At 53.4% G+C, this 121,957-nt stretch overlaps 2 protein-coding genes across 15 annotated transcripts; both read right to left on the bottom strand.

The window, feature by feature from the left end:
• Window positions 1–3,194: 3,194 nt before the first annotated feature.
• Window positions 3,195–81,596, bottom strand: DLG3 (discs large MAGUK scaffold protein 3). Of its 10 annotated transcripts, none has more exons than XM_071442569.1 (24): window positions 81,100–81,596; window positions 78,648–78,779; window positions 70,991–71,139; window positions 69,245–69,394; window positions 41,685–41,738; window positions 33,762–33,812; window positions 30,523–30,647; window positions 29,898–30,067; window positions 29,261–29,397; window positions 28,806–28,950; window positions 28,371–28,530; window positions 24,559–24,715; window positions 24,126–24,228; window positions 18,833–18,947; window positions 14,784–14,960; window positions 14,060–14,135; window positions 13,385–13,484; window positions 10,700–10,741; window positions 9,950–10,000; window positions 9,066–9,167; window positions 8,728–8,900; window positions 8,073–8,182; window positions 7,415–7,506; window positions 3,195–5,774 (listed from the first exon to the last, which is right to left on the bottom strand). In XM_071442569.1, the coding sequence occupies exons 1-24, from the start codon at window positions 81,113–81,115 to the stop codon at window positions 5,668–5,670; spliced, it is 2,694 nt and encodes an 897-aa protein (XP_071298670.1). In that variant the 5' UTR covers window positions 81,116–81,596; the 3' UTR covers window positions 3,195–5,667. The 10 variants fall into 10 exon arrangements, with proteins under 10 accessions (XP_071298670.1, XP_071298668.1, XP_071298669.1 ...); XM_071442567.1 differs by lacking the exon at window positions 13,385–13,484 and adding an exon at window positions 11,700–11,745 and having other exon boundaries at window positions 81,100–81,242; XM_071442568.1 differs by lacking the exons at window positions 10,700–10,741; window positions 13,385–13,484 and adding an exon at window positions 11,700–11,745 and having other exon boundaries at window positions 81,100–81,242.
• On the bottom strand, window positions 81,578–101,417 carry GDPD2 (glycerophosphodiester phosphodiesterase domain containing 2). 5 transcript variants are annotated; one of them, XM_071442582.1, is made up of 16 exons: window positions 92,958–93,312; window positions 90,376–90,524; window positions 89,220–89,323; window positions 89,054–89,147; window positions 88,455–88,514; window positions 88,013–88,111; window positions 87,541–87,634; window positions 86,985–87,130; window positions 86,401–86,483; window positions 85,740–85,890; window positions 84,991–85,206; window positions 83,964–84,115; window positions 83,477–83,624; window positions 83,179–83,261; window positions 82,719–82,747; window positions 81,578–82,414 (listed from the first exon to the last, which is right to left on the bottom strand). In XM_071442582.1, the coding sequence occupies exons 2-16, from the start codon at window positions 90,487–90,489 to the stop codon at window positions 82,362–82,364; spliced, it is 1,626 nt and encodes a 541-aa protein (XP_071298683.1). In that variant the 5' UTR covers window positions 90,490–90,524; window positions 92,958–93,312; the 3' UTR covers window positions 81,578–82,361. The 5 variants fall into 5 exon arrangements, with proteins under 5 accessions (XP_071298683.1, XP_071298680.1, XP_071298681.1 ...); XM_071442579.1 differs by lacking the exons at window positions 81,578–82,414; window positions 92,958–93,312 and adding exons at window positions 100,968–101,181; window positions 101,306–101,417 and having other exon boundaries at window positions 82,420–82,747; XM_071442580.1 differs by lacking the exons at window positions 81,578–82,414; window positions 92,958–93,312 and adding an exon at window positions 100,968–101,194 and having other exon boundaries at window positions 82,420–82,747.
• Window positions 101,418–121,957: the final 20,540 nt, after the last annotated feature.

Here is a 121,957-nt window from a genome sequence, read left to right as displayed (position 1 = left end):
CACTAAATGTGGGTTTGCCTACAGCCAGAATGATTTGAATTTTTTCCTTGCAGATACTCTGATTTCTTTTATGCTACACACAGCCCTGAAGAGCCCGGATCAGATAAGTTTCAGACTCTGCTGATAGTACTCATCTCTTCCTGCACATTTTTACACAGTACATTTTATTCCAGGCTTAGTATTTACCAAAGGGTTTAAGTAGGGCAAGAATTCCTCTCCTAGTTGAATCAGACTGTAATTAGCTGCATTTCCAGTGGCTGTTCCCAGTAGGTTGTTTTTGTGCAATCACACTTTTGCAGGTGTTTTCTGGTCCAGATGCAGGCTGGTCCAAGTTATTTTAACAGGCTAAAGTCTGCTTTACAGTTCAGTACCCCATTGGGGGTGACTGTGGTTTATAAATGTTTTCTAAAACAGCAACAGCTGACCTGTAAAAAAAAACCAACGGAGCTGTTCATTCCTCCCCCATTCTTACCTTTTCATTGATCCCTGTTTTCTTTCAGCTCAGAGATGTGTGCTCATCCCTGGATGTGCACAGAGGGCTCCAGAGGGTGGCATTGCAGCTGTACTTTCCTATTTTCACATCACTGTGGAAGCTCCAGGGTGTGCTGGACACTGGCTCTGTACTGCAGAGCCCTCCCTGCCTCTGAGAACACAGATGGATCCTCCAGGGCAGGAGGTCACAAACTTCCCTCCCTTTTCCCCAGCCAGTATTTTATGCCCCTTTCCCCCCTCTAATTTGACTTCTTAACCATTTGGGGAGGAGCAGCAGTGCAGAGGCACGAGGGAATTGCAGTGTGAATTGGGTGAGTCCAAACCAACACCTGGGATTGATGGGGCAGGGAGCCTGCCCTGGGAACAATGTCCTTGCTGAGAAGATCTGGGAATGGGGCAGGGCAGAGAAGAGCCCAGCTCAGCTGCTGAGCCCTGGAGCCCTTCTACCACCTCTCACCCAGAGCACCTGCAGCAGGAGCAGGGCTCTGTACTGAGGGGGCACCTCCCAGCAGACACGGGGGGAAGAGCTTTGCTCCCACTGCTGGGGCTGCACTGAGCATCTGGGAGAGGCAGGAAAGGAAGAGGGCCTGGCCTGGCCACTCAGAGGTGGTCACAGTAATCAGAAATGAAGGTAATTGGAAGAGGGCTGAAGCTCATTAGAGGATTGGGCAGGAGATTTTGTCAACTGTAACTAGGGGAGGAAATCCCACAGTCACCCCTGTGCTGAGTCAGGTGTGGCCCCAAGCAGGTATTGCAGGTCCCATAGGTGCTCCCACGTGCTGGTACCATTCAGAGATGCTGCACTGATTGACTCTAACAATGTGTAATGTTTCCCTTAGGGTTAAAAACCCTAAGGGTAAACAAATGAACCCTCATTTTGGAGGCAAGGGATATAAATAAACACTGAAGGTCAAGGTGTACCCATGGATTCTTGAAGGAAAGAGACACCTTTGACAAGATGATAAGTTTACCTGCTTCACAGCAGATGCTACAGTGCCATGAATCCTGCTGTGACAGCCTGAGGAAAGCAGAGAACAGCAGTTCTTGAAGATTGTGCTGCCAAGCATCATTAGCAACAACAGGCGTATCTAAGACAGCTCCATCAATGGAGAAAAAATGTTGAGAAAATTATAATTACATTCCTTTAAAGCCCCTCTTCCAGTAGCCTCACAGCACAACCTGTGCTCTCCTGCTTAGCTAAGACAGCTAATTACCCAGAGCTGCAGACAGAAGCACAGACATGTTTTCTAGAGCACAAGCAGCTTACAGTCTAATTTTCTAGAAGTGTCTTAGGGCAGATTAGTTTCATGCCTGTTGCAGGAAGCTTTAGCAGGACATCTTAGGAGAGAAAGGAACCACCTCCTACATTTCACAACTGGACAGGACCATTTTCAGGACAATGCTCTGCTGTTTTCTGGGCCAAGATTTTGCAACTTATCCTTAGCCAGGAAAATGGGTGGTTACAGCTTTAACAGAGCCAGTTCCTTCTCCAAGCCACCCTCTTTCTCTTCACATGGTGTTTCTCTTCCAGAGCTTGTTCTGCCTCACAGGAGTGACAGGGTTTATGTGAGAAGGTAACCCCGTGTTCCTCTCCCCCCTGGAGCCTGAATGTTTTGCTGTCACAGCAGATGAGGTGACACAGGAGCTCAGGACAGGCCACAGGAGGGTGTCTGCAGCCCCACACGGGCTGGGCACAGCAGCAACAGACAATATTTCTGTGCTGCTTCTTCCCTGACTCCAAATCTGTCAGCAGGCAAGCAAAGTTTGATTTTTGAGAGTGGTAATTCTAGCATCAGGTCTGCTTAGCAAGTGCTAAATCTTCCGGTGTTTTGTGGACAACCACCACCACCGGGCTGTTGATCTGATCAGTTAAAGGAGTTTCTAAATGGTTTTGAATTTGTCCAGTGAGCTTCACAAACTCAACAGTCAGCAAACTGTATGCCCATGTTCAGTGGGTACAATATCCTTGTTCTCCTGAAATCACAATTTGCTTCCCTTCTGTGCAGTTTGAAAGTAAAAAATTTAGTATTTAAAAACCAAACCCCTTCACCCTTCCTTCAGCTCAGCTAAATGACAAAGCAGATTCAGGCACAAGAGTACTGTGACACTCCTTCAACCACATTTATCTCTCAGTGAACACTCCTTTTCTTTGCATTTGAAGGTACTAAAAATTATACCAGTTGTCTTTACAACTTTTCTCCTCTCTGATATTTAAACAGCATGTTAAAACTAAAAAGAAGTTCTACATTAGCTGGACTATGTATTTACTTTGTTGTCCTTATATCCAATTCAAGAACAATTACATAGGAGCCCATGGACCCTATTATTTGTAAAGCAACCCCCCCAGAATTCAAGCCATGATCCAGAATAGATTATGGTGTTGTGTCATCAGGCCAGACTTAACCTGGGTTAAAACAACCCAACCAAAAGCACTTTTCAGTGGCTGAGTTGCAGCTCTAAATAAACCCACTTCCTTTCTATATTCTTTTTTTTTTAAGGTTTCCTTTTTCCACTAGGCAAGTTCTCAGTTCTCACCTTTTATACTACAAAGGCTATTTTCCTCCCCCTAAACCAGTGTCAACAGTGTCTATGTCAGTTTGCCATAGAGAAACCATATCAAGAGTTGCTAACACCAGCACCAAAAAAAAAACCAGATCTGGTACACAATGAAGGACTCTACAAGAAGGTCTCAAAGACAAGAGTTCTTTGCAACTCTCTGTTTATTAAAAATATATGTCTCCTTGGAAGAAACACTGTTAACCAACTACTGTTGTCATGATTGATTCAGTACTGTCAGCTATGCCATGGAGTACATCATCTTTTCTCCACGTGACTCGAGAGAGGGAGACAGGCTATTAGGAAAAAACAGAAAAAAGAAAAAAAAAAGACAAAAAAAAGATAGGAATGTGTGACTAGCACCTTAAGGACTTTTGTTTCACTTACTCCACTTCTTCAGGGACCGACATTTATAGCAGCTGGAGCAGGACCAGCGGGGCAGGGGCTGTGTGCCCGGCAGGAACCCATTGCCAAAGTTCTGTGTGCTCCTTTAGGGTCGGTCCCAGCGGCAGCAGAATCCTCCTGCCTCCACTGTGCTCACAGCTGGGGCTCCTGCAGAGCCCTGTGCTGGCCCCAGAAGCTGCTCGGTCCCTGCAGGGCTCCTTGGGATGCAGGGTGGGCAAAGGAGGCTCCTCCCCAGGCGGCACAGGGACAGCGTCACTGACTGACACACACAGAGCCATCACCCCGGGGACAGGGAGCACAGCTCGTCCCTGCCAAACAGAGGCAGGAGGAGACTTACCTGGGCGTGCTTGGACAGCGACCTCCTGTGCTGTGGGGTGGCACTGTGTGAGGAACAGCATCCACCAGCTCTTGGTAAGGTGGGAGCACTGGGACTGGACTCTGAGTGCCCAGCACACACTCCTCAAAGGCCACAAGAGTGTCCCCAGCTCCACACAAGGGTCTGGAGCCCCACTCAAGCACAGAAGCCAAAGTGTCCTCAAAGACAGACATGTCTCAGCTTAGGGCCAAGTGTCTCCGTGCCTCTCCTGAAAAATGCCAGTGCCCAGGGCATGGGGCAGCTCTGCAGCCCCTGCCCTCAGCTGCCAGCTGGGCACCTCTCCAGGGCTTTGGGGTGGCCTGGGGGCGGCAGCAGAACCCAGCTCCAGCCACAGATTCACACAGAATGTCAGGCCAGAGCCAGGCAAGGTGGCCATGCAGCCACCTCTGCTGGAGGGAGGGTCCCTCCCAGGAGAGCCAGCCCTGGCCCCTGCACACAGCAGGGCCGGGAACAGAGAAGGGTTGAATTCTGTCACTGATCTGGAAAATGGGAGTGTCCATCCAAGGCACAGCTGGGGGCTTTTCCTGCCAGTGGCTAATGCAGAAGGGAATGCCAGTGTGCTGCCACAAGCCAGAATGGGTCATTCCACCTGCACCCACAGGTACAGGGCCAGTCCAACATCCCAGGTTTTTCACAGCAACACAGGACAGTGAGTACATTTGTTCCATGTGGCCAGTAAAGTATTTCTTAACTAAACACCACAGATCTAGATTCTATTTACAATTGAGCCAGCTTAAAAAATAAGTTAAAAAACTGGATTTTATACCCATTCAGTTCATCATTGACAAGAGAAAAAATGGCATAATAATAATAATAATAATAATTATAATAATAATTAAAAAAGCCAACACAACAACACAATATGGTTTTGGTTTAAAATCAGCTTAAAAAAATAGAACCAAAAGGAAACCTCTCATGCAAACACATAAGGTGATGTGTAAAACAATGTGCAATTTAATATGTAGCATCATCCATTCTCTTGCTCCGCAGCCTCCTGCTCAGTCTCTGTCTCCCAGCCTCTCGCAGGGCAGCTGCTGCTCCTTGCTCTGGTCCCTCCTGCACAGGCAGTACCAGTAGGACCAGTACCAGTCTCTGGCCTGTCTCAGACCCAGGGGGGCTGCAGGGAACTGGCCTGGACGGGAGAAGTTTCCAAAGCACCTGGTACCGTTTTGAGCTCTCCCTGCCCAAGCAGACTCCCTACGCCGAGTGCTCGGGACAGAGGAACTGAGAGAACCTTGCAATAATACAACACCTTTCCAGAGAGGTCCCTCAGATTTCCTAGTCCACATACATATATATATATAATATATATATAATATCTCTCCTCTATATTATATATAAATTACATATACAGATAAATAAAATGCTTTCTGCTGCCCCATCTGTCGCACTGTTCAGAGCTGCTAGACGGTCACACTTGGAAAAATGCCCCTGGAGCTCTGATACCAGCTCATGTGTTCAGAGCCCATTGTTTCACTTGTCTTCTTACATTAGTCCTTAGCTGCCTCCTCCCATCTTGATTCTTTGTTTAGTTAATAATAATAATAATAATAATATAATAATAATAATAATAATAATAAAAAAACGACCTTGAATGGGTTCTTGTCTGTCTCTACTGGAGCAGTGGGAAGGTCCATGCAGGAATGGTGGGAACAGTCACGTGATGAATGATATGAGTTCATCCCAACAAAAGAAACAGGACTAGAAAACTCAATTTTGCGACGATCTAAAAAAGGGAGCAGGAATAGTTTTCATATCCCTCCCCCTCAGGGCAGAGGGCTCGGATGGGTGGGACTTCAGAGATCTTCTGCTCACAGGGAAGCAGGAGGGAGACATCTTCAGAGTTTCTCTGGGGACGGGACCCAGATGTAGTGCCCGGACTGGTCCTCAATGATCTGTTTGATTTTGCTGTAAATTTCTTCAAGAGAGTCTCCTTGTACGATGGCTGGAAGAGCAGAGAACAAGCAAGACCCTGAGCCCCAGGCAGCACTGCCCTGAGTTCTGGAGAGCCCTCCTGCAGCCCCAGAGGGCACAGCCTGCAGGGACTGAGCCAGGCGGTGTCAGGGGAGCTGCCCTGGGCCCAGTGACACAGAGGGTTAAAGCAGCACCTCGGTGGGGATTAGGCAGTGCTGATCCCAGCTGGCAGAGCTCCTGGCTGTGTGCAGGGCTGGCTGGGCTCTCCACACCAGGCTGCTAATCAGCTTTGCACGCTGTGTCAGGCACCGGGGCTGCACTGACCAGAGCAGGGAAGGCAGGGCTGGGGCAGCTCATGGGGTGCATCAGGAACCACCCCCGAGGTGCCAGCTTCATCCCTTCCCTCTGGTTTTCCCTCTGGCTGCCTGCTGAGGGCTCCTCCTGTGCTGCAGGGGGGGAACACAGAGCTCTCAGGCTGGGAAAGGCTCCCAGCAGCAGCCCCTGCCCCATCCTGCGCTCCCCTGTGCTGCTACATCACAGCAAGATGTTCAAGAGGGGCCAAAGCTTTCTGGTAATCCAGCCTGCCTCTGTAAGCCAGCCAGGACCATCCTCCAGCATCTCTGCTCCCTCATTCTAAGTTGCTGGCACAGAACCTGAGGCAGTGACCATCTCTCTGCCCATTACCCAGTTCTTTCAACACATTTCAGCCAACAACATTCCTTTTTCACAGGTCAGCATCAAACTCGCCCTCCAAGTGCATAGTGCCATGTTGAGGGCCTGCAAAGCTGTGGCATGTTTTCCTGGAAAAACAGCCAGCAGCTCTGGAGCCCAGGACAGGTCTGGGGAAAGCTCCCTGTGTTTGTACCCCAGTATTTGCCCAGCTGAAATCAATTTTTGGGAAACATCCTGCTTGGGGGTTTTCCCAGTAGCTGTTAGGCAGGTAATGCACAGTTTGGCAACATTATCATTCCTCAACTTCAGAAGAAACAGCTATTGCACTGGAAAAAGGATGGAAGACCAGTTCCTCTGCCTCTTCACCTGCCTGTGGTTTTCCAGAATTAATCATGTTACAAACATTAGTTCCTTAATGCACAAGGATGCCTGTGTCATGAGCAGTTCATCTCAGCAGGCACAAAGTGTCAGCAACCCCTGACTGGCTCTTGAGCAAAGACTACTTAGGAAGCAAGCCAAACTTCCAGTCTTTTTTGGTAGATGTTTTGTAATAACTCAGGACTGTCTCCACCATTTAGGTCACTAATTTTTAATCTTTCCTCTTTAAAAACTTCTCTTTTCTCTTTTAGAAAATGCTCCACTTTTCTCCCATGCAGGGAGTTTACTTCCTGTACACTTGTAGCACTCTGAAACCCTGTGCTTCCCCTGCTTGGGGATTTTTCGATTTTTATTATTGTTGAGGTTGGTGATAAGCTTTCACAAACTCAGAAAATCCTGCCTGACAACTTGTCTCCTCCTCTATGACTGGTTTACTCCTATCCACTGATCTTGGAGCAGTCCCCTTGCAGAGCCCTCCTGGCAAAGTGCCATTTCTTTCTTGCTTTGATGAAGCTGGATGTTTTCCCATGACCCTGAAGTAGGACAGTGCTGGTAGAGAGGTCACAGCTGCTGGATGGAAAAATGAAGTAAATCAGATACAACCCTGCTCAGGACACTCACCTGTAAAATATTCTCCAAACTCTTGCTCAAGTTTCATGGCTTTGTCAAAGACCTTGTTGGCCTGTTCATATGTCTGTCTCCGGTTCATCTCCCTGACACACACAAAGAATAAGAAACTTTTCAGCTCTTTTTCTTAGCAATGAACAGAAGCAAAAATAGCCCACGGAGCCAGGGTGCCTGGGAATCCTCTGCTCACAGGAATGGAAGCTGGGCAGGACCCAGCTCCCAAAGGCAGCTCCCATCCCCACAGACCCCAGGCTGCCTTGGCCCTTCATCTCAACTTCCACCAGTTCCTCCCACTGCCACCTACCCCAGCCCCTGCACCACAGCATGGCAGGGAATTCAAACTCAGACAATCCCTTAAACTTGTGAGACTGCTGCTTGCCCAGGGTTTCGCATCTCCATAAAACAGAAATAAGCAATTTGACCCCTTCTGACTTGAGTAGGGTTTTCCCAGGCCCCTTGGTGCCAGCAGAATTTCTTCTGATCTCAGGGTCACTCTCAAGCTCCTGACTCTCCTCACAGATAATACCCTCTGCTGCTGCTGCTTAGAAGAGTTGCAAGCTCAGCTCTCCCATTCTTTCCAGCCTGCTCTACCCAGGGCCAGGAGCAGCAGGACAGGCAGCTGGAGAGGCACAGAACACGGTGCTGCACTTACATGAGGGCTTCAATGGATTTAGGTTTGATGAAAATGGCAATGGGATAAAGTTGTGCTTGTCGCAACCTCTTGATAGCATTGCCAGACACATCCAGGATGCAGTGCTTCCCCTGGAAAGGAGACAAGCAGGATCAGACCTACCCACACACTCTACTCTGTGTGGGAAACAGCTTGCTCATACAGATGTGCTTGAAAAGGGAGGAGCTGCAGAAACGAACCCCACTCCTGAGACACAAGGCAGCTCCCAATGGCCTCACTTTCCTGCTTGCTCAGGGCAGGACAGCAACAAGGCAAAGGGACTGAGCCTTTGTCTGGACATGTGAAACTATTTACAAGCCCTGGGTAGCTCCAGGACTCCTCCAGAGGAATGTTGCTGCTTTGAGGGCACCCAGGTATCTCCATCCTGTGAGCTCCTGAGCACAAGGCTGGGCCAGCAGTGCCAGGCTTTTGGGTGGAGTTTGGATGACAGAGGTACCACGCCGAGGCAGAGTGACACAACTGAGAAAAGCAGCCACATGGCTTGGCAGGACTCTGGAGGGAGGAGAGGATTGTGCTGTGCTTGCTTAATGTGGTTACAGCCCTTGATTAACACCAGGGGGGAAGGAGAGGAGCTGCTGAATGCATCCCAGTGCCAGGAATGGCACCTGGCACTCACCCGCTCTGCCACCGCCCGCACGGACTGGATGCTGGTGCCATAGAGATTGTCATTGAACTGCCCAGCCTCTATGAACTTGTTGTCCTGGATGTCTTTCTCCATCTGCTCCCGGGACACCACAAAGTGGTAATCCTGGCCGTCCACCTCGTTCTCACGCCGAGGCCTGGTGGTGTCTGGAGAGAGTGGGAACCAAGAGTGAAGCCAGAGTGACACCACAAACCAGCAGGGACAAACCCACCCCTGCTCCCAGCCCCCTCCCCACGCCATGGGCAGGGCCCTGCAAGGAGCAGAGCCACCCCTGTCCCTCCCTCCAGCAAGGGCCCCGAGCTGGGACTTACGGGGCACGCAGGAACCAAACTTGTGAGGGAATTCAGAGATGAGGTCGTCGTTAATTCTGTCCTTGGTTGGGCCCAGGATGATCACTGGCCTGGCATAGTGAACTGCAAATGAGAGCCACAGCCTGAGCCCCACCTGTGCTGCAGAGCTGACCCCACTGCCACTCTTGGCATGGACCTGCCCTCTCCCTGCTGGCACTGGGTGCCCTGGCTCTCATGGGCACCCAAAGGTGCCTCCTCTGTGTGACTTTATCTCCTCCTGGTCATGGTCAACATGTCCTTCCCATCTGACCCAAACCATCTGCGTGGCCCCAGGGAAGGTTCTGCAGGTCTGCAGGGTTGTGATCAGCAAAACTGCTCCCTTGCTTGGGCAGGAGCCAGGCAACAGGACAGCTGGGCGAGGATGCCAGGGAGCTGGGGGAGTGATGGAGCCTAAGGGTCAGATCCAGCTCCTGGCAAGGACAGACCACCAAGGCTGGGACTACTCAGCCTGCAAAAGGGTCTGCAGGGTTTGAGCATCAAGCAGGCTTAAAGGCTGCAGGCTGTGGCCAGGGAGGGGGTGCTCTGCTCTGCAGCACAGACCTGGTCTGAGGCAGGAAGGGATAATCTTGTCCTCAGCTAAGGACTAAAGCTGAGCTCAGTTTTAGCTCTGGATCTCTCCCTTGGTCTTGCAGACCACAATGCAAATCTTTTCTGATTAAAACTGGGCAGTGGAGGCCATGCACACCTGGCTCCCCTGCTGCATGTAACACATGGGACTCCTCTTGCATCCACCCAGTGCCCCGCTGCTGTGGCAGGAGGGGAAGGCACACAGGACCCCCTGGCTGTGCTGGGGACACAGGTGGCCCCACTGGAGTGGGCACAGGGCAGTTCAGCTCAGGACTTACTTTCTTGCCGCGTCACTGGCTCGTACGACAGGATGGTGTCCTCTTGTCCTTCTGCAACAGAGCCAGGGGGATGGAGGTGAGCACTTGCAGCTGCTCTCCAGCCCCTCTGCAGCTGTGAGGAGCTGGCTTCTGCCCCTTCAGCCTCCCACAGCTCTGGGGACACTAAAGGCTGTCCCCTTCACTCCACCCACGGATGTGAAGCATGACGGGCATGCAGCTATGTGCCCTTGAGCCACTTTAATTATTCATGTCCCAGCTCTGGGTCAAGCCTCCTCTTTCCCTCCCCCACCACTGCAGGCTCCAGCCCATTGGGATGTTGTGTCCTCCCTGCAGGTATTTAGAGGACTTTCTGGGGACAAAGGGAGCATCTGTTGCAGCTGGCTCCCATACTCTTGTACAGGCTTGGGCTCCAGGAGCCATCTATGCTACAGGTCTGGCCTCTGGCCATTGCTGCCTGTAGCAGGCACTGAGCATGGGGGATCACCACGGACTGGGAACCACCACCCTGCCCTGGAGCAGCCAGGAGAGAGCAGTGAAGCAGGCAGGCTCATTGCTACTGCCAGCCCCTGCTCTCCCTGGCCCCGAGGAGGGAGCTGGCCGCAGCATCTCAGTGTCACCAGCAGGAAGGACCAGCCTCCAAACAGAACCAGCACTGGGACAGACAGGATGGACGTGCCCAGACATGCACACTCACACAGGGACACACAGACACACGGACACGGGCGGGAGAGCAGGTGCACACACACTTACTGGAACTGCTCTCGCTGTCACTGGTGTTTGATGTCACGCCCTCTGCAAAGCAACCAGAGAGATCCCTTCAGAAGGAGCCTGGGCAGGAGGCACAGGGGCACCCAGCTGTCACCCAGCACTAGTGACCAAGGGCAGGACAGCAATGGCTCCCCAAAAACCTGCAGCCCAGCACCCACTGGGACGAGTCTGTGCCACGTGGGCAAGGGCGGCATCGTTCACCCTGGGCTGGGACATGCAGGGGATGCTGCCAGGAGAGGACAGAGAGGCCAGGAGGGCCTGCCTGGCACATGTGAGGGCTTCCCAGGCCGAGGGAAGGTGGAGTGCACAGGGGATGCTGGCAGGGGAGCAGTGCAGCATGCACACAGCGGGCAGGGAGGGCACGGCTGTGCTGGCACAGGGATGGGGACAGGGAATCCACTGCCTCTGGGGACGGGGCTGGGACACACAGAGACAAGACAGTGACAGAATGGGACAGAGCTTGGGGCTTTGCTTGCTCAGGCTGATCCTAGTGCTGCGACCACCCCACAGAGGCTTGCTGGCCGCTGCCTGCCCCAGTCAGGCCCTGCACTGGCTGGGGGTGTGCAGCTTGGCAGGGAACTCACACCCCACGGGGCTCCTCTCATTATTCTGCAGTTCTGCACATGTGGTAACCCAGAGAAAGGTGGGAACACCTCAAAACGTTGTCACCCAACCACCCCATTCAGAGCAGGCCCACCATGGCCACTTCCCACCCACACTGGAAGTGGCTCCGAGTGCTGAAGCACCAATCGACCCAGACAGGAGCAGGAGGAAGAGGATGAGGAGGTGCAGCAGGCACTCAGGGCATGGCCAACACCCCCACACAAGCACCCCCACCCCATCCCACGTGCAGCAGAGGCACCTCAAGCCCCGCAGCCCCCGGGCTCCTCCTGCCCTGCAGCCAGGGAAGCACAGCTGCCCCAGCCACGCCCCAGGCACCGCCAGCCACAGAGGGAACAATGTGCATCGGAATTCAACTTACTCAGGTTCTTTGCTCCATAATAATCGTCACTTAACCCAGGGAAGTCCTGATTTCACAGACAGCAAGAAGGGGGAGAGGGGGAGAGAAGACAGCGCAGGAAAAAGGGGAGTCAGAGGGATGGGGGAGACAGAGCCAGACCAGCATTAGTGACAGGAGTGCAGAACGGCCCAGAGCTGCAACTGCAAGTGAGGTTAAATATCTTCAGCCCGCTGCCAACATCTTGCCTTGTCTGGCTGGGCCCCCCCCGCCTCCCAAGCTCACCCTCTCTGCCAAAGAGCCCCCAGGAACCACCCTGGGCCTGGGGAGGGCAGGGCAGCCACAGCAGCATCGCTGGCAGCAAGCAGTTGCAGCCCTGAGCTGCTGGCACAGGGGCTGAAGTGTTTCTCCTCATGGGGTGTACTGGCAGGGCACTGTGTCTCTGTGCCTCCCCAGCACAGCACACAGTCCTGTGACACGTGGCAGGAGGACACATTTCCCCCCAGCTGTGTGTGTCAGCTGCCCCACACCCCAGTGCTTGCACAGGCTGTGGAAATGTGAGGCAGAGCCCCCCAGGCAAGCTGGGATGGACAGGGCAGAGCACAGGGAGGGAGCTGGCTGTGTGCCTGGGACACAGGCAGGTAGAGAGGGGCCTGCCCCATCCCCACGCTGTGTCATCTCACTGCAGGGCAGCCAAAAGCCAGCCCCAGGCTCAGCACTGATCTCACTGGAGCCCAGCCATGTGCAGGCACTACCAGAGACAGGCAGACACACAGACAACCTTCAGCACAGCCAGAGGCTTGGGCTGTCTGCTAAAATCACTGGAAGCTGGCACCAGCCTGCCATGGGCAGCACAGGGATGCAGGGAGCTCTTGGAGCAGCCCAGCAGCAACTCCTGGCTCTGTATGACAGCCAGGACAGCCCCAGAGGGGAGGGGATGTGCTTGCTCTGCTGGCACTGGGGCACAGACACAGCTCTGCCTCGTCCACTGCCCCTTCCCAGAGGTGTGGGCACTGCCAGCTGGATGCTTGTCCAAGGAGCAGATGCAGCTCAGCACTCAGAGGAGGGGCTGGGTTTGGGGAGCAGCTCCAGTGCTGCCCACATCAGGATTTGGGGCAATAAGATAAACACACTGCCTTTACTGGGAGCCCCAGGGTGGTGAGAGCTGTGGACCTCCAACATCTGCAGCCAACTACCAAAGATGAGCCTCAGCTGTGGGTGGCCAGCAGGGTGATGGCTTCCCTGTGTCCACACTGGAAGGGCTCTCCAGTGGGAATGTGAAGCTGTGAGTCACTTCTAGGGAAGATGAGGCTGGGACCTCCCCAGCCCTGAGCCCTGGCAGGGACAGGAGAAGCTCTGCAGGAGGCAGCCAGCCCCTCACTGGGAGGGAAGCAGGCAGAGGATGGAGCAGAGCCTGCAGCAAAGGGGGGAGAGCAGGGGGAGGCAGAGCAGGGAGCTGGGTGGGTGCAAAGTTGGATGAAAAGATGAAGACATTGAACATGAGAGAAAGGAAGAGAGTGCCAGACTGCAGCTGTTGCTTCCATTTCAAGTTCCAGTTTCTCCCTAGCTGCTGGCACAACTGTGGAGCACAGACCTGAATACAGGCAGGTGCCAGGACCCCTGGCTATGGAAATGTGCTGAATCTCTTCCCTCAGGGCAGGGAAGCTGAGGGGTGCAGGCTTGCCCCTCTCTGGCCAGCTGCTACTTACGTTCCTGTCCGCTGCTCTCCTGGGCCAGGTTCTCTTTGCTCTTGTAAAATGGGAACTTTCGAGAGAGGCGGAAACTCTTTTTACGTTTCGTTTTGATCGACTGAAGAACACAGAGATGGGAGGAGGACAGAAAAAACAATGGTGTTTAACACATGTGGGGGAAATTAAAATGGAGAGACAATGAGGAGCTGTGGCAGGGCAGTCACCCTCAAATGAAATCATGGAGATTACGTGAGAACTGTAATGCAGGAAAAAAAATTAAGCATGGAGAAAAACGTGTGGTAGGGATGCTGAGAAGCTGATGGGGCAGTCAGTAGCTCTGCAGGGGTAGCCAGGCTGTTCTTCCTCTCTTGTTGGCCTGTTCGGCACTGCTTGTGAGGTGTGAGGGCAGCTGCCTGCAGGCAGCTCCAAGCCATGAGCTCTGCCACCCCATCACTCCAATCATGGGTCCTTCCCAGTGCTTTCACACCATCCTGGGCTCCTCTGCTCAATCACTGCATATTCACAGAGGGTTTGTGCCAAGCAGATGTGGGCCTGGGGAAGGTCCAGTCACACAGCTCTTTGCCTTAGGATTGGTTTGAGCTGCCCCATGAGGAGCTTTTGCTGCTGGGACTCATCCTGCCCTCACTAGTTACCAGTTCCAGGTGCCCCACTGAGCCCCAGATCAGCACTTACCCTGTTGGACTCAATCATGCCAGTCCTGGCGTGAAACTTCACTGTTTTCAACCGTGCTCTCTCCTTCTTTTCCACCCTGATCAGGAGAGAAAAAGCTGCTAGTCCCATCCATGTGCCCTCCACGCTGCCCACGTGGCTCCAGCCAAAGGCACCCTTGGGTGGTGGCTCCATTGGCAAATGGAAGCTCCTTCCAAGGGAGGGGCAGGTGTGGAGCTGCCTGCCAAGGTCTGGGCAGCAGCAGGAGGAGCCAAGCCAGCCTTCTCAACAGGGATAGGGACAGACTCAAGGCTGGCTTTGCAGACCTGAAGGCAGCAGCAGCAGCCAGCTCCTCTGCTCTCTGTGACTTCCCACCTGACAGTGGGACCTGGCTACAGAGCTGGGCAGACTGACAGAGGACACAAGGAGCAGCCCTTGCTGCTGTGCCTCTGCTCTCACAGAGACCCAGACTGGCTAACACCAACTCCCCATGCCCACAGGGACCACAGAGGGGGCTGACCACTCCCCTCCTCACCTGGAGTCTCCCCAGCTTTGGAGAAGCTGTCTAGGGAGACCTGCACACAGCCCCAGCTTGCAACCCAGCTGCCCTGCAGGCTGCACAGGGGCAGGTGCACTGGGACCACAGGGAGACCCCAGCCTGAGCAGGGCCCTGGGGGCTGCAGGGCTTGCAGACCTCAGGGAAATCCTGGGCTCACCAAGTGTGACAGCTCTGCTGAGGGACACTCACCTCTTCTTGCTGGGGATGACCCCGATCTGCTCGCTCTCGCCGTGGGCTGTGACCAGCCTGGCCTGCCACCACTCGTCATCCGAGGCGTTGATGACGTGCAGGATGTCCCCGTAGGAGAAGCTGAGCCCCTGGCTGGGCAAGCAGCTGTCCCTGGTCCGGTCATAGTCAAACAGGGCTCTGAGGAGGGGCAGAGAGCACAAGGCCTTCTCTGAGCATGGCCAGGCAGCGAGGGCAGCAGCAGTGCCACCCTCCTGGGGCACTGCCACCGTCACACCTGACAGAGTTTAACCCAGCCCTGCCAAGGTGAGCAGTGCTGGCAGCCACCTGAACACCCCTCAGCACAAGCCCTGAGGAGTGCAAGGCAGGAACCAGAGAGAACTCCCTGCTGACCTCAGCTGCAGGATGCACATGAGCCACACTCAAAGTGCCTGTGGTTGGTGAGCAGGCCAGGCCCACAGCAGCAGCCTGAAGAAGGGCTAAGAGTCCCTCTGTGGCTGTGGGGCCAGGGAATGGGATAGGGAACATCAGACCCCACTGCTGGTGGGTGGTTGCACAGGCAGAGACCACCAGACCACCACAGCATTGAGCACAGCCTCTATTTATGTACAGAGCCTGTGAATGAGGAATGCATCTCAGAGTATATATATCTGCTTCCACAAGTGATCCTTTTCATAGCCCTAAACACCTCCCCTGAGAACAGTTTATTGAGTTTAAAATTATCTTCATAATTAAACCAGTTATAGAAAAAAAGAGTTTGGTTTTTTACTAGAAGAGCACTAATGCTTTTCCTGCACATGTACATCACACACAGCACTGCAGCCTGTACCCATAAGCTGCTCTCAGAGGCTTCACCTGCAACTTGTTCTACTCATGTCAGATCACACAAACTGTGTCTGCTTTGATGCATCAACTTGCAAAAAGACAAAGAAAGGAACGAGTCACTAAAAGTACTGGCAGCAAAACCCCTGTATTTGCTCCTGGGACACTGGCCCCACTGGGCCCCAGCCCAGCATGAGCCCAGGCACTGCAAACACTGGGTTGCTGCTGGTTTAATCCTGGCCCTAATAAACCTTCTGCAAGCAGGAGAGAGATCCTCTGTTCTGCTCATTGCTCCCTTCCACTGTGGGATCATGTGGCATGTCCCTGGGGAGCAGCAGAGCTTGGAGGGCATTTCTGCCAGGGGAGTGCTGGGCTATGAAACCTTTCAGGGCACTTGGGGATGGGTCTTGAATGGGAAGAAGAAGGGCTGCCCCATGGAGAGGGCTCTTTGGGACAAGACCCGATGTGCCCTGTGCATCCAGAACACATCTGGTGGCTGAATGTTTCTCCTTGCCCAGCCTGCTCAGGGCTGGGGCAGCCCCTGTGCCTGTTCCCTCTGCAGGGCAGCAGGCTGGAGCTGGCAGCAGAGCACCAAAGGGTGCTTTGGCTGGAGGTAATCAAGCCTTGCAGGCAGCTCCAGGCCAGGAGATAAGGCTGCATGTGGCTGGCAGGCTGCTGTGAGGTCAGCGCTGCTGGCCAAGGCCCTGGGGAACTGGTCAGGCCGGTTCCCAAAGGCAGGCAGGCTGTGAGGAGCCCTGCCCACTCTGTGCAGCCTGCCCTGAACAGGGCCCGTGCTCCTCCCTGCCCTGTCTGTGCAGCCTGCCCTGAACAGGGCCCGTGCTCCTCCCTGCCCACTCTGTGCAGCCTGCCCTGAACAGGGCCCATGTTCCTCCCTGCCCTGCAGAGTGCACAGGGCTCACTCTCCTCCCTGCCCTCTCTGTGCATCCTGCCCTGCAGGGCCCACACTCCTCCCTGCCCACTCCATGCAGCTCGCCCTGCAGAGCAGCACAGGGCCCATGCTCCTCCAGCAGCAGCCACCAGCACCCCAGGACAGGCAGAGCAAGGTCTGTGCAGGGGCAGGGCACCTGCAGACCAGCACAGGAGGCCCTGGCACCCCAGGGCACGGTGGTCCAGCAGACTGGCCCCTGGCTGTGCTGGCATGCAGCACCCCCGTGGCTCGGTGCCCCTCGGGGGCACAGGGGCAGACGGCAGCTCCACTGTGTCCCCAGGCCAGCTCCCAGCACTCACAGCCAGGAGAGCAGATGGCTTGGCTGGAGGGCAGGGGAGCAGTGCCAAGGACTCCCATGGCGTCCTCCTGGTGCCCAGGCACAATGCCTGCCTGACCTCCATCCCCACCCAGCACGGCCCGGCGCTGGCAGACTTTGCCCTGCGGCAGGGCAGGGAGGTGACGGGCAGGATGTGAACCTGCCTTGCCCCTGCCTGTGCTGCACCAAACTCCAGCACCCCCAAATCAGCTCCAGCAGGCACTGGGGTGCCCAGCTCCAGCCCTTCCACAGCACACAGGCTGCAATGCAGCCACACAGGGCTGACTCAAGCAGCTGGGTAGCAAGTCCTGTAATTGATGTCCTGTCCACAGCACAGCAGCTCAGCTGGTTTCGGGTGAACTGTGCTTGAAACTACCCCGCCCAGAAGGGCTGGGGCAGCCTGGGCACCCGGTAGCTCTTCCAAGCACGTCTGCAGGGTGTGTGTTGAGTGGAGTGCTGTGATGGGCCACACTGGGGAAAAGCTCTCCCCTGGGATCACCCTCTCAGCAAGGCACAGCCCAGCTCCTCCTGGGTATGTGTGAGGGGCTCAGTGCTGTGGAGGCCTCCAAAGCCCCATGGGGGGGATGCACCAAGAATTAAGAAATGGTACAAGTAGTGTGGAGGCAACAGGGAGCTCTCTGGTTCACAGGAATACTTTGACACATGAGCACCTTTCCAGGCCGAAAACAGGCTCAACTCAAGCTGGACCCAGCCTAAACCCTCCTCCACATGAGGGTGCCCACAGGACAGCAGGGGAGTGAGGGCAGGATTAACAAGATGATGTTTATTCAACACTGCACCCAGCTTGTCGCACACCCCCAGGAAGCCCTGGGATGCTAAATCAAGCAAGATGCCTGCAGAGACTTGTGGGAAGGTGTGAACTGCAGGAACCCAGAGCTGCAGCTCTCCCCTCCTGCCATAACAGGCTTGCAACATATCCACCCTCCCTGAGGTCCCTCTGCATGGAGCAGCCATGCAGTGGGAGATGCAGCTGAGGCTCATGCAGCCTTGGTCCTTGCCATCCTTCTCACAGGGAAGGAGAAGGAGCATCCCTTGCTCCTGCCAGCTTCACCTGCAACAGGCTGTGCAGGGTTAGGATTTACAGGATTATTTTAATTACCAAGTTAAAATTACTCATTAGCACTCATCCCACTGGCACTGTGGCAGGCAGGAGGTGGCAGGAGGCAAGCAGGGATTGTCCTGTCCACACAGGACTTGCAGCAGTTTGAGCTGCATAGCTGTTTAACCCCTGCCTGCCTGTCCTGCACCTGGCTCCAGACCAAAAGTGCTCTGAGGGCTCAGAGCAATAATCCTCCTAAGAGCTCATCTCCCATCCAGCCAGATCCTGCCACAGGGATGGCAGGACGAGACAAGGAGAAGCCTGTTAGCTGGTTTGAGGAGAGTGCCCTGAAAGCTGCCACGAGCTGCCTGGGGCAGAAGCAGGGCTGGATGCCCACCATTTCCCTGTTTTCCTCAGCATGTTGGGCTGGCCAGCAGCCACCCAGGCTCTGCAGAGACCACTGCTTTCCAACCTGGAGCAGTCCTTGGGAGAGGCATCCGAGCACCCAGCCTTGACAAGCCAGTGCACAAACCTGGTGCTCCCTCCAGGCTTTGTGATGCATCCGTGGCACTCATCCCCTGGTCCCTGACACACTGAGCTCTGAGGCACTGCAGAGCCCAGGCTGAGCTGTGATACCCCCTTGCAGCCATGCTGGGGGATGTGCCCGTGGCTCTGCACAGCCCAGGCTGAGCTATGACACCCCTGCAGCCCATGCTGGGGGATGTACCTGTCCCTGCCGGAGGCTCTGCACAGCCCAGGCTGAGCTGTGACCACCCCAGCAGCCCCCACCACCCGTGGGGATGTGCCCGTGGCTCTGCACAGCCCAGGCTGAGCTGTGACAGCCTCAGGAGCCCTCTCCACCCGCGGGGCTGTGCCGGTCGCTGCGGGAGCGGGCGGGGCCTTACCGGACGTAGAGCGATCTCTTCTCGCTGGTGCGGAGCGAGCCCGAGCCCGAGCTCATGCTGCTGTTCATCATCTGCTCCCGCAGGTCGTGGATCTTGGACTCGAAGCGGCTGTACTCTGCGGGGACAGGGCTGCTCAGTGCAGGCACGGCTGGCCTAGGGCTCATCCCCACGAGGCATCTTGCCCACCAGCCTGTCTGGCCCTGCACACAAAGCTGAAGAGGTTACAGGAGTCTGCAGGAGTCCAGGCAGGGCATCTGGAGCAGGCAGGGTTCCAGCTGCTCCCAACCCCACCACAGCTTCCCACACTGCAGCTCAGGCAGTGGCTGCTGTGACCTCCACTGCTCCTTGAGGGAATGGCTGGGCAGGACTTGGCAAGCTGCTGACCTACACAGCAGTTCAAAACATGGAGAGAGAGCAAAAGCCCCTCCAGGAGACCACTGCCCACCAGCTGGAGCGGGGAGACACAACCACAGCCATTGGGAGAGCCCCCAGCTACCGCTCTGCTGGCAGCAAACACCTTCTCCTCAGCAGGAACGGGGAAAGGGAGGCAAAACACAAAGTCCCTGCCCTTGGAAGAGGAGCAGGGAGGAAGAATTCACCTTTTGCTTCTACATCCCAGCAGCAGAGATGTGCAGGAAGAGCTGGGGAACCCTCCAGAAGACACCAGCACCTTCCTGCCAGGCGGCTGGGCAGGAGCAGCGCTGCAGCAGCCCGACCTTCAGCCTCCAGCCGGGTGTAAAGGTCGGGCTGACACACAGGGGTGGAGGCTCCAGGCCTCCCTACCCAGTGCTGAATGGGGAAAGTGCAGCTGTGGCTCCAGGAAAACTGCTGGCACTGCCACAGCCCACACTGCCAGACCTTGCCTCACATCCGTCATTTTGTCCCTTGGGCAGTTACAGGTGAAAGAGGACCAGGCTCATTTGTGCTGTAAGACCTGCCTAGAAAGTCTTGTCCACGACCCAGTGGTTTAGATGTGGCTTGGGTTTTAATTCCGGGGAGGGGAGCATGGCAGCTGCTGAGGCAAGCACTCACTGCAGAGCAGAGCCACAGCTGTGCTGGGCTTGTGGAGCCACCTCACATGGGGGGAGCAGCAACACTGCTCAGAAATGCTCTGTGGGCTTTGTCTGGGAGCCAGCCCCTCTCCCATGGACTGTCAGTGCAGACAAAAGCAGGGCTGGGGTTATGGGATGGTGCAGCTGCAGCTCGGCATTTCCTGACTCCAGCCCTACAGCCTGGGGATCCCCCTGCTACACCCACTTACCAAAGATACATTCTTACTTAAGGATTGGGAAAAAAAAAAGCAATACACACAAAACTGCCAAGTGGCACACAGAAACTCCATGCAAAGCCCCTTCTCCTGCCATACAACACCCAGAGCTGCTGCAACACCAGGCAGGGTCGGGTAATGTGGGGACCATGAGAGCCCCTGGCTGCCCCACGCCAAGGGGCACCCACTGCCTCACCTGCCTTCCTGCTGGCAGAGGGAAACACAGATGCAGCAAGGCATGGACAATGCTTATTTTACAAGAAAACTGAGTTCTGCCACCCAAGCAGCATCAGGGTTTTATGGAGCTCTCAGCAGAGGGAAGGGAGCTCCATCCCACTCCACATCTCCTGACCCACACAGCTCATTCTCCCTGCAAGACCCATAAGCTCTTGAATCCCAGAGCAGCATCTGTCAGAAGTGGGTACAGCTTCTTTGTAAACCCTCTTTGGTACAGAAGGGCTGCTTTTCCCCCAGAAAGCACCACTACAGCCCTTGTCCCCCACTACTCCCCAGGTCATGGCAAACCCTGCTGGGGGCACAGATTCCCTGCACACCCACACTGAGGGGAACACTGCTCCTGCTGCACAGACTCACTCCTCCTGCAACACTCTTCTCCACAAGAACTGTGGAGGATGCACTGCCTGGGACTGGACAGGAAACACAGGGCAAAAGGAGATTTCTCCACCCCAGCATCAAGGTGGGGGTGTTGGAAGGGCAACCTGTGGGTCCCACTGCCCTGCCAGAAATGGCATATGAATCCCTCTGCAAGCAGCCCAAAGTTCTCAAATGTCCCCATTTCAGCTGGGGCACTCCATGGAAAGGGCCTTTCCTAGTTAGAGTGGTCACACTGCTGGGAGGGGTGGGCAAAGCCCACTAACATGACAAGAAACACAAACCAGGCTGGCTGCAGCAAACTGAAGGACACAGGGGCTGCTCTGCCTTTAACCCCAGAGAGCAAACACAGTCCTGCCCTAGGAAGGGCAAAGAGCCACCAACCCACATTTGCTCCAGTTGAGGAGGGCAGAGTGGAGGAGCAGCCAAAGCAAACCCACTGCCTCAGGGCACTGCCAGGTGCCACGGGCACCCTTTAGCTGCACATTGGAGCAGCCTGAGACAATTACCAGCAGATCACCCCCAGCAAGGAGTGCTCCTGCCTTTGCTCCCTAACTTAGGGACACCTCAGCTCTGGAACACTTCCTGTGCAGCTGAAACCCTCCCAGGGTGCAGCAGGGAGGTGAGCCAGGGCTGATCCCCACAGTGCTCAACACGTTCAGGACATGCTTATCAACACTGCAAAGTATGTAACAGGTGAGCTGGCACCTCCTGCCCTGAGTGCCATGGCACTGTGTGCCAGGATGTTTGCTCTTCTCACTCAGCAGCTCGATAAAAACACCCCTGCACCCTCCCACTGCTTTTCCCTTTCCAGGGTGTGGGTGTTCCTAGAGCTGGGCTGATTCTGTCCCCTGGGGTGAGCTCCATCCTCGGTGGAATCCCTGCGTGTGCACATGCTACAGATCACTACCAACAGGCAGGGATCACCTGCCTGCCCCAGGATCCCAGAAGCAGCACACGTGTGTGACACACCTGCAAACACACCCAGCAGAGCCAACAAAGCCCTGGGTCTGCAGCTGGGCACCAGAAGACAGCACAAAGGAAAGACACTGGCAGACAGGGGAAAGCAACTCCTGAGTACACATAAAGCCCTGGATCCAAACACTTCTGCCAGGCCAGGCCATCAGCAGAGCCCAGAAATGCTCAGTCACAGGTTTCAGCCCAGCCACTTGCAAAAAACTACTGACAACTTCAGCCCAGCATTTTAGCACCCTGACCCCAGACACCTTCCCTCTGCACAGGCCCAGCAAAGCAGAAGGAAGCACAGCCACAGGGAATGCTCAGAAGCTTTTACAACTCATTGCACACCCCTGGAACTCCCCTTTGAACAGACTGACTCAGAGAAAGGCCATAATGTGACTTTTTATACTTTCAAGTGAGGAATTCAAAGCTTTGTTGCATGGGGTGTGAGGAGGGGGAATTGCTAAATCCAACTGCTGGTGATAGCAGCAGGCAAAGGTCAGGGGGAGAAGTGCTCAGAGGGAACAGACCTCACAAAAACTGAGGAACCATCACTCCCCCTCCTCAACAGCAGGCAGCAGTGGTCAAAGGTGCTGGTGCTCAGAAGAAAGGTTAAAAAGAGAAGCTGCTGTCCTGCCTTTCTTGGTTTGGTCTTTGCTTCTTTTCCCTCCTAGTGTCTGGCAGGACAAAACAGGCAGGGCCCCTCATCCCCCGAGACCTGCACAAGCAGCCTCTCTGCCCCCTGGAGCCCCAGCAAGGTCAGGCACAGAGCACACTGTGCTCATCCAGCACCCCAAGGCAAGCCCTGCCCACGCTCAGGTACAGAGACAGGTGCCATCCTCCACCTCTGCTAGCGGGGAAGAACTTCTCAAATCCCCTTTCCACCAGCATCTCCACCTTGGGCATCCTACAACCCAGCTCTCCTGCTCTTCCCACATGACAAACATAGAAAAGGCAAAGATTTGAGAGCACACAGCCCATTGAGTGGGTCCAGCCTCACCCACACCGGGGGCTCACACCCACCAGGGAGATCTTTCTCCATGACTCCCAGCCCTTCAAGCCTCTGGAGCACTCAGGGCAACTTCCAGTCACAACAGCCTGTACTCCACAGCCACAATGCTGCCTCCCAGGGTGGCTGCAGCCCCTGTGCTGGGTGCTGCTGCTCACACGTGCCAGGAACCATCATGGATGTGGAAAATCACCAGCTACAATACACTGACATTTCCGCCTCGGTCTAAGGGGGTTTCAAAACATTTTGTCCAGTTCGACATTTAAGAATCACTCTTGGTTGGTGTCTTTGCCAAATCTCAAGTGGCAAAGGGAGCCAGAAATACGAGAACATTAAGCTCTTCCTGGAAAGAAAGAAAGGGAAAAAAAAAGACAAAACAAACAAACCCCACACCCACAGCAGAGCCTGAGCAGCACCAATGACTCCGCACCCCAATGGCCTCTGCCATGGGATGGAGGAACAGCGGACAGCGGGACCTTGCCCAGCGATGCCACAGGAGGCACGGGATGAAGGGCACGCCTAGGGGGGACATCGGCCTCCTTGAGGGGACGGGAGCAGCTGGTGGGGAAAGCTGGTGGAGAAAGCCCGTGGGGGCCAGGGGAGAGGCGTTTTCCAGCGGACGGGAACGGCGGCATCCCCGCACGTGCACGGCGCGGCCCCGGGATCAGCCCCGGCCCCGCGGGCCGCCGGGGCTCCCTCCCAGCGCTCGCCCTCCCAGCCCCCGGGCCACGCTCCAGCCGCCCAGCCGGGCTCTGTGCGGGCACTGCCCGCTCCCTTCCCGCTGCCCCCGGCGGCACCACCCGCCCCGGCCGCTGCTGCCGGGGAATCGGAACCCAGCGACAAGGAAAGGCTGGGGCGGCGCCGCAGGTGGGATGCTCGCGGGGGGGACGAGCCCCAGCTCAGCAGCGACGCCCCGGTTCCAGCCCCGCCCGCACCGTGGCCGCCCTCCGGGACCCCTGAGCTCTCCCGACCACGGGGTCCCTCCCGCAAGGCCCGCGGGACCCCACGGAGCCGGGCCTCGCGGCGACGCCCTCCGGCAAGCAGAGCTCTTCCCCCTCCCCCGAAGATGAGCCTGGCCCGTGGATCCCCCCGCGGCCCCGCTGCCGGTGGGTCCCGGCGGGGCTGCCCGGCGCTCACCTGAGGCGGGGCGGCCACGGCCCCGCACCCCCCGGCCCGCACACAAAGCCGCGCAGGCACGGCCGGCGGGACGGTGCGGCCCCGCCCCCTCCGCGCCGGCCAATCGGAGCCCGCCCCGCCCCCGGGCCACGCCCCCGGCGGAGCCTCGCCCGCAGCCCCCCGCCCCGGCCTCCCGACCGCGCGCCAGTCATGCCCCGCCCCCTCATCTGCATATCACAACTGCCTCATCTGCATAGCCACACTCCTCATTTGCATGTCCCGCTCCCGGTCCCACTCCCGGTCCCGAGCGCGATCTCCCGTGGCGGTACCTTCGGGCCGGTACTGCGCGATGATGGTCACCGTCTGCCCCGCCCGCTTCAGCGCCGCCGCCGCCTGCTCGTGGGTGGCGTTGCGAAGGTTCACGCCGTTCACCTGCCGGGACACAGCGGCTCCGCTAAACCAGACCCACGGGGCACGAACCACGGGGTCTGCCCTGCGCCTCGGCCCCGCTGCCCCGTCCCTGTACCGGTACCCACGGTACCCACACTCAGAGCCGCATCACTCTGCCACTGCACCCCCAGCACCACGCCCGGTACCGGCACTTCCAGCACCGGCATCCCCGGTACCTGCCCCCGGCCAGCCCCCCCACCGCAGGCACCCCGGGGCCGTGCCAGCGCACCCGCACCCGGGATGAATCCCCCAGAACCGTGCCCACCCGGGCTGTGGGAGGATGGAGGGGCAGACGGTGCCCCACCGACTCACCGAAAGGATTCGGTCTCCCCTCCGCAGCTCCCCGCTGAGGTCAGCCGGGCCTCCAGCCAGGATGAAGGACACAAAGATCCCCTCGCCATCTTCCCCCCCAACAATGTTGAAGCCCAGGCCGGTGGAGCCTTTGTGCAGGATGATTTTCCGGGGCTCCCTGGAAGGACACAAAAGGGACAGAGAGAGACTGGGGTGAGGAGCGGCAGAGCTGCTGACAGGCTCCTCTGTGCCCAGGGCTTGTGGCACGTTGGTGGGGCTGGAGTCACCCGAGTGCAGCCTGGTGTGACCCAGCCCTCAGCACTGTGGAGACTGATAAACCAGAAGAGGTGGCAGGTGGAGTGACATGAGACACAGCATGGACAGAGACAGAGCATCCACTGTGAAATGACACGCAGAAACACTGAACTGCATGGTGGCATCAGATGCCATGAGCCAGGAGGGTGGGATCAAGCCCCTCCACAGCATGGCAAGGGTGCCTACAGCCCCATGCCTCCCTCCAGTGCCACAGACCCTGCACAGATCAACAGAAGTCCTTCATTTTTTGATGACTTAATTCTATCACAGCTCAAACAATAGGCAGGCAAAAGCAGAAAGACAGGCTGGCATGGCAAAACTCCTGTGTCAGTTTTTGTCTGGGAGAAAAAACCCAATGTGATGGGAACAATGGCAGCTCCCAGCTCAAGCTCTGGACTGAAATAAGGAATAAATGATGCCAGATAATTAGCACAGGCTGGTGGTGATTGTCAGCCAAGATGATACTGGAGATCATCAGTGCATCCACTGTGGCTGGATCCTGGGCACTTCCTTGGGTACCACAAGGACCAAAGGCCTGACATGGAGCTCAGGAGCCTCATCAATCATCACCTGCAGGTATCAGAGGGAAATCTCTGGGCTGTGTTAGGAGAGATGCTGGAGTCCAGGCATGGCACTGAGAGAGGCACCCTAAAAGGCTGTCAGACTTGTGCTGAGAGAACCCTGGGGCTCTGGGGTGGGGGGACTGGAACACACCAGAACCAGGAGATCAGGAAAACCATGGAGATGCTCAGTCAAAAGATGCTCAACCCCAAGTCCTCAAGATGTTACCAGCACTTGGCTTAGGGGCAGGGGAGAGGGGGCAGGGAGGGCTGCAGCCCTCAGTCCCTCTGCAGCAAAGCTGTGCCTAGGGCTAGAGTTCTCTCAGGGGAAGAAATAGGTCAGGTTTCTGGGTCTGCAAACCCTGCCTCCAGCCAGGAGATGAACTTGCTCTGCTCCCTGGGTTTTGCTGCTGCCCAAGCAGCGTGCAGGAAACACAACCTCAACTCAGTGTAGGGGGAAGCATCCCCAGCACCCATGAGGACCAGACAGTTTGCTGGAAGGCAAAGAGGCCCTACAAGAAGGAGGGGAGGAAATGAAGCCCCAGACAGGTACGTCAAAGTCTCAGTCCTGATGTGCAGTCTTGGCTTGCATCCACCTCACAGGAGGCATGACAGATCCCAGCCTGTCTGAGCCCTGGGCACAGACCCTCCTGGCAGATCCCATGCTGAATGTCAGTGTTAACACTGGCACCTTGGCACAGGGCTGCTGGGGGATCCCGTGGGGCTGTGCTGGGTCTGGGTTGCTGTGGTGGAAAACAGATTCTTGGGTTCCCAGCTCTGGATGCTGCAGGATGTGAGGGTCACTGGAGCCACATCCACATCTAAGCAGCACCTGTGTCTGTGGGAGGGGCAGAGGCTGGATACTGGACCTCTGCTTTTCCTGAGGAATGGCTGGCAAGAGCCTCATGGGAGACAGCTTCTTTTCCAGGGCAGCTGCTGCCTTTCCCCACACCAGTGAGCTGTATTTGGACCACACTGGCCCCAGTGCACAACCTTGGTGCCAGCAGACCTGCAGCCATGGAACTGTCCTGGGGAGTCAGCAATGCACAGGAGGCTTTCAGCACTGTCCTGGGAAGCACGAGCCAAGTGCTGAGCCCACTGCAGGCTGTGGATCTGCTGGGTGGCAGGGGGCTGTGTCTGGGCACGCTGGCCCAGTGGTGCCAGCCTGTCTGCAGTGGGGCCTTCCATAAGGCAGCACCATCCTCTAGTGGCCACCAGCACGTGCTGCATCAGGGCCACTGCTGAGCCAAGCCACCTTGGCTGAGCCAAGGCACTGTCACTGCCAAGCCACCACTGGGCCACTGCTGAGCCATGGCTGTGCCATGGTCACTGCCAAGCCACTAATGGGCCACTGCCAAGCCATCACTGTGCCATGGCCATTGTCAAGCCACCACTGAACCACTGCTGGGCCACTGCTGAGCCATCATTGTGCCATGGTCACTGTCAAGCCACTGCTGAACCACTGCCAAGCCATCACTGTGCCACTGTCACTGCCAAGACACCACTGCTGAGCCATCATTGTGCCATGGTCACTGCCAAGCCACTGCTGGGCCACTGCTGAGCCATCACTGTGCCACTGTCACTGCCAAGCCACTGCTGGGCCACTGCTGAGCCACTGGAAAGCCCTGATCATTCCACTGCCACTGCCAAGCCACAGCTGAGCCACTGCTGGGCCATTGCTGTGCCACTGCCACTGGCTAAGCCTTAGCTGGGTTGCTCTTTCTGCTCTCTAATCCACAAATGGGAATGCTGGCTTGTGCAAGAAGGGACACCCTCCTGGGAGCAGGGTCTCTGGTGTGTTTTCCAAATATTCCAAATATTGTGACTCAGCCCCTTCTGCTGTCTGTAATGGCAGACAGCACTGCTCCTGCCTGTGGCATCATCCCCCTGTGCCCTGACAGCACAGAAGTTGCTACACCTGCTGAGGATGCAGTGCCAGAAACAGGGTCCAGAACTGGCACTGATGGTGCCAAGCCCAGTGTGAGAGGTGGGTGAGGGTGGGAGACATTGCTGCAGAGGTCATGGCGTGCAGGGACACCCAGCTGTGGCTGAGCACCAGGAGGTGAGAAAGCCCCATGACAAAGATGAGTGCAGACACTCTCCAGATGATGGCAGACCTGGCAGCAGATCAGTCAGCGTCTCCCACTCCAGCATCCACCACTCAGCTGCAGAATGGGAGAATCCTGGACAAAGCCACTGCATCTTCCACTGTAGGCACACTCCCAAAACCAGCCTGCAACCTTGCTCCAAACAGCAGAGCCAGCCCTAAGCCTAAGTCAAATGTTGGTCCTTATTAATCAGCCTAAGCCCTACAGTCCTGGCCCTGGGGATAGCACATTCAGAGCACTGGCCCCAAGGCTGTGACAAGAAGAGGGGAAGCTGTAACAATCAGCTAGTAGAACAGGACTTTCCAGGTCTCTCTCTCCCACCCTCAGCTTGAGGCTTTGGAGAAGTTTTATACTGCATTTAGGCTCAGAGCAATGTTTCTTTATTTTCTGGCTTCAGGAAACAAACCTGTTCATTCAGCATAAAGGATTCTACTGGGCCCCACTTGTTTGCAAGGCTGTGCTCCCCCTGGCCCTTCACCCCTGTCCCAGCTCCACCTGGGGACATCCTGGCAGCCTGTGGCACTGCTGGATGGCACCATCAGGGCAGGGAACACCTTGTACTGCAGCTATTGTGAAATAGGCAAGAGAATGAACCTGAAATGCAGTTGTGTAAGGCTTGTGAAGGAGTAGGAGAAGGAATGGAGAGGGAGTGAATGCAGCAAGCCAGAGACTGACACAGCAGGGCTCGACTCAGGGGGTGAGCACAGAGCTCATGATGGGGACCTCAGGCATTGCACTAAATGGCCTTTTGAGGCTCTGCACTGGCAGTGGGGATGACATCCAGCCACCACAGAGGGAAAGTGAGGGAATGAGAGGGAGCATGATGGGGATGCTGCTGCCTGGTGCTCACCTGGTGAAGTCATCATCTCCGATCATGTGCCGAGGGATGGGCGAGTACCGGGACGGAGTCACCTGGGCAGGGAGGGGATAGGCAGGCTTGCTCTCAACACTGCCCAGGTAGCCCAGACTGGAGTTATGGCTTATGTGGTTGTCAGCCAAGGCTGAGAAGGCTGCAGGGGAGGAGAAGGCCATCAGAAGCAGAAATGCATAGAGACTGAGGACACAGAGCCCAGGCCAGCCCTGCTCCCCAGCCCAGCAGGCTGAGGTGCCCCAGCCCCCGTGCCCAGCCCAGCAGGCTGAGGTGCCCCAGCCCTGCTCCCCAGCCCAGCAGGCTGAGGTGCCCCAGCCCCCGTGCCCAGCCCAGCAGGCTGAGGTGCCCCAGCCCTGCTCCCCAGCCCAGCAGGCTGAGGTGCCCCAGCCCCCGTGCCCAGCCAGGCGTACGTACTGCTGGCGTAGTCGGGGGGCGCGTACATGTCGTTGAGGTGGATGTTGCCAGGCTTGGCCACTTTCAGGTACACCATGTCAGAGGTGTTCTTCAGGGCAGCCACGGCCTCCTCGTGCCGCACGTCCTGCAGGTTTGTGTTGTTCACCTGCCAGAGGGAAAGGGCTGGGTGACATGGCTTAGCAGGAGGGCAGGGAGCAGGGCAGCCCTGCGGGAGGGGTTTTCCCCAGGGGAGGTGCCACAGCAGCTCCAGAGGCATTGTCCCATCACCTTGGGTTTGGCCCTCCTGCCTGCAGCCACTACTGAGCCTGCCCTCCCACAGCAACATCCCAGCAGGAGCCCCAGGGAAGAGGGGTGAAGCTGCTGACAGGATGGGTGCTGGGCTTCAGGATCAACACTGCATCACAGTGGAAGCTGTTCAGCCTCTCCTCAGAGCTGGCTGTGGGCACGGGGCTTACCGCAAGCAGCCGGTCCCCGATCTGCAGCCGCCCGTCCTTCTGGGCAGCACCTCCCTCGATGATCTTGGTGATGTAGATGCTGTTGTCCCCAGGGATGTGCTGGTTCCCAATGCCCCCTGCAATGCTGAACCCCAGGCCTGAGGGAGAGTGAGAATGCAGGTAAGGGACAGGCAGACAGTCAGATAGACAGAGACCACAGCCCCTGTGCCTCACTGGGATTCACACCCTGCCCAAACCCAGCAGGCAATGGGCCACCCCAGCCTGGCCACCATGGGTCTGTCCCATACCCTGTGTCCCATAGCACTGTGGGTCTGTCCCATACCCCGTGTCCCACAGCACTGTGGGTCTGTCCCATACCCCGTGTCCCACAGCACTGTGGGTCTGTCCCATACCCCCTGTCCCATAGCACTGTGGGTCTGTCCCATACCCTGTGTCCCACAGCGCTGTGGGACTGTCCCATAGCCCCTGTCCCACAGCATTCCACGCTGCTCAGCCACCCTGCAGCACCCTGCACTGCAGCAGTGCCACCCTGATCCCACATCCCCGCACCTCATGACATCTCACACCGAGGGTCACCCCACACTGTCCTGTGGGGCAGGAGGGCACCCTGGCCCAGCGAGCAGAGCTCAGGGCTCACCTTTGGGTCCCTTCATGAGGTTGACCTCCATGATGGTCTCAGGCGGGGGCTGCCGGCGGCGCACCACGAGCCGCACCACGGGGCCGGCCTCCTTCAGGGCCTCCACAGCTTTGCTGTGCACCACCTCAGACACGTCCACGTCGTTCACCCGCAGCACGCAGTCATTCACCCTGTGGGCACAGCGTGGCCCTGAGCATCCCTGGGGAGTGACCAGCCCATGCCACCCTCCTCTGGTCACCCTGTGCCACCCTCCTCCAGCCACCAAATCAGAGCTGCTCAAGCTGGCAGATCACACCTTGCTGGGGTGAGAAAGGGATCCCTCCCAAAGCAGGGAGAGCAGAGCTGGTCCCTATAGTGCAACCCTGATGGAGATGGGAGATAAAAAGGCTGGATCCCTGCCCTAGGCTGTAATGGGATGGGTGGGAGCAGGAGCCTGATACAGGGAGGGGAATAGGGGTGGTAGGGTGGTCCAACGATGGTGGACAACCCTGTCCTGAGGGGATCTGGCTGTGGGAAAGAGACATATGGAGGCCAAGGACCATATTGGGAAAAGAGATTAGGCCTTAGAGGGTCCATGCAGAGATCCTGGGTGACCCCCTGGCTGCTCCCCCAGCCCTGTACTCACCCTAGACGGCCATCCATGGCTGCTGCTCCCCCGGGGATGATCTTGGTGATGAAGATGCCTGGGTCATCTGGAACATGGGGGTTGTCAATGCCTCCCGCTATGCTGAAGCCGAGGCCGGAGTTCCCCTGTGGGAAATCAAACGCTGAGTCCTTCCCCCATGGGCACCTGTTTGCTGCCGGCCCTCCTGAAACGGTTCCCCCCAGCTTTGGGACTGCCTGGGGAGCAGGAGGAGCCCTTGCAGCAGCTCTCCCACCCCGGGGTGCCTGGCTCAGGGGCCTCAGGGATGCTGCTGGAGGAGAGGCTGGCGTTCCTCAGTGCTCGGCGCAGCAGCGTGGAGCACTGAACAGATGGAGGGAGAGTGGGAACCTCCCTCAGCACCGCGTCTCCACGGAGAGACCGAGGCAGGCGGGGAGCTGGGGGAAGAGGAGGTGGTCCTTGGCTGAGAAAACCTCCCCTTGCTGGCTGCTCCCCAGGAGGAGACACCAATGCTGCAGCCTGCACAGAGCAGCGGGGATTGTGCCAGTCACCAGCATCCCACTCCTGCCCCTCTGCACCCTGGGATGTAGCCCTGGCACAAAGCCCAGCTGGGGACCAGCAACGCTGATGACAAAATTTACAGCTTTGCGTGGAGGTGGCTATCAGGATGGAGTGGGCTCTCCAGTTCTGTCTCCTTTTCCTCACAGACATGCTTGTCCTGCCCAGTTCTGCCTGGGGGAATGCAGGGACCACAGCTCATCTCCAGGCCATCCCCCCAGCACCTCAGGATTGAGTGGCTGTGGCCCTGTGCCACATCTCCCACTTGCAGGATCCTCATTAGTGACACACTCACAGGCGCTGCTTCCAGATCCATGCTTGATGCAAGTGGACAATTCCTGCCTTTTTTGCTCTGCCTTGAAAATCAGATGGCTTCTTGCCTTGTTTCCTCATGTGGAAGAGCTGACACTTAGTCACAGACAGTTGTGCCTGCCTCTCTCTTACACGAGTGGGCTCAGGCCAAGCTCTCCTGGCTGCCCATGGCCCCAGTGCTCCGTGGGGGATGAGGGGGTGCTCTGCTCTTCCAGGGGACCTGTGGCTGAGAGGGCCACACTGGAACTCCATCTCCCCAGGATAATTTAGCACCAACAGCCAGCTGGGGCTTGCACTTCTCCCCAGCAATTTTGCCCCAGCATCAGCTCCTGCAGGGATGCAGAGCTGGCTTGGTGACACTCGTGACATAGCACCAGGAGCCACCAATGCCTGTCACTGTGCAGCACTCCTGGATGCTCCCTGGCCAGCTGGGATTTGGCTGGCATGTGACACAGAGGCATTCAACAGTAAAGGGTCTAGGCTGCTCTCTTTCCTCTGGGCTGGGTTCTGATTACCCTGTTCCTAGCTCAAAAAAGCTCTTTGCTGTCACAGAGACCAAGCCAGGCTGCACCAAGGGAGGTGAGATTGCAAAATAATCTCCAGCCTTTAGTTGTGCCTGTCTATGGAAGGTCCTTGGTTAGCTACAAAACCTGGAAATTATCTGGGAGGTGTTAATTTTTATTCTCATAAACCTCAAAAAGGAGTTCAAGGAATTTCTTAGCTGATGCCAGGCCAGTTCCTGATGTGGACACATGTGGTGGGTAAACACAAAGCCATGTCCCTCTGCAGATTGTGTTTCTGCTATTATTGCCCCCAAAATGCTGCTGCATTTATGCTTGTCCTTACAGCAAAGACAAGGATTAATAACAGTGACTGACCAGCGATTTTGGGGTACACTGAGGTCAATTCTGGAAGCCAAACACCCCAGCAAGGGGACAGCCTCCCCTGCAGGCACCAGGGTGCTTCTCCTGCATTAAGACAGGATTGCTGGGTCCCACCAGGGACCAGGTGAAGGGGAAGGACCTGGGTATGGTCCATGCTGGCCCAGGCTCTAAGCAGTGAGAGTCCCTCATGATTCCTTGCTGTTGGAGAACGAATTGATGCTTGGGGCTTTGAAATGAGGGCATCAATGAGTGTTGCCTCTCTGTGTGGTCCTGCCAGCTCTTTCCCTGTTCCCACTATGGGCTGAGGACAGAGGATGCTCTGAATCCCTGAGACAAGGCTCCTGCCCGTGACTTGGGCCCAGAGCAAGAAGCACTTAGCCCAAAAAGGAAGGAACCTCTGGGCTGGTTTCGTCAGGCACGCCGGGGAAGCGGTGGGTGAGGCGGCAGCCCCAGATAACCTTCCGTCCACCCACCTCTGTGATGCAGAGCCAAGGGAAGGAGGGAGATGACTAAAGGCACAGAGGAACAGAATAATGAGCACTGCCTCTTCCCCTGCAATGCCGGCCACGCGGCGAGGCTGAGCCGCCAGCACGGCACCGGGGGGAGGCAAGGGGGCTGTGGGGAGACAAGGGGGCTGTGGGGAGGGAAGGTGAGCTGTGGGGAGGGAAGGTATGCTGTGGAGAGGTAGGGTGTGCTGTGAGAAGGCAAAGTGAGCTGTGGGGAGGGAAGGTGAGCTGTGGGGAGAGCGGGCAGCCTCCCACCACAGCCACTCCCAGCCAGCAGGGCTGTGCCTGTCTCTCTGAGTAAACCCCGGGCCAGCTTTTCCTGCTCCCTCTCCATCCCTCCTCCCCTGCTGCTTCCTGGGCAACAGAAAGCCCTTGGTGCCCTGTGTGGTGCTGGCTTACCCCTGAATAAACCCCACACACGGGGGGAGCTGATTCTAGCCACGGCTGGCGTGGCACGTGCCATCACCTCTGTGTTGCCAACAAAGATAAGGCTTGAGCAGGAGCTTCCTCTATTGTGGTTTGTTTTACTAAATAACCTGTTCTTGCAGCTTAGCATCCCGAGGCTGTGTGCCCTAGAGTGACAGGGAGCCTGGGGGCAGGGTGGCTTTGGTCCCTGTGCCCAGTTGTGGGGGGCACTCACCTGTGTCTGCCTAAGCAGAGCTCCCCACACCTCTATTTTCTGACAAAGGCAACGACAAAGAGCCCCCCCAAGCTCTGCACTGATGAGTTTGTGGGGGTGAGGGTGTGAAAGAGGGAGGCAAAGGAGAAGCCTTCCTCCCTCCCTTCTGGAGGGGCGTGCAGGGGCAGAGGGGAGCAGCAAGCCCACCCTGGTGGGAGCCAGGCTGGCAAAGCAGGTGTAGCACCCTGAAAGGCTCCAGAGAGAGCGGGGGGCAGAGACCAGGCTCTCCCTATGGGCTGTGCAGGGATGTGTGGGGGGCAGCAGTGCCGGGGGTGGGCGAGGGGGAGGAGGGAGGCTGCTGGTGGGTGGGTGAGCAGTACTTACCCTTTCCAAGACAATCTCTTCATACTTGAACATCCCATCACTGCCATTCATCTGGAGAGAGGGAGACAGCGTGTTACGACTCTCTGCTGCTCCTGGGGGAATTTGTTTTTCCTCTCTGGTAGCTGAACATGAAGAATCCAACCTAAAAGCTGCACCATCACCGCTGAAAAAGCCTTAAATGCAACTGCTTGAGCCTGCCCTGGAATTAAACCATGTGCTGCTTTTCTCTCTGGGCATGAGCCAAAGCCCACTGACTTTAATGCACTTCTGTGCAAAGCCTTTATTCTCCCAGCTCATTTCTCCAGCCATGAAAAGGAACACAACCGAAGGCACAAAAAGAAATAACACCTTTGTTACGCAGCGTATAATTAACCTCAGGAATTCACTGCTTGAGAAAGGCAAGAGAGGGGGTCGGTCCATTTAAAGGGAAAAAAATGTCTGTACATAATAACATAATAAACACCTTTAGCAGCTTATATTTTTTAAATCTCTTAGTAGCATGACTGTATTAACAGGAAATTCAGGATAATTTATTCTACGAAATTAGCTGGGTGCAAAGGAAACAAGGTGTGAGAGAGAGGGGCACAGTAAGAGGTGAAAACATTGTGATGCCCTTCTGTACAAAAATGGTGTAGCCTGTCAGTGCTGTACACCACACTGATCCCCACGCTCAAAAGTCTCCCATACCCCAAGTATCAAAGCAGAGCTCTTGGAAACAGAATGAATAGAAACAAAAAGGGATGCAATTGTAGGCTGTAAAATGGTAAATATAGACTCAAAAAAAAAAAAAAAATCCATTCTCCACATAATCAACAGTGCACAGGAAAAATGTAGCAGTTTCACTCCAGATCATCAGGATCAGTCCAGAAACAGCTGCCAAGGTCTAAAATTTAGCAAGATTTGCGATGCAATTGGCTACTGAAACATCCAACACTTAACAGCAACAGTTTCAAAGAAAACTGAGTTGGAAGGGAACTCAGAGGGTCATGGAGTCCAACTGCTGGCCCTGCACAGTCCCCCCAGCAATCCCACCATGGGCCTGAGAGTGATGTCCAAATGCTCCTGGAGCCTGGCAGCCTTGGGGCTGTGACCAATCCCTGGGGAGCCTGGGCAGTGTCCCAGCACCCTCTGTGTGAGAAACCTTGTCCCAATGTGCAGCCTAAACCTGCCCTGACACAGCTGTATGCCCTTCCCTCAGGTCCTGTCCCTGAGCACCCGAGAGAGGAGATCAGTGTCTGCTCCTCTGATTCCCCTCACGGGGAAGCTGCAGACTGGTGAGCTCTGTCCTCAGTCTCCTCCAGGCTGAATGAGCCAGGTCACCTCACCCTTTCCTCATATGGCCTCCTCTAGACCCTTCACAACCTTTGCAGCCTCCTTTGGATGCTCTCTAACAGCTTTAAATCCTTTTATTGTGGCCCCAGGACTGGAGGTGAGGCTGCCCCAGTGGGAGCAGAGCCAGACAATCCTCCCTTGGCCATCAGGTGATGCTGTCCCTGCTGCACCCCAGACCAAGGCTGGCCTTTTTGGCTACCAGGGCACACTGTTGACTCACATTTATTTTGGAGGGGACTGAACCTCATAATTTGAGTCATTCTGGGGAGCAAGGGATGGAACATGGGCAGTTCTGTATGGCAGGGCAGAGGCAGTGGAACCTGCACTCAGCAGGCAAACCCCTCTCTCAGTGTGCAGCCCTGCCTCTGCCTGTGGCCTCTGGACAACATGCAGGGCTCCTCACCTGGATTTTACATCCACCATTAACTCATAGATCATATGGAGCCACTTTCTGTATATGCTCTGTATCCCAAACTGGAGCTGACATGCCTTTGTTTTGGACACAGTTCTCCTCATGAGGCACCAGCATGCTGGCTGTGTCCTGCTTTCCGAGCTCCTTGCTATCTGCACAGCCCTGCCATGCTCCACAGCCCCAGAGTGCTGGAGCATTCCATGGAGGGGACTGCAGCATCATTTATGCTAAAGCCTTCATCTGACACCACAGAAGAAAACCCAGCGAGGCTGGGTGAGGCTCTATTGATAGGTAGGAAGAGGAAAGAGGAGTTTTTCTAGGTGGCAACAATCAGAGGCCCAGGCAGAGGAGCAGTGCTGCAGGACAGGACCTGGGATAGGGCTGTGCCCCCTGTGACACACACACACCCTTATCCCCTGCCCTGGGATGCCAAAGCAATCCCACACCCTGTATTGCACACCAGGGATGAGGCTGGGCAAAGAGATGGGAATGAGGGTCCAGGCAACACAGGCTGAGTGTGTTGTCCCTCCTTGGATGTGCCCTGTGCCTGGTGCCTCTCAGCCATGGGAAGATTTCAGGGGACAGTTCAGGGTTGGGACATCAGACACTCCAACAGCAGGATGCTCAGATCCTCCCAGCGCATTGGGAAGGGCTTTGGCCAGCTCTTACAGGAGGACCCTGCAGCAGAAAAGCACCAGAAGTGGTGGGGTTAACCCACAGCAGGATCCCAGCCAGCCTCAGAGGCTCAGGGACACATGGTCAGTGCCACTTCTGACACAGTGCTGTGCTCCTGTGGGCAGAGGGGCATTGCTTCCCTTGCCACGGGTTCCCCCTCAGGCATGGGATGCTTTTCCTCCCCTCATCTTCCCATACTGACTAATCCCAAGTGCAGCCTGCTCGCTGGCCTCTGCCATCCTCAGAGCCTCCCTGGGCACAGCCTCCCTCAGCACAGACCCCATCCCATCCCATCCCATCCCATCCCATCCCATCCCAGCCCTCTCTGCAGTTGCTATCCCGGTGCGTGGGGTGCCTCTCCCCGGCTTTCCAGCAGCTCAGATTCCTGGCACCCTTTGCTACTACACACATTGTCCTCTGTGCTTTGGCACTCAGCACAGTTGCCACACAGGCAGCCATATGCACACCCACGGGCGCAGGGAACAGCGTACACATCCCTGCAGGATGGGATCTGCAGAGAGCTCTGACAATCTGGGAGCCATGGGCAGAGCCAGCGGGAGCGGCCGCTGCCAGCGGCACCGGGGCTGCACCGAGAGCCCCAAACAGACACCAAGGGCCCCAAACAGACACTGAGAGCCCCAAACAGACACCAAGGGCCCCAAACAGACACCAAGGGCCCCAAACAGACACCAAGGGCCCCAAACAGACACCGAGAGCCCCAAACAGACACCGAGAGCCAGGCACAGAGCCTGGGGTGCACCGAGAGGCTCATACAGACCCTGTCACACATCCGAGCTGCACTGAGAGCCTGGCACAGACACAGAGAGCCCAGCACAGAGCCTGTCACACACCGGGGCTGCCAGGCAGCTGAGCTGGGATAGCCCCACTCCTGGGCTGCCAATGCTGAGCACTGCTCTGCACTGCTCCCAGAGAACCAGTGGTGCGTGTGCTTGCTTGGTGCAGTGTCTGCTGGGGTCAGCCAGGCCTGACCGTGAAGTTTTAGCACTGGTTGTGTTTTCAAAATTCATGCAATGGAATGCCAGTTAATTGTATAAGGAAGGCAAATGAAGAACTTAATATATACCATGTAACCAAGGGAACAAGCCAACAAAGCGAACGTTCCAGCGTCGGAAAATCAAATACCAGTCACTCACTGATGGCAAAAACCTCTCCATGATACCACCAGAGCTGCCAGGACCTGGCTCTGCCACAGACTGATCCCCCTGTCCTTTGCCAGTGCCCTATGCTCCTCCCCAGATCCTGTTTGGGGCCATCTCCAGGGGGAAGATGCCTGGGTGGGAAGATGCACCACACCCTGCTCTGCTCGTGTAACACCTGCAGAGCTCACAGCAGTGTCAGGGGCCAATTAGCTGTTCCCAGCATATCCTGATCCAAAGCATCACCTGGTTTCTCATGGAAAAGGGTATGGGTATTTTTTTCCAGGCCCTTCCTGTGCAACAAGCCCACCTGAGGGCTCAGGAAGAGGCGCCTTTGCTGGCCCTGTCCTCCTTTGAGCAGGAGGGAATAGTTACCGATGACGGCGTTTAGCTCATCAACAGAAGGCTGCAGAGCGAACACTCATCTGATAAACAGAAGAGCACACACCTTCCAGAGCTACTGCAAGCTGTCTGCAGGCTCTGCTGGCCAACACCGCCACAGCCCACGTGGAACACCCCTTGGAATTTGCTGGAGAGTAAGGATTTGAGGTGGGTTTTTTGGGTTGGGGGTGGTTGGCTGGTTTTTGTGGTTTTGCTTGTTGGTTTGTTTTTTAAATAAAAAAGAAGGCCTGATTCATAAGGCAAAGATCAGGTTCCTCAAATGCAACCCAGATAGGCAACCAGGCTGCAAGAGCAAATCCCCTGCAGGAAGGATAACACTGCTCACAATCCCTTTTGGAGCAAGGTCCTGCCCATATCCTGTGCTTGGGACATGAGCACTGGGACCTGCTGGTGGAGCAGCTGTTTATTGAGATAATGGAGAGGGTCTGAAGGCTGCAGAGCCAGCCCCTGGTTGTGCCAGCCAGTCCTGGGTGTGGAGGGCACCTGGCAATGCCCCACAGCTGCCCCAGCACGGGGAAAGGGGAGCAGTGCAGTGCCAGGGCAGCGGGTGCCATGGGCACCTCTCTGCTGGCACAGGCACCACCAGTGCTGGCACAGGAGAGCTCTCCCTGCCTGCACATGGCAGGGGCCCAGGGAAAATAGGTCAAGAGCTGCCTCCCTTCACCTGCCCGTGTCCATGTGTCCTGTGGCAGCACTGACACCTGCTGACTTGCCTCCAGCTCCCCCCTGGCCTCAACCCCCTCGTGTGCAGAGCCCACAGTGCTGGGCTCGTGCACAGAGTGCATAAATGCCCTGCTTGTGGTCAGCCTTTGCCAGGGGACCAACCTGCTGAGCTTGGGCAGAGCGAAGGGTTTGCAGCCCTACAACAGCACAGCCACACTGCCTGTGGAACTGGCACTGGGATGTGCCCAGCCAGCACTTGGGCCAAGGTCTGAGGGACCCACTGCCTGAAATCAGGCCTGGAAAGCACCTGCCTGCCTCACACCTGGATCTAGAGCAACTGAAGGGGATTGCACCTCATTGCTGGGCAATGAGGCACCAAATGAAGCTCCAAGGAAACCTGAAAACCTTCAACTGAAAACCTGACTCTGAAACCTTCAACTCCTCAAGGGCTTTGGAGTGACTTTCCCTGTTCTTTTTGGAAATACCTAGCAGCAAGAAGTTGTTTTAGCTTCAGAGAGGCAGCTCTGAAATGCAGAGATCTCATCTGCCATGAAATTCTGTTTCCAATTCTTCATCTCCACTTTATGGACATGCTGGGCAAAATACACCAAGATATGAAACTGTGAGCATGGGTGATGCCCTCCAGCACTCTCCTTAAAATCATCAAGGGATGATTTTAATACTGCAGGCATTTTATAATGGGTTATTTGGATTTTTACACCCTGGGGGTGCTGGGGTCTGCTCAAGCCACACACTGAGCCCCAGTCATCCCAGTGCTGCAGCCCCCACCTTAGAGTGCTGCTGGTGCTGCATGCTCCTGGGGATGGAAGTGGGTGGATGGGGACATTGAAATGCAGAACAGACTTCTTGATAAACAGTCAGGGCCAAATCAAGCCCAACAGCCAGTCCAATGCAATCAATGGAACTAGAACAGGAAGGAACTAGACTACTTCCATCTGTTTATCATTAAGGAAAGCAATGAATAGTTAAGTAATTAAAGACTGGAAGATGTGACTTTAACCCTTCCAAATACATACTGTACCAATGGGCTTTGTAAAAAAATCCTATGCTTCCAGATTTGGCATTTTGGTGTTTGCAGCAAGCTCCTGGTGTGGCTCCTTTGCTGACCTGGGAAACTGCTGAGGTTTTGGGCAGTTGTTTTCTCTGAAGCCTGAGGAATCCAGCACCCCAGAGAAGGAAAAGATGGAGCAAGGCCTGTTTCCTGGTATAAGGTGAAGTAGAAGGCAAGAGGGTTTCCAGGCTGGATGCTGAGGAATCAAACCGAGCTGTCTCCCCTGTTCTGGGCACCCAGAGGTGACACACAGCCAGCAGAGTACAGCTAAACCTGGTGGCCCTTCTGACCCCTGCAGGACAGCTGCTCCCAGCATGTTCTGCTGAGTTTGGATGGATGGGAGCAGTGACTGTCACCCCAGCACGATGCTGGCATCTGTCTGGGGTGCAGAGCACCCCCTGAAACCCAGCCAAGTGCAGGGAGAAGGGGTGGACAGGGATCTGGAGGTGGAGGGAGAGGGAGGGATGTGAAGTTGATGAGCTGGAGCACAGAGAAGGAGCCAGGAGGGCAGGAGTGCACTGCACTGGAAGGAGTTGCTGCTGCCCCACATGAGGGCTCCCAGAGGTTCCTGGCCTCTGCAGGGCTCAGGAACCTGCCTGGGGTGACAGAGCCTGTCCTTGGTCCCTGGGCTCACCTCTCACTGCCCTTGGGCACATGGGCAGGGAGGAGGGATGGGCATGGATGGAGGGTGGCACAGGATGCAGTGCTGGTGCCTGCAATGATGAGTGGGCAATGTTCCTCCAGAGGTGTGACATTTTGTACTCAGGGAGGGTACAAAATGGATGTGAAAGCAGACTTTCCATCCAGGAATACCTCCCTGCCCTGCCCTGCTCACAGCACACTTCTCTCTTGCTCTGCTCCAGAGTGATGGTGGTCCCTTCCCTCCAGGAGACACTGCCCTTTCCCCAGCTGCCTGCAGAACAGCCAGGAGAGTGCAGACAGGGAGCTGCAATGTGGCACTGCCCTGCAAGGTGCCCAGCACAGTGACAGAACCTCCAACCCACAACCCCCTGCCATGCCATGTGTCTGGGGAAGGGAACCTTTGGGGACAGCAGCTCCCCTCTGCCATTCATACAAGGCTGCTGGACTCAGGACCAGCATGCTGAGAGATGCAGAACTGCCTTCCTCCCCAGTCAGGTGGCTTTAATTCAGGCCTAATTAAACCATGCAGCCGGGGCTGGAAAGGTCTCAGCCAGGCTCTCCTTCTTTTCTGTAGCTCTTCTCAACCAGCCCAGTGCAGCTCTGATGTGCACTGACCCCACCACAGGCTGTGGGCTGAGATCTGCAGATTTCTGCAGGGGAAATTCAACCCCCAGAAGTCACCTGTGGCAAATTCACCTGTGGCCCACTACCCTGACTCCAAAGATGGACTCACCCCAGCTCTGAGCCCTGGTGCTGCTCCACTGCTGTGGAAGGCAGCTGCAGTTTGATGCATCAGGAGCAAACCTGATGCAAAGCACCCAGCCCTGGCAAAGCTGTTAGCTGGGCTCCTTTGGGCAAAGAAGGGAAGCACCCCACAAGCACAGAGCCAGTGCTGCTGGCCAGACACCCATGCTGGCTACCCTGCTCCCTTCATCTGCCCTGCAGGAACGAGTTACAAATGTTCTGGGGATGGATGCAGACAGGAGGCAAACCCTGTCTGCAACAAACTGAGGAGGATTATCTTATACTACACCACTACTACACGGTGCCAAATGCTGCAAACACACTCACCAAGCACTGCTCAGCTGCTGGCAGCCTTCAGTGGGAGAGGAGCAGCACCTGGTGGGCCCTGCTGCCCTGAGGACTGGTGAGGGAGATGCCAGCAAGCACCCAGAGAGCTCTGCACCCCTCCTGAGGTTGCCTAAGAAGGCTGAGGCAGTGCAGGAAGAGCCTCTCAACCCCCCAGTGTGAGAGGCAGAGGAAATGGCTGTATGATTAACCCTGAGCACAACCAGCCTGGATCCCCAGCTCCTCTGCTGAGGCCTTTTGCCTTGTACCTGCCTGTGCTGGAGCCCCAGCACCGCCTGCTGCCGGCCTTGGTTCTGTGCTCTGTCACCCAGCCCCAGGGAGGTTTGGGGTGGGCTGAGCTGTGGGGACATGGCGTGGGTATCAGGATCTGCTGCTGCCTTACCAAGGCCTCCTTGAGCTGGGAAAGTCTTTCCTGCATTGCTGAGCAGGGAAAATGCAGCACTTGATCAAAGGAAGCAAAACGAAACCGGGAGACTTACAGAGAGCCCTTGTTCCAGCGAGTCAGTGTTCACCATAATGGGAGCGGGGTTGGCCTGTGAGGAGACAAAAGGGGGATGTCACCAAGCTGAGCCATGGACCCAGCCCTTGTGGTGCACTGCCTCTCCCCTGGCCATGCCATCACGGACCCTCCAGGCCAGGCAGCACTGGGAGATTCGGGAAGGGCTCTGTTTGTCCCTCCTGCAGGTGTCCAATAGCCCTGGGACAGGAGCAGGGCCACAGCACAGCTCTGGGCATCAGTCCTGTCCTCAGAGCTGGTGTGTCCCAAACACCCCATGGCCTTGGCTGCTGGGAGGGACATAGGGAAGACTGAAAATTCTTTCAAGCCTGTGTCAGACTCCCAAAATTTACGTGAATTTCACATTAGTGAGAGGTTAGGAGATATGAGGAGTAGGGAAAGAAGCCTTTCTGGGGGAGGCATTTACTGCCAGCACACCAAGCACTTTCCAACAGCTGCTGTTCCTCCTAAGCACAGGGCCACCTGTGACAGCAGGTGACAGCATTTGGGAGAGGTGACAGCATTTGGTCCCTTATCCTCATTACTGCTGTGCTCGGCAGCCTCGGCCCATCCTGACAGCAGCACACGCATCCTCCTGTCCTGAAGGGCTCCCCGTGACCCCCTCTCCGGGTCCCTGCCCCTGGGCTGCCTCTGCCTCGGCTCGCTGCACATGGCAGGGCAGACACAGCGGAGGGCAGCGGGGCAGGCACGGAGAGAGGGAGGGCGGAGAAAGGGATGGGCGAGGGTGCAGCACCGTGGGTTGGGTGGGGCGGGATGGGACGGGACGGGATGGCTGGAGATTAGGGAACGCCGAAGGAGGGACAGGACAGAACGCCCAGAGGGATGGGGCGGCCGGAGGAGAGACGGGACGGGACTGGGAGGGGACTGGGAGGGACGGGACGGGACGGGACGGGGAAGGACGGGGAGGGACGGGGAGGGAAGGGACGGGACAGGACTGGGAAGGACGGGACGGGGAAGGACGGGACAGGACTGGGAAGGACGGGACGGGGAAGGACGGGACGGGAAGGGACGGGACGGTCGGAGAAACCGGGGTGGGACGGGATGGGACGGGACGGTCGGAGGAACCGGGGTGGGACGGGACGGGACGGACGGCCGGCGGTCAGGGACGAGGGCGGCCGGAGAGGACCGAGGGCTGCCGGCTGGAGGCACGGAACGGAACGGAACGGGGGCCCGGAGGAGGAGGAGGAGGAGCAGCAGGGCCGGGCCGGTGAGGGGTCCCGCCCCGGAGCTGTCCAGCGCCGCCGCTGCTGAAGGCGGGGGCTGGCGGAGCCTCGCTGGGCGCTGGGGCTGCGGGAGGAGCGGCCGAGGGGAGGCAGATCCCAGCCAAGGCTGGCGTTCCCCGCCGCACACAGCGGAGCAGGGCAGGCCCGGAAGGCCAGCGGGGGCTGGAGCTCGTTTCATCATCGCCGGGCTCGTGAGGAGAAGAGCAGCGGAGGGAGACGGGAACCACCGGGGAGGGGGAGGGAGCCTGCCTGGGGCACCACCAACACCAGCCAGGCAAGGTGTGGGCTGGTGAAACAACTACCAGCCACCACTGTCTGCCCATTAACAGCCTCTGATCTGTGATATTTCCACAGGAACCAGCTGCCTCCTCGTCGCTCTTGTCCGGGTTTGCCCATCCCTGACTGAGAGCAGCCTGTGACTGCCACACCAGCCTCCCCCATACCCCAGCACAGCAGTCCGCACCGGGTCCTGGTTTAGTTGACCCTATTTCTGACTATTCCCTCTCCTCAATTAATGGATGAGAGAGTTAAGGACCAACCAGCCTGTGGTTTAAATCCTGCCCTGGAAGGTTCTGCTCTCATATGGATGGAGCAGGAGGTAGTTAATTTGATTTATTCAGATGCTTTCTGATCTTTCCTGCAGCTGTAACTATTGGTTACAAAACCATAGTTTTTATGGCAATTAATTCTCTAACTCAGGCAAATATGACCACTTGCAAGCACTCCCGCCAAACCCCTCCTCCACACAAAAGAGAATCACAATTTTCAGGTCCAGTGTCTTGGGATCTCCAAGTCCCAGAAGCAATGTTAAACTGGGAATATCCCCTCTCTGGCAGCACACAGTCCTTGTATTTAATCCAGATAATTTGAGAGATAGAATATATTAAACCTGGCAGTGGCTTTTATTAGTCCCCAGTGCAATTCTAGGAAGGGATTCCACATTTCAAGGCAGAAAAGAAGCACTTCTACTGCCAGCAATTAACAACCGGTAACACATCAAGGTTTGAACATCCAGATGCCAGCTCTTATTAGATGAGTTTCCAGGAAGGATGCAGAAGAGGCAGCCTAAGTGAATGTAGCCCATCATGTGCCCCATGATTTATAAAAAGAATTCAACTCCACAAATGATGCTTTGGATCCCTCCCAGGGAGAAGTGCTCTATATAATAATGTTATAGAGGCTTTTGCAGGTCCAGCTTGAGTCCTCCACTGAGCCCCACTGCACTCTTTGTTGAATTAATAATAGCCCAAAAATCACACATCACATTGCCTCTCTCACACAGTGGTGAGCCCTAAGGACATATTTTGTTCAGCCTGCTCCCTGTGCACGAGCATCCTTTGCAGCCATTCCACACTAGTGATTTTTTACATCTCAGAATACTGCTAGGAGCACAATTTCCCACTCAGGCTCCAGATGGGACCCAGGAGATACCCAGTGTGAGTCGCTGCTCTAAAACAAAGTCACACATGGTCGGGAGGAAGTCAGACCAGGAAATCCCCATTCGCTTCCTGCAGCCAGCTATTCCAGCTACTACAGGAAAGGTGTTTGGGCATTAGTGCTGACTTCCACTTGCAAATATTTCAATATTTGCACTTTGCCTGTCCTACTGAAGAGACAGATAAGAACTAAGACTCAGAAATAAGCAGAGCACCTGAAAATAAAAGCTTTTGCTTCCCTCCACCAGTCAGGCAGAGGTACTGAGCAGCTCTGCTAGCCAGGGGAGGAGAGAGACAGTCATAATTTTTTGCTGGGCAGCAGGAATGTGCTGGTGAATTAACCATGCCTTCAATTCTATAGGGAAGGGTAAGTAATTTATGCCCTAAGGAGCAGGGGCTTGCTGCATGCAGGGAGGAGAGGGAACAGGGCTGTGCATTCAGATCACATTCAATGGGGGCTGTCAGATCTCTTCCATCTAAACCCCTTCATCACAATATTATTTACCAAGCCCTGTTTGTGCTTGGAGGGTTTAGAATAGAATACATATCTATATAAATACATACACAAATATAAATATAAATATAAATACATATATAAATATAAATAACTATATATAATATAGTTATTATATATATATAAATAGAAAGAGAAGAGGTCCAAGTCCTACAGTTCTCATTCCATGAGAAGTGGAGTGAGAACTGTAGGACTTGGAGCTGGAGGTGCCCTGAACTCTCTCCATCAAGCAGAGGCCCTTGGTCTCAGGGGCTGGAGGCTGCAGGGACTCAAGGAGGACCTTGGGGAGTGAGGAGGGCACTGCACAGATGCAGAGAGACTGATCTGGGCACAAAGCCAGCGAGGCAGAGGACAGCTGTTGAGAAAATCTGGGCAGCAACAGGAGTCAAAGGAAACCACAGTGAAGGGGGATGAAGTTTGAAGGTCAGAATTCAAGAGCTCTCTGGTCTCACAGGGGCTGAGAGAAGCAGAGCCTTGCATTCACTGAGCTCAGCACAGCAGCCTTGGTGGCAGCCACAGCCCAGGAGCTGATGGAGGGAGCAGCAATCTGCCCCAGGCAGCCCCAGAGAGGGACTGGCTCCCTGTGCAGACCTTCGTGCCTGTTTTGGGCAGCTGCCTCTGTGGTTGAAGCCAGGAGGAGGCTGTGGGTCTGTGTGCAGGGCAGAAGGGATGTCTCCTCCCCTACAGGCTCAGCAGTACCACTGCAGCACATGCAGGGAGCAGCCAGGCAAGCCAGCAGTGCTGGAAAAAAATCTCAGGCACAGGATGTGGCCTTCCAGAACCACCCTTAGATATCCCCTCTGGGTAGTGATCTGAGAGGGACTGCTGCTATCTGGGCTCCAGTTGGGCCCAAAGTGGCAGCCCAGTGACACTAACACAGTCACCTGGGAGCACCACATCTACAGGTAGCACCCCTCACCTCAGTTTTACTGCTGTCATCTGCTGGCACAAAGGTAGGAGCTGCAAACCATGATGATTTTCCAAAACTTCCAAGCAAAAGAAAAGCTGCAATGACATGCAAATGGAGGAGGCTCAGTAGCCTGCTGCTGAGGAGTGGGTCCTGCCCTGTGGCATTTCCCCAGGGACTGCTCTCAGGGCTGGCACACAGGAGCTGGGCAGGGAGACTCTGAACTGAAAGTTCAAGATGATGTCTCCAGAACTGAGATCCCAAAGCTTTTCCAGCTTCACATCCTCCACAGAACCAGCCTGGGGCCAGCCCACAGAGGTCAGGAGATGTGTACCTGCTGGAGGCAAAATGCATGTGCTACAGATGTCCCAGGACAAGGGCAACTGGATTGTGATCACAGATAAACACATTTCCATCTTAACCAGCAGCAGGAACAACAGCAGCCTCCAGAGATGGCAAACAGCAGCCAAACACACAGAGCTGCTCTCTGCAGGAGGGTGGTGTCCCATGAGTGATGCAAGGAGGAATGTGCAGGACACAGTGACTGCTTGAGACACTGGGCTAATGCATGAGAAGCAAAGCACTAATTTAACTCCTTTGTTTCCCCAGACTGGATCAGAGTGAGAATTCAATCTGTCTTTTAATATCCTTTGTTTCATATCATCTGAGGTATAATAGCAGCACTCAGAAGGAAATGGCTCTGAAGATAAGTGAAATTCCATCTTTACATCCCTTTAAAAGCTCTCAGGAGCAGAGGTCACAAGTGGGGAAATGCCCAACAGAATTATCTATTTAGGGCTGACACTGAGCTGCTTGTAGTCCAGCTCCATCTGCTTTGATTTTTTTTAAAGGGTGTTAAAGCATGGAGAAAGCTGTGCATTTCCAGCTCTGAAAGCAGCTGCTCTGTGGCAGGACCCAGCCCTGTTGAATTCTGGCTGTGAACAAGCAGGTACAGGCCCAGGGTGCTGCAGGCAGTGGGGTCAGCTGCAGGATGCCCAGACACCAACAGGATCCTGCTGCTGTGGGGAGTGGGTTTGCACCAAGCTGCTGAATCGATTCCACAGGAAGGAGCTCAGGTCCTGCCTGCACAGCACACACAGAGAGCCCCTGCTCAGCTCTCACCCTGAGAGCACTGACACTCATCTGCTTTGTGCCAGGCTGTGCCCAGATGCTGCCCTTCCCAACACTGGGCTCCTTCCTGCCCCAAGCCAGAGCCCAACACGTGGCTCCCACTGCACCTGAGACAACACAGCTCCTCCACAGCAACCTGAACTTGTGGCCAAGGCCCGACAGAAACCGACTCTTGAGGCTCCCCGAGGCAAGGAGGGGATGAGTCTGGCTCTGCCATTTCTGGAGAGCAGGTGTGTGGAGCAGAGAGGTGCTGGCATCTTCCCTCCAGGTTGCTCCTGACCCCCAGAGACTCCCTTGGTTTTCACGTGGCTGTGCCCAGAGAAGCCACCTCACAGTGCTCCTGTTAGGAGGCAATTCATGGCACACCCCTTCCCAGACTGAAGCCTGCTCCCAGCTGCCCCATGAGATGTAGGCCTTTTCTGACATCTCAAGACCAAATCCATGCTTTGACCTAACCCTTCCATTCTCAAGGGGAGAGGTGCTGGTCCCAGGGCTGGTCCCATCCTCACAGATCCCTGTGCTCATCTCTCTTTTCTTTCCTGGGCTTTACATGGTGGCCAGAGCTGAGGTTGCTTGGAAGCATCAACAGAGCTGGAAACAGGGAAAGGCAGCAAAAGAAAACAGAGGATGGAAAATTTGGAGGCTGAAGAAGTTCTTGGCCAGAGATGAATACCCTTTCCTTTTAACTGGCCTGGATAAAGGAAATCTCTCTGCACTTTTTCTCACCTCCTGCAAGAGCAACCTGTTGGCTGGCATGGTTTGGGCAGGGGAAGGACACAACCCAACAACTGTGCCTGCATGAAGGGCAGTGACAGGCTGAGCCTGGCCCCTGCCCTCCTGCACAGCTCAAAATGTGGCACCAGTGACGTAGGGAAGGATGCTGGGGCTGACTCTGGAGCTTGCAGGTGCCCGCACCCTGTGCCAGTCCCATCCAGCCAGGTGCCAGCTGCTCCCTGTGCTCGGCTCCCAGCCAGCCTGGTGCAAGCAGGAGCAGCCCTTCTCTCCAGGCAGCTCTGGGAGATGTCTGAGCTGGGCTGTTCAGGTGGCATGAGCAGAGCAGGCTCTGGGGCCGTGGCAGCACAGCCCCTGCCCTCGGCACCGCGGCCAGCCGGGAACACGGAACACGGGACTTGAAAGGTCCCTGCTCACAAGGGGCTTTGGCAAAGCCACTGAAGTGCCCCAAGTGTAATGTGAACACAAGCAGCTACTGAAGGTTTAATCTTTGTTTTGGTGCCTTTTTTTTTTTTTTTTTTAAAGAGTAGCTTAAATAGGGACTGGAAAAAGCCTTTACTGGGTAGCACAGGAAGAAAGCTTCCCAAAGAGAAGCTCTGTCGAATATAAGTTTCCATTTAGAAACCATTAAGGCCAGGGTGTTCAAACTTGAAAGTTAGACATCCTGTTCCAGGCTCAGCCCACTAAAATAAGTGACCCAATTTGCAGAGCTTCTGGACTTCAGTAGCTCCTCTTTGACCTGGCAGTACCAAATAAGATTTACTTGATTCCTTTTTGCACAGGAAGAGTTGTTATTATCTGAAAGAGTCACATGCTTTTATCTTCCTCTCAGACAAATACATATGTATAGGGGAAAAAGAGAGAATAAGGAACAGTGTTAAAATAAAGATTTCTTTGGTTCCTGGGATTCAAATATCCTAATTTCTTCTTTTCAGTAAGTTCCAGTGCACACCCAGTTAACAAGTGTTAAGAAACCTGTTTCTGTGGGAAAAAAAAGCAAACCAAGATCCATCAACAGAGATTCAAGAAAAATTCTAGTTAATACAAAGGTGACAAGAAGGTATCCAGGACCTGGTCTGGGGTGCTCTGAAGCACCACATGTTCCCAAAAATAATTGCACCCTCAGAGCAGCTCTTCCGCAAGCCCCATCGAGCGAGCTCTGCAAGTTAAACTGCAAAGTTCATTCCAAATTCAGGTATTCTGAACTTGTTAAACACTGTATTAAAAGTTTTCATCTCTAAGTCCCTGATACATGCTCACAGCATATTGCTGGATTTGCAACGAGGGCCCTTGAGGACTCCCTACAGCATCCCATCTTTGCATGTGTTAAAACCAGCTGTGAGCATTAACACAGCCCACTGCACCCACAGTGCTGGCACAACCTCACAGCAGGGTTTACACCCATCCCTGAATCACAGCTGCCAGGCTGAGCCCCAGGCTCACTGTCCCTCCTGCCTGCAGGTGGGGTTTGGGGTGGCAGAGCCCCCCAGTCCCCTACATGGGCAGGGCAGGACCTGCCCTCCCCTGGCACCCAGAGCCCAGGTCCCCTTGCAGAGCATCCTGCACCGGGCTGTGCACAGCGGGGCCGGTACATCAGCACGGCCCTGATTACTCCTGATTAGTCTTAATGACTTCCCCTCTCTAAATGAGCATTCACAGCTCTGGAAGGAACGGAAGCTTCTCTCCTCCCATAATAGCACAGGACGTGCCGAGGGGCTTACCCGAACAAGGCAACTCTCCAGGAACAGTGACAGCTTCTGCTGCCTCCTCCCACCCTCCCTTGCACCAGGGTACCCGGCTGGGCCTCTGGTACAGCTGTCCCTGGGTTTCCCTCTCATCCAACCCTGCTGTGGGACCCACACCTGAGGATGACCCTGCTGAGTGCCTGGCACTGGTCAGGACTGGGCTCAGGCAGGTCCCAGTGGTGCTGGAAGAGCTGGTGGAAAGCACAGCCATGGGGGCATGGGACATCCCTCCAACAGGAATGACAGCAGTGCTGTCACAGTGGAGGCTGATGGGCTTCCTGCTGCCCCCAGGTTCTTCTCCAGGAGCAACTTCCTCCACACTGCACACACCCCTGCTGAAACATGCCTGTGCTTGGCCTGCACGCCTCACCAATGCACTCACCACCTCCTCCTCCTCCTCCAGCAGGGTGGCAGGGCCACATCCTCCCATTTCTGGCAGGTACTTTGCTCTTCTTCCACATGTTGCATTGATGGGGTCTCTCCCACCTGTGTGGCTTCAGATCCTGCCTCTAGAGCAGCAGCTACATCTCTAGCACAGCCAGTTCAGACACCAGCTCCAGCACCTCTCCCTGTGCAGCTCAGGACCCCAAACCCAGCAGCCAGGCCCAGCTCTGGGGCTGCAGTCTGCACATCTGGGCTGGCTGGCAGGCAGCACTCAGTAATCCAGCTGGAGAGGAGCTAAGCTCAGTCCTTCAACTCACTTCTCTAATTCCAGCATTATCCCTTACTGTATTAAAGGATGAGTCAGAGAAGCCAACAAGGACAAGTGTACAGCCCCTGTCCAAGGGACTCACGTGCCCAAAAAAGGGGGAAACCTTACAGGTGAATCAATAAACTAAGGAGAAAAATGTCCTCAGCTGTTAACTCCTAAATGAATTCAACAGTGAAGGAGCACTGAGGACATCTGATTCTCCTCAGTCCAGGGGATGGGTGACAGCAGGACACGGGATGCTCCGGGGCGGGTGAGGAGAACCAGCTCACTCAGCATCTGTGTGCCAAGGTTTTCCCAGGAGAGGCACAGGGAAGGGGTATGACTGTAAAAAAAACCATTATCTAGGCCTTGATTTCATCTCAGGGGCAGGAAAGGAACATCAAAAGCATGGGAAAAATCAGCTTCTTCCCAGGGGGCAAGGGGCGAGGGTGGGTGCGAGGCTGGGTGTGAGGCTGGGCTGGGGGGAAGCAGAGCAGCTCAGCACCTGCTTATAGCAACTCAGCTGGGTGATGACGGCAGGATCACCAGATGGAGATGCCCAAGAAGCAGGCTGAGAGGTGAGATCAGATGGAGGGGGATATATTAGGAACAGACACGCAGATTTACACATCGTGAGTGAGGAGGTGACAAACAGGTCCGTGGAAGGGGAATCAAACTCTCACGAGGGAGTGGAGTGTGATGAGGAGTGAGGGAGAGGGAAGACTCCCTGGGACTCCGGCTGGCAGGGGGACATGCTGGAAGAGATGCTGGAGGTGGAGGGAGGACAGAGGCACCACCAGTGGCCAGAGAGCAGGGGCTGAGCAGATGGATGGGGCAGGAGCAGACAAGCACTGTGTTCAGCCATGGAGCCAGACGCAAAGGACAAGTTTCACTACAGTTGCATCTACATTTAGGTTGCCAAAAATACCTTTCACAGATTGGCTGTCTTTAATTAAAAGGATGTCTCCTGTGCTCCTGGCACGGTACAGAACTCATCCTGCCACGTGGGGCTCTGTGTGGAAGCTCTGCAGGGGGGACTTTCCCATGGGACAGCTCCTCTTTGCCTGCATCCTTCCCATCCTGCCAGTGCTGGGCAGCTCAGGCAGTGGCGCTTCCCTGAAATGCCCCTCCACAGTGCAGGCACAGAGAAAAGAAGGAAAACTTCACCCCCTTCCTGTTTTGGCTTCTCTCCTTCCCTCCAAACACGGAGAACGCCTTCCTCCTCTCTCCTCCTCCACGTTTCAGTGCAAAGATTTAGCTAATTTCTTCTATGAATAGCACGGGAGTAGCCATAGCAACATCACCCTGCCAACCTCACCACCTCCACTGCCTCCATGTCCCCGGCACCCTGTTCCTCTCACCCTCCCTCGCACCTCCCCAGGGAACATCTGGGGCTTCAGCCATTTCCCACAAGCCAACCTGTATTCCCACAAACCAACCTGGATTTGGCTTCCTGCCTGCCCCCCTGGTGCTCTCCCTCCTTCCTTCCAGCCATACCTGCTCATCACTCAGGAACCTGCTCTGAACCCCCAGGGTTTCTCCAAGGCTCTTTCCTCCCTCTGCCACCCCTGCCCCAAGAGACAGGAGCCCCAAGTCCAGCATCATCTGAAGGCTCAGCAAAGGCTGGGGCTCTGGCCAAGATGTGCTGTCCTGTGCTCACCTACTGCAGTAACTGCCCAGGGCATGGGAGGAACTCAACAAGCAACGTTTGTGCATTGAAAACCACCCTGAAAATCAGTGAAATGCTCACTGCTGAGGGTGGGCAGGGAAGAGCTGTCCCACTCCTCCACCTGCCTGGCCATGAACACTTCTGTCAGGAGTGGAGGCCACACAAGCCTGGCATGCTCTGGGCATTTGCAGCTGGTCACGGTCTCATTGCAATGACCACCCCAAGAGGGAGAAAGGGACCACAGAAAGGGGGGCAGAAGGACTTTGCATTCCTGGCCAAGCAGGGCCAGCAAACCTGGGGCAGCCCTGGGGGCAGAGGGCACTTCCTCACCACATGCCAGGGAACTGCACTGCCCTGGGCCCTACCCCAGCCACCCAAAGTGCACATAAACATGCTGGTGACACCCTTGAGACCCTCATGGGGCTCTGGTCACTGTGCCTGGCGCCAGAGTCTTTATAGTGAGCTGAGACTCAGGGCTGGACATTCCCTGTGGGAGGGAAAGGTGCTGCTTCTGGACCCTCAGCTCTTGGAGCAGAGCTGGAGAAGGGGCTTGGGCATGGGCAGGCAGCTGAGCACCCTCTCCTGAGGGGCTGTGGGTGTCACTGCGCAGGGCACAGGGGGGCTTTGAGCAGTCTGCTCCTCTAGTGCTGCACATCAGGGATGCTTCCCTGGATCACACTGCTGTTCCTCCCCCAAAGCCAGGAGTCCTCCTGTCACCCCAGTCTGGCAGGGGAGGAACTGAGCTCCCCACCAGCCAGCAAAGGGGGACAAGGAGGGCACGGGGCCAACGGGAGGGATAGCGATGGGAACAATGGAGGACAGCAACGACATCAAGTGCGGGGATTGGGAACTAATGAGCAGGGAACAGGGATAGATAAGGGAAAAGAAATGGGAGACATCTCAGGGGGGAGAAGAAAAGCAAAGCAAAAAAGATGTGAGATACCTAGACCTCTGAGATTTCCTCCCTCCCTCTGGTGAGGATTAGGGATTCTCAGTTACTGGCATTGCCTGAGCAAGCTAAAATGTGTCCTAGAGAAGGGGAGAGGCAGGAGGAGAGAACAGACGGGGGCTGGAAGTGGGAGGAGGTGCAGGTTGACGTTGGGACCGTGGTGTGTGTTGGGCAGCACGTGTGGGCACGTCTCACATGCCGTGGAGCTGCTCTGGGTATGTGAGTATGCCATGATGTCAGAGAACATACAGCACCATAGGCAACTGTGAGCACGTTTCTGATGTCAGAGCACTAGCACACGCTTCTCTGCTTGCATGAAGAAGCAAGGGGAGGAAAAATGCTTAAATGAGAGCTGGTGAAGCTCCCCAGGAGGGTAACAGATCCCTGCTCACCCGGGAAAGCCTCCTGGCCTGTGCACCCCTTCCCACCTCAGCTGCTGGAAGTGCTTTCAGGGACAGTGAGCTCATTTAAAGGGGCAGCCCTGAAAAATGGCAGCCCTGCCTCCAGCCAAGGCTCTCCTGGAAACGGAGGCAGCCTGTAAAGGAGATTGCTTTGCATCTGCAACCTCCAGCCAAATCTACCCAGAGCCCAACACCTCCCGGCCTCCCAGAGCCAACTGGACCTGCCTGCCTGGGCACAAGCCATGCCTAGATGTTTCCATGTTCCCACCTTTTGTCCCTCTGCCCACCACTGGGCTGGGAGGAACATGGATTCCTGGGGGCTCAGGCACCTTGGATGAGGAGGATGAGGAGGACAGCGTTGCTGAGGCGTTTGCTGCAGGCTTTACTCACAGCATACATTTGCTCCACACCAGGGAGCGGCTGCCTGCTCTGATACAGGCACTGCACACACCACACACGTCATATTCTACATGCAGACCCTGCTATGCTCACACAGCCTCAAACACTGGCATCCTCTGTTGCTTGCAATGCCGTGAGGAGCTTTTGATTTTCCTTTTTTTTTTTTTTACATGTTTAGAAAGGCAAAGGCAGAGCAGAGATTCCCAACGCGGACTTTCCGAGCAGCCCAAGCTCCATGGCAGCACCACAAAGAGACAATGATTTCTCTTCCACCATTGCAAAAACATGAAAGGCTCCCCTGCCCAGCCTGCCACGGCAGCAATGCAGCTGGCATCACTTCCTTCTCACGCTGCTTGCAATCGTCTTACCAGGAATACTGGGCCGGACCTTTCATGCAAGCAGGAGCAGAAAGGAGGGAGCAAACATGCTTTGATTTTCTGCTCCCCGAGCTTGCTGCTTTGGATGGAGGGAAGGAAAGAGATAGTGGAGGAAAGATGGAAGAATGATTGCCAGGAATCAGCAGGCGAGAGAGAACTGAGGCTGATTTTGATACAAAGAGTGGCAGAGAAAGAGAGAGAAAGCAGGACCAGGCTCAGAGGAAGGTGGCTGGAGTTTTTGGTGCCTTCTGTAAATATAATCTGAGCTATCAGCTATGAATCTAATTATTTCAACCAGAGCTACAGACAGACAGTAATGAAGAAAAAACAGAGGAAGGGAAGAAGAGGGTTGTGTTTGCCGAGAGCAGAGGAGGAGAGAATTCCCATTGATTCCCGTGTGTCTGCCTGCTACAGCATCTTGAAATAATAATTAGAAGGATCAATAAGAAATCATGTGAGGTTTGAAGATAATGAATGAAAGAAGCAGAAGAAGCAAAGTGAAATGCCTTTCTCTCAAGCAGGGTAAATTGTTTTTCAGGCAGGGTCTAGCCTCCATTTTAATGCTTTGCAAAAAGATCCAACCATTTTCTAAGCTGGCTTGTGGGCTCAAAACAAGACTGGTCTCTCCATTTAGGGGAGAGAGACACAGCCCGAGAATGGGTCCTGGAGAACACTAATAAAATGAATGTGTGGGAAGAAATGGAGGCAGTGAAATGGGGCAGAATGCACACAGCACGCCAGCGACCAGAGCAGGGTTACGTAATAATCTCGGGGAGCAGGGACGTAGCAGCAGAGCGAGGAAACCACAACTCAATGGAGAGTGGGTGACAGTTTGGGAGCGCTGGCAAGCAACACCGCGAACCCACGAGGCTGCCCAGCGGGCAGCACGCACCATGCCTGCCAAACGCAGCCCGGCGGGATGCCCTTGGTGCTGCCAGGGCTTCAGGCATCGCGAGCGGCGAGCACCTCAGGTGGGGCGTCCAAAATACATCAACGCCCGACCACCACCTGGCGCCAAGCAAGATCCATTTGGCCCCGTTCGGCCCCGGGAAGGCTGCTCCAGTGCCGGGCTCCCACGCCGGGCAGGTCCGCAGCATCCAGCCCGAACAACGGCCACGCCAGCCCGACCCGCTCCGACGGCCGACCCGAGCCACGACGCCGGTACCCATCCCCGGCATCCCCGGCATCCCCGGCGGCTGCTCGCGACGCCCCCGGGGTGATGCTGCAGGAGCCAGGATCCGCCGGGAACCCCGCGTCACCCCGAGCGCCGCCCGCCCCGTCGCGTCCCGCACCGGGGAGCCGCGTCCCGGGGCTGGCCCGTACCTGCTCGTACCAGTCGCGGCTCGAACACGTGCACTCGGGCCACCAGCCCGGGCCGCTCCCGTTCACCTTGGCCGCGCTCTTGCCCGGCGCCGGCGGCGGCGGCTTCAGCGCGGCGGGGTCGCGGGCGGGGGGCCCCAGCTTGGCCTTGCCGCGGGCGGCGGGCGCGGCCCCCCCGGGTGCGGGCAGGGTCTGCGAGCCGTAGCCGCCGTAGCCGTACTGCTCGTGCTGCCACTCGCCGTACGAGGGGGGGTCCATGCGCCGCAGGGCCGCCATCCGCGTTACCTCGTAGCACTCGGGGCACTTGCAGCAGTGGTGGTGCTTGTGCATCGCTGCCCTCACACCATAGAGCCGGCAGGGAGGGAGGGAGGGAGGCGGCGCGGAGGGGCGGAGGGAGGCAGGGAGGAGGGAGGGAGGGATGCTCAGGGGGCGGCAGCGGCCCCCGCCCCGCGCAAGGCGCGCCTGTCGCCTCTTCGCCCGCTCGGCGCCCCCGGCCCCGTGGGAGGAGGAGGAGGAGGAGGAGGAAGAGGAAGGGAGGGGGATGGTGTTACAGCGCGGTGATCTCCGCGGGGGCGCGCCGCGGCATCGTGCGCAACGCCACTGGGTGCCGGGGCCGCTCCCGGCGCGGGGCACGGGGCAGCAGCTCCGAGGCGCTCCGCGGCATGGGCCGGCTCAGCCCGGCCCGGCTCGACTCGGCTCGATGCGGGACCGCGGCACCTGCGGCGGCGCGGAGCATCCCTCGCCCTCCCTCCCCCGCAGCGGCCAATCCGCGCCGGCGGAACCTCCGCGCTCCGCCCCGGCGGCGGGGGCGCCGCTCAGCCCCATCCCCGCGTTCAGCTCCATCCCCGCGTTCAGCTCCATCCCCGCGTTCAGCTCCATCCCCGCGCTCAGCTCCATCCCCGCGTTCAGCCCCATCCCCCCGCTCAGCCCCATCCCCGCGTTCAGCTCCATCCCCGCGCTCAGCCCCGCTCCGGTGCCCGGGCAGACCCGGCCGCGCCGCCCCCGCGCAGGCGGCATCGCAAGGAGCGGGATGCTGCGCTCCTCACGCATCACCTTGCGGCTGCCCCCAGCCGTCTCCCGGCGCTCCGGGCAGCCCCTGGGCAGCGCTGGGTTCCTCCAGCCCCGCGCGGCCGCGGCAGCCCTGCCAGCTTTGTGATCGACGCCAAAAGGGGTTCGCTTTGCTCCAGCTGTGCCCCGCACTGGAGTAGAAAATAATTTTTCCAGATCTTAACTGGTCGCCAGGCTGGTAGCAGCACCTCTGTATCAGTTGTCACCTTGCTTTTTTGGAAATGTTACCACATGTGCTGCATCCAGAATAGCACCCTGGGGATGCTGCCACTGCCCTGTGAGCCACAGGTGCATTGAGAGTGTAGAAACCCCAAGGGCCTTTGCTGGGCCTTCCACCTACTGCCATCAGGGCATGGCAAAAGCAGAGCAGAAATGCCTGCTGGTGCAGCAGGGCAGAGGTGCTGCTCCCAGTGCAGCTCAGCAGTCCTTCACCTCTCGCAAAGAAGTGCAGGACTGGAAGAAGTTCAGAAGAGCCATCCAGATAAATTGATGGGGAGAGAGAGAGAAAAAAAACCATTACAAACCCCCACATTTGACTATTTAGAACCTGAACCTGGCCTCTTAATGCTTAAAGGTTGTAAAAAATGCTAGGGTGGGTGAAAAACTATTTTAAAGAAATGGTACATAAATATGTAGAATGATACATAAATATGTAGAAGAGCAATGAACTGTGCACTGTGTACACAAGCAGGAGGGGACCACAAGCTGAGCCACAAGATATGGTGGTGCAACACCTCAGTTCAGGTTCCAAGGTCTGCAAGGCTCCTCCTGGCCTCCTGCAGCTGGTGTAAGATGGCCCTGGGCAGGAGCAGGGCTGTGGGAGGAGGAAGTGCATGATGGCTGGTCAGATAAATGCCCCTGCCCACTCCCTGTTCCTTCAGCTCTTTAAACTGCGGTACAAAATTACTTCTGCACACAGAGGTGCTCCTGCAGGCTTGCTCCCAAGCTGCCAAGTGAAATGGTTCCTTATGGGTGAAAGGGAGGGGGCAGAAGACGCCCCATAATCAGGATTGGTGCCCCCAAGTACCATGTTCCCTCTGCACAGTGCAGCACCTGTCCTCTCCAGCACTGCCTGCACATCGCTGTCTCTAGGCTGCTCACATCACCTCAATCACAAGGTGGCTTAATGCCACAGGATGCTGGAGTGGCTCAGACACTGAGATTTCCCTGCTGCAGGCTCAGGAATGTCCCTGGACAAGCAAGTCTAGAGCACCTGTCCTCCCCGAGCAGCCGAGCACAGCCGTGCTGCTGAGCCCTCAGGAACAGCTCCACAGGTGAGGCTCACCTGCTGCTGGCTCACCCTGCTGCTCCCCTGGGCTCCCTCTGGACAGTGACCAGTCCCAGGGGCACTGTGGCACTGACCCAAAGAGATGCACCAAGATGAAGCCAATGGCTGCACACCAGACAGAGCTTCCAGTGCAGAGCTCAGTGCCACAGGACACTGCACACCCCAGGAGCTCACCAGGGCAGGGCAGGGTGGGATGCCTGCATGCAAAGCAAGCTTGTTCTGAATTAATCAATGAAAAACTGTGTTTGAGTGCATGGCAGGAAAGTGTGCAGTGCTGGCTTTAAGAGAGGACTTTACACTTCAGGTTTTAAGAAATTAGGATTATCTCCACATCTTCTACCTCATTCTCACACCACAGAGCCAGCAGGGAGGGAGGGACTGGGGCCATCCTTGTGCCATCAGATGGGAATGACAGGAGGGACTGGGGCCAGGCTGAAGCTGAGATAGAGGATTGCTGCACCAAAGTAGAGCAAAAAGCCTTGTAAAAAAGGGCAGGTGGCCAGTGTCTCCCCCATGGGAGCAAAAGGACAGGAATTCCTTGTTGGCTCTCCACCCATCGGCACCTCTGAGATAACTTCATCAACGAGATGTGCTCAGTACCTGGGCGTGGCTAATTACTGCTCCACCCCCCTGCAAACCTCCTTCCCACTGTGGTTCCCACCTGGCATGGCATGGTCAGGTTCCAGGGACCCTGCAGTGGCCACCCAGCCAGGCCTCTCCACTGCCATGGCCTTCTCCAGAGCCATCTTTGGGCCAAGCTCAGGCAGGAGCCCCAGACTGCAAGAGGCTGCCTTGGGTGTGGGGAGAGCAGCAGGGAACTGCACAAGCAGAGTTTGTCACCCCAGCTGCTCACAGCTGCCCTGCCCCAGACACATCCCCTGTCACTGTCCTGGGGTGGGGCAGGCAAGGACACAGGCATTCACTCAGGGAGGAAGTGCAGAAGCAAAGGACAAGAGCTGTTAGAGAAAAATGTTTTAATATGGAGCTGAGTGAACAATAAAGATAAACATTTAATTTGATTTTTTTCCCCTCACATTTTTTTTCCTTTTTTGGTGCATCCTCCACAAGGAAGGTGTCAGGTCCTCCCTATGCTCTGTCTCTGCAGCCTTCACAGCTATCCATGGGAAACACCCTCATTGCCAGCCCTGGAGGGCCAGAATTACAGCCTCCACCCCACACCACTTCCCCCAGCTCTCTTATCTGTCAGTGCCTCATTGCCAGTTGCAAACAGAGGGGTTTTGAGCCTCAGCTGCCACAGCTCTTAAGAGTCCTTCCTTACCTACTTGCACCTCCCCATCCCAAGCCCCACATTCCCCATTTTAGCTGCCATGAGAGTTGTTTCATTCCTGTGCATTTGTAATGAACTGCATGTGCCACCTGCTAACCCAAATTAAAAGGGAAAAAAGCAATCCATGGTTGCTGCTGCCTGCTTGCAACGTTCCCTGATGCTGCACAGGACTTGGGATACCTAATCAAGCTCAAGAGGAGGCCAGGGACATCCACATTCTGTATTTCTCCAGCCTGTTTCAGTGAGTGGTGGCATTTTGGGAACTGGGGGCTGCTTTGCTGGGAGAACAAGTGAAGTGGGCACCTGCACTGGGGCCCCGGCCTGTGTCTGGCAGGGCAGGCACAGTGCCCAGCACTTGAGGCAGCTGTGGGCATCTTGCTGCAGTAATGTGAGCTTTGAGCAGGGCTAAAGGAGATGGGAGCTGATTTCCAGGCAGGTGCCTTCATGGAGGGAAGTGATTCAAGAGCTCTCTCATTCTCTACCCTCTTCCTACCGGTCTTGTTTAAATTCTGTTTTGGCAGCTGCTCTTTTTACAGGTGCTAATTTCAGCAAAGTGTCAAGAAATCCCCAGAGATGATGCTATTTACAAGGCACAGAGATGGCACAGAGATGGCACAGAGCTAGGTTTGGTCTGGTGTCACCGCATCTCAGCCCCTGCTGCCGCTGCCTTCCTCTCGCATCAAGTCCTGCGGGAAGAGGAAGGCAAGTGTGAGGGTTTGCTGTACCTACAGCCCTGCCAGGATGGGGGATGTTTACTGTACCTACAGCCCTGCCAGGATGGGGATGTTTGCTGTACCTACAGCCCTTGCAGGATGGGGGATGTTTGCTGTACCTACAGCCCTGCCAGGATGGGGGATGTTGTACCTACAGCCCTTCCAGGATGGGGGATGTTGTCTGTACCTACAGCCCTGCCAGGATGGGGGATGTTGTACCTACAGCCCTTGCAGGATGGGGGATGTTGTCTGTACCTACAGCCCTGCTAGGATGGGGGATGTTGGCTGTACCCACAGCTCTTGCAGGATGGGGGATGTTTGCTGTACCTACAGCCCTGCCAGGATGGGGGATGTTGGCTGTACCTACAGCCCTTGCAGGAGCAGGGGATGGGAGGATGGAGCAGGCTGAAGGCAGCCAGTTCCCTGCAGAAACAGCAGCCATGTGAGGGCTTGACTGTCACCCAAGAAGAGCTGGGTCTTGCCAGGGGAACTGAAGCCCCTGAAGGTTTGCTCTGAGCCTGGCTGCAGACAGGGAGGCTTTGTAAGGCTCAGGAGGAAGGGGAGGACAGTTTTGCAGAGGGGAGGTGCCTTTCTCCATCACAATCACCTGCAAAAAGACACCCAACACATGCAGCCCAGGGAAATATATCTGTGTGGGCAGGCTAGGAGGAGATAAGCAGCAAAGAGAGGGACCAGCTGAACTTGGCTCAGTCTGACAGTTCCTTAGCACTAACACAGACCCCACCCAGCAGGAATTTGCCATTTGCTGGGCCTGGGGCTTCTCAATTGGAACTTGAAGAGGTGATCTGCAGAGCTGGGTGCACAGCTGCTGTGGGCAAACAGGCTGGAGGCTCCTCTGAGCACTGGAGGGTTTGTGCAGTCACAGCTGGGCGGGAAGGGGCAGGATAAGAAACATCTCAGTCCATGGCTGTTCCTCCCTGCCACCAGCAGCAATTCACACTGGGAAAAGTGCAGCTGGGATAATAATAACCAGCCATACCAAGGGACCAATAGCTCTCAGCACTCTCAGGGCAGATGCCCAACAAATTATTCTCCTCCAGGGCAAAACCATTTTTATTCTATGAATGATCCCTGATACATTGCCCAGTTGCTGCATCCTTGCTTGTGGCAGCAACGGCACGAGAGTCTTTAACAGACACCACTGGCTGGTTTCTGCAACTCACATCATGGACAACTAAACATCTTCCATGGCTGTCCGGGGGAGGGGAGAGGAGTGATGGAGACCTGAAGCAGGTCCTTCCAGCAGGGCTCAGGCTCCCTGCCTGTAAAGGAGAGCCTGGAGGCGTTCCTTAATAACAGCCAAATGCAGCAGGCTTTATGGGATTCCTGACAGCCTCACAATGCCCACAGCTGCTCTCCCCATCCCTGGCAGGGATGCTGCTGCTGCCCTGTGCTGGAGCACTGGAGGCATGGGCTGGCTGTGGGCTGCCTTGATGCAATTTCCTCCGCAGCAGGGGGAGCCTTGCTGCTGCAAGGGCACGGCAATTACAGCACTGTGTCAATGACCCTCAGCCTGTGGTGCCCACTCCTGTGTGTGCCTCATTTCCTCCAGAAAATGACAGAGCAGAGGGAAGATTTGACACTGTGACCAGGGCACCACTTCACCAGTCCACACCAGGGTCACAGCAAGGTGTTTTGAAATCACACTGTCTTTTAGAGAATTGGTTGCTATTTTTTTGGTCCTGTACCTTGGTGTCTGGCTTGTGCCTAGTGTGACACCATCAGAAATCCTGTTTCCCTGCATCCTTCACTAGTCCCAGGCTGTCCCTGGGTTTGGTCACATACATCAGCCTTAGTGGGAGCCAAGCACACTCTGCCTGGGCTGCACACGCCTGCGGAGATCTCCTGGCTGCCTCTGCCTAAGCTGGAATGACCTTGGGGCCACAGAGCCCCACGGGCTGACTCTCAGGGCTCCTCACCAGCCCATCCCTGCAGGAGCAGGAACTCTCCTCGGAGGGGGTCAACACCTGGCTCTGAAAGGGAGGCAAGGGCTCAGCAGCACTCTGCCCACACCTGGGGCTACCTGGGCAGCACGACCCTGCCCAGAGGGACCTTTCCCCATCCAGGGCCCAGAGATGTCCCTTCCTCGATTATTCCCACCCTGTCTAGGGAACAATTAGGGGAACTCCGTGGGGAACACGCATTCTCCCTTTCCCCTGGCCAGCCGTGCTCCAATCTGCCCCTTCCAGATGGAGCAAAGCCCATTCCGCACCTCCCACCGCCCACAGCCAGTGACTCACAGGGATGCTGCTGCCTCATCCGGGCAGTGCTGCCCCAGAACACACTTCCCGGCGGGGAAACCTGCCCAGCCGCGGGGAGACAAACCGGTGCCGGTGTCCCCTGGAGCCACGGGCGCCCGCGGTCCACGGGAGGAGCGCGCCCGGCTGGCCCGGCGCTGCCCCTTTAAGGGAGGAGGAGCCGCTCGCAAATTTGTGAATGGCTGTCCCCGCCCCCGCCGCGCGCGCCGCCCGTCCGGCCAATCAGCGCGCCTGCCGCAGGCTCGCGGCCCGCGCACGGGGCCCCCTTAAAGCCGCGGCGCGGCCATCCGCCCGTCCCCACACGGCCGCTTCGGGAGCCCCGAGGTGATCTTCAGAGAGGGCCGCAGGCGCGGGATGAGGAGCCGCTCCTGAGGAGCCGCTCCTGAGGGCAGGCTCAGCCCTGCCTTCCTCTAGAGTGACCCACTAGCAACACAAGCCCTGGAGGGTGGTGCTGGTGGTGAGGGTGATGTGCCAGCTTCCCTCACCCTGAGTGCAGGGCTTGGGCAGGGATGGTCAGGCCGGCTCCAGAGCACACGGCGGGGCTAAGCTCCCCCCAAGACCATGGGCTGCCAAGCCATGGTGTGAGGGAGAGCAGGCAGCTGGGAGAGCTCTTTCATCACCCCACTCCTGTTCTCGGCCAGATCAGGAAGGCAGGAGCGCTCCCACAGCAGCACAGCACTAAAGCTTACGAAATCTTCCTGCAGAAACACCCCACGAAACTCAGCTGTGCAAAACCTACCCCTGCACAGAGGGGAAACAGCTGTGCAGCATGTGCCAAGGGGAGGGAATGAACAGAGCAACAGTGGGATTGCAATAAACCCAGCTCCAGGTCTCCCCCCCTCCTTGCTCTGCCACTGCTCCTCCCTCAGTCTGCTCTAGGCCAGGCTGTGAAATGATCTGGTCTAAAAATACCCCTTCAAGGGGGGGGACAGCCTGGCAGGACACTGCCGTGTTTCCTGGACACGTGCAGGTGGGGAGCTGATGGTGAGGCTGGGCAAGCAGAGTTGGCCAGGCAGGATGGTCTCCATGCCAGTGCTCTGGGCACAGACTCTGGTGTACCTGAGCAGTGCCAGCCCCTACAGCTATCCAGGCCACAGACTGCAGGAGGCTTTGCCTCAGCCTCAGTACTTGGAATAATTTTTAGGTGCGATGGCAGCGAGACTCCTACAAGGTGCTTTGTGCCTGCAGGGCTCTGGCAGGTGCTGCCCTGGGGTCAATCCTTGCTTCCTGCAACAGGGCAGGGACTGGCTTGAAATGCAGCCACTGCTGCAGCCATGCACTGTTTAACCCTCCCAGAGCAGGCAGAGCAAGGCAAGAGGAGGCAGCACACAGCAGAGAGCACCTTTCCAAGGGCTCACGCTTGGATTCACAAGAGGGATGAATTCCAAACCCAGGCTCATTTACTGTCCTCCCCCTGCACTTCCCCTAGCTCCTACCAATGCTGAGGATAATACATCTCTCAGTGTAGCTTGATACTGATCCTCCAAATCCTAAAGACCATAAACCTTCATGAGCAGTTATCGTGGCTGCTTTATTTATAACAGTGCCAGTACTGCCTCTGCCACCAGAATCCTGATCTCTGTCCAGCCTGATGCCATTAAGATGCAGTGACGTTCCCCCAGCTCCAGCACTCCAGATAGAAAGCAGCTGGCCTGCCAGGCTCTGCCTTCAAGCTTGGTTTGTTTCTATAAAAATGGCGAGGAGAGCTCGTTTGTTTCGCAGAAATGCACCTGGGGGATTTGTCCTCACCCTCCTGAGGTGCTGGGGTGGCAATGTGGAGGGGTGGAGGAGAGGTGGCACATCCCATGCTCTGGCTCCACGTTCCCTGAGCCCCTGGTGGGTCTGTGCTACAGGATACAAGCTCCAGCACTTTGCTGTGGTTGCAGCAGGAATATGGCCAATCACCTGACGAGGCAGAGCAGGGAAGGAGGAACCTGGGAGCTGCTGTGTGGACCCTGCATCAGCACATCTGGGAAACTTGATGAGCAGAGCAGACAGAGACCCAGCAGAGGCAGTGCAGGAGCTCACAGCTCCTGGCCAAGACACTGATGGGGCTGGCCCCTGATCAGTCCCCATGCTGCTAGAGATGCCTGTGAATGGTCTTGGTTCTTGATTTCAGAGCTGCACATGGAACCCCTGAGGGTGAATCTCATCAGTGTGCAAGTTCTCCAGCAGCTGTGCTCCCCTGGGGACAGGCAGACACAGACACTACATGGAGGCAAAGCTGAAGCACTGATCTGGAGGCAGGATGGATGGATAGATGGATGGATGGACTCCAAGCCTGTCTGGATGGCTCTGGAGCATGGTTCTCTGTGGGACACTCCCCAGAGCTTCCCCCTCACTGTTCCCTTTCTGCCATTGCATGGGGAGAGCTTCATGCACTCACACCATCCAAATACCTTCAATACAGTGGCAATGACTTGGGTGAATGGAGACACCACATCCATCAAGATTTTCCTATGCTGCACAGCCAGAAACACCTTGTGTCTGCAAGAATCTTCCTTTTCCTGCTGGTTTTAGATAAAAAGTCCCCAAGTAGAGTAGGAGTAGGTGACCATGCATGAGATTTTGGTTTGACAGCCTGGTGGCTCTACTGAATTCTTCATCCTTTGCTGAAGCTGGATATGGAGTTGGGAGAACTGAAGTCTAAGCATGTCCATCTCTGCAGCAGGAATAGCAAGAGCCTCTAGTAAAGCTGAGGCCATTCAACCCCAAAATGTCCACTGAAGTGACAGCTCTTACCGACACAGCCCTTGCTGACCCCCTCTTTGAGCAGCAGCATCCCTGGGACACAAGCTGCCCAGCTGGGTGTCCCTGCTGCTCAATCTGTGTGTGTTACTACAGACACACACCCTCTTGAGTTCAGCACTTTGGCTTCTGAGCCTGTGTCTGCAATGTCAAAAAACAAAATCGCTGGAGAGCATCTGAATGCCCTGAAGCAACCTCTGGGCAAAAAGTGGCTCAAGTGACACTGGGCAGCAGCTTCTGGGCTGGGGGTTGCTGCTTTTCTTCTCTGCTTCTCCTAAAATAAACATGCTCTCCCTTTTGCATGGGGATGCAATGGGGAGGGGAGAGTTCCCCCAGGAGCTGGCTGCTTCTGCGGTCCCATTGCTCGAGCATTGGGCACTTCCTGGGATTTTGGGGTTGCAGGGCCGATGCTGATGGGCTCAGGTCGAGATAAAGCAGTGGCCTGGTAAAGTGTGGCCTGCAGCAATGGCTTCAGCTGCCTGCCCAGTCAGCCCACAGAGAGGGCATGGGGTGGTGGGGACAGCAGGGCACATGCAACCGAGCAACCTGACCGGGGCTTCTTGCTGGGGCTGCATTCACTGTCAGACATTCGCCCACACCAGAGATCTGCTTCATTTCCCTGACGCTCCTCGCTACAGCAAACAGCTCCGTGGTGCTTCCCCTCTCCTGTATCTCACAGAGAAAATGGAGAGCGGCGAGGCTGCAGCCAAGGCAGGGGAGCAGGGAGCTCACAGCCGGCATCTCCAGCATCTGCCACACGCCCGTCCCATCCTGACCCTCCGCTCCCGCCAGGCAAAGGTGCACGGCACGGGAACGCCCTCCGGTCCGGCCAAAGGCACACTGGGAAAGAGGGAAAAACACTTGAGAGAAGGACGGACAAGCAGCCAGCCGGTCGCCACGCTGGCGGCACAGCTCGCATTTCTCTGCCAAATGCCCCGGGGAGCTCCATGGACCTGTGTGGCACTCGAGCCGTGGGTTATGGGCACAAGGCCCTCTCTCCTTGTGCAGCAGAGAGGGCTCCTCACACCCCGACACTGCGTTTCTGCCGGAGCTGTGCCCTCCCTGGGACACAGGGATGGGGACCGGGGCATCTCTGGCCTCAGCCCCGCCGGGCTGGAGCGCAGACCGCCCCTGTCACCCTGCGGGGCGCTCAGAGACACCGCACACACCGCACACAGCCGGAGCAGCACTGACCCCTGCCAGCGAGCTCTGCCGTTCACCGGGGATTGCGGGGCACGCATGGAATGCCTGTCCTCTGAGGCAGCCTCCTCGCACTCTCCATCATATCAGGACCTGCTGTTGCTCCGTGTCAGCTGTCAGGCCGAGGCAGGGCAGAGCTGTGAGCTGAGGAACGCCTCGGCAGGCGGGAGGGATGCTCGGGGGCGGAGGGGCGGCCCCGCACAGGCGGTGACAGGGATGGAGTCACAGCGGCTGCGGAGCCGCGCTGGGGAGCAGGAGAGGGTGGCAGGGGAAGAGCGGCGCTTCCTCGCAGGCGCAAAGCTCTGCTCATCAGCGGCATTGTTCCTCTTTCATTTATCTTTACAGCTGGCTGCTCCCTGCACGGAGGATGAGAGCGGCGTTTGCGGAGAGCAGCAGCTTCCTTGGCAGCCTGGGAGCGCAGGCGAGGGACACCGGCCACGGGAGCCTCCTCCTGAGTCTTCCCGCAGCTCACGAGCCCTGAGCAGCCCTGCTGAGGCAACCACAGGGCTCGGGAAAAGGCTGGAATTAAGGATTCAGCAAATAAAACCCCATAAGCCCCAGAGCTCAGGCAGGGTTTTGCCTCTATTAGCCTCAACAGGGCGTTTTATCTGGCAAAGTCCCTTTGCTCTTGCCCCGTTGAGAGCTGAATATCCACTTTGCCACGGAGAGATGGTTTCAGCCCACCAAGCCTCAACAGGAAGCACATGTTGTTGCTGTATTTACCGGCACCTCTTCCTTTGTAGCAGCCATTTGCACGCTGCAGGGCTCTTCAGAGCACACCCATATCCTTGCCAGCAGGCAGAAATTTCCTGTTCCTGGAAGCATTTGTGTGGAGAGGCAATCTATTTGACATGACCTGAAGCAGGTCATGGTAGCTTTTGCTCTGTGAACATTGGTGTGGGGAGCTGTGGGCAGGGGAGAGGACAAAGCCAGGGCAACGGAAAACTTATTTACATTGATGGATGCACTAAGAGAATTGCACTTACTTCAGGTAGGAAAAGCCAGTTCATTGTGTTGACTTTCATCAGTGGCAGGGTGTCCACTAGAGCTCTCATTCCTGGGCTGATGGCATCAGGATGGCAGCTGGTGCTCCCCTGCCCTAGCATTAACTATCATCAACTTATAAAAGCTTCCCTGGTTCTTCCAAATGCAATTTTCCAGCTCAGGTATTTTTCTGAAACCTGCTTTGGAAATGCCTGTGGCATAAAAAGCACACACTGAAGGCTGGAAAGCAGTAAGTCCCCATGGAGCAGGGCAGGAGCTGGGTGTGTAGGTGCTGTGCAGCCCTGGTGCTGTCCTGCATGCTGCTGCTGTTGAGAACTGACATGGGATGTGATGCTGGCAGGAGCTGAGGTGTCCTCAGTGCCTTCATGCAGGAGTGAAGGAGGAGAAACAGGGCCTGTGCTGTGGTCCAGCAGCACAGCCTGCCCCAGGCACCTGATCCTGTCTCCTGGGGAACTGCTGGAAACGCTTCCCTCTGTCAGGGCCAGGCCTGTATTCAGCAGTGAAGGTGACATCCTGGGAAAGGCTCTGTGATGAAGAACTCTGCATCCCAGCACAGGGGCTGCTGCAGAGCAGCTCTGCTCGAGCCTGCAGCTCTCCAGCACTGCTTGGCTCCAGTTTGCAGGAAAGCTGCTGGGTTTCTGCAGAAAGCCAAGTTTCAGGCAGGACTACAGGCATGGCAATACCTGGCACTGAACACTACCATCTTCACAGCTTTTCACCTCCAGCTCCCTGCTCTGCCTGCAGCCATGCTGTGAAATGACCATCCTCTGGATGGAGGAGGTTGCAGATGAGAGCCCTGCCAGAGCACAGTGCTCCCAGAGTCCCAGTCTGCCACCCAGGTCCCCACTGTTCCTCCATCTCAGGGCAGTGAGCCCCTGCTCAGGGCTGGCAGCTGCAGCCCCTGAAAATGGGTGACCCCTAAAGCTCCAGCACCTGGCACCAAGGACTGGCCCCATGCTGACACAGGCTAGGAAAGAAGGAGGCTGGAAAGAATGACAGGAATTATTTCAGGTCTGGAACAACCTGCCTCAACAGCGAGCGAGTGAAGAAGCCAATCTGTTTAGTTTATCTAAGGGAAAGTTAAGAGGGAACTTAGATGCATCTATAAATACCTACATGTTGGGAACATTCTGATTGCCAAGGTCCTTCATCCTAGCAAACAAAGGCAGCAAAATTTCTTTGCTGCTGGGAGCTAAACCAAGAGAAATACAGGCTAAGAGTAAAATACAGATTTTTAATGTGAAGGATAAATAATCATCAGGCCAGCCAGGCCAGGGACAGAGCAAATTCCCCATTGCATGAAGCCTTACAATCAAAACTATGTGTCTGCTGCTAAAGGAGACATTGCAACTCAGCCAGACATTTGGGGCTGGATGCAAGAGCTGGTGTACTTCATGGCCTGGGACAGATAGGAAGAAAATCCCTTAAAATCACAACAGAATCTGTTCCCAATTGCTCAGGCTCTCACCCCCTCCTAGGTTTTGCCCTGTGATTCCCCTGATGTGGTGTTTCCCACCCACTGGCAAATGGAAATCAGCAGCCAAACTCATCTTCTTGTCATATTCAGAAAACCACTGTCTCGCCCTTCAAAAACTGCTAAAGATATGGTGAGTGATTGAAAATGCAGAGAGAAACAAGAGAAAAGGAGAAATTAAACAGTAAGAGAAAAAAATGGGGTGTTACCCATTTTATTGCAGTTCAGAAAAAGAAAGGAAACATTTAAAAAAGGACAGAAGAGAGGCAGTGCAATTTTTGTATTTAAAATACTTTGGAAGAATACTTAGACTTAGCAAACGAGCATTATTTCAAACTTTGCCAAGAAAAACAACATTTTCATATAATTTTAAATCTGTGGTGAGCTCCATTCTTCCTGGCCACTTCATCCTTCCAAAAGTGCATTTTGCCCTTCACTCATCCCTAAAACTCCCCTCAAATGTGTAGCCCAAAGGATTTTCTTGCACCAGGTGGAGGCTGGGCTTTACGATGCACATCCAAATAAATGGTGTTTCCAAGTAAATAAGACAGCAGAGAAAAGCTCCCAGGAAGCTGAGGAACGGACCTGCCATTTAAGAGCTCAGAGAAAAAAATATGGAAATCTGCAACGTGGGAGCGTGCCAGCGCCGGGGGCGAGAGGGACGGGCCTGGGAGGATTTCCAGCTCCAGCAGCCTCGTTATTCCTGCGCCACATCCACCTGCCCTCCCAGCCCCGAGGGCTGACACCACTGCTAAGGCAAGGGGATGGTTTCAGCGCTGTCCAGCCCCTGGCACAAGTACTGCTCGATTTTCTGGTGAGAGCATCAGCAGAAGAGCCAGGAGGAGGCCCTGCCAGCCCCAGGGGAGGGACACGGCGCGCCCGCGGTGCCGGGAGCGCGCGGCTCCGGCGCCGTGCCCTCAGTGCCAGGCAGGGCGGGAGGTGGCGTGGGGCGCACGGAGGCTCACCTGGGGCAGGGTGCTGTGAGAGCTGAGCACCAGGCTGCACACACTGGCTGGTGCCTCTGTCCGCCGTGCTGTCACCCTGACCAGCCGTGGCGCTGTCCCCGCAGCGCTGGCCCCTGTGGCGAGCCTCTGCTCACGGTCCCAGGAGCAGCCCTGAAAGCAGACAAAGAGGGGAGACAGGTGGGTAGGGCAGGGCAGCTGCCTCCAGGCTCTCCTCTGCTTCTGGAAGGGCCAAAAGGAGCTTTTCCCCCTGGTGCCTTCGATGGGCATCCCCCCTCTCATGCCTCAGCCTGCGGGGCACTGGCTCCAGGGCCAGCAGGGTCACTGGTGGAGGTTTGCTGGCCCCACACTCTGGGACTGTGCCATTGCTGGGCTGCATTTCACGTTTCAGCAACACAAGACATCTCAAACACATTTTTTTAGGGAAAGAAGGAGGGATTTGATGGTGTCAGTGGCTTGGGCTGTGTTCAGTGCCAGGAAGCCCTGCGACTGGATGCTTTTTTCATCCCACTTACAGGCAGGGCACAGTGGAAGGAGCAGGGGCACTGCTCACACCAGCTGTGCAAGGCCCACAGTTGCTTCCCTGCTTGTTTCCACATTGATTTTTCAATGTCCTTGTTCAATCCTGGGGATGCGTAGACTGGCCTGGCCACAGAGACTGGTGGCTATTGCCAGCAGAGTTCACTGTTGGGTGGATCAAGGCTACAGGACACCCAAAAAACTAAAGCAGGATCCCACTGCTTATGGCATAACAGCATTAAAAATTTGTTCTTAAACACATACTGGAGTTGCAGGTTTGACTTTAACTAGAGGGACTGACAATGTGAAGGGTGTCAAGAAAAAATGTGACTAAAGTGGCTCCTGAGTCAGAGGAACACAAATATCTCCTGCAGTGATTGTGGGCTGTTTTGTCCTCCTTGTTCTTGATCCCCAAACTCCTTTAAAGTGTTCTTCCTTAGATGATATCATTCAGCTCCATCTTCCCTGTGTGACACTTAAATTTGGAGTACCCCCAGGTACTCCAAATGATGGGAAGTACCTGGGATGGGAAGCCAGTTCAATCTCTGAGGCAGAAAATGGTGTTTATCTGATAGGGTTATTTCACTGAAAGGAGGAATCCCTGAATTTTTGCATTTCTGCACTAGATTTGGGGGATCCTACAGCATCCCATGGCAGGGCAGTGAGTGGGGGATGGAGGCAGGAAGTAGGGGATGAAAAGAAGGCCTGCAAATACACGAGGCAATTTTATTTACTTTGGTGCCTTTGAGATAACTGAGACCCTACTGCTCAATTCCTGCCTCTCCACCTGGTGCTGTATCTTTTAGAATGCTGTTGAAAATTGAAGAGAATGCAAATAAGAGAGACACAAGTTATCTGAAAGCTGGGAAAAAAAATCCTGAAAAGGGAAATTTGAAAGACTCAACCTACTTCACTTATCAAAAGTGGCTGGATCAGAGAGCTGAAACGCCTCCATGGGAGACAGTGTCAGACAGGAGCAAATAATCCAGCTGCAACTGCAGAGCAGGAGCCAGAGCTGGAGCTGTTCACATTATGAGTAATTCAATTAACACTTGTGAACCAGGGAGGTTGCCTCATTAATGAGACAAGCTATTACAGAGAATGTGTGGGAACAGCCTGGATGTGATCTGGGCAGGCTGTGGTGGCCAGCAGCCCCTGTGCCCCTTGAGATCCTCTCAGCACAGGAGTGTGCAGGGTCTGGCCCTGCAGCACCACGAGGGTGGCTCTTACCTCAGGCAGGGTTTGGGGCTCTCTGGGTGTGACTGTGGAGCTGGGCTCGCTGTCCCCAGGCTGCTGCCTGGCTGTGCCATGATGTGCATCCAGGCTCGGAGACTGCTCGGGTGCAGAGCGCAGCGTGAAATCGTAGAATTCATGGATATCTGCAAAACAGCAGGAGAAACATCCTCAGGACCAGGGGGCAGCCTGAAGCCTGACAGCAGCCTCTGTGGGGTGCAGCACCTGTGACCTCCACTCTGCCCCCAGGGTCTGAGCCCTCTGTGAGAGGCTGGCCCCTGGGAGAGGGCTCTGCTGGCCCCCTGTGCTTGCTGTGCTGCCCACCACTCGCCCTGTGCAAGGCAGGAGGTGTAGTGGGGTGCCTGGCTCACCGTGCAGTGCCCATGGCTCTGGAAGGCATGGGAATGTCCACAGAGCAGTGACCACACAGGCCACAGGGACTAAGAGCAAACTGCTCAGCAGCATCAATCCAGCACCCAGCCCATCCTGCTCTCCTCCAGGCTGTGCCAGCTCCAGGCATGATCCCCTGTCCCTGCTGCTCTGACAAGCCTCCTGAACCAGGCAGCCCCTGCCTGCCCTGACTCTGATGGGCTATTCCCTCCCCATCACAGCACCCCCAGCCTGTGGAGAGGCTCCCTTCCCAGGGGGACAGGCAGAGAAGCCACAGGGCACTCAGTGTACAAGCTCTAAAGCTGATGACTACAACTCTGTTGACCCCAGCTCCCTCCCTGCTATCTCCCCTCTTCCCATCTGCACACTGCCACAACAAGTATCAAGCACCCTCATTCTGGGCTCCAAGGACCTGAGTCTGCTGCTGTAAACCACAGTGGCTCTGGAGAGAGACACAAAAATGGGGTATGCCAGCCCTCACTGCTCCAGTGACACTTATGGGGTGAGACTGGGACCTGAGAGCAGCTGCCCAGGTAAAGCTCCAGAGGTGGGAGCCCAGCCCCTCTCCTAGCCCAGCCAGGAGGATTTTACCCTCTCCAGGTCACACACAGAGGATTCCAGGGAGCAGAAGGGCTGCAGTGGGCTCTGCTCCTCCCTAAGGAAGCTCCCACTGCTGCACACTCAGGCAGCTGCTGGCCCCTGGCAGCCGCCAGTTATCTCCAGAGCCAGCACCTCCAGAGTGGTCAACATATCCACTGCAGAAATGTTTAATTTCAAAAAGGAAACTACATCAAAAGTGAGAACTTGTTTTTATGAAGAAACTGAAAGGGGTAACAAAAGCTTGTGGGAGGCTCTGAGCCTACTTAGAGAGACCCACTGGGACATCAGAACAGACATGGAGTGTCTGGCTGGAGGATACTGTAAAGGCAAAAGGGAGGAAAGCAAGGCTTGACTGCAGAGGAAAAGAGGCTATTGAAAATGAGAAGACATTCATCTAAACTGCTGAAGCTGCATCTAAATGAGAAAACCAGAATGGATGGTAAATACTGTCAGGTTAAAGGTAAAGCTCCAAGAGGTCAGCCAAAAGAGTTTGGTAAATGCCTTCCAAAAGCCATAAAAAAAGTCATAAATCCCTTCAAGCACCTGGGAAACAGGAAGCCTGGCAGAGCCTGCAGGGCCAAAAAGTCAAGGCAGCATAAATGAGCACTTGAAGCAGGAAAAGACACAGCAGGAACCTGAGATTATTTTCTGTACCTGCATCTGCTGTGGAGGAAGCTGGAGAGCCCCACTTCTGTGAGTGACTGGAGGGGCAAGCTGTGGCTCTCAGCTGGAGGGGGATGTGGCCACTCCCATGGCACTCCCTGGGAGCTCAGGGATGAAACACCTGCACTTGCCCTCCAGTCAGTGATTTCTCACCTGAAACTATGCCACAGCATGGCATCATGAGGTATTAAACACCCACATCACAGAGATTTCAACAGGAAATCTGGTGAGCACTGGCAGCGCAAGCAGGGACACGCTGGCCACTGCCTGAGGCTGGTCCCTGGCTGCAGCAGGATGCTCTGCCTAAGCAGGGATACAGCAGCTGCAAATTTGTCTCACAGGTTCATCAGTGAAGGCCTGAGAGAGCAGGGTCTGCTGAGCAGGGATAAGATCAAGTGAGGAGGGTTTGCTGTTCTCAGTGCTGAAAAATACTGAGACCAGCTTGACCAAACTCTCAGATCCCACCATGAGGACATTCAAGACATGCTCCCTGACTGGAGCTGGGAGCAGCAAGAATGTGCACTCGGATATGGAAGTGAGAGTCAGGAGTGATGAGAAGAAGAAATGAAAGAGCTGCTTGCACCTTTTTCAGCACAAAGCATATTTTGCTGACTAATAATCTAAAAAATGCACATGACTGACAGTCAATCACTTTATACTATAAAAGGCAAGTCACACTTTTACACAGTGAGAACTTCCATCATACCTCCCTGAGGTGTGTGAAGATCCTTCCCTTGGGTGGGGACACCCCTGAAGGTCACTCCTCAGGCTGAGTCAGTGATTTGCCCTTGGTCATTGATATGGGTGAGTGACATCAATCTCTACTTAGTAGTTGTTTAGCTAGCTTTAATATAATTGCTTTAATATTGCTTCAAAAACAGTGCCCTACACTAGTAATTATAGCTATCCATATTGTTTAGTAAATAATTCTGATTAAGCTCTTTTTTTTTTCTCTAATCCTTATCATTATTGTAATACATTTAAACAAATAATTTGATACCTTTATATAAATACATTAGGTTTATCATCCTTAATCCTGTGGGACAAGTTGTATAAAGGTTCAATTACACCTGTATAATCCTTTAGACATACACCATTGACAAAGTCTGGGGCTAAATTGGATCCAGCTGCACCCAGGCTCCTCTCTGAGGGTGAGTTTAGAAAGGAAGGGTGTCCTTTCTTCACCTTGTGACTCAACAGGAAGGCTTTTATAATAAACTTTGTCTGAAGCTCCCACTCTGCCCATGACACCAGGGCTGCTTTCACAGAGCAGGGCTGCACGCCCAGGCACAATTCCCCATCCTCTCTCCCAGTGTTTAACCAGGTGCCCATGCACTGCAGCAGCACATCCCTGATGCAGATGGGACAAGAGCAGCTTCAACCCCATCTTGCAGCTCCCAGGGGCTGCCTGGTCTGTGAGCTCCCAGCTGTAGGGGCAAAGCTGATACAGATCTCACTCACTGGCAGAGCAGCTGGGTGCCCAAGGGCAGGGAGCACTGTGCCACTGCCTGGCATCAGTGCCACTTTGGGAGCTGCTGTTTTGTGCTGCCAGGCTCTGTCCTGTGCCCTGGAGACAGCTGGCAATGATGGGAGGAGTGTGAGTCCCCAGATGTACCCACTGCACCTGGGACACCCCTTCTACAGCCCCCAGGCTGCCCCTGAAACCCTCCCAAGCCAGACATGAGCTCGCAGCAAGCCCTCACTTCACAGTCAGAGACACTGGACTTTGTTTTCCTGCTAAAACATCTCTCCCTCTGGTTATAAAAATAATAATTGCGTAACAGGATAGCAGCAGCTTCTGGCTGCACGGATTACTCTGGGAATACACAAAACTTTGCAAGAATGAAAACAGGATTTGAAGGGCTCCATTGTGGGGGTGTGCTGCTGCAGGCACCCCCGTTTGTCACCCATCTGCTGCAGGAACACAGCCTGGGGCAGCCCAGCTGGCAAGGAGCCTGAAGGGCAGGAAATTTGTCCCCTGAAGCAGCCACTCTCCACCTCCAAAACCCTCAGCCCAGTTTAGGTGCTTGCCAGAAGAGAGAATTGTTGCTGGCACCAGGGATTAGAGGAGTTTCAGGATTGGTGGACAGGGTTCAGGCAGCAAAGGATAGAAGTACATTTTAGGACACATGGCATTAAGGTAATATAAATATATGCTGGTTTCTCTCATTTCTTATGAGCATCACAAATTGCACACAAGTCTGCCTCACCTGTGCACTTTAAGAGCTGCACTACCTGAAAAACCTCCATAAGAGGACCTTGTGGTAGCAAAAGATGAAGCTGCATGTTCTGTCTCACAGCCCAGTTTCTGTCTGATGACATGCAAATCCATTCTGGATCTAATAAGGAAAAGTAACTCAAGATTTACAGAGATTATAATTTTTTGAACAATTTTTTTTTTCCTGGGGTTAACACATCAGATAAATGCCATTAAATATTTCTATAGCACCAGCCTCTGTGCACTAAAGCACTGCCCTTGTGCCAGCCAGCACATGCACTTCCAGAAAATGACATTTCTTCCCCAATGTGTGCACTGTCAGCAGCTGCAGCACCACAGATTTACCCCAAGCAGAAACCCCAGCCTTGCAGCAGACCCATTGCCATTCACACCCATGGCTGCCACAGCAGATCTTTTCCAAGCAAGCTGCAAGTTTCCATCCTTGCTATGGGCAAATCTGCAAGAGGAGGAGTCCTCAGGGTTGGGCAGCCTCCAGATTGCTCCAGTTTTCCAGGCTGGCTCCTGCAGCCACCCGGTGAAGCCATTACACCATCCCCAGCTGTGCTGCTAGCAAGCAGGTCTTGCTGGGGTTTTGCACCCAGGGAAGCACTGCCTGCCCCTCCTCTTGCCTTTATCACATCAGGATGTCATGAGGAAACTTTTGCGGGGTAAAAGGAGCTGCAGGAGAGGACTGGGAGCCAAGCAGCTGACAGGACCTACAGAGGTCTGCACTGGCACAGGAGAGAAGCTGAGTCCCAGAGGATTTTTGGGAGGAGCTTCTGGCAGTTGGGACAGCTGGACACACACAAACCCTGCCTGTCCAGCTTCTCCCACTGCAAAGGGCACAACAGCCCCTTTCAGCCCCGGCTCTGGGAAGGAAAGGTCAGGGAGCTGCTTTTGTGTGCAAGCCCCATCCTCCCCAGCAGCACAAGAGACCAAGCACTTCCCCGAGAGGCTCCACGGAGCAAAGGGAAAGCGGGGTCACCATCGCCCCAGCCCAGGCTCCTGGAGCACCCCTCTGCTGGGCTGTTTCCTTGCAAGTCACGCACTTGGCTCCACAGCCTCAGACACGGAGAGAGGGGCCAGGAGAAGGGAGCCAGCACAGCCTGTTTTCCCTCTGCACAGCCAAGGAATTTCTTTTGTGCTGAGCAGGGTTTGGCACATTCCAACAGAGCAGCTCCCGCAGCGCGGGCCGTGCCGAGCCAGCCGCGGCACCGCCGGGACAGGAGCTGTCCTGGCACGGGCAGTGTGCCCCCGGCACAGGCTGAGCCAGCGACAGGGAGGTGGCCACAGGGATTTAAAGGGCTGGGCCATGCTCAGAGGAGTCTGGCAGAACATGGTGCATGTGCAGAGCAATGCTGGGTATGATCACTGTGACTGGCCCATCCAGCACAACACTGATGCATCCTGGACACAACAGAGGCTGGGGCTTCTGGAGACCCCAAACCAGCTTATTCTTAAAAAAAAAAAAAAAGCCCACAGAAAGTCATATCCCTGGCATTTTTCATGTGGACTAACTTGGCAAACTCCAGGATGTTTGGCACTGCTGGGAGCTCTACTATGGCCTGATGCATTTTGATGTTCTAACTCCAATCAGCCAGTGTGTGCTCTAGGGGAGCATTACCTGCAGGAGCAGGTGGCCTGAAGACAGGGATGGACCATGCTCACACATTCATCTTCCCCAGGGGCTGAAAAAAGCAGGGCTGTGCTGCTGAAAGGCTGCAAGAGGAGGGAGCTCTGCAGGCTAAGGCCTCTCCAGAGCCAGAAGCTTCTGGCATGGCATGGGGCAGTGAGATGGGAACTCCGCACTGAGCAGTGTCTGTGCTCTCCTGCAAATCCTCCTCCCACACCAAGCCAGCCCTGTGACTCGGAGCAGACTTCAGGCAGAGACACAGTGGCCCACTGGGAAAAGGAGGGGTGAAAATAAAAATGAAAATAGAAATGTTCCATCATCCTTGCAGGGCTGTTACTGTGCTCCAGTTGGTTCGGACCATGGACACGAGGCAACCCAGTGTGTGCCAGCTGTGTGTGGCCATAGTGAGCACACAGCCAGACACAATGTCCATGCTGGGACAGAGACATTCTCAAACCCACACTCCAAGGGGAAGCAGGGGGAGGGAGTTGAGGAGGGGGGGCGGAAGTAATTAATGCAAATTCCTAGTTTAGGTAAACACATCTAGAGAAAGGCTCGCTCTGGCACGGGGAATTAATATCCTGTTAAACCAGTTGAAAAGGTCACCAGTAAACAAGAGACACTCCCAACACTCCCTCGTGCCAGGGCTGATGGGACACCAAGACAAATGGCTGAGAGCAGGGACGCTGCAGCATCCGCCTGCCAGCCTGCAGCTGCAGCCAGCTCGTGTTCTCTGCAGCCACACTCTCTCCACAGCACTTCTGCACTGACAGCAGCACCCTGGGCCTAGGGAAAGCTGCTTTGCTGCCTTCACAGCCACAGGGAGGACTGGCCAGCACAAGAAAGCAGCCAGGGGTGTTGGGCTAATGTCAGGTTGGTCAAGGTCACAGGCCTGCTGGGGATCCCTGCCTCCAGGCTGGGGATCATTTAGAGCAGGTTGTATAAATTAAGAGATAAGAAAGGAGATGTACACTGGCTCGTCAGTATGGGGCCCATCTGTCTTGGGGAGTGCACCCTTGGCACATTCCTGTGCTGCTGCTGGCACAGACATTCCAGCACAAGACCTTTAAATGAACATGCTGGGACTGACTGGAAGTCTCTAGGTGATGCTCCAACATGAAGAGAGAAAAAAGGATAGAATAAAATTACTCAGGACACAACATTCAACTTCATCTTCAATGGAAAACCTGAAGCACAGAGGAGCTGCTGGCAACTCATCTCTGCAGGCACAGAAGTGGAACTCAGGCTGCAGAGGTGTGAAGAAAAGGTGAGAGCTGCCAAGAGAACAGCGAGGGGGAGCACCAGGGCTGAGACAGCCTTGGGTCAAAATGCACTGAGAGTGAGCCACAGAGCACATGTGGAGCTCTGCACCCTGGGGCCTGGGTCTTCTTCTAAGAGTGCAGAGCCTCTGGGGTGCTTTCCCTTCCACCCCACGAGGGAAACTCAGCTTCTTTCCCAGGAGATCCAGGAACAGAAACCACCAGGGCTGCATGCATTTCCCAAGGCCCACAGTGAACAGAACTTAAGGAGAATAGCAAGATAGCTGTATTACACAGAGAAGCTGCTTAGTCCAGGAAGACTTCATTTGTCTCAATCCACATGGAGAACTTTATACAGTACTCAAAATGCCATTTTCTGGTATCCAGCCCCAAGATAAGCCTTGCTGTTAAGTCGTGTGTGAAATGGAACTGCTGGAACTGTGTGTTTCTCACAAGTACTGGTGGGTCTAAGCACAAGAAAGGGCAGAGTGCCCCAGAGGAGCTTGGGTATATGTGGGTTCTCTCTTAAAGACAGAAAAATACAGTTTTCCTTCCTGGACACACCTGGGCTGCACTGCACAGAGAGTGCTTGCAGCAGGGCAGGATCCCTTAGCAGGTGCTGGATAGAAGAGGCATGGCCTGATCAAGAAGGTGTTACCCCGTGTCCTCAATCAGACTGAGGAATGCTGTTCTCTACAAACACCCAGTGATTGCAGCCCTGGTATCTCCTGCCTAAGCCCTGGAGGGGAAAGACAGCCCAGCTCCCTGGCATTGCATGCCAGGTGTTTCCACAGAAGGCACTGCTCAGTGCCAGGCACCGGCGTGGGATCAGGCTCCCAGGAAACCCCACTAAACACAAGGACTGCAAGGGGCTGCAAGGCAGGGGCTTACCCAGCAGAGCCTGGAAGAGTTCACTTTGGAAGATGTGCGAAACTTTTCCAATGGAAGCTTTTAACTCCTGCTCCTCCGGGGACCGCAGGGTGCTTTGGTATCTGGTCAGAATTTCCACTGCCCGTTCAGTGTCTGCAGAGATGACACAGGAGTAACAAGGCATTAGCATTGTAAGATGCTAAGGGAAGGCTTGAGTGCAGCCTGGAATAATGCCTCAAGCTGCCTTCCAGTCTGGATTTTTAAAAGTCAGACAGCCACAAAAGCAGCCTTCCTTACACACACCTGGGAAAGCTAACCCTGCTGAGAGCCACTGAGGGCCCACAGCAGAGACCTGGACAGGAGGAGAGGTAGTTCTGCCACCAACCCTGAAAATCAGGGGATAAAATCAGATTAACTCTGAACCCTGTGGCACTGGGCAGCCTGAACACCTCTGCCACCTCCCAGGCACAGAAGCTGTTCAGGAGCTGGACACATTCTGGTTGCACAGGGCTATGAATACTACTGCAGGAGCTGCAGCCTCCCACATAGGGCCAGATGGCTGCAGCAAAGCTGAGCGTAGGCCCATTCACGTAGTGCAAACAGCTCAGCTACAGGAGTGGCAAAACTTGGGTTGCTACAGGGTGAAGCATAAGAATTGCTGAAAGCAGCAAACAGCCGTGGGTCAGCAGGAGACAAATGGGAAAGGAACACAACACCTTGGGGTCAGAGGAGATGCTGGTGAGGAGGGGAGCTGGAGGCTGCCATGAAGCAACATTTTGGTTAATGACTGGGCTAGGCATAGCTATGAGAAAACCCTGGACCTAAAATAGTGGAGCTGTGATCTCTCTGCCTGGACACCTCCACACTTCTCCGGGCAGACAGCCAGAGCCGCCAGTGCAGTTTCGACCTCAGATGTTACCCATGCCTCAGGCAGGTGGTGAGCTCCTGTGGACTTTCAGACCATCCCTGCCCCATCAGTGGATGTTTCCCTTTGTCACCCAGGCAGACTGCAGACAAAGAGTGTCTGTGTGAGAAGGCAGGGAAGCTGTCCCGCCACTGCTGGAGGCTCATCTTTTAAACCAGGAACTCATGCAGAAAGGATGACCCTGCTCATCACAGGGCTCTCAAGAATTCAGGTCATCAAACAAGGGGGCCTGTGTCTGCTCGGGTACGTGCCACCTGGTGTCCCAGCTCGCCCAGCCGTCCAGCTTCTCCTCGGCTGAAAGGGAAAGGGAAAGGGGGTCCTCCTGCCTGTGTCACCAGCCCACACTGACTCATCGTGGGAGCAGAACAGGGAAAGGAGTCTGGGGAAGCATGAACAGCTTTGACTTGGAGCTGGGCTCCACACTTGCTCCAGGAAAAGCAGGGACTTCCCTGAGCTTTGTGGCAATCCTAACCCTGTGCTATTACTAAGAGCTTCCTTTTCTGCAAGATTAAACAGTGGCTTCAGACACTGCCCAGCATACCATGAGCAGGGCTGAGATGTCACTGCCTGGTCATTCCTGACTTATCAGCAGAACTAAAGAAGCTCATGGAGAGCTGGGGCCACCACACCAGGACACAAAGATTGCGAACATGGAGTAAACTTCCCACCACAGCCTGGGCTGTGCGGCAAGAGCAGCAGGCACCGTGCTGACCCCTGTGCTGCCAGCCACCCGTGCCGGGTGACAGCCAGCTGCAGCAGGGCACTGCTGGCCACCCATACCTGGGGACAGCCAGCTGCAGCAGCGCACTGCTGGCCACCCATACCTGGGGACAGCCAGCTGCAGCAGCGCACTGCTGGCCACCCATACCTGGGGACAGCCAGCTGCAGCAGGGCACTGCTGGCCACCCATACCTGGGGACAGCCAGCTGCAGCAGGGCACTGCTGGCCACCCATACCTGGGGACAGCCAGCTGCAGCAGGGCACTGCTGGCCACCCATACAGGGTGACAGCCAGCTGCAGCAGGGCACTGCTGGCCACCCATACCTGGGGACAGCCAGCTGCAGCAGGGCACTGCTGGCTCCCCATCTGGGCAAGTGCTGTGCACCCAGCGTGGCAGGGGGACCACAGGACCCTTCCTACAGCTCCCAAGAAATGGCACATGGTGTCCAGGGCTCACCTCCACGTGCCTCAAGGTGCATGCAAGTCCCACGTACAGGAAATCCCTTCTGGCAGAGCCTAAACCCCCATGGCCGCTCTCCTTCCTCCCCGCAGCACGCAAGGGATCCGCAAGCAGAGCATCCCACGGCCACCCACTCTGAGCCACGGCAGCACAACGTGTCCACAGCCCGAGCAGGGCGTGGAGCGAGAGCGCCCAGTCCTCGGGTCTTAACCCTGCCTCGCACGGCCGCCCGTGCTGGGGAGCGAGGGCGGGAGGTGCCCGGCAGGAGCGCGGAGCACCGGGCGCGGTCCCAGCGGGGCAGACACTTGTTGAGCGCGGGGCCGCGGTGCCCCGGCGCGGCGGGCAGAGCCGGGCAGTGCTCTCCTTACCTTCCCGGCGGATCATCGCTCCGCCGTGGCCGACGGCCGCTCCGCTCCGTGCCAGCCCGCGAGCGGCCCAGCCGCCGCCCGCCCCGCCCTGCCCCGCCCCGCCCGGGCCGGCCGGAGCCGCCCCCCGGCCGCGGGCACCGCCTCCGGGAGCGCCCCGCCACCGCCGCTCCGAGCTCCGGGCACCGCCCGCGGGAGCGCCCCGCCACCGCCACCGCCGCTCCGAGCCCGCCGGGCCGCGGGCAGGCTCGGCCTGCGCCCCGGGAGCCGCGCCCCGCTCGGCCTCCCCTCGCTGCCCGCTGCGGAGGGCCCCGCCGGTTCCCCGCGCCGGCGGTGGGTGGCACGGAGGCGCCGCGGAGCGAGCCCGCCCCGGGCCGGTACCGTCCGGGCTGCGCCGGCTCCTTCTCCGGGCCGGCAGCGCCGCCGGCAGGGAAAGGTGCGGAAGGGAGGACGCAGGCGTGCCCGCCGCACCCCTTCGGGCTCTGTCTGCCGCTCCTCTGCTTTATTGACAAAAATAGACAGCAACAAGTCAAACTGACACGGTACCCCTCTCCCTGTTCAAGGCCCTGCTGCAACGTGACCGATGCCGAGTCCCACCGCTCCCTCTGCTGCCCTGGAGCAGCAGCAGGAGCGTGAGCGCGGTCCTGCCAGCCCCTGACACCCACCACCCCCAGCCCTGCTCCTTCTCTTCCCCGAGCAACAGGCATTAACTGCTGCACGGAACGCCAGGACCTTGTCCCGTGAAGATGAAGCCAGCAGCAGTAGGGACAGGATTTGTGTCTAGGATGGGAGGGTGAAGAGCTCGGCTTTCCCTTTGTCCTTTGAAACTCCACATCCCCCTTCCTATTCCTCAAGCCATGGGACAGAGTAGCCCCCAGGGGAACAGCCCTTAAACCAGGTGTCCCATCCCTGGCTGCAGAGCTGCTGACAACAGGCAGAGACAGCCCTTCCCCTGCACCAAACAGCGACCCAAATCCCCGCTCCTGTCCAAACCCCAAGGGAGAGGTCTCAGCTCCAGCACCGCTGGATAAATATTCTGCCCCTAGGCCACCCCTGCAAAGCTTTAGTTCCTCGCTGCTAGTAGGCAATGAGAACTCAGTTCCAAGTCTTTTCAGCTGAGGGCAGCTGTGCACCATGAAAGGAGCCAGGAAGGCCGCGGTAGAAGGGAGGCTCGGAGGAAAGGAGCCTCGGGGCTGGCCTGAGGAGTGCTCCCTGCCTGAGCTGTGCAGGGCTCTGGCTGCCCTTCCCCACAGCTGACACGGGCGTCACTCTTGCATCAAGCTGTTGATCTTTGTGAGTAGCACATCCGTCTCAGACTCTGAGGAGACAGAGAAAAAGCATTTATTGTGGGCAGCCACCATCCCGCAGTGACAGGCGGAGCAGCCTGAAAAGCAGGTTTGAGGATATTCGGGAAATGTGGGATTCCCCAGTGCTGTCCCACAGGGCTGCTTGTTAAGGGCAGGACAGGAGGAACTCCCTGGGCTGGGATTCCCTTCCCTCCCCCAGCCATCCCAAACCACTCCGTCACGTTTGGCTGGGGAAAGCTGCCTGCTTGTCAGGGAGAGTCCCAGAGGCAGAGCCTGGCTCCAAGGGAGGGAAGCTCCCGCTCCGTGCGCACTCACCCGCTGGCCGTCTCCTGCGGGAACATTTCCTAGGAGATGGAACAGGATCCATGTTAGCATGCAAGTCTGGTCTCACCGTGCCCTCCCCTGAGCTGCCAGCTGGAGGCTCTGGGGCCCCGCAGTCCCAGAGGGAACTGCTCTCAGTGCCTGCAGCACTGGGAAAAAGGACAGGAGCAGGAGCCCCCGGCCTCAGCCCACCAAGCCCTGGGGTGCAGAGTGGGTTAGCAAGTGTGAACTAAGGCATCCAGCTTGAGACAGGGCCAGGGCAGGCTTTTAGCTGCAGCTTGGAGATGAAAATTGCTCCCACACACTTCTGTCTTATCCAGACAGGAGAGCACCCCCCCAGGATCTGAGTCCAGAGAGGGGTGGCAGCAGGTTTGGGTCTGCACCAGCCACCCAGGGCACACTACAGCCTCCCCCAACAGAGCTGCCTCGGGAGGGGGAAAGGGATCAAACCTACTTCATCAGGACGAAGGCCCAGATGATGATAAGGAAGGAAACACAGTCTACAACGATCCAGATCATGAAGTATGTGCTGCTGGGCTGCAAGACAACGAGACAAGCCACTGAACACCAGCTAGGGGTGGTGTGCCATGGCACAGCCCTGCCTCCTGTACCACCAGTCCCATCTACAGGGTCACATGTTCCCATGCCAGTACAGCAGTGAGCAGAGGTCACCCTCCAGGCAGCTGCACAGGACCCACAAGTGCCTGGGACACAGGGCTGCGGGGCAGGTGAAGGATTCAGGGGTCACTTACCAGCAGCCAGATGGGGTGTTCCATCTCCTTCAGCACCTGGCAGGCGTTGGTGGTGACAGAGCTCACCCCTGAGCACCACAGCACAGAGAAGAGCCAGGGCTGGTTCACCACGTACAAGTTGACAGAGATGTTGTCCTGGCGGTACTGCCTGTGTGGGGACAGCCCTGGTCAGGGTAGCAGACAGCAGGGTGCCACCACACTCTGCACAGCCAGAGGGGGCTGTACATTTGGGATATGATCCAGCATTTGCAGCACATGGAGCAACTGTCTGGAGATGCACACCCAGGGCAGATTTGCTGGCAGGGCAGAGGATTGCAGCCAGCTCCATCCTCTACACCAGCCCTGCCTGATGGGGATACTTTTTCACAAGGCACACTCCCAGCTCTTCCCAGAAGCACCCCAGTACTTGGCACTCTCACCTCTGCTGGCCCCTGGGACAGTCCCCAGACCCCCTCAGCTCCCAGGTACTTGGACAAAGTGTTCTCACCTGATCTCCTCAGAGCTCATGTCCTGGTAGGGCAGATTGACGTGCAGCACTGGCTCCTTCTCATTCTCAACCCTCTTTCGGCCATAGACGTGCTGGACACCTGGGGCCTGCTGTTTGACATCTTCCCTGAACCCATCTGGAAGCCAGAGGACCTAGGAAAGAGCCAGAGAGCACGTGCAGAGGAGAGGTGCTCCAGAGAGTTTGCTCTCTTGCAATATTCCTTCGCAGGTTCAGGCCCATGTGGCCTGCTTAGACAGCTGCTTCCTGCCCCTGTCTCCATGCTCAGCTCTTCCATGAGGATCTCAGCCAGGACAGTTTCCTAAGAGCTTGCCCCAGCCAAGAAATAAGCACAGGTCCCACTGAAGGGAGGAAAGCAGTTCCAGCCTAGGAAATCTGCAACAGTTAAGTCCTTTCTGGGTCTTTGAATGGCTCAAGAAGTGAATCCATTTATCCTCAGCACTGCCGCAAGAATGCACCTCGGATCACCACTATAGTACAAGTCTTTTCTATGTCCCCTCCTGCTCTGCATTCCCAAAAGGCCAAGCAACGTGATTTGAATGCTGATTTGTCCCCTGAGGGCAGCACATATCCTGTGCTGCAGGGGTTGGAGGAAGCATAAAGGGAGCACAGGAGGGTGCAGCAGGAGTCCCAGAGCTGCAGGGAGAGGTGTGGTGGAGTGTGGGGAGGTGAAAGCCTCAGCATTGTACTCCTGCTCATGCTGGCAGTGTTGGTCTCCTCCCTAGCCTGAGTCATTGTTTACACACCAGGGTGGCCAGTGCTTGGGAAACCAAAGTATTTGGAGGGGTCTGGAGTATTTGGAGGAGTCTGAAGCTGTAGGCATCAAACCCTAATTATTGGTAACTTCTCCCAGCTAGAGAACCCCACACGTGGGCAGGGCTGCCCAGCAGGGATCACATATGGGGTGCATGGGGTGTCAGGGATGGTCAGTGTGGCTGGCAGGGCACCTCCCACCACGGCAGGGGTGTGACAGCAGGGCCTGGCAGGGGTGGGGTGGTGACCAGCTCACCTGCTGCAGCGGGATGCCTGACTGTAATATCACTCCCAGGGTGACATTGACAAAGTTCTGGTAGTCACTGTGGTTCTCAGGCCGAAGGTCAAACATGATGGAGATGTTGCTGTGCTTGGCTGCCTCTAGAGCCTGTTCCAGGGACGGGATCCTCTGTTCAGCTGCCTCCTGCCGATCATCAGGAGAAAGGCTCTGCACCGTGGGAAATGGCCTCCGCTGCAAGGGTGAGAGGGGGGCAGTCATCACAGGCAGATCACCTGGCAGCTTCCACATCCCAAACTGGTGCCTAGGGGACTCAGTTTCCTACACTGGCCTCTCCATGTGTTCTCCAGTGCAGACAGGCACAGGGAACCTCCCTATTCACATCCATGGGCACCTGTACCCTTCTTCCCACTAACAACAGAATTCAAGCAGCCCCAGCGCCTGTGGGCATTCAAAGCTGCTCAGCAGTAGTTAGTCACCTTTTGGGAAGAGCCTGGCCACAGCTGCCTTCAAGCCCAGGCAGGCTGTGCAGCTCAGAGCAAACATGAGACATCCCCTCTGAAAGCAGCCTCCTCCATGACTCAGCTGAGGAGTCAGAACAAACCCCAGCTTGGGGCATAACTACACCCAAGGGATTTGTGCATGTTTCTGCACCCTGTCCAGGTGTCTGCTAGGACCAGGAAAGGTTCTGGAGCCCCAGGGCAGGGCTAATGCTTCACCCAAAAATGCACCCATTCCTCACCAGCCACCCTAAGGATATTCCTGACCTCCAGAAACCAGCTGCCAGCATCCAGCTGCTGGAGGTCTGTCCAGTTGAAGGCAGTGCTGTTCAGGGCAGCCCTCTCAGGGAACACAGTCTGCACGTTGGTGGTCCTGGTGAGCTCCTCGTCATGCATGAGGAATGGGACCCCGTCAGCACTGGCAAAGGAGCACAGAGGAAAGCCATGTGTTGTAAGCTGTTTGTCTCCTATCCCTGCCCTGGCATTTCTACCCCCTCCCAGCCACCTGCCAGAGTAACCCCCACCCTTATTCTACTTGTGGCCCTTTACACAAAAATGTGCACCTAGAGACCAAGCCACCGACCCAGTAGTTCCTTGCTCTCTGAAAGGGCTGTCCCAATAACAGGATTGCATGAGATGAACTGGAGCCAGGGTCTGTTTTCCAAGCAGTATCCCTTCCCTGATGGAGCCTCCCTCCCCAGAAGGCAATCTGCATGGGGAGGACAGAAACCCAGTACCTCTCCCAGATCATTGGGACACCAAGCTGGAGCCTGTCCCATACTGGGAAGGTGGGAGTGGCAGAGCCCTTTGAACAGGGCTGCCTCCAAATGCAGGCTATATCAGTCCTCCAGGTGTCTTCCAGAATGCCCCCTGTGGGAGGTGACATCCCAGGATACACAGGCCCCTTCCTCCCTCTGAGCCCCTTTACCTCACCATGACGTCTGTCTCAAAGACTTGCACATCACAGTCCACTGCCTTGCGCAGTGACATGAGGGTGTTCTCGGGGGCCAGCTGGAAAGAGGAATGGTGTTAGTGCAGGGAGCATGGGCAGGATGGGGCAGGCACTCATCCTGTCTGGATGCACCCAGCAGCTTGGCTGGGCTCTAGGGCAGCCACAATGAGCCTGGGGTGACCTGGGTGTGGTGGGAGGTGGAAAAGGACCTGGGGGTAGACAGGCAGAGCCTGCCTGGTCCCTGCTCCCCAGCCCACAGGAGCCTCCCCTACACAGCCAGGCTTTCTGCTGGGAGTTGCACACTCCTGGTCCAGCAGTGCTTGGGCAGCAGCTCTGTCCTGCAGCTGCTGCATCCCCTCCTCACCCTGTGCTCCTCACCCAACCTCCAAGCCTGAGCTGCCCTGGCTGCTGTGGGGATACCACTGTTCTGGGCTGGCCAGAGCTTGTCCAGGCCTGTGGCCACAAGGATCTGTGCCCCACAGCCAGGCATAGCCTGGCTTTTCCTAGTGGAGCAGCCTGCCCCATCCACCCTGACCACTGCCAGGGTGCTGGTCACTCACCATGGGTGCTCCTCGATGGCCAACTAGGGCTGGCTTGGGGGGCAGCTGGTTGTCCTCCATGATGCAAGGGGAGGTGATTCCCAAGGGAGCCAGGTAGAGTGCAATCATTGCTGCACAGTACAGAAGCAGCACAAACACCCTGAGACCTGCAGGCACAGACAGAAGTTATGAGGTACAGGGGAAGTATTTTGCAGGTCACTAAGAATAAGCCAAGACTGCTTCACCTGGCATTAACCTGTCATTGCCCTAGGTCAAACATTGCACCCTCAGCCTCAGGAACACTGTGGATTTACTCCTGGCCCTTGCCCAACTCAGCACTTCTGCAGCACTCTGCCACCTGTAGCCTTGTTCAGCTGCAAAGCAGGGAGGGCTGAAGCTGCAACAAGGGCTGGTCATGAGAAACCAGCAAGAGCAGGCATTACTGCCACACTGGAGACCTGCTCCCACTACTGCACTGCTGCTCCCTGAGCACCACTCTGCCACCAGTGCTGCTCAGCTGGGTGGCAGGACACAGGGCACCAGTCAAGGGGACAAGTGGAGAGCTCAGAGGGGTTACCTGTGCTGCGGGTGCGGTAGATGAAGCTGGCCAGGGGCCAGGCAAGGAGTGTCATTCCCCCCACAGCTCCAATGTGCAGGAAGGGACCTGTTGCCTGGGGAGGCAAAAAACCACAGGGTGTCAGCCAGCAGCAGTGCCTGTCCCCAAAATACAAATGCCCCAATGCCAGGGATCTGCCCCTGCAGCCAGTGCTGCTGGAAGATCCACAGTGCCGGGAGGGAGGGACAGGCTCCTGAGATACAGAACAGACTCCCTGCTCTGGTCCAGCCACCATTCATCAGTCTGCTGGCAGCTGCTCCAGGCAGGACTGCAGGGGCAGAAGGAGCACCTTGCCTGGCCAGGCAGCAGAAGTCAAGGGCAGGGAATTCACCCCCAGTGCATGCAGCCGTGCTGGGGACTTCAGTCAGCACCCTTGAGCTCAAGGTCAGGCTCTGGGTACAGCAGGGGAGTCCCTGCTATCGAGGTGACTCACCTGCAGGGAGATCCAAGCACTTTTCCACTCCTCTGCCCACTTTATTCCCAGGCCTGTGAAGGCTGCAGCCACCACCAGGACAGTCAGGACCAGCAGGACCTGTGGGGCACGCACAGGGCAGTTAGGGGAGCACACAGCACCTTGCAGGCCAGGCAGAGTCCTCCTCATCCCTTCCTTATGAACCCCTCCCAGCCCTGATCCCCATTTCCCCCATCTGGGTTTGCAGCTGAGCTCTGTGCTCCATGCTCTGAGCACTGGGAATATTCCCATCCCAGAGACATGTGGCTGAGGAACTGACACCTGCAGCCCTGGTCAGCAGGGACACACAGCCACTCCATGGGGTCACAGCAGCCATGCACAGCCCCAGCAGGCTGGTCCCAGCTTCTGAAGGTGCAAGGGCAGCCAGGGCAAGCACCATCTCCCTGCACCTCCATTCTCTCACCTTGTGCACCCAGTGTAGCTTCAAGGGCTGGCCACAGAGCTGCAAGCACAGAGCGAGGACCTGCAAGGGCAAGGAGCTGTCAGACTGGCCTGTGCCCCACACCTCACCCCTCACAGGGCACGGGATTCAGCCACAGAAGCTCGGGCTCCTGCACAGGCAGGGGCTCTGCCCGTGCTCAGGCTGACCTGGCCCCAGATGCTGCAGGCTCCTCCCAGCTCAGGGCAGCCTGGGCTCAGCACAGCCCCACTCCCCCAGCTCAGGGCAGCCTGGGCTCAGCACAGCCCCACTCCCCCAGCTCAGGGCAGCCTGGGCTCAGCACAGCCCCACTCCCCCAGCTCAGGGCAGCCTGGGCTCAGCACAGCCCCATTCCCCCAGCTCAGGGCAGCCTGGGCTCAGCACAGCCCCATTCCCCCAGCTCAGGGCAGCCTGGGCTCAGCACAGCCCCATTCCCCCAGCTCAGGGCAGCTTGTGCTCAGCACAGCCCCACTCCCCTGGCTCAGGGCAGCCTGGGCTCAGCACAGCCCCATTCCCCTGGCTCAGGGCAGCCTGGGCTCAGCACAGCCCCATTCCCCCAGCCCAGCAGGGTCAGGAGGGCTCACCAGCAGCACAGACGAGTAGCTGATCAGCACGGCTGTAGCTATGAGCAGCACCAGGGACCAGTCTAGCCACAGCTTCTTCTGCCTGAAGATAAATCTGCCAGCAAAGGGGAAGGTCAGAGGGGCAGGGGTGATGTGGGGAACAAGGCTGGATATAGATCCTACTCACTCATTGAAGTTGTGGAAATCATTGAGGATGATGACAGCGAAGTAGAGCCACACCAGGGTGAAGAGGAAGACGCAGAAGAGGAAAAGGAACCAGCTGCAGTCATACTGAAAGCCAGAGATGAGAGTTATACACGTATCCTCAGGGCTCTTAGCCCCCAGGCAAGTTGCTGAGACCCCTGGGTACCACCCAGCCAGCAGCAGAGGGGTCACAGCAGGAATGGCCCAGGGGTCCAGGCACTGAGCTGCCCCATGGAGAGGGACCAGAGCTACCCTGGCAGGACCCACACTGCAGAAAGATGGATCAGCATGTCCTACAACAAACTAAAAATCTGCCTCTGCCAGGCTGAGGAGGCTCTGTCCCTGTGGCAAGACTGCCCCCTTTCCCATGCAGCACTCCATGGGAACAGGCTGGGACTTTGGACACAAGAAGGGGCGGGGAGCCAGGTCCCATTCCCTTCTAGCTGCACGATCTGTGAGCTGGGCAGAGAGCAGTGCAGGGCCTCAGAACTGCCCTTGCAGCGGCGAGTCTGCAGGCTGGCTCCAGCTACACTGTCCACAGCCACCAGTGCCAGGTGTGTGGGGGAGGTGAGGGGTGCCACAGGTGCCAGAGGGACACCTAGCAACTCGGACTTATTTGTACATTCCAGGCAAGACGGGACAAGCCGCAGCAGAGCCACACCCATGGGAGTCGGAGACCTCAGAGGATCCCAGGGCCTCACCACTCCCAGGCTACAAATTGCTGGGGACACCCTCCTGGTGGGGCCACACCCAGCCCAGGAACTGTGTCTCCCACGTGCCTGGCCAGGTGCCCCGGGACCTGCTTGCCAGCTCAGCCCTAGGGCTCTGCTCTGCCCCAGGCACGTGCAAGCCCCACTGCAGAGCATGCTAATGCTGCTCTACCCCTCTTGTCACCCAGCAGGAGCACAGCTCACCCTCTCACTGCTCCAGGCCGGGGCAGTTCCTGGGCAGTGAGGGTGCCAGGTAGCACCCCAGCTTTCCTGGGGCTTGGCCCTGGGAAGCAGGAGCAGCAGCAAGAGGTCAGCAGCTCAGTGTCTGGGCTGAGCATCCCAGCCAGAGCCCTTCCCCACCCCAGCCAGCACTCTGAGACTCCCACAAAGGGGCTGGAAAACCCCAGCTCAGCATTACTCAGGTATCACCTTGGTGGTTCTCAGGCCCTTCCTCTTCTCCTTCTTGGCAGTGATCCACTGGCAGCTGTAGGGGCAGAGCAGGCAGGTGGCACAGGTGGAGCAGCATCCAGGGAGGTCTGCCATAGCAGCAGACTGTGCCAGAGCCGAGGTCAGGTGTCCTGTGGGGGATACACACAGTGCATTGGCACAGATCTCCCAGCACACTGCCCCCACCCCGTGGGGATGCAGCACTGAGGCATTTTGTGTCCAGGTACCCTGGCAGGTGGCCCAGAGTGCTGGGACGTAGTGGGGCTGCTGGTTGTGTCCCCGGACAAGGCACGGTGCCAGGGGAAGAAGTAGCTCAGGATGCAGCCCAACCTGTTCAGCAGGCTGTGCTGGGACCCTTCACCCAACAAGCTGCAACAAGCCTGGAGCTGGCAGGGAGCAGGGCCTGCTCCCCAGCCCAGGGCTCAGCACTGCCTGGGAGCCAGGACCACTGTGCAGCCTCCAGGGGCAAGCAGCCTAGCCAGCCAGCCAGAGTGACAGCACCACTGCATGCAGGCTTCCCCACCTGCAAGGACTGTCCAGTGCCATGCCATGGCCTGGGAAGTTCCTGTTCTGATCCCTAAGTCCTGGTCCTTGCTGCTGCAGCACCATCCTGGCAGCCCCTGAGCTCAACCTGCACACCAAGGAATCCCAAATGTGGCTGGAGAGCTGCAGCTGAGCAGGCACTGGATGGCTTTGGTCCAAGTGCTTGTGGGGAACCCATTTCTACAGTCACAGAGATCCTCCAGGGCAGGGCCACCACTGAGTTCCCAAGGGAAGGGAACCAGAGCCAGGATGCTTTGCTGTGATCTCCAGATTCCCGGTGCTTGGCTGGAAGAAGCAGGGAGCCCAAAACAAGGTCTTCCTCGATCCATCCAGAGAAATCCCATCTTTACTATTGCTTGTGCTGCTGTGGAGCTGCTCCTCCTCACCCCAACCTCCCCCAGGCTCACTATGCAACACTATCACCCTGCAGATTAAGCCTGGCTCTCATTTCACTGTGACCACTGAGCCAGGCATGAGAGCCAGCTGACCACATCCTTCCTCCCAGCCACATCCCCTCCAGTGCTGGAGTGCCTCACAGAGCTGTGTCCCATTCCAGTCTGGGCTGTGGACAGAGGGAGCAGAGCTAGCCCAGCTCCTCCCAGCCAGCCAGGCCAGAGCAGCTCTGCCATGCCCAGCCTGGTCTGCCCCTGGAACAGGGCAGCACCCCAGCCCATCACCTTGCTCCTAAATACCACCCCATGGGGGTGTCCAGGGCCGGGGTGCAGAGCCTGCTCCAGCACCCACACAGAGCACAGGGTCACACACAGGCAGGCAGCACCCCGAGAGCAGGACCCCATCCCTGGCCAGGCAGCTTCTGCAGGCTGGGGCATGTCTGGGGGCTGCCATCAGCAGGTCCAGCCAGCCAAGGCACAGAGGGTGATGAGCAGCAAAACAGAGCTCCACATCTGCTGCCCCCTCCACCTTCCAGGCACCAGACCAGCAGCTGTGACCTGCTCAGTGATGGCATTGAGGGAGTCAGCCTTAACACAAGGGATGCCATGGGTCATACCCCTGCTGTCACCAGAAGCAGTCACCACTTCCACCAGTGGGCTCAGCCAGCCTTCCCTTGGAGACACCCTGTCCCCTGTCACTGCTCACATGGGCAGGGCACTGGTCCCAGCAGCTCCTGGCAGGCTCCCACGCAGGGTACACAGTACAGGAGGAGTGGCTGTGGGCACCAGCTGCAGCTCAGCTGCTCCAAGGGACTGCTGCTGCCAAGACGAGCTTGGCAGAGAGTGGCACAGGACTGGTCACAAATCTGCCCCAATGGTGCTGTTGGGAGGGTTTGGAGGGGAAATGCCACCCTGTTGTCCAGCTCAGAATGTGACTGCAGCAGCAGCATCAATGGTTATGGCAGGGCACACATCCCAGACAGAGCAGGGACAGGCACACAACAGACCCTGCTCAGCTTCTGCTCCAGCTGCAGTGGGAGAGCAGCACAGTGGGAGCTGGGGCTCCATCATGGCTGGAAGGACCCTCCTTTACTCCCACCAAACAACCTCCACTGCACACTCAGCCCTTGTGTGCGAGGCACAGGGAATCTGAAGGGCTGACAAACCCATTTCCACAGTCACTGACACGGCAGCGTGTGCTGGTAGCCTCACAAGCACCTCTGTGCTGGCACAGGACAACCTGGTGGCCATATGCAGATCAATATCCCCTTGTCCTGGAGGAGCGAGCTGAGCCAGCCCAGGCTGCGTGCAACCGGGCAGGTTAACAGGAGCTGGTGCCCAACCCCGCTGCTGCCTTTCCTCCTAGGACGGAGGACAGAACACGGGCTCAGCACGGGGCATAGGGTGGCCCCAAAATAGCAAGAGCAGCACAGCCTGGCCCAGATCCCCCACTCTCAGACTCGTGCCCGGGCAGCCCGTCCTGCGCTCCCCATTCCTCCTCTCCAGAGTGTGGGAACAACACGGGCAACCCCCTTCCTTCCCCCCTCATCTTCCCGGGACCATCGCCCCCTCCCCATGCCGCCTGACAGCCCAGGACAGCATCCCCAGGGCCGGGGCAGCCCCAAGTACCTGCTCCCCGCTGATGTCGGGCTCCCGCAGCCGGGCCAGGTGAGCGCGGGGCTGGGCTCTCCCGGGCCCATGCGTGCCAGCACTCGGCTCCCGCTGCTGTGCTCACACCCTGCTGGGTGTGCCCGGGCCCGGCAGGTCCGCACAGGCCGGCAGAGGCGGGCAGACTGCGAGCGGAGCCGAGCCGAGCCGAGCCGAGCGGAGCGGGGGGCCGGGCTGGGGTCAGGGCGGGCCCCGAGGAGAGGGGGAAGGGGCCCCGGGGCCGTCACGCGTCGCAGCGCGGAGGAGTTTGCAGGCAGGCCACGTCCAGGCAGAGCCGGACTCCAGGGAGAGCTCCCGGGAGATGGAGGCAGAGCTTCGTGCATCGCCGCGCCTTTGAGAGAGGGGCTCTGGGAGCCCCTCGCACAAAAGGGGACTTTTCTCTTCCCGGCAGAGAAAGCCTGAACAGACACAGCCCAGGTCACCGCGGCTGGCCCGGCGGACACACCGGGGCGTGCTTTGAAGGCAGAAGCACAGAAGTAAAAGTGCTTTTCTTGCCTTGAGCCGAAAGAAATCCTTCCGAATGAGTGCATCTGAACTTTGCTAAAGCAGCAGATGAAAGGAGGCTCCAGACAGGCCTGATGCCAGCTGAAGATGGATGGGCTGATGCCTTCCATCTTCCCCCTCCCTCCCTGTGGCACAGCATAGCTGTCCCCCCTACCCTCTGCTCCAGGTCTCTGCTCCTGGTGAGCCAGGATGCACGATGGGCACTCAGACTTTTCTGCGTCACGGAATTGATCCGTCATTGCCTGTGATCTCAGGGGACCCCTCTGATCTTCTGCCACTTGCAGAGGACCTGAGAAAGATGATTTACAGGGAGGTGATGGCATTCTGCAGTGACATAGCAACTGCCAATTTAGGCAGGAGCCTCAGCGCTCAGCTGATCCTGTCCCACACTACTGTTAACAGCTTCGGCACAACTCCTTGGGCAGCTCCATGGAATGTGCTGATTAAGGCCTTATCAGTGGAGGGTCTGGGGCACCGCAGGAGGGTTTGTGCAGGAACACCCATTGCTCTGCACCCAAAGGAGTAAGCTGAAAGCATTGCAGTGGCCAGGAATATCTCCCAGACAAGCCAGCAGCCCTGCACACCCAGATTTTGTCAGACGTGAGCAGTTTGGCAGCGAGGTTCACCTCCTGCATCCATGTGTTCTGCTGACTCTGACACGGGTCAGTCACGCTGCTGCACCAAGAGCAAAGCTGTGGGCACAGGAAAGTCCCTGGGATGCAGAGAGCCCATTTTATGGGGGAGAAGGTTGGCTGTCAGGGATTGAATTGCAGGTTTTGAGGACATGAATTAGTGAGTGCTGAAGTGAGGTGAAGGATCACTCAAGCCAAAAAACACCTTAGGCAGCGTGTAGGGGAAAACCGAGAATGAATAAAGAGACCAAGGAGATACTGGAAGAGGAGAAGTTGATGCAGAGCTCCGGGAGATCAACAAGTTGTGGATTTTAGTGGTGTGAGGCAAAGTTTATGGAAGGGGCACCACGGGCAGACAGAGCAGCGGGACAGGCAACTCCCCGAGTCTGACGGCACCGGGAGGGAGCGCATTTCTCGGGGGAGCCGAGCCGCTCCGGCCCAGCGCTGCCGAGGGAGCCCTGGCCCCGGGGGAGCCGAGCCGCTCCGGCCCGGCGCTGCCGAGGGAGCCCCGGCCCCGGGCACCGCCGGGCGCGCCTGCAGCGCCGCCTCTGCCCACACGAGGGCGGCAGCGAGGCCCCTCCCGCCCGGCACGGGGCTGAGGGGACGGGAGCGGCGCTGGGGCCGAGCGGAGCCGTGTCCTGATCCCCCACGGGACGCAGCCTTGCTGGGCCCAGGCAGCGGCCTCGTAGCGCTGCCTGTGAGGGCCGGGAGCCATGCTGGCTGCTGCCAGAGCCGCGCGGGCACTGCCGCGGCCTGGCCGCCAGACGGCGACCTCGGCCCGCGCTGCTGCTGCGGGAGTGCCTGAGGATCGGCCTGTGCAAAAGGGCACAGCTGAGCTCAAAGGACAGGGCTGAGCCGGGGGTGTGACCCAAAGGACAGGGCTGAGCCCGGGGGTGTGACCCAAAGGACAGGGCTGAGCCCGGGGGTGTGACCCAAAGGACAGGGCTGAGCCCAGGGATGCCACCCAAAGGACAGGGCTGAGCCGGGGATGTGATCCAAAGGACAAGGCTAAGCCCAGGTGTGTCACCCAAGGACAGGGCTAAGCCCAGGGATGCCACCCAAAGGACAGGGCTGAGCCGGGGATGTGACCCTATGGACAGAACTGACTTTATGGGTGTGACCCAAAGGACAGGGTTGAGCCCACAGGTGTGACCCAAAGGACAGGCTGAGCCTGGGGATACCACCCAAAGGACAGGGCTGAGCCCAGGACAGAGCTGTGCCCAGGAATGTGACCCAAAGGACAAAGCCAAGCTTATAGGTGTGACCCAAAGGACAAGGCTGAGCCCACGAATGCCACCCAAAGGACAGGGCTGAACTGGGAGTATGACCCTATGGACAGAACTGAGTTTATGGGTGTGACCCAAAGGACAGGGATGCCACCCAAAGTGCAGAGCTGAGCTCAGATTTGATACCCAAAGGACAGAGCTCAGCTCAGGGCCATGACACCAAACCCAGCAGACTGACATAAACACAGGCATCATTGACATCCCTGCCAGCTGAGACTGATCTCCAGGAGCCAGGTTAAAGCTAACAACCAGAATGTATAATCAAGCTGGTTTAGCTCTACCTGTCTCACTACAAAGTCAGAGGCATCAGAATTGTGAAAAAGACAGAAAATTATGTTCCTGTCGACACAGTTGGATGAGCTCAGGTACAACATCAAGTGTTGCATTGATGTAAATGGAGTTTGTGTCCTGCCTTCACTTGAGAAAGTTCATCTGTGAGTGTTCTTTTAGATTATGGCAAACTGCTAAAAACACAGAGGGGAATGGTCTAAATAAGCAGAGAAAGTTATGTTGGTGTATTACAGTGCAGATGACGTTATCTCCCTAGCCTCTAAACTTGGTGGGTAGAACAGGTATTTTCAGCACATGTGAGTGGCTTAACAGCTTCCTGTTAGGTACCTGTTTGTCCACTGAACTGGTCACAAACTAGTTTTTTTTCAGGAAAAAAGGGCAAGCCATTATTTCAGTTACTTTTGTTTTTCACTATACTGCATACAGTCTACAAGAAATACTCCTTTTAAAGATGGACAGTTTTAGGGAATGTTTTCCCTTCACATAATCTCCTATAGGACCCAGGACCAGGAATAAAAGGAGAAGGCAATACAGGTTTGTTTAACGTTATTTCACACTCTTTCACCTTGTAATAGACAAAAAAACCTCAGCATTTCACCATTTCTCTGCTGTTAACACTTGAAAATCCAGTGACACAGACTGCTTCCAGCTCAGCTAGTAGCAGACCTACATAAACTGATAGACCAAGGCAACAATCTCCATCATTAATCTAAAGTCAATCTGCAGTAATATAGATTTTGCTACATATTGAAGCTGCCCTGCATAGGCACATTAAGAAATTAAGTTGTTTGAAAGAACTAATCAGACAATAAACTGCCTGCTTAGGGGGAGGCAGTATGATCATGGCAGTAGTCTCAATTTTTTTCCTAAAGGCCAGAAGCTTATAAAGAATTAAAGTCTGTGATGAGCAAGCTTTGAATCAGATTTTTTTCCCTCCAGAAGTGGGCTTAGTTAAGGAGCTCAGGAATGCATATTGTGAGAGTATTATTCATCTTGAGGAAAAAACCTCTGTGGATGTCTGTACTTATTTCAGCTCTTATCACAGAGTTTGTATGATACAAGGCAAATCACTTGACCCAAACTTTTCATGGGTGGTCCTTAAAGGTTTAATTTCCTGTGTACTTGAAAACAGCATGGAGCAGATTTTCAGGAGTGCTAATCACTAACTGTTGTAATTGAGATGAGTGACAGGAGCCCTGAGGATCAAATGCCAAGGAGTGTTTAGAGTTCAAGCCATAGGGTAACAGCAGATCTCAGCTTGGGCACTGCACCAGTGCTGTGTTTGGCCCCACTGTTTGGTAGGAATCCAACACCTCTCAAGGGTTTATGGAGATTTATTAAGGTACAGAGAACACAGTAGATCATAGAATGGCCTGAGTTGGACCATTAAAGACCATCCAGTTCCAACCCTCCTGCCAGGAGCAGGGACACCTTCCACTAGAGCAGGTTGTTCAGAGCCCTACCTAACCTGACAAGTTCTTCCAGGGATGGGGCAGCCACAGCTTCTCTGGGCAACCTGCCAGGGCCACACCACCCTCACAGTGAAGAAATTCTTCCTGCCATCTAATCTAAACCTGCTGTCTTTCAGTCTGAAGCCATTCACCCTGGTCCAGGCACTCCAGGATCTTGTGAAAAGCCCCTCTCCAGGTTTCTTGTGGGCTCCCTTCAGGTACTGGAAAGCCACAATAAGATCGCCCAAATGGTTTCTTTTCTCTAGGCTGAACAACCCAATTCTCTCAGCCTTTCCTCCTGGGAGAGGTGTTCCATCCCTTTAATCAACTTGGTGGCCTCCTCTGGACTCGCTCCAACAGCTCCATGTCCTTCCTGTGCTGGGGACCCCAGAGCTGGAGGCAGCACTGCAGGTGGGGTCTGACCAGAGTGGAGCAGAGGGGCAGAATCCCCTCCCTCCCTCCCTCCCCTGCTGCCCACAGGGCTTTTGCTGCAGCCCAGGACACTCTTGGCTTTCTGGGCTGTGAGTGCACATGGCTGGGTCCTGTCCAGCCTCTCATCTTCTTGTCAGGATAAGCAACAGTTATAAATTTTATACTACAAAATATAGTTCAGAAATAATTTTTAGGCAGTGTCATGTCATATCTAAAGAGAAAAAAATTCAAACAGGCAACTCCTGCTTTCATTAAAAGAAAAAAAATCAGTTATCAGATTCTTATATCTTGTAACACATGCCATGCTTCATTCATGATTTCAAGGACCAAAATATTTGGTTGTGTTCACATGCAGCTCTTTCTTTTTGGAACTTGAACTAGTTTAGAATTTGAAGATGTTTATCATTTGTCATTTCCTAATTGCCTTATTGCATACTTAACTGAAGTCACAGAAAAACAAACTTGGCAAATCTTAAGTATTAAATTTAGGATGCAGCAGAAGGCATGCTCACAGGCTATACTCACATGCAATTTTGCATCTTAACTGCACATCTTTATGTTTTGTGTAATCTATACAGAGGAAGTGAACTAATTTAATTATAGCACCACTGTTTTTTCTGGTAAGTCCATTTCCTTTATATGGATAATTAACTTTACTGGAAGTTAAATTGTAGGCATAAATCACTGAATGTGGCAACACTGATATTCTGTAGATCTGGTTTCACCTGCTCTGCATGGAAAAGCATTTGACTAGTGGTCTATGTTATTTTCTGATCAATATTTGTGGGATTTTTTCCAGGAAAAAATATAATATTTACTCTGTCAATAAAACAGCTTATGTGCCACTTACTGCCATTGCTCTACTACAAGAACATTTGTAGTTAGGGTTCTTAATGCTTGCTTACTTACTAATTTTAAGACATACCATTATTTTTGCACTGGGATAAGCCTTTACTGTGGAGTGTTTGCTCCTGCCACACATCTAATTTCTGCTCAGAGTTATAGTTACTGCAGAACAGCATTTTCCCCCCTTTCAGCATGTAAAAGCAGCTGCAAGATCACTGCGTTAGGTCATGCTGTGGAACACAAAATTGATTTGTTGCTTGAGCTGCCTTTCTCCCCTTATGGTTTCAGAAGCCTCCCATGAAGCCATTACCACTCACTGATGTTACTGTGAAGCCACAAACTTTGTTACAGCATTAGTAGGGACCCAGCAGCTGTCTGACAGAATAAAACCCTGCAGCAGCATTTGTGTCAAAAATGAGCTGAAGTCCTTGACAAAGAGTTCAACTCTCAAGCTATAAGGAGGAACTGTTAGGATACAGCCCAAGCTACAGAATACCTTACTTTGCATTAAAGCATTGCCACAGACCCTGGCTGAGCTTGGTCCTTGCCCAAGGAGTGTCCCTTCAGATCCCCTATGAGCCTTATCACTCATGGGATTCCATCCTCTCTGCAAATGCAGGCACAGAGAACAAAGCCCTCTTGCACACTCATTTTACTATCACTTGTTCTCAGCAAGCTCATTTGAGGGTGAGTAGCAGTTCTGTGAGTCACAGTGTGCTGCAGTCATTAATACTCCCACTGTACTTGCAGTGCTACTGTGCTTTTTCTCTTAATACCCATAAGCTGTTGCTATTAGATAGCTTTGCAGAGCTATTAGAGCCTGTCCTGCAGCCTTTAGAGAAACAATTAACTATATTAGATGCTTCTATAAAAACCAATTCCTCACACATGTAGCTATATTCTGTGCTTTATAGTAACTGCAAACAACTAAATTAAAACTGAAGCTGAAAAAAAAACTCCCAAAACAACCACAAAAAGAAGCCCCCAGATAAAGAAAAGGCCCAAAACAGCCCCACTTACCAGGCAGAAGCAACTCCTTGTTTCACACTCTCTACTGTATGGAAGCAACAGCTGTTTGCCATTGCCAAATTTATAGGAGCAGCCTCCAGAAGTGTGCTAAGGGTGGGTTTATATAAGGGCCCTGGCTAGGGAGTGGCCAGCAATGTGGTGGAGTTGTGGGATTTGTATGTCCTTAGGTGGCTGGTGGTGTGGCTGTGTCATAGTGAAGTCAATATATGCTGTTGCTCAAAGAGAGGTAGTTCTTATTTATAAAGCTAGTGTTTTGGGTCTAGAATGCTCAGTTAAATTTTATTTATGCACTTTAAGTATAATTTCCTTGCTGGTTTTATTTTTGATTTATTGTCTTGTACCTCTTTAAGGTCTTTTCTAGCTGTAAGTATCTTTAGGTACAAGCTCTTCTGATTTATTTAATATATGTAAAATATTACAGTTCTTAAACAAGAAAGGATTTTGTACTGTCTAGCATGCATTTTCCTACCTAACTGTTATAGATGCCTACTGTGAGTTTCTGTAATTGCTCTCTTTTAGTTATGACCATGTGAATTTTGTTCTGACCCTTTAACTAGTGTAAAGGGTCGTGGGGGATTGCTAACTAGTGGTCTGCATTTGTATTATTTTTCTTTATATTTTCTCAGAGCTACTGTGTAATCAGTATCTCTGGGGCTTAGTTTTTGGCTGCCTGTGGTTTCCAGTATGCAGTATTTATGGTCAAAATACTTATTTTGAGGGGCAAAGGTGTCTGCCTCAGGCAGCTGAAGGGGTTTGTGCAGTTCTGAGGATAGCATTTTCAAGTTTAACCTTTTATGGTTTGTATCCTCTGAAAACTGCACTGCAAGAGATCCTTGCTGCTTTTTCAGGTGTAAAGGTTGATAGCATGGAGAGGCTTGACATTGTGTCTGAGCTGTTCTGATGAAGAGTTACTGCTAGAAAATATAGTAGAAAGCTGTTTTTTTTTTTTTGGTAGCTGGTCTGTTGGAATCCCACCAGCTTGTTCCTATAAAGTTTTAATTAATGATTTGAAATAATGATAGAATAATAATATCATGCTTTTAGATAGTTTTGCTTTTGAGTCAGTAAAAGCTTCACCTCTTTAGATGTTATTAAGACCAGTTAAATAGTAACTTTGGAGGTAGTGTACTTAAAACAGCATCTGTCTTTAGTCCTTTTTTTTCCAGCTTCATTATAATTCAAATTCATGCAGTTACAGCTTGTGCACTTAAAAAATGTGCCAACTGCTTTCCCTCACAATGTAGCTTGAGATAAAATACCCTTTTGTGTGTTTTTCCAAGTTCTTTTTGGGTTTTGCTCCAAAACCCAAGGAAGTATTTGATCCTGTGTCCAGAACAGAATGTATTTTGCATTAGGAAATAAACCCAGACTTGTAGTTCTTGTCTCCTGTGTTGCAGCACACATGCACTAATACTCTCTGAGCACCTGTAGGCATGCCTGTGTAGTGCTTTCTGGGTTAGGTACTTACACAGAGATCTAAGGGCTGTTTCTGGAGCTTACCTTATCTGAAGAAGGTGCTTGAGTGCCCAGAATTTCTGTTCTCCTTTGGCAGAACTGGGCTGGTCCGTGTCTTACAAAGGCGTGATGGGTTTGGAATTGGTGAAGCTGATGCAGAGGGTGATCTCCCTTCTTGATCACTGCAGGGTGATGCTGAAGTGGGAGGGTTTGTTGCCTGAAATCCTGAACTCCAGCACTGTGAGCAGAAGAAGCACACCTGGGAAAAAAAATGTTACACAGCAAGCCCTGAGAGAACCTTCAATGGCTGAAATGGCTGTTGAGATGAAAAATGCCACTCATAAACTTGCAGCTGTCACTGAAGGTACCCCCACAGCTTGTACCTCATTGCATTGGAGCTGTAGGAAATGTGCAGCTATGGGAGGAAGGTGGTTGTTGCCTCAGGTACTTGCACTTGCTTGCCTGTCAGGTGCAGTTACTGACAGATGGCTGTGAGGAGCTGAGAATGTGCCTGGCTCAGCATGGGGAGCTTGTCTTGGCACTTGGGCTGTTTTGTCACTGTCAGGCTTTGTTTGTGGCTTCTGCAGGGTTATACAGAAGTAGAGCAAGGACTTGAGACAGCACTTACATGTGGTGTCTGGCATGGAAGGAAGCAACATGCTGGTTGGCAAAACAAATTAAAAAACGGTAGGGAGAGCATAGGGGAATGCATTCAGGATGAATCTGAAATGAACCAACCCCAACAGGGCTGCAGCAGTGCCTAAGGTTTGCTGGGGAGTTTAGTTGGGTGATAAGGTATGAGGAATAAAACTGCAAAGCTTAGATGGATGCTGTTGGAGCCTTGTGACCACATGGAGTTGTGTGGCACTGCAGTGTTGGGGGTGTTTGCCAAGGATGTTTTAACTTCTCAGATCCAGGCTCTTGGCTAATGAACATATAGTCAGCAGTTTAGAAGGATTTACTTAAGTAATAATGTATGTTTCACTACTTTGTGTGCATGATGTAGGTGTTTTATATTCTGTTAAATTCTGAATGAGCCTCCCTGGGTGTTAGTCACTTGGTTAACAGAGCTTGGTTATGTGACCATTAATATTTCTGTGAATATTCTAATTACTTTTTTTTCTGAAGGTTTTTTCTGTTGTGTGAAGCCTAGATAAGTGTTGTGTTTTCTGTTTATATAAAACACATGACAAAACAAACACCCCCACCAAATGCCAAAACACAAACACAGAAAACCCAAACTTACTCTCTATCTGTTGTGACTTAAGCAGAGGTGGCAGGTAACAGCCTGACTGTAAATGCTAAATAATGCTAAATTAGGTGATTTTGTCACTTCAGGAATGTGGCTGCATTCAGTCCCAGAGGGATGAAGCATTTGGAGTAGCTCCCCAAATGGCAGGGGACTGGTAACCCAGATGGCTCTTTCTGCTCTTTAATTTCCTACCCCAGTGTCTTGTGTCAAAGTTCCAGGGCTGTCCTTTCCTGTTCCCTTAGACAAGGGCCTGTTATCCCTTTTATAGACCATGGGGAATCCTTGAGCAGTGCAGGTGGGATTCTTGAGAACAAAGGTGGGATTTTGTTTTTGGTATAAAAGCACAGGCCATTCCTGTTGATGTTCCCAGTCAAGGGACTGTTTTTGCCTACCTGTGGTGGCAGTGAATGCAATAAACTTCCCTTGTTGCCTGTTGAAGTGTGTGGTGTGGATCCCTTGTGCAGCAGGCACCTCACATCTGTCAGGTAGTTGGTTTTGACTTTTGTGAATGAAGCTGTGTGTGTGCTTGAAAGCCAGGGCCCTAAAAATCCCTGACATCTGTATCCTAAATTGTATTCTGAGTGTATAGGAAGAAACTCATCTGAGATTAAATGGAATGTGAAATGATGTTTAGCTGGGAAGAATATGGATTTACTGCTGGTGATCAGAACAGTTTCTGATAATAAATATAAAGCATTGTGTTGAGGAAACTTAAACAGATACTTAATGGTGTTTCTATAATCAATGTGAAACTTGCAAATGAGGTTGCCAGATGGCACAAGAGAAACTCTCATAGATTGTAGCAAAATAAATAACACTTCTTGCAGTGAAAGTCAACAATGAACAGAAATACTTATAATGCATCCTCTTACAGTAATAGGATATTCATGAACAAATAGTAGATTCCAGCCTAATCTGTCACTACCAGAGGGAGGGGCCAGCATCTCAAGTATTGACAAAACTTTTTTCTTGGGTTATTTAATTTTTCAATTCATCATTAAGAAATAAAATCAATGACTCAAGCCCTTATTTGAAGGAAGTTGTAACCTGAGACCTCTCTACTTGAATAGAAGCCCTCAAAACAAGCCTTAGTACAAAATTTCACACATATGTAACTAGAAAGAAGTATAAGTAAGCTTGGAAAGCTGCCAGGGTCTTAAAAACCAGACTGAGATACTTATTCTACATCAAAAGGCAGATCATACTGATGGCTTTGAGAAAGCATTTGCTCTTAAGGATGAAATGAAGTTTTTCTTATCCAGAACTTCTATACTTCAAGGAGCAGCATGCATTATTGCTTGTGTTATTACTTGATTGTGCTTGCCTGGAAATTACCAGGATGAAACCATTTAAAAGCCTGCACAGTAAGCAGTATATTTGCTCATCTCAGTTTTTAATCTGTTAAGAAACTCGGTATTTAAAATTAAAGCCAGTCTTATATATAGTTAATTTTTTTTCCCACACAATCTGTGATAGGCTGGTGTAGCTTTTATTGAAAGAAGTATGTCTGAGTAATTGCAGAGGTATTTGGTAGTTTTCTCACACAAGTTTAAAAGTCTTCATTTACCTTCCTGTGCCATCCCTGTGTGTGGATGTGTTGTGCCACTGGAGCAGCAGGCTGGGTCTGGGGGGAGGCACTGCTAAACTCTGATATCTCTGTGTCCCAGCTGATGCTGCTGGAGAAACAAAAGGCTGAAACTGTTCTCCAAAATGCTGAAGTGGCCTTCATGCAGGAAAGAGAAGGCTCCTGGGAAGAAGGGTAAGAATGAGATAGTCTGACTGGCACCCCAGGGCTGGGGAGGCAGAGAAGGAGCTCTGAGCCAAATTCAGAACACAGGACAGCACTTGCTGCAGGCTCAGATGGATTCTCAGCAGTCCAACTCCAGCTCATTGTGTGCTCCTGGGTACTTTGAGCATTTGTTAGCAACTTTGAGAAAGGCAATCTCTTTTGATTCATGGAGCATCATCACACTGGGGATCTAACTCTCATAATTCTTGAAAATAATCACAGTGCCTTAAGATTGAAGAGTTTCAATGAAAGGATCTCTGAACTGGAAATAGGTTTTCTGGTAGGGAGCTGTTGTGTTGAAGGCCTGGCAATTTTTGCCTGAAGATCAGGCAATTTTTCTCTTCTGGAGTCTGGTGTCTTAATGCAAATTCAGTGTGTGGTTCTTCCTGAGAGTTGGAGCAAGATGATCTTTAAGGTCTCCTACAACCCAAACCATTCTATGATAAAGAATTCAGGTGAGCTAAGCCTCAGCAACCTGTAATTAAACAAGAGTGCAGGCACTCTCTGGGGGCTGCAGGGACCTACCTGGGAGCACAAACTACTGCTGGTGGTGTGTCCATATGGAGCTGCAGTGCCAGGGGGTGGCTTTTTGGGAAGAATGATAGTGGCAGGTGCAGCCAAGGGCCCTGCTGCAGTGGGCAGATGGTCGTGATTCACTTCAGCACTTGAAGTAACTGTTCAGGAGGTAGGCATTATCTGGGATTTATGTGCCAGCAAATGACCAAGCATCTGATCTTTGAATCTGTTTAAACACCTAAAGATCAGAGAAAATGCGTTTAAGAACAGTATGAATTTCTTAGTCACTGAAAGCAATGAGATCAGCACCTTTTGGTATGTTAGTCTAATCACTGGGCTCTGCTTCTCACACAGTACTGTGTTCCTTCCCCATGATCACTCTTTTATCATGGCTCTTCTTGATCTTGTTCTCCTTGTCAAGTGATGCCATTCTTTTTTTTCCTCTCACAGCACTGATGTGAGCACAAAAATCCAGATGAGCCAGAACCAGGTGTCAGCTGAATATTGCAGAGTGCCAGTGTAGCTCAGCACTGCAGCACTCTGCACATGCTGAGCCCTTGGCAGTGTGCAGCCTCCTCCTCTGCATGTGCTGGGATAGGCACCTGTGCTACTGGTGGTCACTGGGCACTCAGACACAGCAGGAGGAGCCCAGATTACACAAAAACTGTGAGAGAATTAAAGCCAAGGGATTCCTTTGCTCAGTCTTCCCCCCTGGAAGCACCAGCTTGAGCTGGATTTGTGTTACTGTGCCATGAGCCAGTAGGAATCCTGTGTGAGTGTGGGGTGTGCAGGGAGCCAGGTGGGCACCCACTGGGTCACTGGAGCTGCCACTCCAAGCCAAGGGGCTTCAGTCCCACTAGGGACAGTCTGGGGTGGTGCCACTGGGACCCCAGGAGTGGCACCTGAAGGGTCACACAGGAAAGTTTCCCTAACATCTGGGAAATGTGAGGACAAAGGGCCAGGAATGGAAGCTGGGAGGTGTGCTGTCTTGAGGGTGGCTGAGTGTTCCTGTTTTGCTCCATTTCTCTCCTTAGCTGTCTCTTCCATTCCCTGGTTCCTGTAGGCAGCACATCCCCAGGAACAGGGCTTTGTACCTGGGCTGTTTGCCTTTGGGTGAGCAGAGCTCCTTGAGATCATTTATTGTTCCCTAAAGTGCAGGTGACTGCCAGCACTGCTTTCATACTGAGAATCCATCTGTTATGCAACAGGTATCATTGTTTTCTGTATAAATATGACAGTGTTGAGGTTAAGAATACCTCTCATGTCCCTAAGTTCCCAGTATATTCCTTGAGCCTACAAAATAGGCAAACCACCCCTGCATAAGTTTTCCTGCAATGAGCCCCATTCCTGGAATATGTGCTCTACCTGCTGCTCACAGAATGATGTATGTGAATTATTAATGATATAAATTACTTTGAAACTACCTGAGCTGAGTCATGAACCCAGGGCAACAGTTTCTGTGTTACTGCAGGGTCAGGACATCGGGGTGAAATACACTGTGTGTTAGTGTGGTGATAGTATAAAGATCAAAAGTACTTGTAATATCCTGGAGTTCATAAAGAGGCAGCAGCAGAAATATAATAAAAAGTAAAAGGAGCAGGTCCTACTTCTTTCTCTCCTTGGATTTGCTGTCAGGTTTGTGATGAAGCACCAGGGCTGGAACTGTTTTGCCAGAGATATCAGGCCTGTCTGAGATCCCCACTGTTTTATTTTACTTTTTTTTGGCCTTTTACTTGATTTGCCACTTAACCTTGCACATTACACCTGCTATTATGCACAGTTGCTAAACTGCTGTTCAATTTACCCCAAGTGCAAGATGTTTTATGTTGAAATTGTTCAGCTCAACTCCTGTGTTGTTTCTTAGCTTTCATCAGGGCAAGTTGCTCTCCGGCTTGCAGTGGGGAGCCAGTTTCAGAGCAGTATTGATGTGTTTTTCCCTGTTTGCAAGGCAGGGGAGACACAGCCAGGCATTTTAACCTCTCTTCTGTGAAGACATTGTAAAATATAAATAGACAATCTTCAAACACCACTGGTGAGCGTATCTTGGGAGTTTCTGAATGTATTATTCTTTCAGGAGTCTCTTGAGTAAATCACTGAATAAATTGCATTCTAACACTATGGTATTGGACTGTTGAATAAAACAACATAACTATGGGCTGCTTTGATATTTTTATTAGTATTAGCAGGAGATTTGGGAGCATTTACTTATTTGTACTTTATTGTATGTTTGTGCTGCACCATGCTGTGCTAATTCAAAAATCCCAGAGTAAAAACATAATATATTACTTTTTGCTAGAAGTGTCATTGCATTAGGCACTGGACTAATCCCACCTGAGATGCTGAGTGGCTCTGAGTCATGAAATTAAAATGGAAATTTCATGAAAGGTGCTGAATTTACAGAACTCATTACAGTGTTTGCAGCCCATCATTTATAAGCCAGCCTTTTTTTTTCCTCTTGAAACATATGGATGACAAATGGAGAGGTTTTCTTCAGCTCTTCCAACAACCAGTGATTAAATTTACAGAACTGCTTTTACATTTCTCAGCTCTAGCTGATATAATAAAACATTTTATCACTGACTGGGTGGTCCCCATGGTACTGAGCTGTATGACAGTTTTCAGCATCAGGCCAGCTGTTGTTTTTATTTCAGACTAAACCTTCCAAAGATAAATAGCATGTAAAATTAACAGTTTCTTGCCAGGGAAGTTTGGAAAGTTGTGTAGGTTTTTGGTTTAGTCCTAGAGCAAATCTATAACTTGGAGTAGCTAGCCTGAGAACACGGTGATGGATCATCATGTTTGATCATAGCTCTGCACTGAGAAGCCAGACATGGTAGGGAATGCGCCTTCCCTGAAAGAGATGCTGCACTGGGTGAGGAGGGATTTCAAGTATGCATTTTATTTGTGTTGGAAATGTTGCTCTTCAGAGTTTGTTGTTACTAGGAAGCATCTTCTGGCAGTTCAAGATACGTCTCAGGATAAACAAATTTTTTCCTCTTAATAAATTCTTGCTAATGAAAACCTTCCCCACCTCATTGTCACGTGCAAGGATGGAGTTCTTGAAGTGAGTGTCTAGAGGCTGGGAACAGTGGAGTGTGGTATGGCCTAGCGTGCAGCATGATGTGTTCTCATGCCATAAACCCAGAGATTCTTCAGGGAATGGCTGAGTCAGGAGCTGCTCACATGACACAGCAGGGAAATGGCACTTCCTGGACTGTGCAGGGGAGACAGACATTCTTACCCTTGTTTATCCTGGTCTTTCTACTTGTATAAATTCTACTTAATGAAAAATTGGAGTGGAGAGTGGCTGGATAAGGAGGTCAGAGCAGGGGCAGCTGTGGCCTGTGTAGCATCTTCTGTAAGCAGTTAGCCTGTGCTTGCTGCTTCCAAGTGCTTTGCTCTAGTGGGTGAGCAGTCAGGTTCCTGGCCCTCTGGACACCTGAGATCCACTGTGCCATGTCTTGCTGGGGAGTCACACTGGGGGGACAGTCGTGCTGGAGGCTACAGCTGCTCCTTCTTAAAGCCTTGCAGGCACTACTGAACAAGCTCTGCTTCTCACAAGGTTTAATACCAACAATTGGCTATTAAGCAATTCTCTGCCTCGGGCTTAGAGCTCCATCTGGATGTGAACTCAGCAGAAACTTTGTGTCTTGGAGGATCTGGTCTCCTGAAAAGTGGCAGCTCCTTGCTGTGTCTGCTTCTTTCCCTGCCTATGGAAAGCTGAGGACAAGACTCTTGACTCTCTATTCAAGCACAGAGCTGGTGTCAATTTTAATTTTTTAATTGCTCAGTTCTTAAGTTAATAGTAGCAACCATGTGACCTCACAATGAGGCATTCACAGTCAAATCTTATTGAAACCTGTTGTAAAATTTGGACATTGATTACTCCTCAAATCAAGAAATTCCTCAAACTGAGTCTGTGCTTTGAGCTGGCCATGTGCATATCTCCATTTCTATTTAGCATGATATGTGCCTGAGGGAAACATTTCAAAAGCTGAGAGCACAGGATGCTCAACAGCTCCTTGCACCTATGGAAATTCCCTGAGTGGTGTCCTGAACAGGATAGTGAGGTCTGGGTGCATTTATCAATAACAAAGTTTCTTTATTTAATGTGAAGTGGCTGCAGCTGCAGTCCTTCAAGTGAGGTATTTCCTCTACACTGTACACAAGGGTAATGAACTCTTAATTTTAACAGGTACAGAGAAAGATGACCAAGGGAATGAATTGCCTGTTTCATGAGTGACTGGAAAAGCCTGGCCTGTAAAACTCACCAAAAAAGGTGAGGAGTATAGTTGCTTTCTTTGGTACAGCAAGGAATTAAGTACCAGAGAGAAAGGAAAAAATCGTATTGGAAGACAGCATTTCCACGAGTACAGCTGGGTACAAATAAATGAGGCATCGTTAAATCAGGTAAAAATCAGCCTAAAAATATATTGCTCCAAAAAGGTCGGTAAAAGTCTTCTACTGAAGGCAAAGGAGGCACAAGTGTTAACTGCCTCTGAGATGGTGTTTGGACAGTTCATGAACAGGAGGGTAGGATATGGTGCCTGCAGTGGTGGGGGCTCATTCTCAAGGGCTGGGAAATTCTGCAGCTCTTTATTGTGACAGCCAGTATCTGGTGGAGATATTTAAGTTGAAATGTTCTCTCTTGGTCTTTGAATCGGAACTGGATTAAACTCTTCAGTGGAGGCTGGGAGAAAAATGTGAAAATATAAGTGCCTTGCAAATGCTTCAGTTATTATTAAAGCAGGCAGCAAAAGATTGTCAGCCACATCTGGCAACAGCAACTGTGGGGGATGCTAATATCTGTCCCATTGCCAGTAATTTTTTTTTAAAATACCAACACAGAATAACACTACTTAATAAAACTGCATAATTCCTCTCCCTTTAAGCACAGCTGAAACCAACTGAAGAGTTGCTTTGGGAACAGTAAGTCTTGTTGTGTGGTGTCCTTTTCCAAAGTCTTGGCATGACACACACAGATCCTGGGATCTCCCCAGGCTCACACCAGCACCATGGGGGCTGTGAAGGAAGGGGATTGCAGTGACCTGGCCAGGTGTGTTCAGTGCAGCCTGGACACCACTGTGCTGCCGTTGATTGCTCATGGGATCCGATATTGGAGTTGGCCTTTAAGTGCAGTGTTGTCCCCCAGATTTAATGGTTGGATGTTGAGATGATCCCTTAAAAGCTTTGGCTCTAGTGCATACAGGAAAGGAAGGCCTGGAGTGTTCATGGATGCTGGGTAGAAATCAGCTCAATGTGCACAGAGGCTGAGGTGTCAGCTCTGGATTGAAGTGGCTGATTCTGGACTGGCTGTGGCTGAGGATGTTTTCTCAGGACGGTGTGTTGAGGGTGAAAACTCCAGTGGCTTCTGACCAGTGTGGCTGTGCTCTCCAAGAACATGGCTTTCTGCAGGGAGAGATGAAATGTTGGAAATTTTAGCTTGCATCAGCCAGGATGAGGAAACTGCACTTCCTTAAGAGAGGTTTTTGGGTGCTCCCTACCCATCCATCTGTGTGTGGCATTTAGACAAATAAGCACTTTCAGGGGGCATCCTTCGTGGGGAATTTCCAGGTTCTTTCTATAACAGTCACCTTTTAGCCATATTTGCTGCTGTCTAACTTGTTCTTTGGAAGACAAAGACTCTCAGTCCTAGCCCAGATCTCTGAATTTCCTTATACAACAAAAATCAAGCAGGGACAGAGGTGCTTGAAGATGTCAAGTGGGAAGTAATTTAAAAGTGAAAAGGAAGCATTACTCTATGAGCTAGCAAACCTTATAAAGGATTCTACTTGCTGATGACAAAAATCATTTGTCCTGATCCCATGGTCTCAAGTGGAGAAGCAGCTTCATCCTGAAGTGACTTGCTGTGCTTAAGTTCAGTTTAGTCTGTAGGTGTGCTGGCAGGAGTGCAGGAGCATTGGGAGATGGCTGTGGGATGCAGCACAGCACCTCAATTACCCAGCAGAAGTTGGCTAGGACATGGTGCTTAAGATGGCTCCTGGTTACTCTGTGATAAAAAGACAGCTACAAAGACCTTGGCTGGGTTAGGTTCCTAATTAAAAAGTGGGGGTTTTGCAGTGGGAAGAGTTATAATCAATGTAAAAAGTTAAAAAGCATTCCTCTGGTCCCAGCAGTGACTTCTGCAGAATGTGGACACCAGGAATGTGCCTACACAGAATGCTCTTGGAGGAGAACATCTTTCATCTCTTGGTTGTGCTGATTTTGGGAGATGAGTTATTTATTTTTTAATGAAAGACTTAGTCATGTTTTAATTCTACTTATGGATGCATTTTTGACTCAATGACTTAAATCTATAAAACTAGCAATCAAGGGCATGTGTGTAAGGACATTTCTGGGTTTTATAGCTCAAGTACATCTCAGCCATTAGTTGCTTTTAAAACAGTAGGTCCTATTTTATTAATGAACTGGTTTTGATCTGCTAACAGGCAGGGTCTCTGATTACAGTCTTATCTTCAAGAGTGCTATTCAAAAAGAATTAGATTAAAATACATACGTATATTCATACACCTTATCCATTTCACAGTCAAAGCACCATCATGAAACCTGTTCAAACACAGAGTCAATGGGGGTAATGTCTTGATGAATAAAATTTTGCTACCAGAGAAGACCCCAGTCTAAATATCATCTTGAAACAGGCCCACAGACTGTGGGAGTCTAATGTTGTAACTCTCCAGGTGTTGTGCAAATATCTGTTAGGAAAAAAAATAGTGAAATAACAAGGAACAAAAATGATGCACCACAATTGCAGGATTTACAAACAGAACTGTAGGTAGAAATGGATGGATTCTTTTGGATTGTTGCCACCCATGTAAATGAAAATCTGAAAAACCTGTTAATGAAAGATGTGTGATTTTTGGCCTGAAAGTTGTGACAGACTAAGGTAATAGCTTAAATGTGAGTGAAAAGAATATTTTCATGGGGTTAGTGTGAGACAGGGTGTTTCAGAAGCTTTGAGCTGCTGAACAAAGGGCTGGATTCATTTGGTTAAATAGATCCTGATGCTTTGGGCTGCCAGGTGTGAGCTGTGGAAGGTCCTGCTGTTACTTGGTGCTCTGTCATAGCTCCCAGTAATGATTCACCCCATGGGCAGTGGGTGGGGGTTTTTTCCAACTGTTATTGGAAATTTTCTGATTTAATAAAGCAGCTTCAGTAGCAGCATAATGTGGTGGTTTTTGATCAGTGTACTGGAGGGTTTTTATTGCTTAAACAGATTAAGATACCGTACTACAGGGCTGCTAAAAGCAGCAGTTTTGCCTTAACTCTAAGCTTGCATAAATTTCAGATCTCTGGTCCTCTGTCTTCATGGGAGCACTATTTCAACATAGCTGGTAGTGGTTAAAACCATTGCTTGTGTCAAAGGAAATTGGATCAACAATTGAAGTGAAAAAGATGTCTTTCCTTCTAGCTCATTTGGGTTGTGCCATGTGGGACCATATGTCACTTGACCTTTATTTCCTTTGGCTAAATAGGATCAGTACTAATGAAAACAAGTTCAGAAAATAGATCAGGTTGCAACACAGCTTTGGTTAAAAAAAAATCAACAAGCTTCTTGTTTCATCTCTGAAGCATTTCTGTAATTGTATCTGTGCATTTTAGAATACCTTCTTTTATATGGCTACATTTTTCTGCTTCATATGCATGGAAATTTGGGGGTATAGGTCCATAAAGAAATACTCTGCTAAGTAACTTGAATTTTATGTGGGCAAAGGGGTTGAGCAGCACCCTATGTTTAAAATCCATGTTTTAGATTAGCCAAGATATTTCTATTATGGGATTCTGTACTTCAAACATAAGTTCTAGAGCTCCTAACAGTTCCATAATTGAGTACACAAGTTGCTGACTGCCCAAAGCCACAAGTGTGAAATGTGATGGAGCTGTGGCTTATCTCCTGAACTGTAAGAATAGTAGAAAAATAGGCAGACTTTCCTGGGTTTACAAGTTGCAAGTTTTTTTGAAACTAAAATGCTTCTTTTCTGTTTTTAGCCTACTTCATTCCACTTTTCTATCAAAGTGATCCTTGTCATAAAAGAAAACTCCAAACCCTGATGCTGTATTAATGATTTAAGACTCCAAAAGAAACTGCCTAGCTCTGAACTCCTAAATAGCTGGATAAGTTCTGCCAATCAGTTTTGCCTAGTAGGAAAAAGTCTTTTCCTGAAGAGAAATCTTGTGGTTTTCAGTCAGGAGAAATAGTGTATAAGACAAAATGGTGTAGTCCCACAGACACATCTGCAGAGGCTGCATTGCCTCTGGATGTGGATGTGCTCTTTCCTGTCCATAAAAAGCTGCTGTGGAATTTTTCACCTGTTCTTTGGAGTGCTGTTGAGTTCAGAACAGTCATACTGTTTCTGGGGGACAGAGTCCATCTGTTGAATGCTGTGTTTAAGTGTCATTATCTCTCTTTAATGTCCCACTGAACTGCTGTGTTGTAGGTAATTATGTTCATGGGATGGAAGCTGTCACCAGACATAAATACCTGCTGTTTTGGTGAAATGGATAATGCAAGTTTTTATGCAAAACAAAGATCTCAAAGATGTGTGTGATGCTTATGGGTCGCTCTTAAACTGGTGGGAAGCAATGGAAATGTCAACAGAACTGTAATTAATGGCATTGCCTTGACTCACCACTTGTCAGGTTAGAGGACAAAAAGGTGAAACTCACTTGTCATCTGCCTTGCTGAAAATGTGCTGCCTTTCAAAAAGCAAAATGATTCACAGCACAGTCTGATCTGGTCTGGAAGAGTGGTGATGTACAGCAGGAAGTCCAGCTGGAGGCCAGTGACTGTGGTGCACCCAGGGTCAGTGATGGGGCCAGGAGGGCTCTTCATTCCTCACCTGGATAACATCACAGAGTGACCCCTGGGCAGTTTTGCAAAGAAGACAAAGCTGAGAGGAGTGACTGGTGCACCAGGTGGTTTCACTGCCATTCAGAGGGACTGGGACAGGCTGAGAAATGGGCTGACAGGAATCTCATGAAATTCAACAAGGCAAAATGCAAAGTCCTGCACCTGGGCAGGAGTAACCCCCTGTACCAGCACCAGCTGGAAAGCAGCTTTGCAGATAAAAGACACATCCTGGTGGATACCAAGCTGATTGTGAGCAAGCAGTTGTGGGAAAGAAGGGCAGCAGCCTCCTGGGCTGCTTTGGGAAGGGCATTGAGGGCACACCAAGGGAGGTGACCCTTCCTGTTTGCCCGGCCCTGGTGAGCTTGCATCTGGAGCACTGTGTACAGGACTGGGCTCCCCACTAGGACAGACACACACTGGTGTGAGTCCAGTGCAGAGCCAGGGAGGGGAAGGGGTTGAAGCACCTTACACACTGGGAGAGCTGGGAGTATTCAGCCTGCAAAAGAGGGGGGTTGGAGCTTACCCATGTGCATAATGAATGCCTGATGGTGGGAGAAGTAAAGATGATGGAGGCAGACTCTTCTCACTGGTGTTCAGTGAGGCAATAAACACAAGGCAATAAGCAATGAAACAAGAAGCAGCAAACACAAATTGAAATGTAGGATATTAAACATAAGATTTTTTTTTCTCTGAGGGTGATCGAACACTTGAGGTGGTGACTCAAAGAGGCTGTTGAATGACCATTCTTGGAGCTATTAAAATTCACCTGAACAAAGTGATCCAGACTGTCTGCCACTGCTCTGTGCAGAGGATCCAGAGGTACCTCAGCCATTCTGTGATTCTGCCTGGATACAGCCATGTGCCTAAACCCTGCTGTGAAAGGTAGCAATTGAGTAGGTGCACTAACAGCCTGAATAATCCTCTGTTACTGTGAGTAATCATCTCTACTTAGATTTACAAACAGCCCTTTATGTTCTTGAGTGACATTAGTCTATTATCCTATTGCTAATCACTCCATTTGTTAGGAAGAGACAAAACTTAAGATAAAACTTCCTTCATTGGTTAATGAAGTTAATGAGCATTGCAATTGGAATCCTTCTAGCAGAAGAGAACATAGCTTTGTTGTACACAATTGCAGTGACCATGTGAAATAAGAATTCCATGATTTGAGCATGACATGGAGGGAACTGTGCCTGAAACCTGACCCCTTTGAGTTAGTGTGTGAATGACTGCTGGAATTGCATTAATCTCTGTGATCTGCAGTGTATTCCCATTGGTGCCTGCAGCCTGTTAAAGAGCCTGAAGAGGAGCAAGCACTTGTGCACTAATAGGTTATTTCTTATTAAATTAAGCTCAAGTGTTGCAGGAGCACTAGACTAGATGAGATCTCTTAGATTACTGAGCTTTAGACCTTCTGCAGTGGTTCACAACTGTTCTGCAAAACTGCTTGGTAGAAGGTGTGTGTTGCTGTGGAGGAACTCTGCTCCTTTGGCACTTTTCCCTTACCTGTCTGGGGAACTCTGCCACTGTTAGGTTAAATCTGGTTAGTGTGTTGTCTTCTATGCTGTACATGATCAGAACACTTAACCACTACAATTCCTTTCCTTGTGCTTGTTCCCTAATAAATTTAGAGGGGGAAGTATATTGGATTTACATGGCAAGATTTGCTAAAATGAACAGTTTAATGTTTGCAGTTCCAGGAAATGTCTCGTGGGAGAGCTGTACAAAGGTCACCTTCAATCTCTGTTTCATGGTCTTAATATCTTCTGAATTTCAGTATTTTGCTGTGGCTGGACTAGTGTCCCTGTCATTTCTCTATTCAGGTTAAGGCCAGGTTGGGTGGGGCTTTGAACAACCTGGTTCAGTGGAAGGTGTCCTGCCCAAGGCAGGGGGGTTGGAACTGGATGATTTTTCAGCTCCCTTCCAACCCAGGCCATTCTATGATTTACTCAGCAGAGTGAAGTAAATTAAAATTCAGGTCTCACTATTCATCTGTTGACTTCTGATCTTTATTTTAAATGAGTCAAGAGCACAAACCCCAAAAATCTTCTTGGTCTTAAATGTCAGGTTTGAATACAGTAATTCAGAGTTAGTATTTAAATGTGTTAGAAGCTTAGTTATTTGTTCTCTGCATTATGTAGGAGAGACATGGAAGTAAAACATCTGACTCTCTATTCAGTGTTCAGGCATTCATAGTCATCTGTGTTATTAATTTCATCTAGAAATTGCCTTCTCAATAGAACTTTTAAAAATAATGCTAATGAGATGGGTTTTACTGTGTGCTAAATATCATTACAGATTTGAAAATTTGGCCTGAACTTTCTTTTTATTTTCCCCCCTTTAAAAAGGAGCCTTCCATTTCTTTCAAGTGAGGTGCATTGCCACCATCTAAATTACACTGGCTTTTAATAATTATTTTTTAATATAATGGCTAGATGAAAAGGGCCTTCTAGTACAAAAAAGAAATAGGAAATGCATAAGATGTACACTTGTAGTGTGCTCAGAAGCTTTTAGAGAGTCTGTAAGGTTACCTAGTTTGTGTATTGTAAGCAAATACATATACTCACCTTTTTGTGGTAAAATAGATTTTAACTGAACTTAGCAAAGAAAAGGCTCAAATAACTAAAAACTCAGTGAACTATAGTAGCTTTCCACTTAGCTGAGTTCTGGGAGATGAGTCTCTCCCTGTACATTTTTACAGCTGGGTGGCAGCATTTCTGCAGCAATTCATTTGTATCTAAATGAACTGCTCAAAGATTTTTATTTGGATGGATCAGATGTTACGTGCTTTGTTCCTCTCAGCTGTGATTATCCTTTTAACAGAAATATAAAACTCACCAAATATTAGTTACTTGTCTGTGATAGCGAGTTCTAATGATGCTGCTCTGGCTATGAGTAGGTACAGGATTTTACAAAATGAGAGGAATTTATAAAGCAGCACAGCAGGGACTCATCTGCTGACCATTCTGTCTCCTGCTGCTTGGAGTACTCCCTTACATTCACAGTCTGTGTTCAGGATTCCAGCTCAAACACCAGTTTGCTTCATTTATTCACACTTCTAAAGATCAATTCAGACAGACTGCCTCAATGGTCTGAACTGATATAGTTTCTTCAATGCATTTTCCATTTATATGTCCTGCTGTTCACCTACTTTGGTAAATTAGATCTTATTGGACATGCTGAATTTTACAAGTTTAAACTTAAAGCCATTGGATTTTATTATTATTTGCATCAGAAGGAAAAATTCCCCACCATCATATTTACTTCACTGTGAAATTACCATAGGGCAATCACATATCTTTTTTATATGCCTTAAGCTTTTATGCCCCACATTGTAAAGTTTGCTTTTCCAGGTTATTCTTGTATCTGTTCTTTGAATTCATTCCTGAGTTATTCTGCCCTTTGTGCAACTCATTTTCTGAAAGGATGTGGTTTTCCAGCAATGTTTTACTAGGGTTATATATATAATTACTGCCATTACCCAGATTTTAACAGTTATTCTGCATTTTATGAAGGGTGCTCCAGACATGCCCTGAGGTCAGTCTGAGCAAGTTACTGGGTCTGTCTGCTGTAATCCTGCCACCACTGCCTGGAGCTTGGCTGTGTTAAGGCAGGTTTAGATGGATTCTGACTAGTCTGTTGGCAATTCACATGGTCTTGTATCTTTTATTACCTGTCTTCATTTTTACAGTATTGAACTTTGTGCTAGCTGCCAACTTTATTAGCAAAGATTTTATATTGCTCATAAAAATATTCAGCAGCACTTGGTCAAGCAAATGCTGTTCCAGTGCCCACCCATCCTCTGGGTGAAGAAGGAACTGAAGCCCTGGCTCTGGCACTGTCCTGTGACCATTTTTTGACTTGGCAGATTGGACTGCCCTTTCAAACCCCTTCCCTTTGACTGGGAGGAGTGATGAAAAGGTCACCTGCACTCCAGAGTCATTTACTGCTGCTCCCAGAGCTCTGTAATCCTTCCTGATACCTCTCAGACTGTGTCTGGTGCCAACATTATATGGAATTAAATCTAACAGTTTGAAAAAATACAAGTGTATGTCAAGATAGCTTGATCTACCAGATGAGTGATCTTGTCAGCTTTACAGGTTTGTTTGAGAAGATTTAGAAAGGTGTGGAAAGATTATGAAACCATGTTGACTGTCATTAATTACATTTTAGCTTCTAATTCTTTTTTGTTATGAGATTCACAGTTACTGTTCTGTAGACTAATATGTTATACAGACTGTAACTCCATGGGTGTCCTTGCCAGTTTTACATCTTAAAACTACCCAGGGAGTCCTTCAAGCCCTGTGAAATTCAATGGTTTATTGGATTTATTAAACACTGGAATTTCACAGAATATGCTGGGTTGGGAGGGACTCACAAAGACCATCGAGGCCAGCTCCGGGCCCTGCCCAGGACACCCCACAGTCCCAGCCTGTGCCCCAGAGCATTGTCCAAAGGCTCCGTGAGCTCTGTCAGAGCTGCTGTGAGCGCTGCTCTGGGAGCTGTTCCAGTGCCCCAGCACCCTCTGGGGCAAGAACCTGTCCCTAATACACAACTAAAGCTCCCCTGACACAACTTCAGCCATTCCCTCGGGTCCTGTGATGGGCCAGCACAGAGAGGGATCAGGGTCTGCCCCTCCTCATCAGCAAGCTGTAACTGCAATGAGCTCTGTGCTCAGTCTCCTCCAGCTGAACAAGCCAGGTGACCTCATCTGCTTCCCTTCCCCATCCTTGTGGTCTCCTTTGGATGCTCTCTGACGGCTTAATGTCTTTTTTGTATTGTGGCACCCCAAGCACTTGAGGTGAGGCCACTCTGGGGAGAGCAGAGCAGGACAATCCCCCCTTGGCTGTGCCTGTGCACCCCAGGACAGGGATGTCCCTCCTGGCTGCCAGGGCACTGCTGACTCATATTCAATTTAGAAGCCTTCTCTGTTTATCTGAGTGGTGCTTTACAGATTCATAGATGCAAATCTTTTGGATGTGCCAGTTGGAAAATGCAGAGTCTAAATGGGTTCCTCTTTCTGTCACAGACAGTAATCTTTGTATTGTGTGTGACAGGCAGGACACACATATCTGCTTAAAAAAAGAATCCACTGTATCTACTGTACTTTTCCTTAGTCTATATCCTTGTTTAGGATTTTATCAACTACATTTACAATAATCTGTCTTACTTTAAGTTTGTTCTTCACTATATTTTAAAATGCTTCATTTCCCTTAAATGCAGCAGTTTTATTTTCTCTAACCATATTGGCTATTGATATCTTATTGGTTTGCTTTTATTTCCTTGCTTTTAAATCCTTCTATTGATCACACATCTTTGAACTCTTAATTCTTGTTTGGCACTGCTAGTTTTCCTGTTCCATTATACTTAATGGGTTTTATATTTGCTTTGCCATTTTAACATCCTCTGGCAGAAGGATTGAGTTGCCAGTTTCTCTCTTTACATTATTGTGTTCATGGCTTTCTAACCCATTTGCTATTTTTGTTATGTCTTTTTATGGTAAATAAATGACTATTAATGCACTGCAGAAAAATACTGAATATCCACAACAAAACCACTCAGCTGTCCTCAAAAAAAATTTCTCTTGCACACAGACATATGATTTATTTTTTCTTTTATTAATCCAGCAGGCTAGGATTGTGCTTTCAATTAAAATGGCTTAGCTGAAGTAATTAGGATTTGTTGCTGTCAGCATGGATAAACTTGATAAAGAAAGAGACTAAATTATCTCATAGGGTTTTGTCTTGACTGTTTTTGTTAGCAAGTCTAGATAAATAGCTTGGAGCCATTATTGCTGAAAAGCCAGTTAGTGGCTTCAAGTTACAGCTGAATGCTGGCACCATTTGTACAACCTTTGATATGCTACAAAACACTCTCTTCTCTGTGATACAGTGGTCATCCCATGGCCTGTGGCTCAAGACAGGATACTTTGAGTAATAGCTGACTTAAATGTCTTAGAGTGAACCTTTTGCTCTGTTCTCACACTGTGAATATGATTCTTTCTGTCTTGACAAACTGAAATTTCTATTGCCTTTTCTTCTGCCGGGCTGGCTGCTCAGGGATGCCCTCTGCTCCAGCTGCTTGCCAGTCACTCCACTGCAGAGCAGCTTTTCCTCTGGGAAATAGGCCACTCCTTTAATTCTCCTGACTGCAGCAAGGTCCCAGCTGGGCAGTCCCACCTGCAGGGCTTGCTGAGTCCAGAAATGCACCTGTGAGTGTGCTGGGACCCCACACCAGGGCACTGTGGGTTTCCCTGGGCGGGCTGAGTGTGGTTTCATGGATCAGTGGGTAAATTCATGGCATTGCATCAGGGAGATGCCTGGCACAGACTTGGAAAGGTGATGGGGGCCCCTGTGGACTCGTGGGTGGCAGCCACTTGGTGTGGAATGGGCAGGAGAGTCCTGTGGGAACCCTGGGCATCGTGGCCAGACTGTGTTTGCAGTTTGCAGAACAGAGGGTGTGGAATAACTGCTGAGGGCTTGATGTCCATGCTATGAGCATTTGGATGTCCATGCTGTATGCATTTCAGATTGTGTGGGGTTTTTGGTTGTATTTTTTTTAACTTCTGATTAGCTCTTGCCTGGGTTTGTGATGCAGCTGGAGGGAATTTCTAGGCCATGTGCAGCTGGAAGAGATTCAGTTCCCATGCTCTGAGATGCTACAGTGTGCATCAGAGCACTCTGGAGAGGGGTGCTGGTGAGGTTCAGTGCAGAAGTGCACTCCTGTGTCCAATGAAGCACGAAGGTGTTCCCAGTAAAATTCCTTGGCACTGCTGCAGTGTGCATGATTACCAGGACTAATTTCTGAGGCTGCAGTAGATATCTCTAGTACCTCTGTATGGCAATTACTGTGAAGTATTGAGACTACTCTGAAGCTTTTTCTGTCAGATCCTAGTTAAATTGGAGTTTGTGTTTATTTTTTTGTAATTTTATTGTTATTTGAGTTCATGAAACCAAATTTCAGGAGCATAACATATCTGGCTGTTGGATGAAAATTCCCCCAGTTTGTATTCTAAACTCACAGTAATTAATCTGCTTAAAACCATATATGCTTCATAAATATCTTGTACATATGTTATCCTCAGGCCTACTCCTATGCAGCATCACATCCACCATTCTTTTATAATACACCTTAGCTCCCAGCCATTACACCAAGGAATGCATTATTCACAGGCAGAGTAATTGTGTGAGTATATAACTGAGGATTCAATGGATCCTTTACACAAATGTTATTTCTTGTTTCCTCTTCAGTAGCAAATGAGTTCTTGCCTTCAGAAATATGTGAGAACTGCAAGAGGCAGCAGTGGTAATAGTGCAATAAATTGGCCTTAGAGTTCTCAGTCCAGGATTGGGTCATGCTTATAGCTCACCATCAGAGCTGCCTTCCTGCTGTAATTGTGAGATCTGGGCTCTGGGCATGTGCTGGATCTGCCTTAACTGGCTGCCAGACACTCCCAGCCCTTTCTCACTCACCCTCCTCAGCAGGGCAGGGGGGAAATGAAGATGGAGCAGCTCATGGGACAGGGTAAAGATGGGGAAGTCACTCACCAGTTACTGTAGTACCAATTGTTATTTCTACTTCTTCATTGAGGGAAGTGGTGGGATAGATAGAGAATATTTTATTGAAGAATTGGAGGTTGAAACTATCAATATTCTCAGTGGTTTGCAAGTGTTTTAAATTGACTACATCACATAATCCTAACCCAAATATGAAAAATCCAAAATCCTTTATTGAAAAGAAAACTTCTTCTCCATAAATTAAAGGACTTGAATGAAGTCCAAAGAAGGACTTTTCATCCATAAATGACAAGGCACATGACTGGTGCTTCCTGTACCCTTCTGCAAGAGAGAATCTTCTGAGGACAGGGCTCTGAATCAGTGATGCTCTTTTGCCTTTCAGACTTGTTCAATTATGGGCTTCTGAAAAGATTTTACTGATAAATATTTTTCTTGTTTAAACTTTTTGTCCTGTTTTTGATGGTACAGCTTTCACAGCTGTCACAGGCTCTTTATGCTCTGACTTCTATTATGAGATATCTCACAGTGAAGTCTTGGAGATACCACTGAGCAAACCCAGTTCTCAAACTGAGCACTTCAGTTTAGTGTGACGTGCACTTTAGGTCTTCGACTTTCCCCACTTCTCTCAAGTTTCAGGCTGCTACAGGATGTCCTTGCATCTCTATATCAGGAATTTCAAAGAATTAAAAAGTAAGTAGGAGGTCCTCTTGCTGACAATTTAAAAACCAGGGCAGTAAATTTTATTTTAGTGAAGTGGTTACAAAACTAGAATAAATTTACAGGGGAAAAAAGCATCAAACAAAAGCAGCTGTTCTGCAGAGGATATGCCTGTCATTAAGCTGTTACCTCACATTGTGTTTCTCTGCAGTGCCTTCTGGCAGCATCTCAGTCCTCTGCTTTTGGGGCTCTTTAAAATGTATTCTGCTCTGGTACCCCTCTCTAATTGCACTTGAACGTTATCAGGATGCTGGTGAGTGCTAATGAGTCTTCAAAGAAGTATGTAGGGACTTTCACTTCCCTTTTGTTCATGCTAATTAAGTTAGGGAAATTTTATATTGTGCCTTGATTAATTCTGGGAATTTGTAAGAATGC

Source organism: Agelaius tricolor, unplaced genomic scaffold (genome assembly GCF_023055355.1).
Source record: "Agelaius tricolor isolate 1412-34295 unplaced genomic scaffold, bAgeTri1.0.p SCAF_17, whole genome shotgun sequence".
Classification (NCBI taxonomy): Eukaryota; Metazoa; Chordata; class Aves; order Passeriformes; family Icteridae; genus Agelaius; species Agelaius tricolor.
The sequence above is the reverse complement of the archived record's forward strand: the minus strand, read 5'-3'. Positions and strand labels throughout refer to the sequence as shown.

Excerpts from the sequence above, each read along its gene's own strand:
- DLG3 (XM_071442569.1), bottom strand. Across the intron at positions 29,398-29,897 it reads CCTCATGAAGGGACCCAAAG|GCCTGGGGTTCAGCATTGCA; the intron begins GTGAGCCCTGAG and ends ACTCTCCCTCAG. Across the intron at positions 10,742-13,384 it reads GGAGAGCAGCGGACAGGAAC|AGGGCGTGACATCAAACACC; the intron begins GTAAGTAGCAGC and ends GTTGCTTTGCAG.
- GDPD2 (XM_071442579.1), bottom strand. The coding sequence starts at position 90,489 with ATGGCAGACCTCCCTGGATGCTGCTCCACCTGTGCCACCTGCCTGCTC. Across the intron at positions 87,131-87,540 it reads CTACCGCACCCGCAGCACAG|GTCTCAGGGTGTTTGTGCTG; the intron begins GTAACCCCTCTG and ends CTGTGCCTGCAG. Across the intron at positions 86,484-86,984 it reads GCCATCGAGGAGCACCCATG|CTGGCCCCCGAGAACACCCT; the intron begins GTGAGTGACCAG and ends TCCTCTTTCCAG.